Source organism: Terrapene carolina, unplaced genomic scaffold, assembly GCF_002925995.2.
Source record: "Terrapene carolina triunguis isolate 2854851 unplaced genomic scaffold, T_m_triunguis-2.0 Scaffold58, whole genome shotgun sequence".
Taxonomy (NCBI): domain Eukaryota; kingdom Metazoa; phylum Chordata; order Testudines; family Emydidae; genus Terrapene; species Terrapene triunguis.
Genome location: NW_020664409.1, coordinates 73553139 through 73671991, shown reverse-complemented (window position 1 = coordinate 73671991; position 118853 = coordinate 73553139). Strand labels below are relative to the sequence as shown.

Here is a 118853-nt window from a genome sequence, read left to right as displayed (position 1 = left end):
GGGGGGGGGCAGTCAGGGGACAGACAGCAGTTGGATAGGCATGGGAGTCCCAGGGGTTTGTCAGGGGACAGGTAGGGGGTGGGGTCCTAGGGGGGAAGTCTCAGGAGGGGGCAGTTGGGGACAAGGAGAAGGGAGGCTTAGATAGGGGGTGGGGTCCTGGGGGGGCAGCTGGGGCAGGGGTCCCGGGAGGGGGTGATCAGGGGACAGGGAGCAGGGGGGTTGGATGGGTTGGAGTTTCTGTGGGGGGCAGTCGGAGGGAGTGGATGGTGGCAGGGTGGGGCTACCTTCCCTCCCCGTGGAGTGTCCTATTTTTTGAACGTTAAAATATGGTATCCCTACCCTTCCCAGTGCAGCTCTCCGTTCACAGCAGGCTGCAGCATGAGGTCTCAGCTTCCGCACTTCCTCCCCCTCTTTCCTGTTGGTAGTGGCCAAGGGAATGCTGGGAAATGTAGTTCTTTCCCTGCTCCAGGGCTGGCTCTATAGGCAGGGAGCTAACCAAGGAACTACAGTTCCCAGGGCCCCCTGTTGGTTCTCAGATCCCATGCTGGATCCCTGCCGCCCCTGCAAATGGGCTGCCCCAAGCACGTGCTTGCTTTGCTGGTACCTAGAGCTGCCCCTGTGCGCTGCTGATCCGAGAACTTTGGAGTAGTGTCTGTTAGGTCTGCACATACGCTCTCTCCCCTCATGCCCCGCCATGAGGCTAGTCAGCGCACAGTAATGCTAACTACTCACCCCTGCTGTGCTTTCTGGAAGAGTTCTCTCAGCACAGACTGTCTGAACTGAACAGGTAAACTGAGAGTTAGATTATCTTCAAGGAAAATCTTCACTAACTCCTAGAACACGAACAGATAAATACTGTATCAATTTCAAAAAGTATTTCTCTAATTAGACATTAATAGACGAGGCTATCAAATGTAACAGATCAAACTAAATTGTCCCCACCGCCCAACCTGCACCTAAATGAGATCTTGAAAAGCCTTTACAAACTGTTCATTAAACCACACACCTTCTTTATGAAGTAGGTTTTATATCCAATTTACAGATCAGGAAACCAAAGCAGCAATTAAAGTCACACAGTGAGTCACTAGAAAAGTTGGAAAGAGAAACTACAAGTTTTGACTGCAACATCCCTCTAATTCAGTGGTAGGCAATCTGCGGCCCATCAGGACAAGCCGCTGGCAGGCCACCAGACTATTTGTTTACATTTGCATGGCTGCCCGCAGCTCCCAGTGGCCGGGAACGGCGAACTTCGGCCACTGGGAGCTGCGGGTAGCTGTGCAAATGTAAACAAACGGTCTGATCACCTTGCCCTGACGGGGCGCCTGTGGCCCGTGAGCTGCAGGTTGCCCACCACTGCTCTAATTCCTAGGTAACAATGCCTCCATGGCATACTACAGTTACCCTGTGAAGAGGAAGTTACTCACCTTGTGCAGTAAGAATGGTTCTTCAAGATATGTCCCCCTGTGGGTGCTCCACGGTAGGTGTGCTTGCGTCCCTGCGCTGCTGATCCGAGAACTTTGGAGTAGTGTCTGTTAGGTCTGCACATACGCTCTCTCTCCTCATGCCCTGCCATGAGGCTAGTCAGCGCACAGTAACCCCCCTCAGTTCCTTCTCTACCGCAAAGAGATTGACAAGAACTCTGAAGTAGAGGGGAGGAGGGTTGTCTTTGCCACTAACTGGCCCTCCTGAATAGTGGCCTTTAATTGGTCACGATGTGACACTGGCAGCTGTTCAATAAAATCATTCAGTTTTCAATAATTTATATAATCATATTTCACTGTGAAGGCTTGGCAGTTGGCAATACAGAATTGAAGCGTGGTTGAGGAGTACATCTTTCTTTTGAAAAGGTCCGGGCATGTGCAGTCCCTATCACAAGGAGTGGACCCCATCTGGTGTTGATGGCCATGGGAGGTGACGGTACCCACTATGACAGAGTTGGGTAGAGGGCGGGAGAAGAGGAATTCAGATTCCTTAGCTGGGACATAAAATTTTTTGTCCTCCCACTTGCAGGCAGGCGCTACTGATACTGGAGTTTGCCAGATGGTTCTTGCCGGGTACAAGATGGCCTCATTAATAGAAAGGGCTATATTTGAGGAAGAGGCTGAATGGAGAATGTCAAGGAGATGATGGTGAGTGTCCTTGACTTCCTCCAGAGTATTTGGAGAGTGTCTACAACTCTCTTTGCCCAATCCTGGAAGAGACAAAAGCCGTCAGCCAGAGATGGTGGGGAACGCCTGACAGCTTCGTCCAGGGAGGAGGATATGGTCCTCGAGGTTCCTCCAGGATGTCTTCTGGAGGCGCCAAAGCTCTGGATGCTGAGGCCAAGGGGGTGTGCCTTGAGGGTTCATGGGTGAGGCTTGAAGTTCGAGAGGCATGCTGGCAATATGGCACCCACAGGTCCCAATATGGCCACTGGGGTGGTGGTGACAGAGCCCAGCAGTGGTACCCATGGGCGGCCATACCAGGATAATGATGATGGGGTGATCTGAGGGTATATTGAGTACCGTACTGAGCCTGAGAGGAGTACTGACACACTACCACCTTTGGTCACTGTCTGAACTCTCGCTAGAGTGGGGGGAGCATGCATGGCAGCAGGGATGATTCCTGTGCTAGGCAGAGGTTTGGTGTGGAGATCCCAGTACTGAGAAGCAGGGACTCCGGTTATGTCTGATACGCAGAGGTACCTGGAATGGTGGAATTCTTCCAGTACTGACCAGCTCGGTGCTGATGGTGGGGTGCCGGGGATCTTGCCTGTACCGGTCGCTCTGGTGCTGGATGAGGCGTTAATGATGGTACTGATACAGACTCGCATACCAGGAATACCTTTTTAGTGGAGTGCTTACTCGTGTCCCCTGGTGCCAACCACTCGGTGCCAGTGCCCATTAGGTCTGTGGGCATGTCAACAGTACCTGCTGCTGTCAGTTTCTGAGAGCTGTGGGTACCAGACTAGGACCGTCTTGGTGCCAAAGATACAGAGCTGGATGGAGATCACTTATGGCTATCTTAGGGCTCACTATGGGTGCTTCCCACTCTCTTCTTTGATGACTTGAGAAGGGTCAGCAGCTTGCTTCTTCGACTCACAGCCTTTAGAAATAGAGGGATTTGGGGATGACTCATGTCTACCAGGTGACTTGTGACATGGGTACTGAGAGGGTCTGAGCGCCACCTGCATGAAGATAATCTTGTCGGAGCTCTCTATCCTTACGTGACCGTGGCCTGAGTTGCTGGCAGAAACCACACTTCTGTTGGATGTGGCCTTCCCTGAGGCAGCAAACGCACTGGGAGTGCTTGTCTGTAACCAGGATTGTTTCCTTGCAAGTGAGGCACTTCTTGGAGATGGTGAACCGGGCATACCCCATAGGGTGAAGGGTCCCCAACGAGGAAAAGAAAAGCAGGGGGGAAAATAAATAAAATTTAAAAAAGGGGGGGGGGAAGAGTAAAGAAAAACCACAACTATACTAACCAACCATAGACATGCAAATAGAAAGTAATGATCTAGCCAGGGCAGTTGCGAAAAAAATGAGGTGGGTTAGCCCATGCGCTGAATAGCCTCATGGCAGGGTATGGCGAGAGACCGCACATGTGCGAGCTGAGGGACACTGCTACCAAAGTTCTCTGATCAGCAGCACAGGGACGCAAGCACACCTACGGTGGATACTACTTAAAGAAGAAATCTTAGATATGAACTCATTCAAGTCAAAAGACTCCAAATTGCTTTTCCAGTACTTTACCTGATAGTTGCCACATCTCATACAGCAATGGATTTGACTATAAGGAGTTGACTGTTGTGATGTGCTATTGGAAGATGATGTAAGAACTCCACAAGCTTGACAGTACCCAGCTAACCTCTTCTCATCTATGGTGCAATGAAGTGATGATGAACCAATCTGCAAAAATAAGAACACATCAAATTTTAGCTACCTAGATTCTATGAATAATTATGGGCTTACTTCTGAGCAATGCTGAACATTCACAACTTCTATTTTAAGGAATTATCAATATTAAATAAAAGCAAAAGAATTTAAAAAAAAAATCAGTTTGTTTTTTTTATTCACATGTGCTCTTACCATTTGATTTTTCACTGACCAAGCGGACAGAAATGCCAGTTTCATTATGATTTCATATTTGGATTCACAGTGAGGCAGGAAAATGTTTTTAAACTGTGGAAACATTTCTATCATCTTAGATTTTTATGAAAGGTTGTTTTAGTAATATTGAAAGTTTGGTCCAAGTTGATCACTGATAAGATAAACTTGCACACTGAACTAGTGCCCATTTTAATTTCCCCCTTTTGCCGCCTCCCTCCAGGACCTTAGAAGAACTACAAAACTAAATTCAAATAAATAAACCCACATCGTAAAATGAATGGAATATTAAGTTTTTAATTTAAAAAAATCAGAAGCAGGAAATGAAAGTTATGGATTTCTACAGCAACGTTAACAGCCACATTGCACATGTATCTCCTATTCCTGTTTATCGTTCTTAAATATGTAGTTTAACATATTACTGCTACAATAGCAAAGAACACAGAGTGTGCTGTACAGCCAAGGCATTACTACTGTGGAAATCTAAACTTTTAAATTTTCTAAATGATTTTAAACTAGTATAACTTTAGCACTGTATTAACACAACTTCTACATTTAAACAACATGAGCTTTCCCTTTTTTAAAATAAGCTTCCTCTAACTGAATGAATCAAAAAACAAGAGAAGGTGGCCGATAGAGACAAAGCTTCTGTTTAAAAACAGCCACATTAATGGAGTTTATATCTTTAAAAGAGGTCAAAATTCTACTACTATCTGGAGTACAACTGTAGTTTAAGTTGTTTTAAAGAGACAGAAGAGAAAAAATGAGTTGATAAACAAAATGTAAGTTCTAGTCTCAAGTCCTAAAAGATATCTGAAGAAAAAAAAAAAAGTGTTTTTTTTTTGTTATTTTAAGTTTGTGGTTTTTGCATGAGAACAGTTTTAGCTAATTCTGGACTGAAATGCAATGATTTAGTTGAGGGAGACAACTTCTAACAATGGCATCAACCACAAGTTCTTCTCTCAACTGCTGGAAATTCTATAACCTCAAATCAACTTAAAGCAAGCTCATCTAAGGTAGATAAAAACATTTTCCTCTTGTAAAAAGGCACATTTGCCAACCAGATTTCTGATGATAAAGTAAGATGAAATGATATCAGCATATATGAGGCATGGTAAAATATGCTGACAAAAGAGCTGAGCTGGATAGCCTAAGACAATTTGTGGTCTTTTTCCAGGATTCTTCCATCTCAATTCTATTTTGGTAAACAATCCAAACAAAACAAAACGCTTTACCTGAGATGGAAATTTGCCTAACAATTGCCTGTCACCTTCTCAACTACAGTAGGAAATATGCAGAACACCAAAACTTTCCTCAGAATATTTGATGCTGAAGTGAGAAAGTCCACAGGGGAATATTCTTGTATCAATGGCAGACACTATTAAGAAGCGTGGAAGTACGGGATTCTTTCCAGTAAAGTTTTGTTTTTTGAAAAGTGGTTTTATAACGCACACAAATTTACAATGGGAAATTGTTTATCTCGAGCAGAGAAAAGTCTTCAGCAAGCACTGCCAAACCAGAGACACAGCTATAGTATTGCTGCTCACCGCAAAGTTATTTAAATCTACAGATCAATAGTTTTCTACTACAAGTTCAATGTTCAGTGAATATATACCATACAAGATAGGCAATCAAACCAGAGAGATGACAACTGCTTTCTAAAAAAGGAGAGTTTCAACAAGTGGAGAACTTTATAAAAAACTAAGTGAGCTGTCTGTCAGATCTGCAATTACACCTAAAAGAAACCATACCTGTCAAACTCTCTTTGGAGCACACATACATGTTCATTTTGAAGAGGTACCATCTAAAAGAAGTGTTCTTGTTTGATTTTTGAGCAAAAAATGCCATAACCTTTCTATGGCTATCTTTATACATACAAGAACATCACACTGTAACTGGAAAGATGTCCAATCCTATATTTCATCCACTGACCAGATCACCAACATTTGGAATTGTAATCTCAGAAACCTCTATAAACACACAAATTTGCAGGCCATAGGCTAGTCAGTCATGTTCAAAACTGCATAGGGGACTGCTGCCTGCAAGAGTATGAAGGGAAAGGCATATACACCATGTTCATTACCATAGCATTTGAGTGTGTAAGAACTAAAGGGGTTTATATACTATAAAACTGGTTTTATCCAACACAGATTTGAGACACTAGAGACCAGTGGAAGTCCATTCACTTAACTTCGGGGAAACATACCTCTGAAATTGCTGAAGCTTGAGTTTAAGCACTGTGTTGGAGGAGTTTTTAGGTAGTTCTTGAAAAAAATTAATCAATCTTTTAAGCTATGTTTAGTATGCTGGCTTTCAAGGAGATTCAGTTTCTAGACCTCTAATGTTTGAACATAACCTATGATCAAGCTTACCTTTGAAATCAATTCTTTTGTTCTAAAAAACTTCTCCTTGGCATTTTCATAAACAGCTGCATTTGTGGAGCCTTGCTGGAAGTAGACTGCCCCCAAATCATAACAGACCTGCAACGATCATTATTTGATATCAAACAGTAAGTTAAGTTAAAAAATAAGCAAACACATTTTAAGGTAAGTGTTTCAGGTTGATATTTTTATACATATTTTAAACTACTCCCACTTCTATTTAATTTGTTGATATGTTGTTTAAGTTTTCCTATTTCCTTCATTTGTTTTCTGTCTTTTTATACTGCGAGCTCGTCAGAACAGGAAACGTAGCTTATTATGTGTTTGTATAGCCTGTGCATTTCTGTAGAAAACAATAGGATTCTATTTAGAGTTGTCAAGCGATTAAAAAAATTAATCGTGATTAATTGCATGATTAATTGTGCTGTTAAACAATATAGAATACCGTTTATTTAAATATTTGTTGATGTTTTCTAAATTTCAAACATATTGATTTCAATTACAACATAGAATACAAAGTGTGCATTGCTCACTTTATATTTATTTTTGATTATAAATATTTGCACTGTAAAAAACAAAAGAAACCGTATTTTTCAATTCACCTAATACAAGTACGATAATGCAATCTCTTTATCATGAAAGTTGAACTTATAAATGTAGAATTATGTAAAAAAAACGTGCATTCAAAAACAAAACAATGTAAAACTTTAAAGCCTACAAGTCCACTTAGTCCTACCTCTTGTTCAGCCAATCACTCAGACATTTGCAGGAGATAATGCTGCCCGCTTCTTGTTTACTATGTCACCTGAAAGTGAGAACAGGCGTTTGCATGGCACTGTTGTAGCCAGCGTCGCAAGATATTTACGTGCCAGATGCGCTAAAGATTCCTATGTCCCTTCATGCTTCAACCACCATTCCAGAGGACATGCGTCCATACTGACGACGGGTACTGCTCAATAATGATCCAAAGCAGTGCGGACCAACGCTGGTTCATTTTCATCACCTGAGTCAGATGCCACCAGCAGAAGGCTAATTTTCCTTTTTGGTGGTTCGGGTTCTGTAGTTTCCGCATCGGAGTATTGTTCTTTTGAGACTTCTGAAAGCATGCTCCACACCTCATCCCTCTCAGATTTTGGAAGGCACTTCAGATTCTTAGAAATTGGGTTGAGTGCTGTAGCTATTTTTAGAAAGCTCACATTGGTACCTTCTTTTGTCGAAAGTGAAAGTGCTGTGAAAGTGTTCTTAAAACGAACAACATATGCTGAGTCATCATCTGAGACTGCTATAACATGAAATATATGGCAGAATGCGGGTAAAACAGAGCAGGAGACATACAATTCTCCCCCAAGTTGTTCAGCCACAAATTTAATTCATGCATTTTATTTAAAACAAGCATCATCAGCATGGAAGCATGTCCTCTGGAATGGTGGCTGAAGCATGAAGGGGCATACGAATGTTTAGCATATCTGGGATATAAATACCTTGCAATACCAGCTACAGAAGTGCCATGTGAACGCCTGTTCTCACTTTCAGGTGACATTGTAAATAAAAAGAGGGCAGCACTATCTCCTGTAAATGTAAACAAACTTCTTTGTCTGAAGGATTGGCTGAACAAAAGGTAGGACTGAGTGGACTTGTAGGCTCTAAAGTTTTACATTGTTTTGTTTTTGAGTGCAGCTATGTAACAAAAAATCTACAATGTGAGCTGCACTTTCACAATAAAGAGACTGCACTACCATACTTGTACGTGATGAACTGAAAAATACTATTTTTTTTGTTGCTTTTACAGTGCAAATATTTGTAATAAAAAATAAATACAAAATGAGCCCTGTACACTTTGTATTCTGTGTTGTAACTGAAATCAATATACACCTCTACCCCGATATAATGCGGTCTGATATAACGCGAATTCGGATATAACATGGTAAAGCAGCGCTCCGGGGGACGGGGCTGCTTTACCTTGTTATATCCGAATTCGTGTTACCGCGATTCCTCTGCGCCCGCCCGTTACTTGCTGTGGCCCTCCCCGGGCCCCCACACCCCAGCTCACTTCTGCTCTGCCTCCTCCCGCGAGCGCACCACAGCTCTGCTTCTCCCCCTTCCCTCCCTGGCTTGCCGCGACAATCAGCTGTTTGGTGTGGCAAGCCTGGGAGGGAGGAGAAGTGGAGCTGCGGCACGCTCGTGGGAGGAGGCAGAGGCGGAGCGGAGGTGAGCTGGGGCAAGGGGGCTGCAGCAAGTAAGGGGGGGGCGCAGAGGAACCACTCCCCGCCCTAGCTCACCTCCGCTCCGCCGCCTCCTCCCACGAGCACACTGCTCAGCTCCGCTTCTCCTCCCTCCAAGGCTTCCCGTGCCAAACAGCTGATTGGCGCGGCAAGCCTGGAAGGGAGGGAGAAGCGGAGCAGCGGTGGCACGCTCAGGGAGGAGGCGGTGGCAGGCTCAGGGAGGAGTCGGAGGGGAGCTGGGGCGGGGAGCAGTTCCTCTCCCTACCCAGATATGGCACGGTCTCACCTATAACATGGTGAGATTTTTTGGCTCCTGATGACCGCGTTATATCGGGGTAGAGGTGTATTTGAAAATGTAGAAAAACATCCAAAAATATTTATTAAATTTCAAATGGTATTCTATTGTTTAACAGTGCGATTAAAACTGCAAATAATTGTAATTAACTATTTAAATGGCAATTTATTTTTTTTAGTTAATCATGCGATTTAACTGCAATTAAGTGACAGCCCTAATTCTATTATAACTTTCCATGTCAACATCAAGGCTCAAGTCCTCTCCTTCTCTTTTCTCTAAAGAAAAAAAAAGGGGGGGGGGTTATGAGGGAAAGTATGAACAATAGTAGGTCTACAGCGCTGAAACAGCTTTAATGTATTTTAAAAAACTGAAGCAACAAATCTTATTTGGATTAATTGAGGACAAAAAGTTAAAATTGTAGAATGTTCTAATTTAGACTGTAACAACACTTCAGTGACTTTGTCTAGAGAGAAAAAAAAAAAGGAATATAAAAAGTTGCAAGCTTTTAGTTTAGTACTTAATGTACCTGGCATTGCATTTCCTCAGTACTGATTTTCAATCCAGCTGTGGAACTCTCCGTTTCTCCATTCACCATACCGGGCTCCATGGCTAATAAATCCAGAGTTCTTATAGTGTGGACATAAAGATCTTTGTTTAATTTAAGTGCTGCTTCTAGCACCAGGATGGAATCAGCAGCCTGCTCTTTCAGCTAAAATAATTTAAGTGCATTTTAAAAATCAAGTTATTCTCTAATCAAGCTTAGTTTAAATTCACATATTAAACAAACAAAAACCATCATACTCCTTACCTGTGTTACAGATATCCTATTATTAAAATTTCAATTGTAAAAGTCTAATGTAGCATCTGATCCGGCATTTCTTGTGCATCCAAAATTCCCACAGAAGTCAATGAGAGTTTTTGGCACTCACTGAATGCAAGGTTGGATCCTTACTTTTCACCATCTATGACATTCATTTTTATATTTTGTTCAAGTTGTCAAGTTTTTCTACTGTACAATTTCTTTTTGTCAGCTTCACTTCCTGATTTTAGTCAGTTTCCAGTGTATTAGCAAGTTACAATGGTTGGGTTGTAGACACCTCATCTGAATGTTTCACTTATTAAAAATAAACCATTTGAATTTTTTTTAAAAAGAAAGCAAAGGTAAAATAGCCTTTTTTGGTCCTAAATACTGAGATCTTATTTTTACAAATCTCAATTTTTGGCAAATTTTCACATAGGATCTTTTTCAGAATAAGGTTTCCTGAAGAATTAAAAAATAGTGAGACTTATCAGAAGGCTTAAATAGGACAGGCGAATTATTTTAATTTCCTGTTCAAAATTATTTACATTTGCAGCACTGTATACATAATTATGTCAGTAAATAAAAATTGTGCAATTTGTCTAAGAGACACTATAGAAATTGGCTTTTTAAAAGCATTTTCCCATATCTGGAAAAGAGTCATGAAAAATAATGGAAACAAACCACAGAAGAAATCAGTTCAACATAGTAATGCAAAGTTTTCATTTTCTTTTAAAAAAGTTTTCATAGCAATAAATTCAACTATGTCAACTATCACAAATTTGGAGAGTATTCTTCCTACCCTTCTACTCCCCACAAAAAGTAGAACACATTATGCACCACTGGACTGACAGTTGAGAGCTAGATATATGAAGCATGTGAGTGATGAATTCTAAAAAAAGAACCCACAGCTTAAAAGTACCATATATACTCGTTCATTAGCCCGTTCATTTATAAGCTGACCCCCCAAGATAGTTAGGTAAAAATAGCAAAAACTGTATGACCCTTTCAAAAGCCGACCCTGTATTTCAGAGGTTGGAAAACTTTGGCTCCCAGCCCATCAGGGTAAGCCGGCGGGTTGGGACGTTTTGTTTACTTGGAGCGTCTGCAGGCACAGAGCCCCTCAGCTCCCAGTGTCCGCGATTTGCCGTTCCCCAGCCAATGGGAGCTGTGGGAAATGGCGCCACTTCCCGCAGCTCCCATTGGCTGGAAACGGCAAACCGCGGACACTGGGAACTGAGGGGCTCTGTGCCTGCAGACGCTCCAAGTAAACAAAACGTCTCGACCCGCCAGCGGCTTACCCTGACGGGCCGGGAGCCAAAGTTTGCCGACCCCTGCTATATTTTAAAAGCTGGCATCATAAGAAACACTCAAAAGTTTTGCTAGAATTATTTTAATGTAATCTAACGAAAAACCTGTTATAATAATAACTGAACAAATATGTATTCACCTTCAAAATTACAGTCAATATTTAAAATCAGTAAATGGATATTTAAAACAAGTAATTTAGAACAGTACGAGACTTTAAAAAGTCTTAAAATCCTTCAAAGGTTTTTCTTCTAAAAACAACAACAGGAGGGAGCTTTGATCCATTTGCCAAACATGATAAAACCACCATAAAATGGATTTTTTCATGGACAGTGGTTTTAATTAAAACTGTTTTTTCATCAACACCAGTTATCGTTCTGTTGCTCAGGAGATCGAATGTCATTGGTGTTTCGTCACAAATAGGAAACATGGACAATTCAAATGCATATTCCTTTCGATATTTTATAATAAACCTTTGGAAAGATTCGATTTTTTCTTTCAGATCTATAGGCAGCTTTTGCACTATCTTTGTTCGCTGACAAAGACAGAGACCATGAGGGTTCGTGAAGCGAGTACACCAACCCGCTGATGCGACAAACATTGACGGCTTTACTGACTTGTATTTGTCGTCTTTTGACATTTGCAGAGCACGCAGACGAATTCCAGTTCTAGTGAAATGTACCCATTTTGTCGACATCAACAACCCAATTATTGAGAGCTTTCTCTAGCTCAGGAAATGAAGCGCAACTCGTTGGACATTTTTTCTTGCTTCTTGGCATGTCTTTTAGTGTTTTATTTTTTCGCCATTCTCTTACTTGCTTCTCATTGATACAGAATTCACGAGCAGCAGCACAATTATTGTTTGCTTCTGCATATTCAACAACTTTAAGTTTGAACGCTGCATGATAAGAAGACCTTTTTCTTTTGATTTCTCCGTTGTTCATTTTAAATACTAGTATGAAAATAGATTATTATTGTAGTTATAGATTTTGTAGGACTTTACATAGGAATGTCACCTGCTTTATCACTGTCAAATTATTATTGTTCTTCGTTTATTTCAAAGCAGCCCTGTAGACTGGCATGTCTGTAGGGATAACCGGCTATTTCAATTTTATTCCATCGATTCTGCACGTTATATTTTCATATTGGCTCGAGACTTATGAGGTCCATTTCAAGCCAATCTGGTCCACTAAACAAAGCCTTTGAAACTTTAAAAGGCTGTAGTATTGACATCAATAAACGGGTCGGCAAACTGACTCCCGGCCTGTCAGGGTAAGCCACTGGTGGGACGTTTTGTTTACCTGGCGCGCCACTTCCCACAGCTCCCACTGGCTGGGAATGGCGAACCGCAGCTGCAGGGAGCTGAGGGGCTCCATGCCTGCAGACGCTCCAGGTAAACAACAATGTATTAGATATTCAATTCAATGATTCCATAGAGTTTAAAATCATCAAATTTTGGTGTAGAGCCGTTTATAAGCTGACCCCCGCTCTTTGATGCGTCATTTTTTTACCAAAAATATTCGAGTTATGAACGAGTATATACGGTAGGTACATGTATCTATTTTCCTTTTTGCTGCCATTCAATTTCAAAGCATAAGCATTCAGTCATGTAATTATCACTCTCACATGACTACACCCCCCTCTATGTTTACTCTTATATGTGTGAGCACAAAAAGACTGCCATAAAAAACGTTTTCACTACACAAAGCAAGTTTTTTTTTACATTATCCAGAGATCAGTATCCATTATAAAAGTAGTGGAATAATAAAACAGAAAAACCCAGATATACAAATAAGTGAAAAAGCTTATTAACCAACATGATATCTTGTAAAAGACTGAAGTTAAAATACTCTGATGCAAAATATATATATATTTTACATTGCACCTCTACTAGTTAAACCCTTTGGTACACTCACATCTATGTCTGAAATCTAAACAAAAATAAAGGAAAAACACTCACCACTTTTAAAATATTTTCTGTAAGTTCCTTTTCCTGCTGTATCTGATTCATTCTGACGGGAAAAAAAAAAAAAAAGGTTTTTAGATGGCAGGTCACAATCCTAATTATAGGAGAAAACAACAACTACATTAACTAGTAATGTAGTCCAATCCCTTAAACACCTACAGTACCTTTGCACTTCACAATTAATAAATATGCTTTTGCAGGAACTGATGAATTGTTATTTTAAAATTATTGGATATTTTAACTGATTTCTTCATAGAGAATCTTCCCATTAAATGATCAGTTTAGTCTCAGAGACAGACATAGGAGGTTTTAAAAAAAAAAATCTAATATATGCATATAATGAGGATTTTTCTTAATACATGGCAAAGTATGCTACGCCTCTAAAGTTAGCATCTATCCTCTGTTTTACAAAATAAATAATTGCTTTTCATAAACAGACTTCCTGACTATAAAGCTGACAGTATTTTGACAATGCAATTTACAGGGATTTACAGTGTAAAAAAAGTCAATCCAAGAGGCAGTTTTTAAAAAAACCTTATATATTTTGCTCAAAAAAATTTAGATTTTTATATTTATATTTAAGTATACAAAATGTCTAATGAAATAACCTGTGAGCTAATGAAGAAAACAAGATTTATTCTTGCAGATGAGTAATCCAATAGCTCAGTGGATTCTCAATCTGACAGTCTGGAACAATATGACCTGACTCATTTAACCAGCCTGGTATAAGTAAACCCAGAGACTTAAAAATGTACCCAACTCAGACTAGACTGAGGCCTAAGCCTACTAGTCAGAGTGAAAAACACCTGCCTCCCTTTCCTCCATGATTTTCTAAGTTCTCTGTCAGGCTACACAGATCATATATAATTGGAACATATTTAACAAACAAATATATTTTTAAGATTTATTCTGAATACATTCATTTTATATGTGTTTCAAGAGTACACTAATTCATAATTTTAATCTTCTATAGGCTATTAACGTGCCATCGTCAAACTGAAAATTCAGCTTCTGAACTATACAACGCTCAATAAATGTGATGTCAATAACATTCACTGACTTACACACTTAACTGAGGTGGACCAGGTTTCACTTGTTTTACTGGAAAACTACTTTGGACAATGGTCCTAATAGCCCTATAGGGGGAAAAAAGTGAAAAAAAATTAAGCACAATCGTTTGTTATTCTCGTTAACATGTGATATGCAGAGCACAATGCATGCTAAAAATACCCCTCAGTTTAGAAAACCTGACAACTTGTACACATTCTCTGCATAAGAGTATTTAAGACATATAATTCAGTAGCCAACATACTACAAACATCTATGTTCAATATTCTGTTACATGACGCATATTTTCTTTCTAAGGCCTCTTCAGACCTACCCACTTGTTGCACTCATCCAGGTGACTTCAAAAAGTATAAAAGAGCAGAATATTAACAACGCTATACATTAAATTTAATCTTTGTTTACTTATCTATATTTAGATAAGGTGTGCAAACTCAACATGAAATATAAATCTCAAACTAAAACTGTTAGCAAAGTAAAACATGTGTACTTTTGTGCATGCACGTACACCCACCCCCACCAACGCCCATTAAAGACAGAAGTTCGACACTTCTCTGAACAGCCTAATTTAGAATCAATATTAAATTTAAATAGGATTAATTAACTTTTCTTTCTGTATTTGACCTATGAAAATAGCTCAAAGGAGAGAGTTAGATTACCATCTATTGTAGAGCAGTATAGCCATTGCAGTGGTTGGAGGTAAACTGGATAGGTCCACATCTACATGTTTAGTTCCTGGAGGAACTTTGCTAATGCATAGTAGTTCATTCAGCAACATATTCAGTACAGGAACAGACAAGCTAAAAAACAAGAAAAAGAGGATTGTACATTTCACGTAGAAGTCCTACTTCTAATATGTTTAGATAAGACAGAACTAGTCAATGCAGGGCATATTACTTAAATTGATCCATAATTCCCCAGGAAAGTAAGAGTAATTTGCTCCTCTATAGCAGTGACTCCCACACACTGATAAGTTCTTCCTCCCAAACCAGTGTCAGATCCTGCTCCCACAAAGAAAATGACAAAACTCTCATTGAGAGTAGGAGTGGACCCCTATAACAAGAAGCAACTATGTGCTACTTCTATTTGCCTCATATTCAGTTGCGCACACTACCACACAATGGTTTAAGACTGGGGGCTAGAGTGGCACATAGTCCATTATAAGTTTGAACATATATAACACAGGTGATGGGCATTAGTTGGTACAATCACGGTCTTACTCTGATAAAACAATATAGTTCCCCTGAAAAGTCAGGAAAGCCCCATACTAGGATTCTAAAATTCACTGCTATGCAACTGAAAATACCATGGTTACTAATTCAGATTTCTCTGTAAGAGAAGCATTTGAAGTTAGGGTACATAAGCTAGTCATTTACTTTAAGACTTCAGAAAAATACCACTACATAATACACAGTAACATTCGTAACAGCCCCAAAGCAACCAATTCTACATGCATATTTAGTAACTACAACCTGATTCTGAAATACTTGATTGATTTTTTTAGTCGTCAACAAATAACAGACTGATCTATATGTTGTCACGCTATACAATATTGAAAGTCATGCCAATTAATCTACTTTTAATATGAGAGGTCCAGGAATCTTGTCTATCTTGGCAAAAATGAGACCCATGATTCACCCTGGATGAAGCTGTAATGCAGACTGGGATCAGAGTATGACAGCGGTTCTTAAAGTTCATTGCATCATAACCCCTTTCTGACAAGAAAAATTACTATATGACCCCAGGATGGGAAACGGAAGCCTGAGTCCACCGCAAGCTCCGTTGCCCCGGGGCGGTGGGGTTTGGGTTTCGGCATCAGGCCCCAGCAAGTCTAACGCCAGCCCTGGAGACCCATTAAAATGGGGTCATGACCCACTTTGGAGTCCTGACCCAGTTTGAGAACCCCTGGAGCATGCCACTAAATCTCTTTAAATGCAGCTGTGTAACCTAGCATAGGCAGTTGAAACCCCAAGGTATGGGTCCTGATTATGAAGCCTTAGGACAATAACACCCATAGTTATTCATGAATCAGTTAATAGGATGAGGGATCATATTTTAGTTTCTCCCTATTAGGGAAAGATTTTAAATTAAGACAGGACCAGTTTAGAGGGACAAAGTGAGTCTATGAAGTCCTGCATCAGCTCAAGGTTGTGTTACATTAAGGAGACAATTTTCAAAACTGGCCTCTATTTTTTGTAGCTGTGAATCAGAACCCTTGATAAATTGACTGCAAAAAACACATGAATTAATTACAAATACAAAGGTGTGCCTGCAAAATTGGAGACCCAGTTTGAAAGTCAAGCACAATCAATGCTTTCCTATGTTCATCTTGACTTCTACAGTATATTTAGAATTAAATTAAAAATACGTTTTTGCAGTAATAGTATTATAGCTCATATATTATTGTGGTTTTTGGTATCTAATCATGACCATAAAGATTATGATTAAAGTGCTACATAAATGCAGAGATTTATAGAGGAGAACCTCATAGCACTTTTACAGACGTTAATTAAGCTTTACAACATTCCAGCAGTACAAATAAATACTATACCCAACACGTGAGGAAACTGAGTAACAGAAATTAACAAAGCTGGAAATTTAGAACCAAGGACACTAACTCATAGGCCCCTGCTCTGCTCATTACACCACATTACCTGAAAATGTGGAATACACAAGAAAGCATGACTTATAAATATTCAAACATCAGAGTTTGGTGAGAAAGAATAACTTGTTTATGAATACCCCATCCCACCTATATAAAAATTAGTTTGAAGACTGCCGTATGGCCCAATATGCTTATAAAGATAGCAAGCTTCTTTAAGTCTTCATGAAAATTAAGCTTTCTTTATACTACTTCAGCAAAATCAATTACTCCTACAAGACAAGGAAATTATGTGAATTTTTAGTTTTCTAGTGAATCTACTTGAAACCAATGTTATTTTTATGGCATCCAAGCTTCAAAATAAGCTTTGTAAAGCTTACAATCCAACATTAAACATATGTAATAAACAGTGAGAAGGTGGAGAAGGACAAAGGTTACAACAATAAGAGCATACAGTTACAGAGGTTAGGAATGTGAACATCTTATAAGGTTTGCTGTTTTTCTTTTTAAAATTACAATTACTGCTACTAATAATAATAATTCACTTGTGGGAGTTGCAACATCCCTGTTTATGGCCTGGCTTCCTTACATCATCAAGAGCAGTGGGTCTCAAACTTTTTTATTGGAGACCCCTTTCACACAGCAAGCCTCTGAGTGCGACCCCCACTAGTAAATTAAACACACTTTTTAATATATTTAACACCATTATAAATGCTGGAGGCAAGCTGGGTTTGGGGTGGAGGTTGACAGCTCGTGACCCCCCATGTAATAACCTCACAACCCCCAAGGGTCCCGACCTCCAATTTGAGAACCCCTGATCAAGAGTCTTGTTTTACCTACTTATAAACAGATGGAACTATTATAGTTGACTGAACTGTTAAATTCCTTCTCCTACCACACACCAAACTTTCTTTTGAAATGTCTCAGTTGGAATACAGAATAGGATCCATTTCCAACTTGTTAAAAAACAGAACTTGGGCCACATTGTAGTTTAAGATTTTCAACCTGAAATGTATAAGCAATACCTTTTCTCTAGTACATCCAAATCCCACTTTAAGTGTGCAGCAACTTTAAGAGCAAGAAGTTTTAAAATACGGTTTCTCTTGTTATCAGGTGGAGGCTGGACCTGGTTCTGCTCATTCACTGATGGCTTAGAAGCCTGCTCTAAAAACTGGACAATCAACTGAACAGGTGGAGGATCTATAAACAGGGAAAAAAAAACAAAACAAAACACATTTTTAACTTCATTTTTAGGCACAGAAGCAAAACATGTCATGTTGAAATAAAATTACAACCATGAATATTGAGCAGAGAATGTTCTTGCATTTATACCAGCATCTTTTTTGCTTGACAGAGATTCTAACCTCAAAGAATATCATGAGTTTTTACACTGAATTTAGCCAGATTCTTAATATACTAAACTTAGGTTAAATTATGATTTTATCATGGCACCCAAATATTCTTTGTATTTATTTTCACAGTTGTGCACTACTGTTATTAAATTTCAACCACCACCAACCATAAGAGAAAGCATTCCCACATTAAATGTGTCTTGAGCACATCAACTATTAGCTGAGAGTAAAGAGTCTGACAAATAGAAAGATTAAAACCTGATTTTGAGCAAGGTTCAATGTAAGAACATTAGAATGGCCACACTGGGTTAGACCACTGGTCCATCTAGCCCAGTACCCTGTTTTCCGACAGTGGCCAATACCAAATGCTTTAAAGGGAACGAACAGAACAGGGCAATTATAAAGTGATCCAGCCCCTGTTGTCCAGTCCCTGCTTCTGGTAGTCAGATGCTTATGGACACCCAGAGCAAGTAGTTGCATCCCTGGGCATCTTGGCTAATCGCTACTGATGGACCTATCCCCCCATGAATTTATCTAATTCTTTTTTGAACCAATTATAATTTTGGCCTTCACAACATCTCCTGGCAACAAGTTCCACAGGTTGACTGCGTGTTGTGTGAAGTAGTACTTCCTTTTTGCAATTAACACTTTTTAAAAAAAATGAGAGTTAATCGCACACCTCTGGAGATGGGACTCCAGCATCAAAGCGGGGAGGGAGACGCTGGGTGAGGGGGGCCACTACCCATGGCACCATGTTCAGAGAGGCACTGCTGCATGTCAGGGCAGGGGTGCCCCTCCTTCTGCCACCCTGCTCCAGCCTCCTCTCCCCCTTCCCCAATGGAGCCACCCCTGGCCAAGCTGCTCTGAACAAGGAGACTTCCGTCTGTCTGCTGCGCAGAGGAGATGCAAGGGGCTGAAGTTAGGCTCCCCCTGCTCCCCGACCCCAGCTCAACAGTGACCAGGTACACAGGTAGGGGTAGGGGGGCATCCTGTCTGTTGAGGATGGCTCAGGAGTGAGAGCTGCTGGCTGAAAAAGAATTCAGGCTCCTGAACTCTTTGCTTAAAGAGACAGCGCTTCTCGCACACACTTCCCCCCCAACACATACCAAACCAAAAATATTGGCAAAAATATTTACATAAATGGTATTCTATTATTGTTTAACAGTGCGATTAATCACAACTTTTTTTTAATCTCAATTTTTTTAAAAAATCGTTTGAGAGTCCTAATTCTGTGTTATAGAGTTCAAGTCAGGAGAAGCAGCACGGGCCAAGGGACGTGCTGGCCGCCACTTCCTGCAGCCCCCATTGGCCTGGAACGGCAAACCACGGCCAGTGGGAGCTGCGATCGGCTGAACCTGCGGAGGTTGCAGGTAAACAAACCGTCCTGGCCCGCCAGCAGATTTCCCTGACAGGCCGTGTGCCAAAGGTTGCCAACCCCCGCTGTAGGAAAAGGTGGGCTTTAAGGAGGAATCTGACAGAGACAAATAGCACAGCATGTGGGCTCATGAAAGATATTCCTCATGTAAGAAAAGTAAAGTATGTACAGGGTCGGCTTTAGGAAGTGCGGGGCCCAATTCGAACATTTTCGGCGGGGCCCCGGTAGGGATGACTAACCAAAAAAAAAAAAAAAAACCCTGTAAAAAAAACCCTTTCATTTCTTCCGTGTATTATTTACTTTCCATAACTATATAAATAATAAAATTATATATTATGTACATTGCGTCACATATGCTGTTGATCGGTTATTAATGAGCTCCGTTTCACATGTGGGGGTCCCCGCCACTCCCTGGGGGGGCGTGCACATGTGTGGGTCCCAGCTGCTCCCTGCCCCCTCATTGAAGCAGGTGTGCAGGGTTACTGCCCTGGGAACTGCAGGGCACCAGTGGACATAGTGCTGGCTGGAGGCAGGGCAGGGGCTGACTGGAGGTAGGGTCTTGCTGCAGGCAGGGCAAGGGCTGCGGGGCTGGCTGGAGACAGGGGTGTGTGGGGCGGGCTGGCTGGCTTCAGGCAGGGCCGCAGGGGGGTGCGGCAGGGCTGGCGACAGAGAAGTGCGGGACTGGCTGGCTTGAAACAGGGCAGGGGGTGCGGGGCTGGCTGCAGGCAGGGCAGGGGGTGAAGGGCTGGTGCGGGCGGTGGGGGTGGGGCTGGCTGGCTTCGGGCAGGGCTGCAGGGGGGTGCAGCAGGGGTTGGCTGGAGACAGGGCAGAGGGTGCGGCAGGGGCTGGCTGTGGCCAGGAGGTGCAGGGCTGGTGCTGGCAGGACGGGGGGGCAGGGCTGGAGGTAGGGCAGGGGATGCAGCAGGGGCTGGAGGTAGGGCAGGGGCTGGCTGCGGGCAGGGCAGAGGGTGCGGGGCTGGTGCGGGCAGGGGGTGCAGCAGAGGCAGCTGGAGCCCCAGCCCTTTAAACAGGCCCCGAGCCCCCCGCTATCCCAGGGCTCTGGGGGCTATTTAAAGGGCCTGGGGCTCTCCTGCTTCTACCGTCACGGCCCTTTAAAAAGCCGAAGGAGCCCCTCACCCCTACCCCAGGGCTCCAGCAGTGGGGCTCTGGTGGCAATTTAAAGGGCATGGACCTTTTAAACCCTTTTAAATTGGCCCCTGGGGAAGCCGGGCCACCCCGGTACGGTGCACCAGCTCTTGCCGGTACGCTGTACCAGGGCTTGGGCGCGGGGCCCGATTCAGGGGAATTGGTTGAATTGGCCTAAAGCTGGCCCTGAGTATGTAAGTGCTTGAGAAAGACAAATAAAAGAAGCATGGAGGAAAGTAATGAGCAGAAAACAGAGCCTGAGTAGAAGTGTAGCAGCAGGTGACCAACAAGATGTAAACAGAGGCAGTGCTATGGAAGACTTTAAAATGTGAGAATGAAAAATATGATTTTGTGTGTGTGTGAGCATATTATGGTGATGTCTTCAGAGCAGCAATATTTTAATAAGTAACAAAAGAACATGAATACATTTTTTCAGGTTTTAGCAAATATAAACATAAACAGTGTCCAAAACTTCTATTTTCTACCTATACAGCATATGCAGCTAGTCTTCAGTATGATGTCAATTGTTACCTCTGGAAGTATTTTATGTCTTTTTGCCTCCTGCAGCTGAGCTCATAGCAACCACTGGGCCATATGACTGCCATCTATTGTGATTCAACTGGATAGGCAATCCTATATCCTGAAAGCCTTGCTGGCAGTCATCCCAAAATTGATCTAGGATCAACACGTTGTCTCCTCCTAAACATGCCTTGTAACAAGCAGGCTTCTTGCAGTACTTTAACGTTATTTATCATTTGTTCAGTACCTTGATCATGTATGGCACTTTACAAAACTAAACTAGTAGCAGGGACTGTGTCTAATACTTACAGTGTAAATACTGACAAAATGAGACATCAGACAATATAGGAAAGGGATGGGAAGACAAAGGTTACAAATGCACTTGCTTTGGTTAGTTTATGCACTTTCACACTGAGATGAAGGGATAGACAGGCTTGAGAGAATGAGGCAGGCTGTAAAAAGGAAGACAAGAAATGGTGGAGACTGGATGCACTCATAGGAGCAACAGAACATAAGAACGGCCATACTGGGTCAGACCAATGGTCCACGTAGCCCAGTATCCTCTCTTCTGACTGTGGCCAGTACCTGGTGCTTTAAAGGGCATGAACGGAACAGGGCAATTATCAAGTGATCCATCTCCTATTGTCAAGTCCCAGGTTCTGGCAGTCAGAGGCTAGGGACACCCAGAGCATGCCATTCATGGACCTATCCATGAACGTAGCCAATTCTTTTTTGAACCCAGTTATAGCTTTCGCCTTCACAACATCCTCTGGCAACAAGTTCCACGGGTGGACTATGCATTGTGTGAAACACTTCCTTATGTCGGTTTTAAACTCATTACCTATTGATTTCTGGCTCCTTAACATACAAATCTAGTGGTTCAAAAATGACGCCAGACCATCAGCCCCGGACAGCGAAGCCCGCCGAGGCCGGGCCAGTCACCCCGTCGCCTTTTTCTAGCCAGCGCGTCACAGCTGGGCACGCGCCGCTGGTCCCTCGCAGCGAGACGGGGGCGGGCCCGCCGGAGCTCAGCTCCCGCGCGAGCCCAACGGCCGCCCCCGTCACTTCATGTGAGACACTGAGCAACCCCCGCCGGCAGCTGCTCCCAAGGCGTAGGCCGCCCCCGGCCGCAAACCGACCCCGCAGCGCCCGCTAGCCCTGCCGGTACTAACCAGGGCAGGGCTTCTTCAGGTGCGTCTCCAGCAGCGCCTCCTCCAGCAGGAACTCGAACCAGGAGGTCTGCGGCGGGGTGCAAGGCCGGCTGGAAGTGGCCGCTTCCCGGTCAGCGGCTTCGGCGCTCATGGTGCTAGCTCGGCTCTGCCTCGCGGCGGCTCGCTGAGACCCAGCACCGCTCGGCGAGTCGGAACTACGGGTGTGGGGGGGTGAACTCGCCTCGGGGCCCCCCGTTCGTGGTCTCCCCTTTGCCCTCAGCGACCCCGGGCCACACCCATCAGGCTCCCGAATCTCTCACTGGTTGCCCCGCCCACAGCCGAAGGAGCCCTACGTACCAAGATGGCCGCTGCTGAGGCTCCTCGCGGAGGGGGAGGCTCCGCCCCATTCAGCATTTCTGGCCACTCCGAGAGCGGTTGGGGCTCGGCCGTTGGCTCCGCCCCCTTAGCTCTCTTCGGGCAGGTCTACACTACGGCAGGGATCGACGCTCTGAGATCGATCCACCGGCGGTCGATTTAGCTTTCGAGTCACGTTGTTCCCCCAGTAGCTTGGGAGGGAGGGAGTGGGGAAGCTTTAGAACAAATGCAGCGCCATAGCTCAACAACCAGAAACAGCAAATCTAGAAACAACAAGGAGTCTGGTGGCACCTTAAAGACTAACAGATTTATTTGGGCATAAGCTTTCGTGGGTAAAAACCTCACTTCTTCAGATGCAAGCAAATATAGAGGGCACCTGCATTAGCATAGCAAATGAGCTGGGGCACTGACTAATGAGTGACATTGGAAATGTCAGTGCAACTGTAAGGAAGCAGCTCGCCACCTGTTTTATCTGACCTACAGCCCTGCTTTTGTGAAAGCTTGGCAGAAAGGTAGCAGTAGGATGTAGGGGGTGACTATAGCAAAGCATATGGACAATAAGCCAAACGTATTTATTATTTGTAGTACATTAGCATTATGCACCCACTTAAAGCAGGGTGCCATTTTTGGGCTAGGTACTGGTTAAATAGCCTAAACACTGTAAGCTCTTCGCAGAGGAGGCCATTTAAATAAACAAGCTAAAGAGTGGGAGAGGAAATGGAGGTGAAAGAACTGGCTCAAAGTCACACAGCTGGGTAGTGACAGACCAGAGAATAGAACCCTGGTCTCCTAAAGCTTAGTCTAGTGCAGGGGTCTAAAACTCAAATGACCACGAGGGCCACCTGAGGACTAGTACATTGGCCGAGGGCCGCATTACTGACACCTCCCCCCCACCACCCTTGGCCCCGCCCCCACTCCACCCCTTCCATGAGGCCCTGCCCCCATTCCAACCCCTTCCCTGAAATCCCCACCCCAACTCTGCCCCCAGGGAGGGCAGAAGCAGTGGGGGGTGTGGTGGGGGCCCAGGGCAGGGAGTTGGGGTGTGGGGTGCAGGAGGGGAGTGGGGTACAGCAGGGGCTCGGGCTCCAGCCCGACACACACCGGGGGCAGGGCAGGCTGCCTGCCTGCCTGCCTGTCACCGCACCACTCCGGGAAGTGGCCGGAACCTGGGGGAGGAGGGGCACAGGGGTCTGTGTGTTGCTGTTGCTTCAGGCGCCACCCCTAGCAGCTCCCATTGGCCGGGAACGGGGAACTGCAGCCAATGGGAGCTGCTGGGGGCACTGCCTGAAGCAAGAGCAACACACAGAGCCCTGTGCCCCCCCTTCCCCACGTTCCGGCCGCTTCCTGGAGCGGCAGGGCAGGCAGGGAGCAGGCAGGGAGTGAGCCTGCCCTTCCCCCGGTGCGCGTCGGGCTGGAGCCACTCTAGGTAAACGCGGGGGGGGGGCACGAGGAGCTCGCAGGCCGCAGAAAACAACCCTGCGGGCCGCGTGTTTGAGACCCCGGTCTAGTGCTTTATGCACCAGGCCATGGTAAGAACGTTTTTTAGTGCTTTACCCTTTTTGTTTCCTATAATGAGCAGCCCAAAATTTCTGCTTGTGAAATTGTGTATCTGAGCATTTTACTTTCTGTATCAAAAGATGAATGCATGAATCGGATCTTGATGGTAAGGTAAAACTATTCACTGTTCCTCTCACTCATCGGTCAGACCTCAAGAATATGGATGCAAAGCAGGAAGATTTTCATGGGCAGTAGTGATGTTTATAAAATAAAATGCACTTTTCCATTCCATAACCTCAGGCTTTGTTTGTACCGGACAAGTGGAGCAGTTTAAATTGATTTAGACAAATTCATGCAAACCCCTAATGGAAGGGCATTGAAACTGTTTTGACCTTTGCTTATATTAATTTAGCAGTACATTACTCTTATTTCCTCTTCTAAAAAATTTACCCTTTGTAGCACTTTTAACCACATTAAATAATTATGGAACCTTTCACAGGAGTGAAATGTTAGCTCCCAGGACCTGGCAATATTCCAATGCAGGTATTTTCAGTGGTAGGTAGGGTTACCAACTTCTAATTGCAGAAAACTAAACACTCTTGCCCTGCCTCGCTTACTCCATTCCCCCCACCCCCTCCCTCCATTGCCCACTCTCCCCCACCCTCTCACTTGCTCATTTTCACCAGGCAGGGGGTTGGGAGGGGGTGTGAGCTCTGGGGTTGGGCCAGGGATGAGGGGCTTGGGGTGTAGGAGGGGGCTCTGGGCTGGGGCCAAGAGGTTCAGAGTGCAGGAAGGGATTCAGAGCTAGGGCAGGGGGTTGGGGTGCGAGAGGGGGTTCAGAGCTAGGGCAGGGGGTTGGGGCACAGGAGGGGGCTTGGGGTGCAGGCTCTGGGCAACTCTGACCTCAGGCGGCTCCCGGGAAGCAGTGGCATGTCCCTGTGACTCCTAGGCAGAGGGGTGGCTAGAGGGCTCCACACACTGCCCGCATGTGATGCCCCCACCGTTCCCATTGGCTGTAGTTCCCGGCCCATGGAAGCTGTGGAGCCAGCGCTCAGGGTGGCGCCTGCAGGTGGGGGCAGCGCGCTGAGCCCCCCTTGCCACTCCTCTGCCTATGCACCAGAGGGGTATGCTGACCACTTCCCAGGTGCTGCGCAGAGGCAGGCATGGAGCCTGCCCGCCCAGCTGGCACTACAGCCAATAGGACTTTTAGTGGCACGGTCAGCTGTGCTGACCAGAGCCACCACCTTTTCAAGCAGGCATTCTGTTAAAAAACCAGCTTCCTGGCACCCTTAGGAGGTGAGCAAGTCCTATCTTATCAAATTCCCATGTCATTTATATAGAAATATGTAAAAATCCTATATTAAAGAATGTTAGGGTTGCAAAGTCAAGCACTCAAAAATTAGGAAATGCCAGAATTAAGGTTTCCCCTGCAATTTTAATTAGGGCCCTTGTGCATATATATTACTCTATAGTCTAATGACATGGTCGCATACCATTGTTTCCCTCAGGATCCCTTATTCAATGTCCAGGACGAATGGTGCTTGTTGAATGAATTTGGGTTATACAGTGAAGGAGTGTTGTCTATAGGATCCCTACTTCATTCGTTGCAGAAGATGGAAGTATGTAGTGAATGAGGGAGAAGTTGCAGGAAGAGAAAAGATGGTCTCATAGTTAAGATATTTGAATGTTCTCTAGAGAACAGGATTCTATCCCTGCCTCTGCCACAGAGTTCCTCTGTGATGCTGGGCAAGTTACTAAACCAAAATTTTCACACAGATAGCCATAAACTGTGTATTCATTTTCTGGATGCCCAATGAGAGGCCCTGGGACTGGATTTGCAAGAATTGAGTACTAACACCTGCAATTGAAGTCAATTGAAGCTGTGCTTCGAACATACAAAGTGCTATATACTACTACTCTGAGAAACCAGGCCCAGATGTCTCACATTTAGCAAAATAGGGATCCTGCAGGGGGGAAAAATGTAATGAGACCTCTTAGTAATCACACAAGGAATCAGTGTTAAGGTTCCTAGGTAGCCTGAGCTGTAAGTTCCTGATCTTGCAACTTTAAGCTCTTGTAAAATAGATTTCGTATGCAATTTTTTTTTAAATCCACTATTTTCAGCTATTTGCTAGACAGCTGAATATTATCTGCTAGCAGTAGAAATATGCTGTACTCTGCTATATATGAACTAATGAGAGACAAGGCCCTTCTTCCTTCCATACACACCTTCATCCAGCACAGGGGTAGGCAAACTTTTTGGGCCGAGGGGCACATCTGGGTGGGGAAATTGTATGCAGGGCCGGAGCAGGGGGTTGGGGTGTGGGAGGGGGTGTGGTGTGCAGGAAGCGGCTCAGGGCAAGGGATTGGGGCAGAGGAGGGGTGTGGGGTGTATGAGGGGGCTCAGGGCAAGGGGTTGGGGTGCAGGAGGAAGCTCAGGGCAGGGGGTTGGGGTGCAGGAGGGGTGTGGGGTGTACAAGGGGGCTCAGGGTGCAGGAGGGGTGCAACATGCAGGCAGGGGGCTTAGGGCAGGGAGTTGGGGGGTGGGGTAAGGAGGGGTTTGGGTTCCGGCCCGGCGCCGCTTACCTCAAGCAGCTCCGGGGTGGCAGTGGCGCTCACCGGGGCCAAGGCAAGCTCCCTGAATGCCTGCCCTGTCCCTGGCCCCACGCCGCTCCAGGAAGCGCTGCCGCCCCTGGGGGAGGGAGGTCGGAGGGCTCTGCGTGCGCTGCCATTGCTGCGCCTCCGGGTACCTCCCCCAAAGCTCCCATTGGCTGCGGTTCCCCGTTCACGGCCAATGGAGCTGCGGGGGGTGGTACCTGGAGGCAAGGGCAACGCATGGAGCCCTCTGCCCCCCCTGCCCGGGGGCCACAGGGACGTGATGCCGGCAGCACCATGGGTTGGATCCAAAGCCCTGAGGGGCCGGATCCAACCCATGGGGCATAGTTTGCCCACCCCTGGTCTAGCATATGGAAGGAAGCAGCACAGTCCAGTGCTTTCACCATAAGACCCTTCTCTTCCGGTGGACCCTACCTATTGTTCCCTTGCACCTTCACTGATCCTAGGAAAAAATATACTGCTAGCTACCTATAAACCTTCCTAAGCTATGCATGCACGTGTAGAACTGGTAAAACAGTGGCAGACTTTAGTTGCATTATAAAAAACAGTCCAGATGGAGGACAGGTAATGAAGACTACTCCCCCACACCCTGGAGTCAGTGAGCGATGACTCCACTGAACATCTCAAATTTCTCTCTTCCTTACTGAAGATGTAATGCACCAATATGATAATCCTGAAAATCTTTACTGAACTTCAAATACAAAAGAGTGATAGGAGGCATACAAATTTATATACAATATCTACAGTATAATTTAACTGAATATATTCAGTACAATACTCAAGAAGCAGATACCGAACCTCAAAATTTCAATAAGGGTAGCTTTCATTTATAGCACAACATACATGTGTTCCAGAAGTATAAAATAGCTATTACATTTACTAGTTTCTTAAAAAAGGTAATACATTTATATTTTAGTAAGTAGGGGGGAACTTCCATTATGCCAAACATGACAATACATTGTATGGTTGCCATGATCAGTGACTTTGCATGAACAAATCAATATCTGTCTATCATAAAGGAACGAGTCATGGTTTGAGTTGCTATCCTGTTTTCTCTACTGCATAGTACCTATCTGATAAATATCAACATTTTAAGTATGGTTTATATGAAGAATTTCATTGTACTAATTAAGTACATTTTTTATTCAGTTGACAGATTTTTTCAGTGAAATGTGTCTCAGAATATTTGTATTAGAACAATTATTGTTTTTCTCAAAACCTCCCTTATTTTAAATAGAATATTCTCCCTGTAGCTCCACTTCTCATAGATCAAGCATGAAAGTCAAGCACAGTGATGGAAGGTCTAATTTTAAAGCAGTATTTTATGGCTATACATCACATTTACATAGAATTGGCTAGACTAAAAAAAATCAGGCTTCATGTATAGTGTTGTGGTATTAATTAAATAATTAAAAATGAGTATAAAATAATTTAATACATAGTTAATAGCTTTAAAGCATTTTACAAACACTAGCTGATGAAGTGGGTATGGTCCCCAGTTTACAGAGAGAAACCGCTTAAGTGACTTGCCCCCTGCCACAGGAGCTAGTGCCAAAGCCAGGATTAAAACTCAGGAGTTCCTGACACTGATCCCGTGCTCAAACCACCACTTCTCTCAAGAGGCTAATGGTAGCAGCTCACTTTAGCTATCACATTCAATTAGAGTGTGTGTGTGGAAGGGGAAGTTGGAAGATAAACAACTTACCTAGTACATTGTTTCTAAACCTTGTAACATGTCTTCCCTAAGGGCTTGTCTACACTACCGCGTGGGGTCAATCGAAGATACCCAACTTCGGCTACGTGAATAGCATAGCTGAAGTCGACGTACTTAGATCTACTTACCACGGTGTCTTCACTGCGGTAAGTTGACAGCTGATGCTCTCCCGTCGACTCTGTTTGCACTTCTCGTTCTGGTGGAGTACCGAAGTCGACGGGAGAGCACTCAGCAGACCCCGGCTGGATCGATCGCTGCCCGCCAATCCGACGGATAGTGTAGACAAGCCCTAAGTGCGTTATCAACAACGTAGCACTGTAACATGTATAACTCCATTCTGCAAGCCAGTGAAGTGTTTATACACTATACAGAAAGACATTCTGATCTTCTTTCCGCTATCCCCAAGTGTCTACTTTGCTTGATCCCATCCCCAAAGGCCTTAAATTAAAGGTCTGGACAATGTTTATAAGGGTGTGCACTGGGGGGAGAGAAAGGAAATAAGAGAAGTGGACAACTATCAACAAAAGAAAAACAAAACAAAACAAAAAAAAAATCAAGAAAAATAATGTTTTATATTTAACATCTATAATTATAGTTGTGATTTTACAGTCCAAAATGTTTGCAATTTTATAAAAATCTCGCCACCAGTAAGCATCAACTTGTTCGTAATCACACTAAGACCAAGAAGAAAATAATTGAAGTATTTGCATACAGGATGTTTGTAATAACTCACTTTGGCCTACATAAAATAAAGGTATTTCATAAAGCTATTTGTATGCTATGAAAGTCCTACATTTCAAAGTATTCAAGAAAATTCACACATTAAAAAAAACCTTTAAATTTCTAACTTTAAATATCTATTTATACAGTACATACAAAAAGATTTTGTATTCAGACTGTCACTTAAGGGAAAGGTGAGTGATTCATATGAAATGCCTGACTCAATAAATAAGTTATTTATTTAACTAATTAGAAACATTTTAGCATCTTATACAAAACACTAAGTAGAGTTCATATCACAGCAATGTGTTGGGTTCCCATCTCTCCATTTACAAGTGTTCATTTGAAAGCGCATAGAGTTCTTTAAGCTTGTCAAACTTTGATCCCCACTCATGGAGGTCATCATAGTTTAGATCTTCATCAACACTGGAGGAGTCTAAGGAACTAAGGCTCCCTGCCAGAGAGCACTGCCCCTCTAAGCAGTAAAAGTGAACAGTGTCTGCTGGAAGACTACGTAGATCATTGTCTGCATCGTATATTATTTGAGACACATATTCCTTGAAGTCTGAAATACTGGTGACTGCAGAATTTGAGTCTCTTTTATGTGAGTGTTTTGTAAATTGGTCTCTCTCTGGACAAGAATGCGTCTTGAAGTGTGGAGCAGTGGTTTCTGAGGAGATTTGGGGGACGCTTTGCAGGGGTTTCTTTAATTCATCTATATCATAAGCAGTCTGAAACACATTAATTAATGCAAACATTAAAGAGACATGTACAACACAAAGCAAATGCCCTAAACAACAAGCAATGGGCTTTTTTAAACTCACAAATGAAACAGAGTATGGGAGATCTTCACAGACTGAAGAAAAGAGAGGATCTGAAAAGGGATGACACCTTCAGATTAGACAAAATCTCTGAATACTGACAGTCTTTGGCCACAAACAAAAATCACCATGTTACGTGCAAATTCAGAAAAGTGGAAGGTAGATATGGCTGTAAATGGAACCTCCACTCCAAAGTCATTATGTCAACAGCGTGTCAAGTCATAATAAAAAAAGGTTAAAAGTTTTCCAAACCCCCAGACAATATTTACCCTGGGCCAGTATCTGGGATACCTATAATCACCATTTCCCTTTTCAAAAGTGAAGTATTTAAATAGAGTAAAGATTTTTAGAGATACAAGGTGGGTGAGGTAATTTCTTTTATTGGACCAACTTCTGTTGGTAAAAGAGACAAGCATGACAGCAAGCCCTACAAGCCACGGATGGTTTCGATGGACTATCCCCACCTCTGTCCTTCACTACTTGTAAGGATGGTGGCTGTGAGGGAGGGCTTCGAAGAAGGAGGTAAGAACAAAATTAAGGGCTTGTCTACACTTCCTTTCTCTCCCCCCAGCGCACACACCCTTATAAACATTGTCCAGACCTTTAATTTAAGGCCTTTGGGGATGGGATCAAGCAAAGTAGACACTTGGGGATAGCGGAAAGAAGATCAGAACGTCTTTCTGTATAGTGTATAAACACTTCACTGGCTTGCAGAATGGAGTTATACATGTTACATTGCTACGTTGTTGATAACGCACTTAGGGCTTGTCTACACTACCCGTCGGATTGGCGGGCAGCGATCGATCCAGCCGGGGTCAGCTGAGTGCTCTCCCGTCGACTTCGGTACTCCACCAGAACGAGAAGTGCAAACAGAGTCGACGGGAGAGCATCAGCTGTCAACTTACCGCAGTGAAGACACTGTGGTAAGTAGATCTAAGTATGTCGACTTCAGCTATGCTATTCACATAGGGATAAAGCCTAGAATAGCTATTCTGCATTAGCTCATGTGGACACTCTTATTCCACACTAAAGGTACATCTACACTGCAGCTGGGAGATGCAATTCCTAGCTCAGAGAGAGGTACACACACTAGTTATGTTCAAAACAGCAAGCTAAAAATAGGAGTGTGGCTGTGGTGGCATGGGTGGCAGCTCGGGCTAGCCACCTGAACATGTACCTAGGATCTTGGATGGGGTTGTACTCTGGGGGATAGTCTGAGCTGCTGCCCATGCTGCCGTGGCGATAGTGCATTAGCTCAAGCAAAACCTTCCAAAATGTATTAACCTAAACCACACAAAGCACTCTTCAGGCTTATCTGCAAGCTGGGGCGTGAATCGACAGTGCACTAGCCTGCCATGCATTAACTGACTGTGTGGACCTGTGATTACACTAGAAGTTCCACAGTGCTCTGACAGCAAGAGGTTAAAGTGCCCTATAGAACTTTCAGTGCGTGGAAGCGGAGGCCAGTAGTGCAGACAAGCTGTTAGTATAGAATAAGTGTGTCCACGTGGGGAGTTAGTGTGGAATAGCTATTCCAGGCTTTAAATTCACCCCCTAGTAATTTCTCACCATCTTCCCTGCAAATTCCCCATGCAGACAAGCCCTAAGGTAACTTCAGGACCCCACAAGAAGCCTACAGAGGGCTGCTTGGGAATCTTGTATGCCCCACTGATCTATACACCTGAATGAATTGATCTATTTGAGCCAAAGAAATATTTTTCCTCTTTTAAAACATGAAGTGACTTGGATAGGGTCCAGCTAAATGAGAGGAAAAAAGCAAGCTGAGCACACTTGTTATAACTCTTCTCAGACACCATCATAGAGAAGTCATAGTAAACAGAGTTTGAAAAGTTCCAAAGTAAGAGTGAAGTAATTACTCCCAGGATACTTTTGCCTACATAAATTCCTTGCTGTTGCTGTTATTGGGTAGTGTTCATCTGTGCGTGAGAAACAAATTTCCTTATGTTCCCTTCTTTTTCACAAGTTCTTACACTAAGTGCAAGGTACTTTAATACACAACAACCTGCCTCCAGGAGATTCAGATCTAAGACAAGACATGTCATTAGAGAAAAACTTTGGGGTGGGGTGGGGTTAGGGAAGAAGAGGGTTATGTGAGCAAGATCATCTGGGTGCTTTAGTTAGTCGCACATACCTCTTGAAAAGTTCCACACATTTTTTTGAAATTTTGTTTTCTTATTTTCTCAATATACTGTTTCTTTGACAGGAAGGTGAGAGATCCATTTAGGTCTGAATTGCTGTGTGTTTAAAATATTGTCAAGATGCTGTACCATACCTGGTCATGTTCTCCCCCTCCTTCCTCATTATAATTGAAGACATTTTCTCTAACGTCCTCCCAGCTTTCATGCTCTTCAGGAATGTGATAAACTCCTCCTTTCCGAAACCCTGATCTCCCCCACTGACTCCACACTGTATAAGAGACTAACAGAGCTGGAACAAACAGATGCAAATATGTTTATTATGTTGCCTCTACCCTCCTGTGAAATGTAATCACATTTGAAAACAACCTGAGAAAAATTAGTATTTAATAATTTAATATCCACATTCCCAGGTAAGAAATGCATTGTTTAAACCCCAGTATCCAATTAAATATAAGTACACTCTCCAGGAAGGTAATGAATCATCTATATGTTACATCATAAACTTCATTAAAAGGGTATTTTACTTACCTACAGGAATCCATTAGGACATTTAAATAGAAGGCATTTTGGCCATTCTCTGGCCTTTCACCAATCCTGAGTAAATAAGATACCCAAAGTAAGTAAAACACTGTTTTAATGAAGATAACAAATGTAATATAATCATTTGAGTCATTACTTTTCTGAGATATGTACACTGTTTTAATTGTTAATATGGGGAGTTGACAATTTTATTAGGAGAGAGAAGCTAAGCAATCAGTTTATAATAAAATTTAGTTTTTGTAGCACTTTTCATAGTCCTAAACACTATGGTTATCCATGAATCTTCTTTAAAAGAAATGCCATTAGAGCATCAGTTCATACCTGAACTCGAACCAGAAACAAGGAGAAGGGACATGTTATCTGAAGGAAGTGCTTGTCGGGGTGTAGCACTGGATAAGAGCCCAGATCCTAGAACTTTAACCTTTGGCCATGGAATCAGTCAGGAAAAATAAAAAAATACAACTTTCTCCTTGTCCCTTTCTAAATGAGTGACACGGAAGGGACAATAGAGCATGGAAGTGTGGTGGCCACACAAAGCCACCAGCAAATTTAGGATTTTAACCACTAGGTGCCAGGGAGTGAGAGAGTGATGAGATACAACATGAAAGACTGGGGGGGGGGGGGGGGGGGGGGGGGGGGGGAAGGTGAGAGAAACAGAAACTGCCAACAAGGAGGATCAAAAGTGATGTGGTCCTATGACCACACTAAACAAAACTTTATACATGTAATCTGAGCTCATTTCACATAGGTCAATCCGGATCGACTCAGACATTTCTGTCCCAAATGCAGTTGTGGGAGGCATAATTTAAATGTTATTTTCAAGGCTTATTCTCCAGTAATACATCAGCTGCTTTGTGCTGACAGAGTTTTGGGGTAACAGGTTGAGCCTGAAATAGGATGCCTCTCCCAGGATGTGTCTACAACTGCAATAAAAAACACCCACAGCCAGCCCATGTCAGCTGACTTGGGCTTGCAGGGCTCAGGCTGCGGGGCTATAGATGTCCAGGCTTGGGCTGGAGCCTGGGCTCTGCAACCTTGTGAGGAGTTAGGGTCCCCGAGCCTGAACATCTACACAGCAGTTTTATAGCCCTGCATCCTGAGCCCTGCAAGCCCAAGTCAGCAGACACAGGCCAGCTGCAGGTGTATTATTACAGTGTAGACATACCCCACGATCCTGGCTGGGGCAGATACAGGTTCCCCCTCCTCCTGTTTAAAAGAGAACCTTCCACTATTTTCCTAACTTCTCCTGCAAAAAGCACACAAGGAGCCAAACATTTTTGTGCTTATTCACACCAGTCCAGATACTGAACAACCCCCACCGACTTCAACGTATTGATAGCAATGTAAATGAGCACACACTTTGACAACAGTCTGGACTAGAGCTGGTCAAGAATTTTTCTAATGACTGTTATTTTTATTTGTTGTGTGTGTCAGAAAATGCCAATTTGTCAAAATGGTAGCAGTTTTGAATCAGATCAGGAAGAACCCTGGGTTTCCCACATCCCCAGTCAGTGTCCTAACCTATTAGCTATTCTGGGTTTGGTGTGGGTCTCTTCCTCCACCCCACCCCCCAACCCCCCCAAAAAATGTCAAAAGGCCTCAGTTTTGCCTCACTGTGGAACAGGAAAACATTTTCAATTTCAACATTTTTCATAGGACGGGAAAACCATTTCCCACCAAGCCCTGGCTAATATTGGATAGGTTGAACATACAGCCATGTATGAATAATATAATCAAAGATCAACTAATCTGTACTGAACGTATATATAAAATATATACAACTTTTATATTGATTGTCTCTCTTTCTGACCCACCCCTTGTACATTGCTTGTCTGCTTACATTGCAAACTCATTAGGGAAGGGTTTGTGCTTTCCTATGAATGTGAACAGTGCTTACCACATTGTAGGTGCTGCTGGAATACCAATGTGACGATAACAACATGGGAATTTGGGGCAGTTGAGGCTTGGAGGTGAAATAGGTGCACGTGCAGTCTTGGGTGCACCTGGGGAAGCTTTAGAGGGAGGTGGGAGTGAATGGAGGGGGAATCTAGTTTTACTTGAACCAGTCCTGAAGCCAGTGAACTGCAATTATGTGATAATGAATTTCAGTTGTTACTATGCTAAGATGAATTTGAACTGGTGACTCATAGCAGAAATAAAAGGCTCTCTCTCATAAGTGGCAGTGTCCTTGTTTCAATGGTGTAACATGTAGTGTGAGAATAAATTAAAAATATTTGCTTTCCTACCTAGAAAGACAAGGAGGCACATGCTGATTGCCAAGATTGAGCCAGAGCTGAGTCCAACTGGTTTTCCTGCTTTCACCTGGCTGATTTCACACCACTTTCCTTTATAGCCATCAGGACAATGGCAGACAAATTTGTCTTGGGAATGTGCCACACAGGTACCCCCATTCCTACAGTTCCAGAGTCCACAGGGTGTAGAGGTGCAGTGTTTAATCCCTGTAAGATTATCCGTCACTTCTACTTTGCCAGTTGGGCACCTGAATGATGAAACCAACAGATTATTTTGGGTGATGGTGGTGACAGGAAGAGCATGCTGCTTTGTAAACGTTGTGCAGTGAAAATTGTTCAGTAATTCAAGTTTGCTACTTACACATGTTTCTAAAACCAATAATAAAAGCTTTTAAAGAAAATAAAAACCAAGAAGCACTCATGCCACATCACTACTATGAAATAGCTGTGAACTGAATGGACGTTCTAGGTATTGCCATGTAAACAGAAACTCCAGGTGTCCCCCTACTTTGCTTCATAACTCCTGCCTGTAGCATTGCCACAATGCCCAGAGAACAAGAAAATACACAAGAGATACCCCAGATTCCTCGAAGAGCTCTACTTCTTCCCCAAAGGAGGGGAACAGTCTGCTTCAAAACATGACCAGTCCTAGCTGGAGATGCAGGAAAGGTGTTTTCCCTCCACACACATTCAGAACCAGGGGGAGAATCTGGTAGCCCCCACTGACATCCAGAGAAAAAGGATGAGCAAGTTTGTGGCAGGGCTGGATACAGGCTTTGTTCTGGTTATTTGGACATTTTGGAAAGAGGATCCCCATCCTGGGACTGGTCCCTTTGGGGACTTAATCTGCCAGCAGCATGGAACAGGCTTGGTGCCGCTGTATTCCTCATCTTCCAGCATGAAATTGGAAAGATAATGCAGGGGTAAAACTCCTGTAAGAACATAAATCTTCCTCATGGAAAGCCGGGGAGTCAGAAAGCATGCCAGACTCCTTGCCATGTGGTTCCCAGGTAAGTATATGGGAGAGAACCCTGGAGCTTTCCCTTTAGAAGTGGATTGGATAGTGGCAATCTGCAGGGCCTTATGTAGAAAGAGAGAGGGTCCCACTCCCCTAGGAAAAATAAAAGTTAAGTGTACCTGCATTCATGCCTTCTCCACAAGTCTACACAATGGAAAGGACTGTGACAGGGCTGACTGCGGCAAGCATTGGAATGACAGCCAATGGTGACGCCTTGCTGCTTCAGAATGAAGCTGAACTCTGTGCTTTTGTCATCCCCAAGAAGAGGCTGACCATTCAGCTGGACATCACGCATGCAACCTACATGAGCAGAAAAGCACAAAGACAGAAACATACAGTGTTCCTCACAAACCCTCTCAAAGCACACTGCATTGCAAAGTTCCTTAAACATCTTTGAGGAATTGTATCGTTATCAAAATGATCCCTGTTTGCATGCAAAATAGTCTGATCACAGGATAAGAGTTAAATAACGCAAACACTATTTTACTAGTGGTCAAGATTCCTTCTGACATGTGCACCTGTGTTCTTGCTGGCTGGCCCTGCACAGCATTAGAGCAGTCCTGCAGCAGAGCTCAAGGGAGTTGAAGTTGTGAAGCAGGTGGTTTGATTGGGGCTTTCCTCGCCCACCCTGCTGCAGGCTGAGTAAGGAGCATGAGGGGAACCCAGATGCAAGTGACTGCTTTCTGCTTTGCCCAAAACTTGACAGACAGAGCTCCACCTCCATCCAGCCCAGCCATGGGGGTAGGGGTAGTGAAGTTCTGTGCAGAACCTCCCACCTCCCACCCTGCAGTAAATATTCTGATATGGATCCTCCCCTCCCCTCTGGCATGGGGGGAAAGAGGTTGGGACAATCTCAGTGTTGTTCTCCTCCCTCCAGGCCCACAGAGCAGGGATTGGAACTCCACTAATTCTTGCTTTATTCTGCCAACGTCTACAGTGGGAAATATCAAAAATCCAATTTACCTCAGTACTAGGGCATTATTTGGCAAACTGAGGGCAAGGCAGTAGTTCTGAATTTCCAGCCAGAGGCCAGATCCTGCATTCCAAGGCCACTCCAACCTTCGGTAGATATGTCTATGTGGGGCCTGGAGTCTCATTATTCCCTAACATGCCATTTCCGTGGTTCATGTGTCACCTACCTTGGAAATCACTCTCTGAGTGGTTAGGAAGGTGGTTTCCTAGCACAATGCTTGCCAAATCCATTTCAAACCATCTGTTCGCACCCATAAAGGAGGTCACTTCGCGATCCCCTCCGCCATTATTAACATGCAAGGTAAACTCATTGTTATAGCGCTCCATAGTCAGCAGAACCCACTGGCCATTGTCTATGCGTAATGTGCTCAGTCTCAGACGCTGCTCTTTGTCCCCCAAATTGAAATTAACACCAAAATGTCCATCAACCACCTACAGGAACACAGGGGAAGAGACCTTTAATAATGTTCACACTTATACCAAAAATACATGTCCAAACATCAGAACATAAGCCACAAATTCTAATAAGTGGGAAGTGTTCCCTGTATGGCCAAGCAGCACTGCACTAGCTGCATTTATTTCTAAGGAAAGAATCGTTACCCAAAGGGGCAAAGCCCTGCCCTTATTCCTTTGAGGAACAGGCACCTTTAAATATTCAGAAGATGCTTCTTTATGATCATTGTGCAGTGGCACAAGTTAACACCACTGACAGAACAGCATTTGGATTGTTTACCTCCAATCTGATGTATCTACTCCCGTCTGCTGATGCCATGCTGAGAAGGGTGCTGAAGGAAACACGGGTGCGTACCATGAGCTGGACCTGGGTAATGTGGGCACTAAGAAAACTTTTCAGTTCATACTGAATCCAACTGTCCCTTCCAAAGGCCCACTCCAGAAGAACTAAACATAACACATGGAAAATATAAATGTAACATCTTAATATTTGGCACTCACACAGACCTTAACTTTTGTACACACACAGAGCTCTGAAGAGATAAACTAACCCTCAACATAAGGATTTTAGTTCAAAAGAAACTCTGGCCAAGGTGCTTGGGGTGCTGTGGAACACAAAGCTACACAGCTACACAGACTCTGGCCTCTGTCTCAAAAGTTAGAGCAGGTAAAAATAGCAAGTACAGGAATACAGGAACTGGAGAGGGCATTATAGCACACAAAAAGCCAAAAAAGTGATCTAAAAACCAATTTTGAAACTTAAAAGCGTCAGTGGGGTTTTTATTTTGTTTTAAAGCATGGAGAGAGACAAGGGCGGTCATCAGGGAGACGAGTTTCATGTTGCAAAACTTGCCACAGTGAAGGCCCAAGTAGTGGGTGAGGTGGGAGGCAATGGTAGAATCCCTAATATATGGGTTTATCACAGCAAGAACCAAGGCAAGGCATAGGGAGGTGGTATCACATACAGCCAGGATTTACATCTTTAAAAAGGTTATTAAAAACTAATCTGGCACCTTTTAGTCAGCCACTGTTCTCACAGCAGTTGAAGGTCCCCCCAAAAGGTATATTGTGTCAGAATGGCTACTTTCTATTATATTCTTGGGTAACTTTGTGATAATGGATTATTGCTGTTTGTGTTCTGGCACATCTGTGAAGGAATGTCTGTGAATCAATGTGGCTGCACTTGTGAGCTGCTAGACCATATTTCTCTAGTTTGTCTATGAGAATGTCAATGTGGGACTGTGTCAAAAGCCTTACTGAAAAGATATATCACTTCTACTCCTTCCCCTCATCTACTAGGCCAGTAACTGCGCCAAAGAAGGGAATTAAGTTGATTTGTCAAAATTTGTTCTTAGATAATAGCCAATATGAATTTATCACCACCTTATTATCTTCTAGGTGCTTACAAATGGATTGTTTAATAATTTGTTCCAGTATCTTTCCAGGTATCGAAGTTGGACTGACTGGTCTATAATTCCCCAGGTCCTCTTTGTTTCCCATTTTAAAGATAGGTACTATGTTTGCTGTATGAATGGGGAATGCTGGAATAGGTGGAGGGAGGATTGGAAGATATAGAGAACCCCTAGTGGGGGATAGGGTTGGCGGACTGTGGTATGGGGATAAAGGGGGAAATACAGCCCCTGGCATTTTGAGGCAAATGGGGAATCCTGATCTGGGGCACACAGTGCCGATGCCATGGATGTCTGAGGGGGAATGGGAATCAGGGTGCACACAGAGTCACTGATATGGGAGAAGAATGGGGGGAACTGGTACAAGAAGAGGGGGAGATGGGAGGCAGACAGACGCCTGGCAGGAAAGAGATTGGGGGAATTGCAGGGAATCCCTGAACTAGAGGAGGATGGGAGGGTGGCACACAGAGAGCTTGGGTGGGGGCGGGGGGAAATGGAGGAATGCAAGGAGCCCCTGGTGTGTGCAATAAGCTCGTCCTACACAAGCTATTAAGGGTGCGACCTCCATTATATAATTCACATGGACCTAGTAAAGAGAGCACAGCACAATTACTCACCCTACAGTAGCTGTGGTTTTTCAAGATGTGCTTCCAACAGCAATTCCACTCAGTGTGTGCTCCCCAAGGTCATGAGATCAGATTCTTTTGAATAGCATTATGTGTTGGGGCTGCACAGGTGGCCCCAGCCATCTTGTCCCTTCCCACAGCTGAGTGCACAGGGGACAGTGGCTGAAACCCACGCTCAGTTCCTTTACCAATGAGAACCCCATAAGAACAGAGTTCTGATTAGCAACCCAGTGGGAGTGTGGGTCGTGGCACCTGTGTGGACAACATCCTGAAGAACCACAGTTATTGGAGAGCCGTGACCATTCTTTCTTCAAGTGATTGTCCACATAGATTCCATTCTTGGTAACTAACTTGGACTTTCCCCAGATCACATGGGAAGTGTGGCAGCGCAAGGAGATTGAACCTGTGTCTCCAAGATAGCAACTTAACCCCTGTGTCATCTTTCCTCTTGCCTATAGCCACCAAGGATGCTGAAAGGTGCAGTATTAGCTGCACTTCATTTTAGAACAAGAATCAGAAACTTGAAACAAATGGGGGCATGAGCCACAGAGAAACTGCAAATCCTCCCATCTCTCATTCCCAGTCAGATGTTGCTCACACAATGAAACCACAAAAGAGGTAAATGAAGTCCTGCGAAGACCCTCATTGTGACACTTCCTTTGTGCAACAAGTGAACATAAGTACTTCAATATCTGCAAGTTCAAACCTTTCACAGAGCAAGGCATTGCATTACTTAGCTACTGGCTCCAACCAACTACTATCAAATTAAACAAATTCTATTCCATGGTATATCTGCTGCCTATTCCCAAAGATTCCCATGATTCATTTCTCCCCAAGACTAACTGTACCTTTGTCACATTTTGATCCAGCGTATCCAGGGTAACAGCCACAATTAAAAGAGCCCCATTCACCAATGCACTTGCCATGAATACCACAGGAGAGGGCCCCAGCTCTGTGACACATTTCATCAGTCATAGTACAGCCTGGCGCACTGTTTAAGGACTCTGCAGGATGCTCCAAGTCATAGACCTAGAAAAGGAGGGCCGGGGGAACACCTTAGGCAGCTGCAGTTAAAAATATTGCCCCAAAGAATGATTTCCTGACACTCTTACCTTGCTGTCAACGATGACATTCCGTATACAGCCAACAAACCCTTTGAAGTGCTTTTGTGAATTACGGTATGGCAAGGCCTTCTTAACTCCACCCAGCTGTAAAGGTTGGTGAACGTTGAGGAACCTGCCAGCATTCGAGGAGGAGAGGAAAAAAGGAAAGAATTAGTAGCAGTCAACCTAGATTAACAGTAACTTGGTGTTTTTCCTTTTCTTTCTTGGTTCTTTTGTGGTTGTGTTATCTGTTTTGTTTTTACCTCTCATTTCCTGGAGTCTCTTCTGAAACTTCGCAGGCAGACGGATCCATCTGGGAGATTTCCTTAAGGATGCCATTGTCATCTTTAACTGAAACATTTACGCAGTGGTCAAGGATCAGCTGCACTTTCTAGAGTGGAAAATGCATTACATTAAAGATCAAATTGTTTTTTAATTGCAGATTTTACATCACCTATACAACAGGCCAGTGCCATTAACTACAAGTTAAAATGCAGGAAAATTGTATTAACATAATAATGAGTTTTTACCTGCAGAGCTCAGAGGTAGGTAATTATACATTAGCATTCCTATTCTATAGATGAAAAACCAGACACAGAAGTTTTGATTCTCCCCTGGCTGTGCCCAAACAGAGCTGTGGGTACAGTGAAAAGCAGAGGCTGATCAAGACTCCAGGAGTTTCAGCCAACTGGTCACTGGTCCCTCCCTCTCCCCTTCTCAGGTTCCAGCACAGACAGCAGTGAAGTCACCTCCACCTGTTTCAGATCAGCAGAGATTACCCTTGCACAGAAGAAATTCTTCAATACAATCTCCAGCCTCTTTAGCTTCACTTTACTCCGTGTTAAGTGGCATAATTGAAATTGGTGGACCAGAGTCCAGCCCAGAGCAATGAAGGAATTTGCTGCAGGTCACTCCAGCAAGTCAGGAATGGAATATGACTAATCAGATTACCCCAGCCCAGGGCCGCCCAGAGGATTCAGGGGGCCTGGGGCAAAGCAATTTCGGGGGCCCCTTCCATTAAAAAAAAAGTCGCAATACTATAGAATACTATATTCTCGTGGGGGCCCCTGTGGGGCCCGGGGCAAATTGCCCCACTTGCCCCCTCTCCCCCCGGGCGGCCCTGCCCCAGCCCTGTGGTATAATCATTAGATAATGCTGCCTCCCTGACAAAGAGGATGGGAGACAAATCTGAAAGTCTGTAATGCCTGCTGAAGCTGATGCCATGGCCATTGGGGGTGGGGTAGGGGACACAGAAATATCTAGCCAGACACTATACTAAAAGCAGCAATCTTATCTTCAAATGATATCCAGATAGATGAACCAAAGGTTTTACAGGATTGTTTTTATACTTGCCTTTCCATCACTTATAATTTTTATATTATGCCAGCGGCGATCTGCAACATTAACTTTCTGAGACAACTGCAGGAAGAGTACCCCAGAGCCATGACTCAGAGTCAGTGATGGGACACTGTCAGAGAGCTCTGGAAAAGAAACAGTTATTCAATAAGCCTTCTCCTGTCCAAAAGTCAACCACATAAGTATTAAAATCCACATGAACTAAAAACTACCAACTCAATTTCGGTTTAAGGAGTTTTTTAGCGTGTGAATGAGATGCAGATTAGCGCTGTCCCAGATATCATGAGTCTTTTTAAACTGCATTTTTTTAATAGTATTAAAACCACTTAGCCTGCAGGGAAGGAATAACAGTACATAGAATGAACTTGAAGTGCTGGTAAGTTGTTTTGAACGCTCCTCATTTGCCAAGAAATTTTTTTAATTTTTTTTTTCCTTTAAGAGACAAAGAAAGTACAAGACCGTAAATAAAAACCTGAGTTGTACACGCATGCATGCGCGAACTCACGCAGAAAATGAATCTGTTAAAGTTTTTAACCTAAAGCAATGAAGTCTTCCACTTCTCCAGGATGACTGCGTGCTACTGGTCCATTGTACAACAGAAGGCCATCAGCCACTTCAGTAATAAACTCCAACGAGATACGGCTCTCAAAGCAAGGCTTGATGGGAGGGAACCAGGCATAACCATGCCCTCTGAAGGTACGTTTTGTTTGCTGGCAGTCAGGCCCATCAAAAGTTGCAGGGCATTTACAGCTATAAGAGTAAAGGAAAACTTTAATTTGTTTTTTCTCCAAGCTGAAAACTCAGAATATAACCCTTAAGGAAATGATCCTTAATATATAGCACAAACCATGCTAACTCACACTAATGAGTGGGAGACACACTGCAGATCACCACATGGAGAACAAACAAGTGAATAATCACAATCAAAGCTTATGCATCAAACTGTACTTAGTTCATTTATTTTTACAAGCAGTTTAGTTTTAGGTAATAATGTGCAGTATGTACATAAAGGATTTTTTGTGAAAAAATAGTTAAGCCACCGTAATATATAAGTTTCAGAGTGGTAGCCATGTTAGTGTGTATCAGCAAAAAGAACGAGGAGTGCTTGTGGCACCTTAGAAACTAACAAATTTATTTGTGCATAAACTTTCGTGGGCTAAAACCCACTTCATCCGATGAAGTGCTCCTCGTAATATATAATATTACGCAATACTCCTCGCAATACCCTTCTGCTATTAACTCTTTAATGTCACGCAGAGGGAGAGAGAGAGAGAGAGAGGATTTCTTGCTAGTTATCAGATTTGTGGATTATTGTATATATATTCTTATAGTACCTCAAATGTGCTGGATGCTATACACACAGGATGAGAATCCCTTCTCTCAAGAGCTTACAATCTAAACAGGCAAAACAGATGAATGAAGCAGGGAAAGGGATACAACTTACAAGCCACTAGGGTGATGGCAGGCTCACTGTTTTGAAATATTTAATTATATCTGTTTTATTTATGTTACAAAAACATAGATGTGAGGAGCTTTTTTTCCCATGGAGGCTCAAGAGATTTCAATGGGAATAAGGAATGGTAGGAATACAGATTGTGGGAAGGATTGTTAATGGGAAAGAAGGATAATGGAAGAGAGGAAGTTTGGGCACCAGTTGTACTATTCAGTTCCTATACAGTACAGTACCTGAAGAGACTGGGGGGGGGGGGCAAATCCCTACAAATGACAACAAAGGAAATGGGTGGGGGGGATCTATCCATGGACCAAGTCTCTGAAGTGGGTGAATGATAATGGCAGGAGGCTGTGAAAAGACTATGTTCCTCTGTAGCAAGAGGAACCATGTTTAATACATTTGAGCAGCATATTGGAATTGGATGTGGGCTTTACCATGGACAGGGTCTCTGCAGGTTCAGTTAAATACCTTGATTTGCACTGTCACCTCCTGCAAGAACTATTGGGCAGTTGCTGCTGCCTTTCCACCGCAGAGATAGTTAAGCGTAAGTGAGGGGTGATATAAATCTACACACACACTTCGGGATCAAGGTATGTGTGTGTATTACTCTTTCCTCACTTCCATGTTTGACAATATGCTGAGTATTAAAGATTAGTCATTAAAAAAAAAAAAAACATGGAAAGCGAGGAGTTTGTGCCTGTGGGAAGAGTTTGTGAGTGAGTTGCTGTGGTACTGGTTGAAGTGACTGAGGCCTGGTCTACACTACGAGTTTAGGTCGACTTTAGCCGCGTTAAATCGAATTAAGCCTTGACACGTTCACACGACGAAGCCCTTTCTTTCGACTTAAAGGGCCCTTTAAACCGGTTTCTTTACACCACCTCCGACGAGGGGATTAGTGATAAAATCGGCCTTAGGGGGTCGGAATTGGGTTAGTGTGGACGGAATTCGACGTTATTAGCCTCCGGGAGCTATCCCACAGTGCTTCATTGTGACCGCTCTGGACAGCACTCTCAACTCAGATGCACTGGCCAGGTAGACAGGAAAAGCCCCGCGAACGTTTGAATTTCATTTCCTGTTTGCTCAGCGTGGAGAGCACAGGTGACCACGCAGAGCTCATCAGCACAGGTAACCGTGATGGAGTCCCAGGATCGCAAAAGAGCTCCAGCATGGACAGAACGGGAGGTTCGGGATCTGCTCGCCATATAGGGAGATGAATCAGTGCTGGCCGAACTCCGAAGCAGTAAACGAAATGGCAAAATATTAGAAAAGGTCTCCAAGGCCATGAAGGACAGAGGCCATAACAGGGACACACAGCAGTGCCGCGTGAAAATTAAGGAGCTAAGGTAAGCCTACCACAAAGCCAGAGAGGCAAACGGAAGGTCCGGGGCTGAGCCGCAAACATGCCGCTTCTACGCGGAGCTGCATGCCATTCTAGGGGGTGCAGCCACCACTACCCCAATCGTGTGCTATGAGTCCCTCACTGGAGAAAGACACAGGGAAGCGGGTTCTGGGGACGAGGAAGATGAGCATGAAGATAATGTAAATAGCTCACAGCAGCAAGGAAGCGGAGAAACCAGTTTCCCCAACAGCCAGGATATGTTTATCACCCTGGACCTGGAACCAGTAACCCCCGAACTCACCCAAGACCCTGAGGGCACACAGGGGACCTCTGGTGAGTGTACCTTTGTAAATATTACACATGGTTTAAAAGCAAGCGTGTTTAATGATTAATGATTAATTTGCCCTGGCAATCGCGGCCAGTACAGCTACTGGAAAAGTCTGTTAACGTGTATGGGGATGGAGCGGAAATCCTCCAGGGACATCTCCAGAAAGCTCTCCTTCATGTACTCCCAAAGCCTTTGCAAAAGGTTTCTGGGGAGGGCTGCCTTATCCCGTCCGCCATGGTAGGACACTTTACCAAGCCAGGCCAGTAGCACGTAGTCTGGAATCATTGCATAACAAAGCATGGCAGCGTATGGTCCTGGTGTTTGCTGGCATGCAGACAACATCCATTCCTTATCGCTCTTTGTTATCCTCAGGAGAGTGATATCATTCACGGTCACCTGGTTGAAATGGGGCAATTTTATTAAGGGGACATTCAGAGGTGCCCCTTCCTGGTCTGCTGAACAGAAATATTCCCCGCTGTTAGCCACGCGGTGGGGGGAGGGGTGAAGTGATCATCCCAGAGAATTGGGTGTGTGGGGGGGAGGGGAATTAGTTGGGTTTGTGCTGCATGTTAACCCTGAAACCGCAGCCCCTCCTTTTACATTGCAAACCCATTTTAAATGGCCAACCCAACGGGTCCTTGGTATGGTTAATGATAGCAGTACTCTTTGAAACCATCCCCACATGTTAAGAAGGTTAAAAAAGCCAAAAGACTGTGTCTTACCATGGCTGCCTGCAAGCTGAAATCTGTGACCTGGCACTGCGTGAGTGATCTCTCACACCAAACAGGCAGGCCCTCAATATAAGAGGAAAAATGCGACCTTGTAACGAAAGCACATCTGCTGTGTAATGTGAACAGCAAAATGTAACGTGAAAGAGTGTACCCATTGTTCTCTAAAATGTATCTTTTTTAACCACCTCTCCCTTCTCATCCACCAGCTGCAAATGTTTCTCCTTCGCAGAGGCTAGTGAATATTCGAAAACGTAAGCGAAGGACACGTGATGAAATGTTTACAGAACTACAGACTGCCTCCCACGCTGACAGAGCACAGCAGAATGCGTGGAGGCAGTCAATGACTGATTATCGAAAAGCCCAATATGAGCGAGAGGAGAGGTGGCGGGCTGAATCGCGGGCTGAGGAGGAGAGGTGGCGGGCTGAATCGCGGGAGGAACAGAGGAAGTTGTGGGCTGAAGATGAGAGGTGGCGTCTGCTTGCACACAGAAAGCAAGAGTCCATGCTCCGTCTGCTGGAGCATCAAACTGATATGCTACAGCGTATGGTTGAGCTGCAGGAAAGGCAGCAGGAGCACAGACCGCCGCTACAGCCCCTGTGTAACCAACAGCCCTCCTCCCCAATGCTACAGCGTATGGTTGAGCTGCAGGAAAGCCAGCAGGAGCAGAGACCGCCGCTACAGCCCCTGTGTAACCAACAGCCATCCTCCCCAAGTCCCATTGCCTCCTCACCCAGACACCCAAGAACACGGTGGGGGGGCCTTCGGCCACCCACTCACTCCACCCTAGATGATTTCCATAGCAATAAGTTTTAAAGTTTTAAATTGGAGTGTGTCCTTTTCCTTCTCTCCTCCCCCACCCATCCCGGGCTACCTTTCCAATTATCCCCCTAATTGTGTGATGAATTAATAAAGAATGCATGAATGTGAAGTAACAATGACTTTATTGCCTCTGCAACTGGTGCTTGAAGGGGGGAGGGTAGGGGAGGGTGGGGTGGTTGGTTTACAGGGAAGTAGAGTTAACCGGGTCGGGGGGGGAGGGGCGGAGGGTTCATCAAGGAGAAACAAACAGAAGTTTCACTCCGTAGCCTGGCCAGTCACAAAACTGGTTTTCAAAGCTTCTCTGATGCGCACAGCGCCATGCTGTGCTGCTCTAACCGCCCTGGTGTCTGGCTGCGCGTAATCAGCGGCCAGGCGATTTGCCTCTACCTCCCACCCCGCCATAAAGGTCTCCCCCTTACTCTCACAGATATTGTGGAGCGCACAGCAAGCAGCAATAACAATGGGGATATTCTTTTCGCTAAGGTCTGAGCGAGTCAGTAAGCTGCGCCAGCGCGCTTTTAAATGCCCAAATGCACATTCCACCACCATTCGGCACTTGCTCAGCCTGTAGTTGAACAGGTCCTGACTCCTGTCCAGGCTGCCTGTGTACGGCTTCATGAGCCATGGCATTAAGGGGTAGGCTGGGTCCCCAAGGATCACGATAGGCATTTCAACATCCCCGACGGTTATTTTCTGGTCCGTGAAGAAAGTCCCTTCCTCCAGCTTTCTAAACAGAGCAGACTGCCTGAAGACGCGAGCATCATGTACCCTTCCCGGCCAGCCCACGTTGATGTCGGTGAAACGTCCCTTGTGATCCACCAGGGCTTGCAGCAGCATTGAAAAGTACCCCTTGAGGTTTATGTACTCGGTGGCTTGGTGCTCCGGTGCCAAGATAGGGATATGGGTTCCGTCTATCGCCCCACCACAGTTTGGGAATCCCATTGCAGCAAAGCCATCCACTATGGCTTGCACGTTTCCCAGAGTCACTACCCTTGATATCACCAGGTCTCTCATTGCCCTGGCAACTTGGATCACAGCAGCCCCCACAGTAGATTTGCCCACTCCAAATTGATTCCCGACTGACCGGTAGCTGTCTGGCGTTGCAAGCTTCCACAGGGCTATCGCCACTCGCTTCTCCACTGTGAGGGCTGCTCTCATCCTGGTATTCTGGCGCTTCAGGGCAGGGGAAAGCAAGTCACAAAGTTCCATGAAAGTGCCCTTACGCATGCGAAAGTTTAGCAGCCACTGGGAATCGTCCCACACCTGCAGCACGATGCGGTCCCACCAGTCTGTGCTTGTTTCCCGGGCCCAGAATCGGCGTTCCACAGCATGAACCTGCCCCATTAACACCATGATTTCCACATTGCTGGGGCCTGTGCCTTGTGAGAGGTCTAGGTCCATGTCCATTTCCTCATCACTCTCGTCGCCGCGCTGCAATCGCCTCCTCCTCCTCCTCGCCTGGTCCTGGTTTTGCTTTGGCATGTTCTGGCTCTGCATATACTCCAGGACAATGCGCGTGGTGTTCATAGTGCTCATAATTGCCGCGGTGATCTGAGCGGGCTCCATGATCCCAGTGCTAGCTATGGCGTCTGGTCTGAAAAAAGGCGCGAAAGTAGTATCTGACGGACCAGGGGAAGGAGGGAGGGAGGGAGGGGCGAGTGACGACATGGTGTACAGGTACAGGGAATTAAAATCAAGAAAGGTGGCTTTGCATCAGGGAGAAACACAAACAACTGTCACACAGAATGGCCCCCCCCCAAAGATTGAACTCAAAAGCCTGGGTTTAGCAGGAGGGAGGAGGGAAGCAAATGAATACAGAATAAATCTATTTTTTACATCTTAAGACGACGGTGCAGCATGACTGATAGCCCTTGGCATTTTCTGGGTGCTTGGCAGCAAATACTGGGCGCTTGGCAGTTAGCCTTCAGGTCTATTGCACAATCTGATACCCACTGCAGTATGACAACGATGGATACCAGTCGTAATATACTATCTACTGCCCAAAAGACAAGGGGTTGCTGCTGTGTAGCAATGGTGCCCCATCCTACGCATACTACGTCTGATAACCATCATCATCAAGGCAAGGGGGCTGGTGCAATGCAGCCCCACGGCTGCCAGCCCCATGTCTGCCAGCACCCAGATCGCCCTCGGCCTCTTCTGGGTGCTTAGCAGAAAACCGGGTGCTTTGCAGAAAATAGTATACTACGACTGATAACCATAATTGTCTGCCCAGGTGCCCATGATCGACAGCCACTGCTGTCCGACGAGGACGGTTACCGGTCGTAATAAACCATCTACTGCCAAAAGGCAAGGGGGCTGGTGCAATGCAGCCCCACGGCTGCCGGCACCCAGATCGCCAATGAAGGCTACCAGTCATGCTGCACCATCTACCGCCAAAAGGCAGTTTGCTGCTGCTGTGTAGCAATGCAGTCCCACGTCTGCCGGCACCTAGATGACATATGGTGACGGTGAGCTGAGCTGAGCGGGCTCCATGCTTGCCGTGGTATGTTGTCTGCACAGGTAACCCAGGTAAAAAGGCGCGAATCTATTGTCTGCCGTTGCTGTGACGGAGGGGGAGGGGCCTGACGACATGTACCCAGAACCCCCCGCGGCACTGTTTTGCATCATCCGGGCATTGGGATCTCAACCCAGAATTCCAATGGGCGGCGGAGACTGCGGGAACTGTGGGATAGCTACCCATAGTGCAATGCGCCGGAAGCCGACGCTAGCCTCGGTACTGTGGACGCGGTCCGCCGAACTAATGCACTTAGAGTATTTTATGTGGGGACACACACAATCGGCTGTATACAACCGATTTCTATAAAACCGGCTTCTATTAATTCGACCTAATTTCGTAGTGTAGACATACCCTGACTAATAAAATGCATTTAGATTGCACAAATATCAGCTTCTCATACTTCCAAGTTAAGGGAGGCCAGTGCAACTTGCATGCTTTCTGCCTTTTGAGGATTATGATGATCGTAAGTAGCCATCAGCAAGGTGAGAAATCTGTTTGCAAGAACAAAATTAAGTATATCCAGCCAGATCTGCCTTTTGAGAAGTGATGAATGTTGATTTGCTTCTCTGAGCCCCTTTCTCACCCATTTTAAGTTAGAAGAAGTTCTGAGCAGCATGAAAAGTTTTACTAACCTGTAGCCCAAGTCAGTGTCTATACATGTGCCACCATTGAGACATGGGTTTGTCCGGTATGCGGAGCAGAAGAGATGCTGGCTTTCTCTAGCTGCACAGGTGCACTGGGCACTATTCAGGACCATCACAGATGCCAGTGAGACACTTCCAGCAGTAGTTATTGTGGGGACATGACTATAATTGTACTTGCTGACGCATCCAGTGCTATGAGTGCAGTTTGCAGTCACACACTCATCTATGCCAATCTGGGTGATGCTTATATCCAAGATGATTTCAAGCTGGAGAAGAAAGTTAGTTTTATTAATCTGCCTTTTCCTGTGGGAAGAAGCTTAATGCTGAAGACAGTGTGAGAATCACAGCCCTGAGAAACCAAAATCTTATTTATCCACAGAAGAGGTGGAGCCTGAGCCGTAGCAATGTGAGTGTCCCTGCCAGTGCGCCATTAACCTGCCTACAGACCCCACCACTAGCCATGAAAGAGTAGCTCCATCGTAGTATCCATTCAGTCCTCTGCCTCCGTACTGGGACTGTTTTAACTTGAACTGATTGAGAATTTATTAAATAATTTGTGAAGAATTTCACTTTTTTTTTTTTTTTTTTTTTTTGAGCTGAATAATTTTATTTCAGCTCTTATAACAAAAGATCCCAAATACTCTCTCTCTCTCTGCGACCTGGACACTTAATCTCAGTCTGATTTTAGAGAGCAAGTAGTTGTAAAGGGCAACAGCAGTAAATAGCCATGATCCTGATGGCAAGAGGATCCAGTCCATGTTGCATTGCCAAAGCACATCCTCCCAACATAGCAAGTCACTTAGCTGCTTATTAGATTTTATTTGCAGGAGTGATTTGGTGTGTTTAATTTTCAGCTCACATTTTTCTCTGACGGGAAAAGGTTATTTTATCACTCTGCTTACTTACTGTAGAAAGATGGAGCTTTTGACTGAGCAATTTTGTGAGTTCTAGTTACTGAACATTTCAATACATGGGCCGAGGAAATAAAGCAAAACATCAAGAACCATGTGCACAAAAACCCCAACCATATGCATCACTTATGGAGGATTTCATAGTCTCTGTAGAAGATACGTGTTCTGAAACACATACTCCTAAAGGAAATAGAGTATTCCAAGGGCAAAATATTCACATTTGGGTGCCTAAAGTTATGCAACTCAATGAGTGGCTTGACATTCCGAAACACTGAACACCCTCAGCGCCCATCAAAATCTGCAGCTCTGAAAATTAGGTCATAGTATTTGGATGCCTAAATATGGATTATGGGTCTGAACTTTAAGCACCTATATCTGAAACTTTTGGCCAAACTAAAAGAAATTTTTTGCTCAGTACAGTCAAATACAATCTTTCTCTCTCTCAAAAAATCAATGATTCTGTGCAAACATTTTCACTAGATTATAGATGCAAGATTTTAATTAACTCAATGAGTTGAAAGCCACATACCCGTGCTTTGGACACTGCCATGTTGCCGTTAAGTTTTTCTGCTTTATAATATGGTGGTCCAGAAACTGTAAACCAAACATCAACCCCTCGGGTTTGACCTGGGATATTCAAGACACTGAAAATGTGGACATTTTCAAGTTGAGCTGGTATGATTTCTGAAAGTAGTTTCTTCATTTGGTTGTATTTACTTTCTCTCTCAGAAGACTGAGATATAAAATCCTCTGCAGTGATATCTGTAACAAACAATTTAAAAAACAATATACTCATCTTTCAGATTGAGGAGAATCATATGACGTTCAATAATAATGGGAGCAGCAGAGACCAAAATAGTTAAGTTTGCATATCTGATTCCATTCTCGTGGCACTGAGAGACTTTGGGCTCTGAAATTTTTCATACTGGTTTTTGCTCAATGGTTTGCACTGTGGAGCTTATTTATTCAGTCATTACATTTATTTTATTTCTCTTTAAATCAGGAATATCTTTAGAAGGATTTTTTTTTTTTTTACTAGAGTTGTTCAAACAAATTCTATTTGCAATATAAATACATGGTTGCATTGTCAGTGTGGAACTCGAGGATCTTATCAGTTCCTAACTGTCAGGGTGGGTAAACACTGGAATAAATTGCCTAGGGAGGTTGTGGAATCTCCATCTCTGGAGGTATTTAAGAGTAGGTTAGATAAATGTCTATCAGGGATGGTCTAGACAGTATTTGGTCCTGCCATGCGGGCAGGGGACTGGACTCGATGACCTCTCGAGGTCCCTTCCAGTCCTAGAATCTATGAATCTATGAATCTTTGTTTTACCCTAGAATCCAGCATTTATTGCAGTGTCTTCTGACCCCCCTCTATGTATCAGGGGGAAAAGAAAACAAAGCAGAGCACGTGTGTACATTTTTCAGATCTCTACTTAGAGGAATATTAAGCATATCCAACACAGATATCTAATAATTAAGCAGACACTAATAAGAGTTCAAAGTTACACAGCACTAACATAAAGGGGGCAGATTTCAGAGCTGAAATACTGCAGACACAAAAATACATTATTTTACCGTTTATTCGTATAGACCCAGCATTACGGATGGCATCATCTTTGATTTCCTTCACAACCACCTTTACTGTCGAGATCACATCTGGCCAGATTCCATCAGTAACTTTCACTCTTACATTGTAAATTCCTGTTGGGGTACCTTCTTTAATACTCAGCAAACCTGAGTTATCATTGAGGATAAAGTACCTGCAACAGAAATTATGTGAAAGGAAAAGACAAAGAATAAGTTCTATTCAATCAGGTCAAGACCAGATTTTGTCGAGAATTCCCCTAGTGTAAAGCTGACAGGCATAACAGATCTACCCCCTCACCTCAGGTAAAAGGAGAGCGAGGAGCCAGGGTGTTACACTTATCCTCCATTGGTGTAAGGCCCCTAGAAACCCCAAAACTGTGGCATAAACTAAAGCAGGACTCCAAGTTGCTCGAACTCTGTCTGGGGCTGGGTGGCACAGAGTCGGGGAGCCATCTCCTTTCCAGTGCTTCTAAACAGAGCTCAGACGCTGTGCAGAATTGAGCCCTTAGTGTGTACAGAAGGCCATAGTCAAAGATCTGCATATTCTATAGCAAAGTAGATCTAAATTCTATAGCAAGATGCCTGGATTCGGCAGCAGCTTCATTAAAATAAAGTAAAAATTATGCTACCTCCTAGCTGCTCGCAGACTACCACCCTCAGGCTGTGGTGCACACTCTCAAATAACTATGAAGTACCATGGCCTGCCTCTGTTTACCTTTCCCTGTGGATCAAAGATCTTGTCTGCACTGAGGACTTTGCACTATGTCACTAGACTGAGGTAACCGTATGAATGCAAACCCCTAGTATAGATGCACTGGTATAAACAAAGTGACTTGCAGTGGTGCAGCTCCCCAGTGCCAAAACAGTCAAGTTGCACTGTTGCAAGTCACCTCTGTTCTGCACTGGTGCAAACTCCATCAATCTAGCTACACAGGTGCAAAAGCTCCCAGTGTAGACAGGACCTCAAAAACTAAGTGGGAGCACCAAAACACCACTTCTCCAGGGGTGGAGCAGGGTGTTAGGGAACTGTATTTATGCTGCGGACCAATGGCACTGGCATTGGATAAGACTGTACACAGGGACTATGGGATAGCATTCCAACTCGTTAGTCAGGCGTCTGTGCGTAGTACTGGACTCTTGACAGAGTGGGATCCCAAGCTGTCACAAAGGCCAAAGATAACCACTGCTAGTGAAGTGTTCCGATCTAGCAGCTGTACCCCATTTCTGGCAATATTCAATTAGGCCTGAAATTATTACACTTCCCCCCTTTCCCTCACCAAAATCCCATGCTGCAGCCACAATCCTTCTGAAAAAGGATGAAGGAATCCCAACTCGCCTCTGAATATACCAATGCAACTCCTTAATTGGCTAGTGAGGCTTCTGGTTGCCTGTGGAGTGATTAAAGGCACTCTGCTAGTCAGGGGATGCGCATTTCATCTCAGAAATTGCTGGCCTAGGCAGCAACTGACTGGGGAGCAAACTGGAGCTGCTCATATGACTGCGTATAATGTGGCTTTCTATGTAGGAAAGGGGTTTGGAGATTGTGTGCACACAAATTTGAGTGCACACAATACACTCTGGCATGTGAGTTCTCAGGGAAAGTTTAAATATTTTCTCTCTTTTTTTTTTGAAAATTTATCATCCATTTTGTCAGGTCATTATTTTCTTTTTAAAATACCTTGATGCTTTTCCTTCAAATTGATAGGTCTTGTGATCCCAGTCATCGTTGTCTGGTGCGTGAACTTGGCCCAGTACCGTTGTGGGTAAGATACCTATCATAATTAAACATATGAATGACATAACTAAAAAGTATCTGACATTTATACACACGTATATAAACAAATATGCAATTATAATTTCGCTGGCTTTCCTTAACTCTAAAATCTTTGTCAGTACTTGGGATGGAATTAAAGGCAGCTCGATAATGATTTGTGAATACTGTATGTTGGCCTGGTTACTGGGGTGTTTTCTATATGAGGATATTGGTTTAACTCAGGCTGTCCAGAGGAACAGGCAGGAAAGAAAAGAAGGGCTCAGGATAAGCCACCTCTGAACCATTAGCTTTGATGACTCTGCCTGTCTCCAGCCAGCCTGCAAAATTGGTTTGGATCAGAGCAGGAAAAGGCCCGTGAACAAAGAAATTTAAAAGAACTCTGTCTGGATTAAAAAGGATACTCAAGAATGGAGCATTAATTGAGACAGAAACCTGGTGAAGAAGTTAGGCCTGCCTAGGTTACCATCAGGGGATAGTAAGACAGAAGGAAACGTAGAATGTTTTAAAAATCTTGTTTCTCTTAAAGTGTTACTACTGCTAATACTTGTGCTTGAAGAAGGCCGTTCTGTCACTGAATACCAGGGGAAGAACCACAGGTGTCTGAACTCAGTGGGCTTGGGGGGATAAGAATGGTGGATACACAGGGTACTATACCCCAGCCTAAGAGTGGGAGCACTGTAAAATTGAGCCCTGAGATAAGTAAAGACCCAGAGCTCGACACCTGAGGTGGTGCACTCAGAGAAACCAGAAAGGAGCCAGAGGTGCAGCTAGCCCTGTAACTGTAATATATTTGATAAATATATTTTGCAATAGCCATTATATAGGACATAATATTATATACTGATGTTAAATCCCTGCAGTACCTGAACACAACATGAAATACAAAGCCTTCCTCACTTTATCATGTGTCACAACTCAATGTATGTATGTCTTTTTTATTTAAATAGACTTAAGACAAAAAAGCCTCTCATTTAAGTTCACAGGAGTTGATAAAACAGACCAATTCATCTTATGAAGTACAGCCAAGTGGTGTCCAAAATTCACTGTAACTAAGTTTGAGGAATCCAATATTCCATCATTGCAGTCCAAGAACAAACCCTTGAGGACTGCCAGCAATGACCAAGACCTTTTGTGCAATTAGCAACCACACAAAAATTTCACTCAGTACATCAAACTAAACCTTATAACAAGCACACATCAAGTATAATAGCTGTCCAATACACTGGCGCAGTCTATATATAAACATCTTATAACATATCATCATGTCAGCTCTACTACAGTATACCTAGGAAGCAGAGCTGTCAAGTGATTAAAAAAGTTAATCACGATTAATCGCACTGTTAAACAATAATAGAATACCATTTATTTAAATATTTTTGGATGTTTTCTACATTTTCAAATATATTGATTTCAATTACAACACAATACAAAGTGTACAGTGCTCACTTTATACTTATTTTTTATTACAAGTGTTTGCACTGTAAAAAGACAAAAAAATAGTATTTTTCAATTCACACAATACAAGTACTGTAGTGCAATCTCTTTATCATGAAAGTTGAACTTACAAATATAGAATTATGTACAAAAATACTGCATTCAAAAATAAAACAATGTAAAATTTTAGAGCTTGCAAGTCCACTCAGTCCTACTTGTTCAGCCAATCGCTCAGACAAACAAGTTTGTTTACATTTGCAGGAGATAATGCTGCCCGCTTCTTGTTTACAATGTAACCTGAAAGTGAGAACAGGTATTCTCCTGGCACTGTTGTAGCCTGCGTCGCAAGATATTTACGTGCCAGATGTGCATGCCTCAACTACCATTCCAGGGGACATGCGTCCATGTTGATGACGGGTTCTGCTTGAAAACCATTCAAAGCAGTGCGGACTGACACATGTTCATTTTCATTATTTGAGTCAGATGCCACCAGCAGAAGATTGATTTTCTTTTTTGGTGGTTCGGGTTCTGTAGTTTCCGCATTGGAGCGTTGCTCTTTTAAGACTTCTGAAAGCATGCTCCACACCTCGTCCCTCTGAGATTTTGGAAGGTACTTCAGATTCTTAAATCTTGGGTTGAGGGCCGTAGCTATCTTTACAAATCTCACATTGGTACTTTCTTTGCATTTTGTCAAATCTGCAGTGAAAGTGTTCTTAAAATGAACAACAACATGTGCTGGGTCATCATCCGAGACTGCTGTAACATGAAATATATAGCAGAATGCGGGTAAAACAGAGCTGGGGACGTACAATTCTCCCCCAAGGAGTTCAGTCACAAATTTAATTAATGCATTATTTTTTTAAAGAGCATCATCATCATGGAAACATGTCCTTTGGAATGGTGGCCAAAGCATAAAGGAGCATAAGAATGTTTAGCATATCTGGCACGTAAATACCTTGCAATGCTGGCTACAAAAGTGCCATGCAAATGCCTGATCTCACTTACTGGTGACATTGTAAATAAGAAGAGGACAGTATTATTTTCTGTAAATATAAACAAACTTGTTTGTCTTACAAATTGGTTGAACAAGAAGTAGGACTGAGTGGACTTGTAGCCTCTGAAGTTTTACATTGTTTTGTTTTTGAATGCAGTTATGGAACAAAACAAAATCTACATTTGTAACTTGCACTTTCAGGACAAAGAGATTGCACTACAGTCCTTGTATGAGGTAAACTGAAAAATACTATTTCTGTTTATCATTTTTACAGTGCAAATATTTGTAATCAAAATATACACTTTGATTTCAGTTACAACACAGAATACAAGATATATATGAAAATGTAGAAAAACATCCAAAATATTTAATACATTTCAATTGGTAGTCTCTTGTTTAACAGTGCGATTAAAACTGCATTTGTGATTAATTTTTTTGAGTTAATCGTGTGAGTTAACTGCGATTAATTGACTGCGCTACTAGGAAGTGAAATTCCTCCTGATAAGAAACACTATTTAGAGGGAATGCCATGTGACCAGAGGCATAAGGTGGGATCTGGGGAGGAGGAGAAGTGGTTTGACACCACAAGATGCAAGCCCCACAGTTACAACGTAACTTATTTATATTGTTTACTCTCCTTTGGGGCTTATGTAAGGATGCTGGGGACTGCAAGAGATCATCAGGGATTGGGGAGCTGAGGGTCAGGGAAGGTGCCCTGCCTCATGATGGCTGCAATGAGCAAGGGAGGGCACAAAAAGCCGCAGCCATAGAAGATTTTCCCATTTCTATTTTTGGGCAGTTCAAGGCTTGCATTAACTTTTCAGAGGGTACAGATGGTTCATATTCGGGTTCACATTTAAAACATTAACTAGACAACATGCCAGATTAGTTTAACCTCAAATTTCAAGCAATCTCTCAGGGTATTCAGACTTGAATCCAGATTACAGCCCTTGACAACATTATTAAATGAACAACATCAGTATAAAATAAGTCAAGCTATTTTGTAATTAAAGGGAAACAAAATAGCATCTGAAAACCATTTACTTAAGTTTTATAGAAGTGTACATAAGATAGAAGCCAATTACCCTCCTTCAGCCCCAAATTCAATCTCCTCCACACACCAATTGACTCCATCCCCTGGGACCAGACCTTACACACCAAGTTTCAGTTCTAATCAACCTTTTGGCAGAGCTGCATTTCCCACCAAAATACCAATGCATCATGGAAAGCAACTCTTGAGGAATGGGACACATCTCTCCGAATTGCACGCCTGCTGCTCATGGTCTGAGTATAGCCCAGTGAAATAAGCTCCAAATCAATTACCATCATAGCAGTAGATGAGGCATTCCATATAGCCAGCAGAATGAGGATGATCATTTCGGTCCCCAATATTAACAGTTAACGTGTTGGTTGAGCTCATAGGAGGAATCCCGCTGTCAGTAATCAGAATTGGCAGGTAAAACACCTTGTGCACTTCTCTGTCAAAGGTATGCAGCGCAGTGAGCAGTGCACTTCCATTGCTGAAATCCTGCAAGTTAAAGTAAGTTACGCTGCCAAAATTGCTGAGTAAGTGAAAGGAGAAAGGCCCTCCATTAGCAGCAGTGTCTCTGTCTCTAGCATATAACAAACTAGAAGTCTCGTTCATTTGGACAATTTGTGGCGAAGCAGTGTTTTCCCAGACGACTGGGTTATACTGAGCCTCAAACTCTGGCCCATTGTCATTCACATCCTGCAGAGTCACAAGAACAGTGGCACTGCCAGTCAGCCGAGGTTGTCCCATATCAGTGGCAATGACCACAAGGTGGTGCTGTGTCACAGCCTCATGATCCAGCAATCCTGCAACTACAACCCAACCATCATTACCCACAGAGAACTGTCCACTTGGGTCAGACCTGTTTATCAGGCGATACAAAAATCTTCCATTCAGCCCCGAATCTAAATCAACAGCAGAAACCTGTACAACTTTAGTGCCAAGAGGCACATCTTCAGCCAGAGCCATCACTTCATAGAATGGGGGATAAAACACAGGGGCATGGTCATTGGAATCCTCCACATAGACAACACAGTGAGCAATGCTGAAGAAATCGGTGTCTTCAGCTTTCACGGTCAGGTTAAACACCCTCTCATGAGGTTTCTCAAAGTCTAGGTGTTTTCGCAACCGAATAGCCCCACGTTTGTTAATTTTATCTGTCTCTATGGAGAATTTACGATCATCATTCCCATCAAGGATGCTGAATGTCACCACAGCATTTTCTCCTTCATCTCTGTCCGTAGCAGATACCAGTGTGATCTCAGTGTTGATACTTGCATTTTCAGAGATAAAAGCCGTATACATCTTCCGTGTAAAGACTGGAGCGTGGTCATTTATATCAGACACCAAAATGGTGGCGGTGCCTGTCCCAGTGAGTCCACCTCCATCCCTTCCTTCAACCACCACCAGATACTTATCTTCTTTCTCCCGGTCCAAGGATCCGAGCACAGTACAGATGGTGCCCGTAACTGGGTTGATTGAAAACAAGTTGAGGTTGATTTCATTTTGGACATTTTGAATAATTCTATAAGTTAATACTGCATTCTTCCCAGCTTTGGGGTCATCAAGGTCTATGGCATTCATTTCCATTACAGTGGTGTCTGCTGGGGAATCTTCAGGAACCTGCCCCATAAAGCAGCCTTCTGACATGCAAAGGAAAAGAGGTGGGTTGTCATTCACATCTCTGACCTCTATGATTACATCTGCAAAGCCAGTTAGTCCCTCTCCATTTTCATCTGTAGCAAGGACAAGAAAGCGCCATATGGATCGCTTTTCACGGTCTAGCTTTTTGTTTGCATAGATCTCTCCTGTGTACTCGTTGATGCAGAACTCACTATTGGCCCCGTGTCCATGTAAAGAGTAGCAAAGGGCACTCTGGTCAGCTTCTTGATCAGGGTCAGCTGCAGAAACCTAGAACAAACCACAGGAGGGGTGAGAGAGAGAGAGAGAGAACTGGAAATTCATTGTACTTCTACTGCAAGCTGCAGTACTATGGAGGCCTACTAAAGAACGTGCCCCTATATGTTAACAGTTAAGGGTAAGCATCAGATGGCTTGAGTCATTTGGATCTTTCTGCAAAGGTTATAGCTGGGCTGGAGAAATAAGCTGATTGTGTTTAGGGAGACTAATGCATTCTGCGTGCTAGTGTATTTGGGAAGAGGGGGGAAAATATGCAGGAAAAGCTAGGTGGAAGTAATAGTAAATCAACTGAACAAGTATTTGCAATGAGATCCAGTGGAAGTTGAACTAGAGAAGCAAATAGAAATTGGTTCATAGGAGCAGACAGGAGGGGTTAGAAACTGGACAGGGGTTGGGTCTTGTCTTCCTTATACTCCTCTGATGGGGAAATCACCACCTATATTCCTTAGCACTTCTATAGTGTCTTCCTACCCAGAGATCTCAAAGAAGCTTACAAATATTGATGAACACCCCAGTAAAGTAGGTATGTATCCCCATTTTACAGATATGGAAATGAAGTCAGCGACAAGAGTAAGTGATTTTCCCAAGGTCACAAAGGAAGCCTGTGACAGTTGAGAAGAGAAAGCTGATCTTCTGACTTTCGGTCCCATGTCTCAACCACAAGTCTACCTTCCCTTTGCACTTTTCTTACCAGGGGTCAGTAGGTTTGTTTACATTTATACTGGCCAGTAACTAAGTTTATTATCCAATTCCAGCCACCACATATTTTTGTTTAATCAATTCTATAAAAAGAGTGTAGATAGCTGGAAAACATGGAAGACAGAAAGATACCAGAATCTTACAAATTCCAGGTGTCTTCTGATGAGATCTGGCTCTCAGTAACTGATGTAACTATGCATGGTCAAGCTGAATAAAAAATTAATTTACTCTCAAAAAAACCCACCTCTCTGCTTCATGCAAACTGATTTACCTTTAGAACTAGAACAGGCAGATCTGTAAGTTCCTCCAAGACACTGTCATGGTACTCATTGTTAGTGAACACTGGAGCTTCATCGTTTTTATTGATTACATTGATGGCAATGAGTGTGTGATTCTCCCACTTCCCATCAGAGGCTACAAGCCGGAGTTCATAATGCTGCTCTTGTTCATAGTCCAGACACTGAGTAATGAAGATGGTTCCCACTTCGGGTTCAACATCAAAAGCTCCTTTCGCATTTCCTGATGTAATCTGATACCTCAGTTTGGCATTTACACCTGTATGAAACAGCAAATGTTTACTTACTCTAGTATTGAATTCCATACCATACTTCTCAAAGTACTCAGTAAAGCCACACCAAACATTTATTAATGGGATGCGTAGTTTGACTTGGACACAGTAGGCCAAAATTTTCAAGAGACAAGCACTTGTATTATGCCTTAACAAAAAAGTAACTGTAGTCAGAAACGTGTATGTGAAAATGCGAGTAAGACAGAGAAACAAATAACTGCAGAGTTCTGTGTTTGTAAGCACAGGTATATGTACAAGCATAGTTTGCAAGTAGAAGTTAGGCAACGCTTTTGTTCCGTTTTGTTGATTAATTTTAGCCCTACACGTCTAATGTGTATTAATTTTCTGATACTGAAAAGAATGTAGTGTTATTAAAGACTGGAAGCTATTTTTGTTGAATAGTTTTTTCCCCCTGATGTTAAAGCCAAACATCTGTTGTTGCTACACTCTCATTTTTATTTTTATCACCAGGTGGTGCTAAAATCTCAAAAGAACAGCAAGGTATCAAAAGACCATTTGTTTTCAAAATATATTCCATCTATATGATCCTAGTTATTTTCTTTTGCATTGTTCAAAATGTTTGGAAACATGGGAAAGTGATAAGCTATTGTTCTTTGAAAAGGAAAAAAGGAAGAAACATGACAAGATGCTAGATACATTGAAGCTGTTTTGATTGTTAGAATCAAGTTCACTCCACTTAGCACAGGGGCAAAGAATCATTTTCCATACAGAACATATAAGCTCTTAATGGGGGGGGAAAACCTTTTCAACCTTTTAATTTATTCTGAAATGTCTTGCCCATATATTACTGAAGTGACATGAGCAGCAATTGATAGGAGTCAACAACAACAACAACAAACTCCAAAAACCCACAACCCTGCTGTATGTATTTCAGATGTTTGAACATGAAAGAGTTAGGGCCCAGTTGTAACCCACCTATCAAAGTGACTAACAAGTTGTTTTTTTGAAAATTCTCAACTCCAGCAGTATGCTCCAAGTTCTCTCCTTTCTCCTCCACCAACCAGACTAAGAGGGGCATTTAGCACATCACCGCTGAATAGAAGAATTGTGAGGATTTAAATGTGGTGTTCTAAAATAAAAGGATCACTAGCATATTGTTATTCTACAAAGTGGAAACTTGAGTAGATTACTAAGAGTTCTTGACACATTTAAGCCAGAGAGATTCTTCTCCTCTCCAAACTATTGAAATCCATTTAAAGTTTCTCCTTAATACAATCAATCACCAGATTAAAACAGAAAATCATTAGCTCACAAGAGAAACCATTATTATGGTGGACGCTGCATTACTCAAAAGCACTGAAAAATATAGGAGAAGTCTGTTTACACACCTTCATCTTCATCATTTGCTGTTGCTGTCACAACAGCACATCCAACTTCCTTGTCCTCCTCTATACTGATTTCATATACTGGGTGAGGGAAAGCTGGAGCATTGTCATTGACATCACTGACAAAAATCTTCACATATGCTGTATCTGAAAAGGAGACATAAAATGAAAATTTAGATTACAGAGACCAGAGATAAAGTTACTTGTGGGATGGCCTAACCTATCCCTGAAGAAGAGCTCTGTGCAAGCTCAAAGGCTTGTCTCTCTCACCCACAAAAGTCGGTCCAATAAAAGATATCACCTCACCCATCTTGTCTGTGTAATCTACCCCGACATTCCATGAAAAACTCCACGTCTACCAATGGCAGTGGAACTCTCTCTGACCTGGTATATAAACCATTATGCTTACCTGTGTTGGGCTGTCCATAAACACCAGGTCGAGCAGACTCTGCAGAATCCTGAGACTGAACTTCAATCAAATAAGAGCCTTTCTTCTCTCTGTCAAAAGATGCTTTGGTGGAAACAATTCCTGTCTCAGGACCAATGGTGAAGAACCGGTAATGTTCACTAGGGTCTTTCAATATTGAATATTGAACCTGAAGTTCAGAAATTTTATGTGAGGTTCCATGCATACCATTTCATGTGAGTGCTGTGTCCCCATCCTTCCTCAGCCCTTTCAAACTGTCTGCAAAATAATATTTGAAAAGGCTCTTATTTGAACAGACTGTTCTTGAGGCTTCTCTCAGTTTGAATACAAAGTTAGAATGCTTATATAAAATAACCCCCCGATGTTCCTGGTAATATACAATTAGGACTGGTCAAAAAATTTCCATCAAAGTTGTTCTGAAGGAAAACTGAGCTTAGATTGAACCACATATTTCACAGAAACTTTGAAAACAAAGAACTTTTCAGCTGAAAATTTTCAGTTCTATGACAAAAAGTAAATTTTTTTCAAAGGAAAAATCCCTACACATTTCCCCACCAGTTCTATATACAATATTTGCTACACAGTTTTTCAGTGACAGCTTATGGCAGGTTTACAAGTTACAAAATGGTAACACGTTGAGAGTCAAAGTTCTCTCACAAGAGCCACCCTGTGGATTTTGGGGAGAGGGGTAATGAATGGGGAAGGAAAGGGAGAGCAGCACTTCACAATGCTGCTTGCCTGTTTGTATTTGATCTCTACAACAGAGCTGACCAAAGAGCCACTCATGAGTCGAACAGGAACAAAAGTTCAAAAATGAAGCCTGCGGCCACCCTGACAATTAATATGGTGGGGGCAGTCCACAGAGAGCACGAGTAGCAGCATGCAGTACTTTATCATGTCTTCAGCTCAGGTTGGGTCACTATGTGACATGATCTAGAGTCTCCTCCTGTCTGAGATGGAGCAGACCGTATGTATTCTACCTACCCACCTATCTGTGGTACTTGTATGGTCCCTATCACTGTAATATCTGACTGCCTCTTAATCTTTACTATATTTATCCTCACAAGATCCCTGTGAGGTAGGGCAGTGCTATTATCACTACTATCAGATGGGGAACTGAGGCACAGAGAGACTGTGACTTGCCCAAGGTCACGCAGGAAGCCAGTGGTGTAATAGACACTGAACCCAGATCTCCCATGCTAGTGCCCTAATCACTGGAACTCTCCTGTTTTTTTACAAATCCGAGGCAGGTCTTAGTTAGGTAAAATTTAGCCATCCTGCTCAAAGAGGAAGGGAGAGGTGCCTATGGCTCATTATTGTCCCATCTGCTACTTGTCTTTTCTCACTGTTTAACGCGTCAATGCTATTTAACAGATTAATATTGCTAGGAGAAAAAGAGTATGTAATAAGTTAAACCTCTCCATATGGCCCAGAATCCAAGTCAGTTGCTAAAACCTGGGCAACAGATGTGCCAATAGCTGCTTCTTCAGGTACAGACACCTTGTAGGTAGAAGATGTGAAGAATGGAACATTATCATTGACATCTGCAGAGAGAGGAGTTAAGACATAATGAGAGGAGGTTAAAAATCTTAAAACTGTACCTTTTAACAAACAAATTAGCAGACTGTTCCTGCTAACATCCAATCCTGTTTTCTGCCTTCCCGTTCTCAAGGCAGATGGCAGAAGCTCTTTTAATTAGAGCGAAGATGTGATGCTGTGATTTCAGGTATTATGCGAGACACCGATTAACCTAATAACCTATTAACTTACTGATACCAGGAGCTGTTATTCTTTGGCCCTTGTCCTGGCAAAGACTTACACACCTACTGAATAGCATTCAAGATAACCTATTGAAACCAATGGGTCTGTTCACGATATCTAAATTTAAGATGGGACTAACGTCTGATAACGCAGATCTCCACCAAAATAAACTGGTTTTTACTTCACCCCTTTTGTTATTTTGATGAAAGTTTGTGTGCAGGCTTGCCCTTGTCTTTGCAGGATCAGAGCCTTGGGGACCACTCCAGTGTCAGTAACTGCAGTTATGAAGTGTCATTAGTTTAAAGAGATACTGTCAACTTGAAATCCTGTCATTTTCAAAATTTGGATTAAAAAATAGCTTCAGGTGCTACATTTGCACTGGACTCCCCTGTTAATTTTTGTGTTTTACAACCACATTTTTCTGTTTTAAAAAACTTCTTTCCCTGTTGCTGTGTGAAAGGCCAAACACAGGAGCTGACTGAAGTCAATTGATGAAACTGAAGCTACACCAAGTACTGTTAAAAGCAAAAAAAAAAAATTAAAAAACAGACAAAGATTTTGCTAAATGTGTTCTATTCTAAACGTTACTTGTAACAATAGTAGGTAAAACAGAGAAATACAATTTTAAACATCTCTCGATGAATGAGGCTGACAAATTCTTAGAGCCTGATCTTGCAAACACATACGTTTAACTTTACAACCATGAGATGGTCCCATTGATTTCAACATGTCCAAGTGCTTGTAGAATAAGGGCCTTAAATTGCTACTGTGTTTGTTGGTACAACAGGCTTGCTTTATAACCCAGTTTTCCTGTATTCCTAACTCTCCATTGTGACCGATTATTTTTCCATGTGTTATTTCAACAAACACAATCAATATTCTTTCATAGTTTTAGTAAATGCATTCACCCATTGTTGAGTTGAGAGACGGGGAATACAATCTCTCTCTCTATGTATATAATGTGTGTGTATTTTTTTGCATATGCATATATAAAAAGTGACTCATATTTTATAAGTTGAGGCCTTCTGGTAGCTAATTCCCACTTAAAAGTGGTTTAACTTGCATTCCCTTCCCCCACCCCAAAATGAGTCTATTGTATAGAATTTTACGTTACTGGCCAAAATGAAGTTGCCATTAAACTAAGTTACAACACTATTAATAGGACCATGGAACAATGTTACTAATGAATATTGATTTGTGGTAGTTTGATTGTAATCTCTTTGGAGCAGAGAATGTTTTCATTTCAAAAGACATTCTCTGCTCGAGGGGGGGGGGGGGGGGGGTGTGTCTGTGTCTGTGTCTGTGGCCTAGCACAATAGAGCCCTGATCCTGACTTTAGGTACTAGCCACTATACAAATAAATAACAGCAGTTTTTGTGTTGGTGTATTATGGACGAGCTCCATAGATGAACATGCTTTTCACTATGCAATTATGGTAGTGAAATCAGTAAAGATGAAAGGTTCCGTATCTTTTTCTGATGGCCCTGACGTAGTGAGGCAGAGTGGCCTCCCACAGGGGGAGGGACCACTGCTAACCCACTACACGTGTGTATGTAATATGAACTAACAAGGGACAAACAAGTAACACTTAATTTTAATCATTTGTGAAATTATATAGTAGGGTCTCTTTACCTTAAAAGTGTCCATTTAAAAAAAAACCCAAACACCTTTGCAATTAACAATGATTATGTATGCATTTTCGCTGTTCTGTTCCAAGAGTTAATCATTTCAGAAATTCCCAAATATCCCTAATATATAAAATATTTCCAATACTACACTCTTCTCTCACTAGAATTGGGATGCTTACTGGGCCATTTCTGGCATTAGAAGGATTCCTTTATTATTACACTTACACAGCACTGTATTAATATAGAAATATCTGCACTAAAAAGTAAGTGTATGTTTTTAAAATACCACATCCCACTTGTTAAATCACACTTTGTGGTATCTTCAGGTGAAAAGGCTATTTCTACTACTGCACAATGTCTTAAAACTCAAAGGAAATCTTATGCTAAGTCCAGGCTTCATTCCATAATTTCTAGTACTGATATTTTAGAAATACTGTGAGTGCCATTCTAAAATTACCTGTTCTAGTTACAGTAGTTCAGTGGTACTTACCTGTTATATTAATACAGACAGTGGTGAATGAAGCTAAAGGAATCATTGCTACATTTTGTGCCCTGACTCTCAGAGTGAAAAACTTAGTTGTCTCAAAGTCAAGTGGTTCAGAGACTAGTAGAGAAGCAGATCCATCCACTCTGTTTGGCTTCAGGTAGAAACGAACAGGCATGTTAGTTTCTGGAACTTGACCCTCCTCCAGGTTATATGTAACCCTGGGATCACCAAGGGAGGATGTGGCTTTGACAGTCTGAAGAGAAAAAAAGCCACTGTATTTGTTTATGAAGTGCATGATTCTGAGTATTAAGATGTCAGTTTGGGGGGTTGGGGTTGTGCATGCATGATGAGACAGACAGTTTGCCTTCATTCTGGAGATTTGTCTAATTTTTGTACTGCTTTTGCTGTGGTTCCAAGTTTTAATCAATATTAAATTTCCCTGCTCTGTAAATATGGCAAAGGGTATGAACATCACCCTCAGGTAAAGGAAGCTTTTTCCCCAAAAAACATCCAAAGGGGGATTACTATGAGGATCTCACTCTTCAGCAAGCTGTGCATGAGCCTGGCTGGATGAAACAAACTGTTTCCAAGTGCTTGGATCTCATGCTTGGGAGATGAAGAGAAATTGTAGGAATCAATTAGCAATTACAGAAAAGACTGCCTGGACTGAAGCATTCCGTGTGTCCAGTTTAAAAAATATGTTTGACTAAGAACAATAAACAGTACACATTTCATCCACTGCTGAAATACAGCAGAGCTACTCCATCACTAAAACAGCAGTTATGGATGGCATTGAAAATTGGAGGGATAACTCAAGTAGGCAGAATGGAATCACTCAAGCTGGAATTTGGTCAGGACACTGGAATTAACATCTCAACTCTTATGAAAAATGCTCTAGGATTTTTAATATGGGCTAAGCCTCAGTTTTGCAATGCATCCAAAAGATGCTCCCTTCAGGAGCACCCCTTGCTGGGGCACTGGTTTTACAGAGTAACAGAGAAGAGTGCTGCCTTCTGAGTCACAACATCTCCTGCAGATTCTGGAATTTCCTTGGAGATATCCCATGTAAAGCTAAAAGTGCATAGCTTGTGAAATCTGATAGGATCACAGCACAAGGTAGTAAAGGCATGTATATCCTTCTAAATACACAGACAGGACAGAAGGAAGGGAGAGGGGACTATTCCAGAGAGAGAAGGAGGTTCTCTTATAGCATACCATTATCTTGGTGTCACGAATGGTGTTCTCTGGGATTGTAACCCAGTATCTGCTCTGTTCCCAATGTGGTGGCTGATTGAGTACGTTAGTGATAGTTACAGTCAGCTCCACAGTGCTGCTTCTGTTGCCTCCATCTGTTGCTACAATATACCGGCTGATTCGAGTTGTCTACAAAGTAGTTTTAACAAAAAGTTTAAGGAAATCTAAAAACTAATTTGCACAAATCAACAGATTGAGATTAACTCTCTGCAACATATTCCACGGGAAGAAAGCTGTGTTACATTCTGTATGATAAGAGTCCTGTTACCTGGGAGATCAGATGGTTCACATACACCCAGCCGGTGCTGGGGTTGATTTGGAAGTATTCTGGCTGTTGCTGTAACATGGAATATACGATGGCAGCATTCACACCTTGGTCATCATCATGAGCTGCAGCACGGAGGAAACTTGTGCCCACTGGGGTGTCTTCACGGAGGAAGTCTTTTTAAAAAGGATGAGACATTTATTCTCAGCAGGCCTCATTCTCATGTATAATGGCAATATTCCTGGATCTGGCAATTCTAGAAGTGAAGGGGACACTTACGATTCTCAGCTCCAGGTCAGTGCTAAGATCACAGAACAGTGTGGCAGTATTTCCAGTTTACAGATCACTACTGCATAATCACATTGGCATCAAGCTGTGAAACAGCCTAAAAGACCTAGCTATATTTGTATGTGAACAGGGTTAGCCTTTCCTTTATACGAAGTGAACCAGTATTCCAGAGAAGTTGGTTTCACATTAAACTAGAACAGAGATCTGCAACCTTTGGCCCGTGGCCCACCAGGGTAAGCACCCTGGCGGGCCAGGCCGGTTTGTTTACCTGCCGCGTCCGCAGGTTGGGCCAATCGCGGCTCCCACTGGCCGCGGTTTGCTGTTCCAGGCCAATGGGGGTGGCGGGCCGCGGGCCAAAGTGAAGCACGTTTGTTGTTCCCTATTCTCATCTAAGTCACTTTTCTTTGCCCACCAAAGTGTGACTGCCAAAGAATAAATGGCCTAGTCATGCCATTCTTACAAGCAGAAGTATGTCCGGAGGTGGTTTGCTGGTACTGAAATAAAATAATAGCAATGGAATTTATTACTACTAAATACTGCAAGAGATTCTCAATTGTCCTGCAATAGATTTTATGTTCTGAGAATAGTATCCTGTTAAAATACATTGTACCAAAAGGTTCAGAGCTGAACTGGAAATGATGTTGCATTGTATCATGTGTTCCTGTTTGCGATAAGCACTTCTGTAATGATTACTAGGCTGTCACTATTATATACAGTTAAACATTTGAGTACAGCCCCTTCCAGACATGTATGGATAATTAATAGTGATGAATTGTTTAAACCAACGTATTTGAATAAGACCATAGTATATGAGAATAGAGCACCAGCAGTTACCAGAAACATTAGAAACCCATGACTAATTACATTTGATTTTTTTTATAAAGAGGAGACAGTATTTTTAATTCCATGACGTACGAACATTGATTGCTTATAGACAGATACTAGAACACACTGTCAGAGCGGCCTCATGGCTGGGCTAGGAGAACAGTTTCCCAATCCTGAAGAAGTGCTTTTTGCTAGCTGGCTCCCCATATGAGGAATGGAGCAGGAAGCTTCTCAATCACCCAGAAGCATCAGCATTATATTGAACTCAAAATTCAACCTCAGTTTTAGTGCTCATGAAAGACAGATACTGGTAGCACTGAATGAACAGTGTGGTTGAAGGCACTGAGTCAGGCTCACCTTCAAACAAACATGACCCTCTCCTCCGTCAAGATTTCCCTGTTCTGTCCTAAAAAAAACTCTTACGTCACTGTTAGGACGTCCGTCCCATCATTCATACCAAACTGAGTGGTGGTGGTGTCAAGCTTGCAAAGTCCACTCGTAGATAGGAACACAGATACTGCTATACCAGATTGGACCAGTGCACCATATACACCAGCATTAAGTCTCTACTCTAAGAATTATTTTGGGGAAGGTCTATGGCCTATATTATACAGGTGGTCAGACTAGATGATTCCGAAGCCAGAAAGCACCACTGTAATCTGAGACTCTGACAGTGGCCAGTACAGATGATCCAGAGGAAGGTGTAAGAAACCCTGAAGTGGACAGCTATGGAAGAGCCTAACTTTCTCCCTAACCTCCTCCAAGGCTGGTTGATGCTGCGAAGCGTGATGGTTTATATCAGTTCTAGAACTCTTTGTTTCTTTCCCCTTTATTGACATATACACTCACTCACCTCCAGTCCTTTTTTGAATCCTGCTAAACTCTCGGCCTCAATGATATACTCGTGGCAATGATTTTCACAGGTTAGTTTTGTGTTTAAAAAAAAAAAAAAAAAAAAGTATTTCCTTTTTATCAGAGATAAGTTTGCTGCCTTTCAGTTTCATGGAATGTCCCCTTGTTTTTGTATTATGAAAGAGTCAAAATAGCAGTGTCTCATCTATCCCATTCATTGCTTTTTAAGCCTTTATTGTGTCCCCTCTTCTATGGCTCCTCTCTAAACAGAACACTCCGAAGTCCTTTCACACTCTCTTCAGGCACAAGTTTATCCATACTTCTAATAATTCAATGCTCATTTGAAACTCCTCCTTATCCTTTTCCCATTTCCGTTGTATCTGTTTGTTCAAAGGGATACCAGAACTGAACATTGTATGCCAAGTGAAGGTGTACTATTAATTTAAATAATGACATTAAACTATATCCAGCATTTTCTATCCCATTCCTTATCCAATTTAATATTTTTTCCCAACTGCTGCAGCACAATAAATAGGGGCTTATTTAGGGTTGTCCAAAAATACCCACATCTCCTGACTTCCTTTAAAGCCAGATTCAAACTCATTTCTGCAATATAAGAGCATTAGACCACTAAACCTAAACATGTTCATGTTTTATATAAATATGTTCTTTATATTAAATTATATGAGTGGTCTTTAAGTAAATTTAATAGACTGGAGTTTGGATGAAGCCCAAGTTCACAAACAGATGATATTACTCTTGTCCTACTCATGGTTCAATTTCTCATGATAGAAACAGTGAACAGAACTAACATTCATTTCTGTGCTTTTCTAAGCTTCTCACTTTTACATTTTGTAAATATGTCCAGAGTACCTAAACGACTATTTCTGTAGCCACAGACATGATTTTCTTGAACCAACTTGCTCCCCTTTTAGCCTGTGCACAGCTGAGATGTTGAAGTTATTTGCAGGAACCAAGGGAACAGTTATATAGCAATCTGATAATTTTGTGAAAACAAGCAGTGGGAGTTAACTTAAACTAAGGTAACAGATGCCTGCATATAACAATGTAAAACTCTTACCAATCAAAGACATAAGAAATTTATAATTTCTCTCTACGCAAAGCTATCAAAACTGAGGCTAAATATATTATAGTAAATTAGATCCATATACTCTTACTCCAATTTAAATAAATAAAGATTTCTTGGAAAACTGAACAGCTCAATGGATTGGTAATGAAGAATTTTTCATTCCTAGGCAATTGGTTTGAACCAGGCCAGGACAGTAGTGACCAAGAGTGACTGTCATCCAGTGAGTTTAGTGGCCCATGAGTGTTATTAGAGTCAGTCCAATTCCTAGTGGAACAGATGTCTGCATCACAAAAAACAACATTATCTCACCATGTTACTGTTTTGGCAAGTCCCTTCCAGATCACAAATGAAACACAGCTGCCTGTGATCTGCCTGTCCTCAGGAACATACTGGTGACCAATCAGGTAACTTTCACACATACCAAATTCACTACTTCTATGAGCAGGTTACTCATAACTGTTCAGTCTGGGGTCTCTGGCACCTTCCTTCAGAGGATCTGGTGCTGGCCAGTGTCAGACACAGGGTAGAGCATTAGATGGACCATTAAGTCTGCTACAGTATGGCAGTTCTTGTGCTCCTCCTTTGAAATAACGTGTCCTCTTGAGTTTTGCTGGAATTGGGATTTATTAAAACCTCAAATGTAGTCATATTTTAATTGCTGGCATTCACATTTAATTCAAGCCACATGTGACAATTTTGACAGCCTCCTAATCCCTATTCCTCACATCAGAACAAGCACAGAAATTGCCTATGTTCAAAAGATTCAGTATTGGAAGTTGAGATTAGGGTGCACTAGCAGGTCTGGAAAATTTTGCACCGCACATGTCTGTATCATGCGTAGCTCAAAGTAGGGACTTAAAAAAACCAAACCAAACCAAACCATCACCACCGCCATACACACTCCTTTTCCTAAAGCATGTTGGCCAACACATTTTAATTAAGTGCTACTTAAAAACCTGTTTCTACTAGGTACTGACAAGTTTACACATTTTTAAAAAGTGTTAAATGATTGTGCCCTACTGTTTGCCACAGCTAGCTAACAGGTGTTAAAATATAACTTCCCCTGTCCACACTAGGGATTTAAAAAGGGTTTAACACCTTTAATTAAACAAAACCACCTTTTATCCTAGCCTAGACAAGGCCTTTCATGAGCCCCTTCAATTTCCACAAAGTTTGTTTTCACGCCAAGGAGGTTTCTAGACAGATTACAGGCTCTTTGGAGTCTCACCTCCTGTATTACTTTAGGGTAAAAGGAGTCCCAGAAATAAGGTTCTGGTCTAGGAATACAGACTGATTCTGCCAACCTATCTTGCTGTCCCATATATTTGAATGTAATCCTTCAGAAAAACATATGGCAGACATATTCCTACTGAGCAGGATAGATACCAAGAGATTCACACAAAAAGGAAGGATTTAACTACCCCTGGAAAGATTAAGTGTGTCATCTTCATTGTGTCTGGGAAAACAAGTCAGCTTGAACCATGTAGCACTGTTCCAGTCACATAGTGAATAAGGTGACCCAAAAATCGGTCACTTTTAAGAGAGAGGCAATCACCAGCATGAAGAGTTATTTTCACAGATTGAGTTCTTTTTAAAATACAGCTATCTGTCAACTACATTCACGCTCCTGTGTGCTGTGTGATGTTAGGACAGAGGGTGCGTGGTTAAATCACTCACATTGGTAGCGACTGTTCTCAAACTTGGGGTCATTGTCATTGACATCAGCAATGAAGATGGTGATTTGACAAACACCAATCAATGGCTCCTGAGCTTGATCTGTAGCTGTAACAGAGAGCGTACAATCTCTCAGCTTCTCTCGGTCAAAGCTCTGAGTAGTAGTGATGAGTCCTAGAAACAGAAACACCTTATGTGTGTTATACATACAATGCCACGACTAAGCCAGCAAAACCACATCAGGCATCACTCACACAGTAGGTAATAGAACTGGACACGCTAGGTCCACAACGGTCAGTTTACTTGCACCACCACTGCGCAAGGTATTGATTAAACATGACTAACTTAAGGTTCCCACTCTATATGCATCCGAAGAAGTGGGTTGTAGCCCACGAAAGCTTATGCTCTAATAAATTTGTTAGTCTCTAAGGTGCCACAAGTACTCCTGTTCTTTTTAAGGTTCCCTGTTTCTGTCACTCCTCGCAGTCACCAGCTTGCACTAACTGTGCCACTACTGTCAACAGCCAGCACCTTTCAGGTTGGCCACCTGGACAGAGAGCTTCAGGCTAGATACCTTTTACTCCACTTCCCTCTCCCCACCCAGAAAAGAAGTTAGTTCCCCTTTTTTCCAAGAAACATCCATGGAGGTTACTTCAATGACAACCTAAGTCAGAGTATTTCAAAGACAGCTAAGTGAAAAATTAATGCACAGCAAATGTAAGTGATATAATGAAAATCATCTTTAGTTTAAGATCTAGGTAACAGCCTCATGAAATAGGTTAAAATAGAGTAAAATGTAGTTATGGTTAAGTTTGGCAAAGATACACTTCCATCCGAGAATGCAAGTCTTACTCTCTGCTAACTGCTTCTTTCTTGGCATCTCAGTTTTGTCAATTAACCTGTACCTTCTGCCCAGGGCCGGCTCTAGGCACCAGCGCTCCAAGCATGTGCTTGGGGCGGCACTTTCCAAGGGGCGGCACTCCGGCTCCTTTTTTGTTTTGTTTTTTGTTTCTTGGGGTGCAAAAAGCCGGGAGCCGGCCCTGAGCAGAGGTGAGCTGCGGCGGTGGGGGGCACGGGGAGAGCCGCAGGAAGTAACCCTGGCGGGGGGGAGAAGAGGAACCACTCCCCCCCAGCTCACCTCCGCTCCACTTCCTCCCCCGAGCGCACTGCCGCTCCGCTCAGGGCCGACTCCAGCATTTCTGCCGCCCCAAAAAAAAAAAAAAAAAAGCCGCGATCGGCGGCGGCAGTTCAGCGGCAGGTCCTTCGCTCCTAGAGGGAGTGAGGGAGCTGCCGCCCCCGAATTGCCGCAGGTGCCGCCCCTCTCCCTTGGCCGCCCCAAGCACCTGCTTGTTAAGCTGGTGCCTGGAGCCGGCCCTGGCTCCGCTTCTCCCCCCTCCCTCCCAGGCTTGCCACGCGAATCAGCTGTTTTGCGGCAAGCCTGGGAGGGAGGGGGGAGAAGCGGAGCAGCGGCGGCACACTCAGGGGAGCAGGCGGAGCGGAGGGGGTCGCGGGGAGGGCCGCAGGAAGTAACCCTGGGTGGGGGGCAGAGGAACCGCTCCCCCCCAGCTCACTGCCACTCTGCTTCTCCCCCCTTGCCTGGGAGGGAGGGGTAGGAGGGGAAATGCGGCACGCCCAGGGGAGGAGGCGGGGCCAGGGATTTGGGGAAGGGGCGGAGTTGGGGCAGGGCCAGGGGGGGGGGGGAAAAAGGGCATGGGAAAATTTTTTTGCTTGGGGCGGCAAAAAACTTGGAGCCTGCCCTGCTTCTGCCCTTTCCCATCTCAGGCTTTGGTGTCTCTGTTATATAGTTGGGTCAGAGATATTTAGGTGTGAACAAAGATTAAAGTAAACTGGTACGCCGTGCTGGACCGGACCGGCTTCCCCAGGCATGCGATTTAAAAGGCCCGGGGCTCCCTGCAGTGGCCAGAGCCCTGGGCTCTTTAAATCGCCGGCCGAGCCCCGCTGCCAGAGCCCTGGGCTAGTGGGGCAGGGCTCTGCCGGTTATTTAAAGGACCAGGGGATCCAGGTCGCCACTACCGCAGCGGCGCCCCGGGGAACTTAAATCTTGATTTAAAGGGCCTGGGTATTTAAAGGCCCCGCCTCTTCTGGTTGAGGCCACGCCCCCTGCGCAGAACTCCGGCGTACAAGTAAGTCCTTTAAATTACTTTCACCACTGGGTGTGAACATCCTGAATTACCATTCTATACCGAGGGCGTTTTTTGTATTTATATAGGGACAATATTTATCTAGTTCAACACTCGTGGCAGTGTTTACCACCATCTCCTTCTGGCGCTATACCCACTGTATTTGTAGTATTTTAAAACTGAAGTCTGGACTTCCAATCTGTATTTGTCAGACATTAACCAGTTCAAAGAATTGTTAGCTCACATCAAAGGGGTGAATATACACTCAAGTAGAACTGTAGATCCGTTCATGCTTCCTCCTCTGCCAAGTACAGTCTATTTATATTTCTATAGTGAGATTTGTCCCAAGGTAAAGTTAATGTTTCAGAATAGTTTTATACCCCAGTAAATTGGGGGTTCTGTTTTTCCTTGCTGACTTGCCAGTTAAATCAGTGTAGGCTTACACCCACATATTCTAGATTATTTTACTATTTACCACATCAAATACAATTTATTTTGGATGTTAAAGATTAGCCAAAGATTTACCATATTTTACATCATACCTATAGCATTTAAAAAAAAAACTTAAGTATGATTTCTCAATAATTTTAGTAGGATTCTGCTGTGTTCAGACTAAAGGTAAGCTTTCAGTTTCCTCAGCATTCACTTCAGACTGTTTGATGTTGGCTCAGTCCTGGAAACATGGTTCTCCACAAGGCTATAGGAATTCCCTGTTAATATACCAGAGAAGCATGCACCCAAATTCACTGCAATTCTGCCTTAACATAACAGGTGTAGAGCCACTTACCAGTATCTGGATCAATACTGAAGCCTGGTGAAGCTCCATCTCTGTGCATAAGCCCATATTTTACTTCTCCATTAAGTCCCAGGTCTGCATCATAGGCTTCCACCTGCAAGACGTAGGTGCCTGGGGGCTGGTTTTCTAGAACCCAGGTGCTGTCACTGTAGTCAGTGCACTACAAATATAACAAAAAAGTATTACATAGAGAACTATAGAAATTAGCTATGAAATGTTCCAGTGTGTTTGCAGTACACATTTGAGAAGAGTATGAAAGAAAACGTGCTTCAATTACTTAGTGCCTTAGAGAAGTCAAAAAGCTTTCCTGAAAAGGAACCTTTTCCAATTTAAATACTGAAGACCGCAGAAAACTGGGAGTATATTCCATTGTAGAGGATCTACCATACTTGCATATATAATCCCTTAAAATCAACATCTATTACAAACAAAGAAAACACTGCTATATCTCCCCCTTAAAGATGGCAGTGTGATCCCCAAGGTGATGATATATACGGAGGAGAAGGTTTACAGACAGATATCTTACCTTTCTGAAGACAGGTTTGTTGTTATTAATGTCATTAATTCCTACAATAACCACTGCAAAGCTGCTCAGAGGGGCAGGTCCCCCAGAGGCATTGTCATCTATTGCTGTGATGTTTAATATATATCGAGGTCCTTTCAGTTTGGGCAGAGGATTCCTGCGCAGTTTAATGATGCCTAGATTTTGGAGGATAAAGTGCAATTTTACCGATAATGTAAACAAAAATGTCATATTTCTATATCACTATATTTTGGGGTGTGTATGGATGGGGTTGGTCTTCTTCGACTGTAAACTCCTTGAGCCAGAGACCCAAGTCTTCCTGTGGTTTTGTATAATGCCTAGCCCAACAGGGAACCTATTCTAATTTATGGAAAGCATAAAAAGATCGTATGAATGAGGTGCTGTTTTGCTTTTTTCATAAATTATGTATTGAATTACTATATGAATTATTTTCAACATGGACACAAAGCCGAGCTACCATAGGTTCAAACAGTAAGGTAATGTTTTTAAACTTCTTTTCCTTTTTCCTACCTTTCTGGCTATCCAATTCAAAGTTGCCATCTTCATTACCTCCAGCAATCTGGTATAACACTCCATCTCCATCAGGATCTTTCGCATGTACGGCAGCCACTAAGGTACTGGGACCAGCATCTTCCGAGAGGAATGTTTTGTAACTGATGCAAAGATAAACAAATCAAAGCACATTTACTATCAGGATAGCTATTAATCCCATTAATAAGCTGCCAATGGTCTGAACTCTGTGAATGTGATATAGTTTACCTTTGGGCATCCACAGTCCAAGCAGTTAAAGACTAGAGCCTTTGAATATCTAAAGAATTAGTTTTGGAATGAAGCGTGCACTGTATGATTGTGATCCTGCAATTCTGTGCATACTTCTAGTGACCTTTTGGAAAGTAACAAAAAACAAGACTCTACACTACACGGCACACACAGTTCTCCCCCGTGGGGAGGACAAGAAAAAGAACAAACTTCACGTGACTGATGGTAGTGAAGTCTCAATACAATAATTCAGGGGTGGCCAACCTGTGGCTCTTCAGAAGTTAATATGCGGGTCCTTGTATAGGCACAGACTCCGGGGTAGGAGCTACAGGCGCCAACTTTCCAATGTGCCCACGGGGTGCTCACTGCTCAATCCCTGGCTCTGCCATAGGCCCTGCCCCCACTCCACCCCTTCCCGCTCCCTCCCCTGAGCCTGCCATGCCCTCGCTCCTCCCTCTCTTCCCCCCCACCCCAGCCTCCTGCACACCAAGAAACAGCTGATCGGGAGGTGTGAGGAGGAGGCACTGATCGGTGGGGCTGCCGATGGGCAGGAGGCGCTGGGAAAGCTGATAGGGGGCTGCTGACGTATTACTGTGGCTCTTTGGCAATGTACATTGGTAAATTCTGGCTCCTTCTCAGGCTCAGGTTGGCCACCCCTGCAATAATGGATACCAGAATACCCAAATGTGAACTGCCATGATGAGGATGGTATAAAGAGCCTATATATAGAATGGGACTATAGATCTTCAATGTATAAAATGTTAACACATTTAGTACTTTATTATAAATGGCCGTATTCTACACTTATGACAAAAAAAAGAAAATTTAAATTTATTACAGAGGGAAAAATGCATTTTAACTAAACAGAATCTAATGAAGGTTATTTACTATGCAATCTTTTTTGACACTTGTTTTGATCAAGCATTTCATACCCACTCTCTCCTTCTGGCTCAGGTGTTTAGAGGGCCAGTCATCATAAGACCAAGGCACCCACACATACAAAAATATTCCCCTAGAAGTTAGATCTTTCAGTCATTCCATTAAATACAGCCTAATTATGTTATTTCTGTATGTAATAATGGATCTAAGGATCCAATGTGCTATGTCACAATTAATGTGTGTACATCTTACAATCTAGAACCTTACAGTCCAATCCCTCACACACTCATGTAAATTATTCCACTGACTTCACTGGTAGTGGAGACTGCTCAGAACATAAGTAGATGCTTATTAACTGGCAGGATATGCCAGTTAAGCAAAGTGTTATCAGGATTATTAGTACAAATTGCAACACAGAAAACAATCCAGGGTTTAAAGTCTGCTTACCCAGATTGAGAGAACACAGGTGCCTCGTCATTCACATTAGTCATTCTGATGCGCACTGATGCAGTTCCTGTCCGAGGAGGATGGCCTTTGTCCACAGCTATGACCACAAACTCATACATATGGTTTGCTCGCTCAAAGTTCAGCTGCTGGTGAGAATTGATGACCCCTTCAGGCGTGATGGAAAAGTCAGTGCTTTGAATGAAGTAGGTGATCTCAGCATTGGAGCCAGAGTCACAGTCTGTCGCAAGAACTTAAAAAAAAAAAAAAAAAATTGACTGATCCCAGAGACATGAGTTTGCCATGGAAGAATGTTCCAGAATGCAGCATGACATTGTTTGTATAAGTAGTTAACACTGGCAATTACCACACAATCAATAGGCAGTTAGAAAAATATCAGCCATAAATAGCGTCTCTGCTGTGATGGGGAGAACAAACCCCATACAAACAGGGCCGGCTCTAGGATTTTTGCCGCCCAAAGCAAAAACAATTTTGGCCGCCCCCCGTTTTTTAATTACCCCACTCCCGGCCCCGCCTCAACTCCGCCCCTTCCCCAAATCCCCAGCCCTGCCTCCTCCCCCCAGGCTCTCAAGCCTGGGAGGGAGGGAGGGGGAGAAGCGGCGCCAGCGCCGCAGCCACTCGGAGTCTCCCTCTCCCTCCCGGTTTGAGAGCCTGGGAGGGAGGAGGAGACTCCGAGTGGCCGCGGCGCAGGCGCCGCTTCTCCCCCTCCCTCCCAGGCTTGAGAGCCTGGGAGGGAGGGGGAGCCGCGGAGCACGAAACAACTGTTTCGCGCGCCGCGGCCGCTCGGGATCTCCCCCTCCCTCCCAGGCAGCAGCAGCGGAGGTGAGCTAGGGCGGCCGCGGCACATTTTTAGGGGCGGCATTCTGGCGCCGGCCATGCCGCCCCTAAAAATGTGCAGCCCCAAGCACCAGCTTGTTTTGCTGGTGCCTAGAGCCGGCCCTGCATACAAAACACAGAGGCACAAAGGGGTTAAGAACCCTCCCTGCCTGCAGATAGCAAAATCAAAGCTGCCCCAGCTCATCTGTGAGAAATGTCAGTTATGGAGAGAGGCCCACCGCTGCTGTAGCTAATGAGGGCAAGCCAAAGTATAAAGAGGGAGAAACAGGAAGCAAGGGGACAGAAACGCTTGGGACTTCAATAGGGCAACAATTCTCTGCAAGAGGAGCTAGGTCCAGGCTGCCTCCAAGAGCCTCCTTGCAGCACAAAGAAAGGAGCTGTAGATGAGTCCTGAAGGCCAAGGGCTTTTTGACTCATTTCTGTTGTTAGGTATCAGAGGGGTAGCCGTGTTAGTCTGGATCTGTAAAAAGCAACAGAGAGTCCTGTGGCACCTTTAAGACTAACAGATGTATTGGAGCATAAGCTTTCGTGGGTGAATGCATCTTGCATCCGACGAAGTGGGCATTCACCCACGAAAGCTTATGCTCCAATACATCTGTTAGTCTTAAAGGCGTCACAGGACTCTCTGTTGCTTTCTGTTGTTATGTTTGTGGAGTCAGCTTTTTTTTTTTTTTATTTGATTTAAGCAATCGCTGTTGGGTCAAGGACCAAGTCAAGCTGCTCAGACTAGGGCTTTGTCCATCACTGTTGACATTTCTCCCCCCCCACCCCCAACTCTCTCTGGGGATGCCTTTCAAATGTAATTAGCTAGGTGATAACTAACATTCTTTTTAATTACCTGCTGCTTCAAGGTACAAGGAGGAGTCTTTGTGGCACCTTAGAAACTAACACATTTATTTCAGCATAAGCTTTCGTGGGCTAGAACCCACTTCATCAGATGCATGGAGTGGAAAATACAGGAGCAGGTATAAATACATGAAAGGATGGGAGTTGCCTTACCAAGTGTGAGGCCAGTCTAACAAGACAATTCAATTAACAGCAGGATACTAAGGGAGGAAAAAACTTTTGAAGTGGTAATGAAAATGGCCCATTTCAGACAGTTGACAAGAAGGTGTGACAGGTTTCAGAATAAGAAGGTGTGAGTAACAGTAAGGGGAAATTAGTAGTGGGGGAATTAGGTTGAGGTTTTGTAATGACCCAACCACTCCCAGTCTTTATTCAGGCCTAATCTGATGGTGTCCAGTTTGCAAATTAATTCTAGTTCTGCAGGTTCAAGGAGTGATTAAATGTTCTTCTCCGGTAAATGTTTATTCACAGTACTCAATGCCCCATCTGTTCAGAGGCAGGCAAGTCAATCTAACAAAGAGCTGGAGTTTACACTGTTGTACCAAAAGTGATCTTAAAAGATTAGCGCTGTCTCTTAAGTGCCATGCTGTTTTTCTCACCAAATGAAGAGGCTTCACCTCACACCAACACTTAGCTGGCATTAATTTAAACCAACTCATTAATCCAATTGGTAGATCTGAGGGCTTTCATCTCAAAATTAAACACTTCTTCAGAATACCCAAATGTGATGATACAGATGCACTCTGACAGAGCAAGCAGCATGCATCTGCAATGTTTAAACTAACAGATGGAAACTGTTGCTTTATTCAAAATGAAAACACAGAATAAGTATTGAAGGAACAATGATTAATAACAGACCTATTTACTCAAAATATAAAAGGGAAAAAATAAAAGTCATTAAAGTGAACAGTGAAAGCCTGTGAAATGCTAAGGTATAGCAGGTAGAAATATATTTTCCATATGTACCTTTTTGTAAGTTATTAGGTCCAGATAACTCCATTTCACTTAAAAAGGACACTATTGTAGCTTCCAACATTTTTTTAAATTTTATTGTAAGAGATTTTTTTAAAACCATATTGTGAATATAAATGTTTTCATTACATTAAATCTAACCCCCCGGCTTAACAGATAAACAATTTCCTGCAACATTATGAATTCAAACATATTATGTATTAATTCAAACAATTCCAGAGGTGAAAGTAAGCCAGTATGGTCTGGTACGGTGTACCGGCAAGAGCCAGTATGCCATGCTGGACCGGACTGGCTTCCCCAGGCTAGTGATTTAAAGGGCCCGGTGCTTTAAAGGCCCCACCTCTTCCGGTTGAGGCCACACCTCTTCTGGTTGAGGCCACAACACCCTGCGCAGGACTCCGGCGTACCGGTAAATCCTTTAAGTTACTTTCACCCCTGAACAATTCATTCAGATTTAATCTATGATGTTATTTGTAACATAAGTATATGAAATTTAGCATCATAATTGCAAGGATGTTATTTTGGTACATAGATATTTTCTATAGCTCTAATCTTTCAACAGCTGACATTTCTATTTCACTTTTATCTTCTTGTGCACTCCAAGTTTATATTTAAAGTAACAATATATGCATGTCTAAGGCACACAATGTGGAACGATAAACCACATGCATAGCAATATATACTGCATGTGCTTTTCAAAAGTTTGTTCCTTCGCCACATTTTAATTCGACTACACCATGGTAAAATCTACTTTACAAAACCTGTGAATGCCATGTGTACTGACAAACCACAGTGCATGCCTGTTTGAAGAGATTTCGGCCTTTCCGTACTAGAGTGTGAAACAGAAAAATAACTGTAATTGATTAAAGACAAGAGATGGCCAAATTAAATCAGCGTCACTAATGGTGTGTGATCCTAGATTGATGTGCAGTCATCTGCAAGAGGTCCCATGCGAGGAAGGGTTTCGTATGTCTGGGAGGGTGTGCTGCAGAAGTGGAAGAGATGCTGACGGTATATTTTATTTTACTTGCTGCCACTCTGTTAAAGACAGACAATGACATTCTTTCCCTCCCTACAGGGCATCAGGCCTCACCTCCAGGCATCAGGGAGGTGAGCTATTCCTTCCTTGAGTATATGTCTAAGAGGCTTAGACTGCTGATGTCCCTGAGTCCCTGCATTGATACTTTATATAGGGTGCTGGGCACGAACCAGTCAGCCCGTAGGAAACTACAACTAGTAGAGAATGCCACAGCTTGCCTTCTCAGCCACACAAGTTACCATGAGCACATAAAACCTGTCCTCCTCTCGCTACACCGATTCCCCATAGAATATTGTTTCAAGTTCAAGATCTCAGTCCTCTCTTCAAGGCATTCAATGGTCTAGGCTCAAGATACCTAGGAGGTCATCTCAAGCTCTAGGAGAAGGTCAACAGTTCTGCTCCTCTGGAACAATGCAACTATCTACTGCATAGGAGATATCTGTGTAGGAGACAGAGATTTCTCAGGGGGTCGTCAGTCCATGACTATGGCTTGAACTCCTGCAGAATACAGGAGCTACACTCAAACCTCACCACCTTCCATTCCAAGTGCAAGGCACACTTCTTCAGCCTTACTTAAAAAGAAAGAGATGCCACACAGAACATTATACACACAATAAAAATCCACAAACAGTATTCCCTCTTGAAAGAAAGAAGAAGAAAAAAAAAACCCCATATGACAGATATTGGTCACATCCTTTAATGCACTTTTGGAAGGTACTCAGATACCATGCTGATGGGCATGGTAAACACTTGAACTGATCAGATTAGGTAGACCCCACAGTCACAAGTTAATTCTTGTGAGAAGATGGAATAAGAGGTAGTAGAGAAATGATCACCTTGCAACAGAGATGTGCCAACTGGGATGGTTTCAGGAATGTTGTCATGGCTGTAAATGGAGTGTTGGAATTCTGGAGAGCAGTCATTGTCATCAGTGATGTGAACTATGACCTGTGTGGGACAGGAGGCAGAAGAAAAGACTAAACAGAAAATGATAGGTGTCTTCTGAAGAGAGGCCTACCAGGACTGACCTGCTGCTTCCCAGAAATGAAATGTGTGAGAGCACTGATGTACTGGCTCTAGTCAGCCTTGTTAGTTTTTACCCCTTTCACTCACATCTGATCACTCAATGCATTTACTTTTACAAAATATTTTCATTTCCATGTTAAAATAATGTTTGTTGGGCGCTAAAATTTCTCGGTACAACATAGCACTGCAAAATATTTGCTATGAAATCTGCAAACCTCAAAATCAGAAGGTTTTTCACATTTTATACTTTACCAACTTAGTCCAATTTCAGGCAAGGTATTCCCCCTTTTGCCATTTAAAAAAAATCAAAATCAGGACCACTCTATTGGAAGTGTCCTATTTTCATAAAAAAATAATGTAATTTTTTTAAAAACTCAAAATCTAAAATTTTGGCTCAAAAATCAATTCTTACATCTTAATGCATGAAATGTTATGTTTCAATCTGAAACCAGCATTATAGAAAAAGCTTTGGCTTTTGAGTCACAAGTGGATCAGGAAAAATTATAGATACTTTGTCACATTTTTGCTATTTTTGCTCAGCACTTGCTCAGCACATTGCAGTTCATAATGCATCACAGTCATACATCTCTCAGTCTGAGTATCTAGGTACTTATTGCACCTGTTACTGTAATATCTCTATGCTGCCCTCAGACATTATCGAACTCATTCCCACAACACCTCTGTGAGTAAGAAAGCAGCAAACCCATTTTTTCTGAACAGATTATGTTTTTAAAATTAAGGCAAAGATAAAATGTTCCTTGGCCAATGTCACACAGGAAATATTTTGCAAACCCAGAAACTGAACCCAGATCTGATTCTCAGTCCACTGCCTTGACAATAAAACCATCCTCCCTCCCAATCTACATGCAGCTTTGTGTTGTTATTTAGATTATCAGTGTATGTAATGAGATCACTAAATACAATCTTGATGGAGGAAATAGCTACTATAGTAAGGTGATTCATTGTATTCATGTAAAGCCAAGTGATTCATTGTACCTCAGTTACACTGCTAAGTCCGCTCTCAGCTTCCACCACTTTCACGAGAAAGTGATAGAGATGGTGCTCGCTCTCATAATCCACAATATGGGTCAAACTGAGCTCTCCACTCTCCTGGCTCAGGCTGAAAAGGCCACTGGGGTTCATCAGCAGAGTGTAAGAAAGAGGCCGGCTCTGGAAGGAAACAGCCTCCACAACCGCAACTCTGTGAAGAGCAATAGCATAGTCATTAGCCAACTTGTTACAGTCTGTTTCACTAGGAGAGTCAGAGAAGGTAGAGACAGAAGGCAGATTACGCCACAAAGCCCAGTTGCAGAAAAGTGCAGGACTGGCCCCTGCAAATATCTTCTAATACTTGATCTGGTCTACATTTAAAATGACTCTTGCAGACGGGACTCTGCCACTCCCCTGGGGACACTATTCCGCACTATATCAGATCTTGGGTAACAATTTGCCTTTTCTTCATTTCAACCCATTATTCCCAATCACCTGACTAAACATTTATTCCTTCCTTGGTATTTACACCCTTCAAATCCTTGCAGACCATTAAGTTTTCTACCTTAGTGATCATGTAGCTAAACTACATATATTTCTTTTAATCTTTCTTCAGAAGCTGGGATTGAAAACATCTTAACCAGACACTTACTAGACAGAAGTAGATATGGAAGACAAGGGGGAAAGGCCCCACCAGTGAGGTCCAGGACAATGACCTGGTGAGAAACCCAGCCCCTGCTTCCAGAGTTGCTGGGAAGGAGAAAGGGGCTGGGATTTCTACCAGGTACTGTCACTGCCTTGTTTGGGGCTCCATTGTAGATATCAGCCTCTGGCTAGTATGTTCCATTTTATTTGAAGTGCTACCCTCATCTAATCTACAGGAGAGGAGAGGAATTGTGTACCTTCATGATCAGAGCCTCTGAAGAGGTAGCAGGTAGGCCTCCATTACTTTACTGCTTCTTCAGCCTACTTTCTCCTCCCATGCAACTAACTCCAGCATCTGCCTCTTCTGCTACTCAAAGCTTTACAGTTCCATGCTGATCAGAGGCTTCTGAATAGCAGCAATAAAACTGACCAGTCTTGTCAGTGTCACCCTGCTGCTGCTTGGCAAAGCTACTCTGTAGCAGCAGCAGAGGGGCAGTGAAGCCAGCCTTACCTGAATCTGTTTACATTAGTAAAAAGCAACAGAGGGTCCTGTGGCACCTTTAAGACTAACAGAAGTATTGGGAGCATAAGCTTTCGTGGGTAAGACCCTCACTTCTTGCATCTGAAGAAAAAACGGTTACTTACCTTCTGTAACTGTTGTTCTTCGAGATGTGTTGTTCACGTCCATTACACATTAGGTGTGCGCGCGCCGCGTGCACGAACGTCGGAAACTTTTTCCCTCAGCGGCTCCCGTCGGGCCCGCAGGGTCTCCCTTCCCGCCAGACCGGCGCCCCGCCCTAGCGTATATATATCCCTGCCGGCTCGACCCTCCCTCAGTTCCTTCTTGCCGGTGACTCCGACAGAGGGGAAGGAGGGTGGGAAGTGTAATGGACGTGAACAACACATCTCGAAGAACAACAGTTACAGAAGGTAAGTAACCGTTTTTTCTTCTTCGAGTGCTTGTTCACGTCCATGACACATTAGGTGACTCGCAAGCTTACCATTGGAGGAGGGCAGGAGTCAAGGAATAACTGATTGAAGCACAGCTCTGCCGACCACCGCATCCTCTCTGGCCTGATGATGGATCGCGTAGTGGGCTGTGAACGTATGCACCGACGACCAGGTGGCTGCCTTGCAGATTTCCTGGAGTGGAACCTGTGCCAAGAAGGCCGCCGAGGACGCTTGGGCCCTAGTAGAGTGAGCCCTAATCTGTGGGGCTGGTATGTTGGCAAGCTCGTAGCACGTACGTATGCAAAGCACAATCCATGCCGATAAGCGTTGCGTCGAAATTGGTTGGCCCCTCATTCACTCCGCAACTGCAATAAACAGCTGAGTCCATTTGCGGAAAGGCCTGGTGCGGTCCAGATAAAAAGCCAAGGCCCGATGGACATCCAGGGTATGCAGGCTGCGATGGCTTGGGTCGGTATGGGGCTTGGGGAAGAACACCGGTAAACAAATGTCCTGCCCCATATGAAAATGCGTGACCACTTTCGGAAGGAATTTAGGGTGTGGCCTTAGCTGCACCTTATCCTTATAAAAAACTGTATAAGGAGGCTCGGAGGTGAGGGCCCTCAATTCCGACACCCTCCTAGCCGATGTGATGGCCACGAGGAACGCTACCTTCCATGAAAGATGCAGGAGGGAGCAAGAGGCTAGGGGCTCAAAGGGTGGCCCCATGAGCTTAGTGAGGACCAGATTGAGGTTCCACGCCGGTATCGGTGGGCGTGAGTAGGGGAACACCCTCTCCAACCCCTTGAGGAATCGGACTACTGTGGGATTGGAGAACACCGAAACCCCCAATTCCCCAGGGTGGAACGCCGATATGGCGGCCAGATGCACCTTAATTGAAGCGGGGGCGAGGCCTTGATGCTTGAGGTGCAGCAAGTAGTCCAGAATTAGTGGTATCGAGGCCTGCAAGGGCTGGATGCGGTGAGGCCCACACCACTGGGAGAACCGTTTCCACTTGGCAAGGTAGGTCGCTCTTGTGGAAGACTTCCTACTACCAAGGAGGATTTGCTGGACCTCCTGAGAGCACCTGTGCTCCATATCATTTAGCCAGAGAGAAACCATGCCGTGAGATGCAGCGACGGCAGGTTCGGGTGGAGTAGGTGACCTCGGTCTTGCGTGATGAGGTCGGGGTAAAGGGGGAGGGTTATCGGAGGGGTCACGGATAGTTCCAATAGAGGCGTGAACCAGTGTTGGCGTGGCCACGCCGGAGCAATAAGGATGACTGACGCCTTGTCCCTGCGGGTCTTGAGGAGGACCCTGTGGATGAGCGGGAACGGGGGGAAGGCGTACCTCAGGCTCCCGCCCCACGGGATTGTGAAGGCATCCGCCATCGAGCCCGGACTGCGGTTCTGGAATGAACAAAACTGGGGGCACTGGCTGTTGTCCTTGGTGGCAAACAGATCCACCTGGGGAAACCCCCACCTCCGGAAGATTGAACGCAGGACGTCCTGCCTCAACATCCACTCGTGCATGAGATAGGACCGGCTGAGATGGTCCGCTAACCCGTTTTGGGCCCCGGGGAGATATGCAGCCCGAAGGTGGACTGAATGGGCTATGCAGAAGTCCCAGAGGAGGAGTGCCTCGTGACAGAGGGGAGAGGACCGGGACCTGCCCTGCTTGTTTATATAGAACATGGCGGTAGTGTTGTCCGTCAGAACCGACACGCTGTGTCCTCTTATGGTAGCGTGAAAGGTCTGGCAGGCGAGGCGAACCGCCCTTAGCTCCTTCAGGTTGATGTGAAGCAACTTCCCTTCCCTGGACCACAAGCCCTGAGTGCGCAGGTCCCCTAGGTGCGCCCCCCAACCCAAGTCCGATGCGTCTGTAACTAACGTCAGAATGGGTTGTGGGGCGGCGAACGGGACCCCCGCGCAAACCTGCTGTCGATCGAGCCACCAACAGAGGGGCGCTCGACACCCGAGCTGGGATCGTGACGATCATGTCTAATGGGTCTCTGTTGGGGCGATATACCTGGGCCAGCCACAGCTGCAGCGGCCGGAGTCTGAGGCGGGCGTGTCCGACTACATGAGTGCAGGCCGCCATGTGCCCCAAGAGTTGTAAGCAACATCTGGCCGTGGTCGTGGGGAATTGTTGGATGGAGCTCACGGCCTTCTGGATAGCCCGGAACCGCGATACGGGAAGACTCACCTGTGCCGCCACCGAGTCCAGGACTGCCCCTATGAAGTCTAGCCTCTGTGTGGGGACTAGCGATGACTTGGGTACATTGACTAGCAGACCGAGTTTGTGGAATACTTGTAGCGCCAGTGACACATGGGCGCGAACCTTTGCCTCCGACCGGCCCGCCAGAAGCCAATCGTCCAAATACGGGTAGACGCGCATCCTTCTTTTTCGAAGAAAGGCTGCTACCACAGACATGCATTTCGTGAAGACACGTGGGGCTGTTGCCAGGCCGAAGGGCAAGACCGTAAATTGGAAATGGCGCTGCTTGATAGTGAAGCGCAGGAATCGCCGGTGGGCCGGGCGAATGGCGATGTGAAAGTAGGCTTCTTTCATATCGAGGGCAGTGTACCAATCCCCCGGATCCAGGGAAGGAATGATGGTACCAAGGGAGACCATACGGAAACGTGGTTTGAGCAAGTATTTGTTTAGCTTGCGAAGGTCCAGGATAGGACGGAGGCCCCCTTTCGCTTTGGGAATGAGGAAGTATCTGGAATAGAACCCTTTTCCTCTGAGGTCCGGAGGAACCTCTTCCACCGCCCCCACAGTGAGGAGGGTCTGTACCTCCTGCATGAGGAGTTGCTCGTGAGAGGGGTCCCTGAAGAGGGACGGGAGTGGTGGGTGGGAGGGAGGGGGCGAGGAGAACTGAAGGTGTAACCTGTCTCCACCGTGCGCAGGACCCAGCGGTCCGATGTTATATGTGACCAAGCACGGAAAAAATGGGACAGGCGGTCCCTGAAACACAGGGGGAGATCCGGAAAAGAGATGGGTACGCTGTCCTCGATCGCAGCTTCAAAATCCTTGTTTGTTTCCCGGCTGCGGTTTGTTTTGGCCCTGATTCTGGCCCTGGTTAGGCGTATTGTTGCGCCTACGCCTATTATCCCTGCCCCGTCTACGGTATGGTTCCTGCCTAGGGCGAGGATGGTACTGCCTCTGTGGAGGTTGGGGCTTGAATGGCTTCCTCTGTGTCACTGGGGTGTGCATCCCCAAAGACTTGAGGGTAGCCTGAGAGTCCTTGAGGCCATGTAGTCTGGCATCTGTTTGCTCCGAAAACAATCCTGAACCTTCAAACGGAAGGTCTTGGAGGGTGTTTTGCACCTCAGGGGGAAGGCCAGAGGCCTGCAGCCATGCTGAGCGTCTCATTACCACGCCTGATGCGATAGTCCTAGCGGCCGCGTCAGCAGAGTCAAGTGAGGCCTGTAAGGAGGTTTTGACTACCGCCTTTCCCTCGTCTACTATGGCAGCAAACTCAGGTTGCAAGCCCTGAGGCAAGGCGTCCTTGAACTTAGACACTGATACCCAGGAGTTAAAATTGTGCCTGTTGAGGATCGCTTGCTAGTTCGCGATCCACAGCTGAAGGCCTCCGGACGAGTAGACCTTTCTGCCAAACAAGTCCAACCGTTTCGCTTCCTTGGCCTTGGGGGCTGGGGCCTGCTGGCCGCCGAAACGACCAGCGAACATGGGGTCGGATGGGAGAACAGGAAGTCAAACCCCTTGGATGGGGCGAAGTACTTTCTCTCTAAGCCCTTTGCAGTCGGCGCAGAGGAGGCTGGCGTCTGCCATACAGTCTTATAATTTGACTGCACCGTTTTTATAAGCGGGAGCGCGATCCTGGAGGGACCCTCCGGGCTCAGAATGTCCACCATTAGGTCCTCCTGCTCAACCGTCTCCTCTGCCTGCAACCCCAAATTGAGGGCTACCCGGCGGAGCAGGTCCTGGTGTGCCCGATGGTCAATCGGGGGAGGGCCAGACACTGTTGTGCCCGCCACGGCTTCGTCCGGTGAGGAGGAGGTGGTCGTGGCCTTCTGTGTGTCCTCGTCCTCCTGTAACTCCTCATCAGCAGGGTGGCCCTCCGGGGTGCGTCCCCTGCCCTGGGTCTGGGACGGTGCCGGGCTCGGTGCCGAGTCAGCCCTCTCCCTTTCTGGCGGCCTGGAGACCGTGGCCTCCTTACGGGAGGTAGGGCGGCACCGTGGGGAGCGGGACTGGTGTCCTGAGGGGCCCGATCTCGAGGTTCTGGACGGAGGGCCTTGCTGGTGGTAGGCCCACGGGGTCCAGAATGGCCACTGTCCAGGATGGCTCCAGTGTGGTTGCCAAGAGGTTTCATGCTCCCTAGCGGCTTGCGCTCTGTGGCCATATCTGCTAGAGAGGCGAGAGTCCTCTTCCGACGCTATGGATGGCGATCTAGAGGGCCACGGCGGTGCCGTGGAGCGGTACCGGTCCGGAGTCGGAGAGTGGTGCCTTCGAGACCGGGACCGTGAGTAGCGCCGAGCGGACCTGGACCGGGACCGGTACCGTTGACCCCGGGACCGGGAACGGCTGCGGGAGGGCGGTCTTGGGAATCTTGCGACCGAAGCGTCCCGGTGCCTGCTCGGGCCGGGCTGCTGGGACGGTGCCTCGTGCGCGTCGGGGCCTGACTGTTGTGCGGCCCGCTGCGCGGCGGGAAGCCGGGAGTCCACCGAGGCATAGCTCGACCGGGACCGGCGCTGTGCCCGGTGCCGAGATGGCGACCGTGATGGGCGCATCATCGCCGGCTTGCCCTTGGATGGCAGTCGCGGCGGAATGTCTTTAGCGCGGAGGGTGCCTTCAGCGGACAATTCAATGAGGTCCTTTGCTGCCTCAAATGTGTCCGGGGTGGAGGGCTGTTCCAACAGTTCCTCCAGCCCTTCCTCCTTACTCGACGCGCTTATCCCGGGGCTCAACGGGCCTTTCGGCGCCGGAGCCACTGGCACCGGGATCTGAGTCGGGGCCGTAACGGCCTTGGCAGCACTTGCGGTCTTCGCTGGTGCTACCTTCTTGTGCGGGGAACGTCCCCGGGCCTTGGGTTGGCCCTTCGACTTAGCCGGTGAAGAAGAACGGTGCCGGGTGTGTTCTCGCTGAGACGGCACCGTAGGCTTAGGCTGCCCTGCCGGCGTCGGATCGCAAACCGATGCCGGGGCACTCCGCACCAAAGTCGACGGTGCCACGGAAGAGGAGGGCTGTAACGCCGACTCCATGAGGAGCTGTTTAAGGCGAAAGTCTCTCTCTTTCTTAGTCCTGGGCTTGAAGGCCTTACAGATTTTACAGCGCTCCTTTTGGTGAGCTTCCCCCAGGCAACGGAGACACGAATCGTGTGGGTCGCTCAATGGCATAGGCCTGCGGCAGGTGGCACAAGCCTTGAAGCCTTGGGCGTGCAGCATGCCCCGCCGCCCAGGGCCGGTGCCGGGGTTGGCCAAACACCTATCACAAAGAAGTTTAGGTCCTTGTGAGGAACGGATAACTACTACTACTTAACACTTAATACTTAACTATAACGAACTGATAACGATCACTAATTGCTATGCTAAGGGACACTCTCAGACGAGAGATAGAGTTGTTCCAACGTCGCCACGGGCGGTAAGAAGGAACTGAGGGAGGGTCGGGCCAGCAGGGATATATATACGCTAGGGCGGGGCGCCGGTCTGGCGGGAAGGGAGACCCTGCGGGCCCGACGGAAGCCGCTGAGGGAAAAAGTTTCCGACGTTCGTGCACGTGGCGCGCGCACACCTAATGTGTAATGGACGTGAACAAGCACTCGAAGAAGAAGTGAGGTTCTTACCCACGAAAGCTTATGCTCCCAATACTTCTGTTAGTCTTAAAGGTGCCACAGGACCCTCTGTTGCTTTTTACAGATTCAGACTAACACGGCTACCCCTCTGATACTTGTTTACATTAGGGCTGTCAAGAGATTAAACAAATTAATCACAATGAATTGTGCTGTTAAACAATAGAATACCATTTATTTAAATATTTTTGGATGTTTTCCATATTTTCAAATATATTGATTTCAATTTCAACACAGAATACAAAATGTATAGTGCTCATTTTATATTTAATTTTTATTATAAATATTTGCACTGTAAAAATAAAAAATAGTATTTTTCAATTCACTTAATACAAGTACTGTAGTGCAATCTCTCTCATGAAAGTTGAACTTACAAATGTAGAATTATGCACAAAAAATAACTGCATTCAAAAATAAAACAATATAAAACTTTAGAGCCTGCAAGTCCACGCAGTCCTACTTCTTGTTCAGCCAATCGCTCAGACAAACAAGTCTGTTTACATGTGCAGGAGACAATGCTGCCCGCTTCTTGTTTACAATGTCACCTTAAAGTGAGAACAGATGTTCGCATGGCACTTTTGTAGCTGGCATTGCAAGATATTTATGTGCCACATGCGCTAAAGATTCATATGTCCCTTCATGCTTCAACCACCATTCCTGAGGACATGATTCCAGGCTGATGATGCTCGTTAAAAAAAAAAAAAAAAAAATCATGATGACCCAGCATGTTGTTCATTTTAAGAACACTCACTGCAGATTTGACAAAATGCATAGAACGTATTAATGTGAGATTTCTAAAGATAGTTACAGCACTCAACCCAAGGTTTAAGAATCTGAAGCGCCTTCCAAAATCTGAGAGGGACGAGGTGTGGTGCATGCTTTCAGAAGTCTTAAAAGAGCAACACACTGATGCAGAAACTACAGAACCCGAACCACCAAAAAAAAAAATCAACCTTCTGCTTGTGGCATCTGACTCAGATGATGAAAATGAACATGCACCAGTCTGCACTGCTTTGGATCGTTACTGAACAGACCTGTCATCAGCATGGACACATGTCTTCTGGAATGGTGGTTGAAGCATGAAGGGACATATGAATCTTTAGAGCATGTGGCGCGTAAATATCTTGCAATACCAGCTACAACAGTGCCATGTGAATGCCTGTTCTCACTTTCAGGTGATATTGTAAATAAGAAGCGGGCAGCATTATCTCCCGTAAATGTAAACAAACTTGTTTGTCTTAGTGATTGGCTGAACAAGAAGTAGGACTGAGTGGACTTGTAGGGTCTAAAGTTTTACATTGTTTTGTTTTTGAGTGCAGTTATATAACAAAACAAAAATGTACATTTGTAAATTGCACTTTCACGATAAAGAGATTGCACTACAGTACTTGCATAAGGTGAATTGAAAAATACAATTTCTTTTGTTTATCATTTTTACAGCGCAAATATCTGTAATAAACATAATATAAAGTGAGCACTGTACACTTTGTATTCTGTGTTGTAATTGAAATCAGTATATTTGAAAATGTAAGAAAACATCCACAATATTTAATAAATTTCAATTGGTATTCTATTGTTTAACAGTGTGATTAAAACTGCAATTAATCACCATTCTTTCTTTGAGTTAATCACGTGAGTTAACTTGATTAATCAACAGCACTAGTTTATACTGAATACACATTTGGAAGATTTTCTTCACAATCTAGAAAAAATAGACCCCCCCCCCCCCCCCCCCCCACACACACACACTTTACCTGGCAACTTGAAATCTAGTCTATTAAAAAAAATAGTTGAGTACTTTTGGTATTTATTTATTTAGATTTAAAATAGAAGACTCCTATCTAAGGCTCCAGGCACTAACATCATGAATCACTACAATCCCAGCAGCATCGATCATTTCAGCAGGAACTCAGCCAACCAGCCACATACAGAAATTCCTTCTCATCCCTTCATCACTGTAAAGAGGCATACCTTCAGCTCGCTCTATAAACCCTATAAAACCAACAGCTTTTTCTACGCCTGCCTCTAAGTCTCCTTGCCAATTTTTATGGCTTTACAAACACATTTTTAAAATCTTTTCCTCTCCTTGTTGTGGAGTGAAAAACCCATATAGACGCGGGACACCAACTGACTATATTGGGGATCTGTGCAAAGCAAGAACATTGGAAAAATAGAAAGTATTTCTCTCTAATGTCTTTGTCACAGTAATCTTATGTGCCACTTGTAACAGTAAAAATAAAGGTAGACAGAAGTGTGATTTTTGAAGTTAATGGTCTCCCTTTAAATTTTACCAAGTGATCCCATGCTTGCCTGTCATTAGCGAGTGGAGCTTTCAAGAGTTCCTCATGAATCAAATCTCCCAGCCTTTTTAATTTTGTTGTCTCCCCTGAGTTCACTTCAATCAGCCTACAAATTTCTGGTATCAAGGTACCCAGAACTAAAAAGATCTGAAGAGGACATCAACACAAACAGAGGCTTTGATTGGTTGGTTTTTTAAATGTAAACCTCCGCTAAGAGAAGATTAAATACAATTAAATTAACTTATCATTGGCCACACTGCTAGAGATAATTTTCATTACTATTCTGTCAGCTACAGAACACTGAAAGCTTACACGAACCCACAGAGGCATCATTACAAAATAGGTACTGTCATAGGATGTTTCCTTTTCAAAGCACTGTGCAAACACGAATCCTTACAATCTCTGAGACAAATAGGCAGGCAAAAAAGAAAAAAATCCTCATTCCAATAAATGCAGCATTTGAAAACAATAAATAGGGACCACTTGGCAAGTACCATAGGGATAACCTGTTAATTTTCACTGAAATCCATTTAGTTTGGAGAAACTGTTTGGGGGCACAAAACATGGAGAAAAAGAAACATTTTAACAAAAGTCAAGGAACCTCTCTCCTAAAGGGAGATGTTTGGCATGTGTGCATTTTACAGGAAGGGGTGGAAGATGGAAGGCATTTCAGAGATGTAATGATTTGTCCTAGCCAAATCAGTGCCAGAGCTGGGATTTGAATCCCATACTTCCTGTTCCTAGCCTAGTGCTTGGTCCACTGTGCTATGCTGCTCCTCCATTTGAAAGAGTCACATTTTCCTTTTGAACTTCAATACAGGAATATCAATTCAAGTGTAGCCCTATGAACAAACAACACTGGTTGCAAATGAGTCACCTTGTGGTGCTCCACTAAGTTTCTCTCAAAGTACTGGACCCTGGCTTTCTTCCACTTACCTTTCTCCTGCTGGAGTACTTTCAGAGACACACACACTGTAGGACACGTTAGTAAACTGGGGAAGTCTGGAGCCAACCAGGATAGAGATGGAGGCATAAGGACTTTTGTTGCCGTATTCATCAGTGGCCTGCACTGTGACCACGTATTCCTTATTCCAAGTTAGAGGCAAACCAGTTGTCATTATAATACCTGTATCCATATCAACTTCAAATCGCTCTTCACCACCTATCAATAGATGTACAAAAACCATTCTAGTAGAGGCATCACAGTAAGAACATTCATTTGCATCTTCATTACCTTTAAACTTCGGCTTCAAATCCCTCATTTTTCTGTACACATTCTCCCTTTTTTAAAAAACCAATTCTTTATTTTACCGCTGGTCCATACTGTGCATTGAGAGAGAGACAGTGTACATATGTTATATATGGACAATGGACTTTGTGTCAAGCGCCAATTACCCAATATTGCGCACTGACATAAAACACCCAGGACGCAACTCTAGCTCTAAAGCTAGCTGTCTCGTGCCCTCACTCAGCAGCCTTCAGGCTTAATGCACTACAAAGCTATTAGGACATGTGCTCATTATCTAACCCTAACTCTAACAATGGGTATGGGACACCGCATATTGGGATGCGGTCATTGCAGCTCCCAAGGTCAGTTCTGCACAGATCTCAAAAAAAGTAGCTCTCCCCATCCTGAAATTCTCTCGCCACTGCTGGTCAGCCCCCATCTGCAAAACAATCCTTTCCCCACCAATCCATGATGGCTTCCCAGCCCCCTGCAAAAGGTATTGAATGCTGTGTCGGTGATCCAGCTCAGGATAACCCTCCCCCAAGAACACTACACCCTCAGTTCATAGCAAACCACCTCCATGTGTTCAGACAATGTGAACTGAGAATGGAACAGGCATCCCATGTGCATGCTGAACAGTGAGAGCCCCGGGATTGTTTTCACTGTGAATTGTGGGAAGTCAAGTGGGTTGCATTTTATTTTTTTTAAATCCCATGTTTCCACTGTCTCTGCCACATACTTCCTTTCCAGGCGGGCTTGTGCCATTTTCTAATTCCTTCTCTGCCAACGTGGACCCAGCAGTGTTCCATGCACTAGGACAATTGCTTGGGCTGTATTACAGCAGTCAAAGCTGGATGAATTTGGCATTGGAATTTGCCTGTCGCACCATTGAGCAGATGATGTGGGAGCAGAAGAACATTCTACAGCAGCAGCAGCTCCTCTGGCAGCAGGAGAGCACTCAGAAGAGGTGGAAGATTGACGAGGAGGAAGAGGACAATGATCCAAGCTGGACCACCTACACAGCATTTAGTGCCATTTCTGGACCTGAGAAGCCAGCATGGATTGGTGGGACCCTTAGTCTGACTCTAAATCTGACAGGCCAGACCTTAGCCTGATTCTGGTCACTTTGTATGGGAGTAACCAACTCCCTTACGCTCATGTACTGGTTTAATTTACACCACTTTACTCATCACCTCTGACCTTCACCCAGTATGTCTAAACAAGGCTATTCTATTGAAATCTTATCAACTAAATGACAAAATTGGAAATTGCTAAAATAAAAATCTCACAATCATGCAGATTAATCAGTTGATTCAGAAAGAACTTACCTGCAATAAGTGCATAAGTTATCCCAACACTGGAATTTTCATTGTTATTGTAATGGGCCACAAGCTCGTAGATCAGAGTGCCTTTCCGGGCATCAGGATCAACACGTGCCAAATAGGGGTATGGGTACATACCCCAGGATAGAAGTTCCTCTTCTGGGGCAATAATTGTCACGTGACACAAATACCAGTCATTGTCTGCAAACACATTAAATTTAAACAAAATCAGAAGTCATACCTAAGACAATTTCACAAAATTTTAACTGGACATTTAATATCTTCTAATCTGATTTACCGGTAAAAGACGGAAGAGTGCATACTGTGTACATCCTAACATACAGACAAACACTCTGGCAAAAAAATCCACATCTCTGCGGACAGTTTGGCTTTATTAAATGTAATTAATAAAAAGTAACCAATAATTTAACTAAACATATATAAATAATCACATTATACCAGACCCCTAGAGTTATAGCTACATCATGGAAAGAGCTATATTCTTCTACTTAAATGGAAAATGCTTGGACCAAGGTGCTAAGATAACTGATCCCACAAATAAGTTTTATGTTTCACCTGCGATTCTAGGCTAACCAGTGGGAGAACACAACAGGACAATTATGCAAGCAAGGTGTAATTATTTTACAGTGCCTGAAAAGGTGCTGGGAATTTCAAAGGAGAGACAAAGATGAGCTCCCAGCTCTGATCAAATTACAATCTAGATTTCAGACATGACAACTAGTGAGAAAACAAAGAGGGAGACAAGAGAGGAAGGACATAAGTGGGAACCTGCAGCTATTTGGATAATGCATTTATACATAACTACATTTACCATCTTAATTTGTTAGATTGCTTCTTGCTGGCTTCATAGCAACATCCTAGGGGATGCTAGGATTGCAGATAGGCTTCTTAAAGACATTTTCCACAAGTACCAACAAATATATTTATGTTTCCGATCAGGTCTTAATACTAAACTTTAAAATAAAAAATCAAATCAAATGGAATATACAAAAGAAAGCTCAGTTGTGAGAAGTGAAACAAAAGAGAACAGAGAAGGTTTATAAAGTTGAAACTCATGTTGTCTCCAAGGTAGCATAGTGCACTGAAATGGTATGTTTGTAAGGACTACATGATTGTCAGTGGAATATTCCTTTGGATTTTTCTATAGTTGTCTCTCAGGAGTCTTTGATCTGTAACTTACATGATGTCACATTTTACACACAGTTGCAGAAGGCAGCATCACATCAACAAAATCAGTTTCCATGCCAAAAGTTGGTATGGGAACTTCAAACTCCTTTTAACTATAAGCCTGAGATCCAGAGTACTAAAAATCTCATTCGCATGTCTACAAAATTATGATGAAGTCTCTTATTTTGCTGATTTTCTTTCTCAAGTTTTCAGTGAATTTAGTGCCAATGCAAGGTGACAGATTTACAACCCGGCACAGTCCTCAGTTTATCCACAGAACAGATGCACTACGAGCAGCAGCAGAAATTTCCTTGGGCTTTACTGCCAACAGGCCTAACACTCATATTCTGGAGAAGCAACCTCCACGCCCACTCAATCCTTTGCCTCAGCATGCTCAGGGTTCCTGTTCACCAGCAGACACCATTCAAGGAGATCAACTTATTTCACACAGGCCATTTAACAGCCAGGGGATAATGACTCTCATAATCACTAGCAATCTGGGCTGGATTTGGTTTGCAAAGTTACCTTCTCTCTTGTACCAACAACATTTGCTGATTACCTTTTCCACCAAGAGGGACGCTGCCAGACCAAGTTAGGGTTAAAATCCAGTTTTTGTAAAAACTGAGCTTTTATAATGCCAATAACTTTCACACCCGCCAACGACAACCCCCTACCAACACAGGCACCGGCTTTTTCCTTTGCCTGGGGGTGCTCAACCTCCACTCTGCCCCAGGCCCCGCCCCCACCCTGCCCCCTCCCTCCAAGCTCGCCACATCCCTGCTTCTCCCCCCTTCCTCCAGCACCTCCTTCACACCACGGAACAGCTGATTGCAGCGGGCCGGAGGCGCTGGGAGGGATGGGGAGGAGTTGATCAGCAGGGACGCCGCGGGACGGGAGGCACTGGGGGTGCGGCGGCCGGGGGGGGGGGGGGGGGGGGGGGGGGGGGAGGAAGAGCTGGCTGCCAGTGCGTGCTAAGCACCGCTAATTTTTTTCTGTGGGTGCTCCAGCCCTGGAGCACCCACAGAGTCGGCAACTATGCCTACCAAACAAAAACACAAATAGTAAGGAGTAATCTGTCCCAGTAAGATTTTGGTCTAGGAATTTTTAGATAGCTACATTTAGGAGCAGACATTATGTAGAATCCTCTTTTGGTGTTAAACGTAGTGTTGCCACCTCTGAGGTACAAAATACCAGGACATCCAGGATGCTGCTGAGCCCATAAACTGGGCAGCTGGCAGTGAGCACCCTTACAGATTTCCCAGGATAGCTACTTCAAAAATGGGACGATCCTGGGAAAGCCGGGAGAGGTGGCAACCCTAGTTAAACACTAAGAGCGAAATCCTTGCCCCAGTGAAGTCAGTGGCAAATCTCTTATTGAGTACAATGGTGTCAGAATTTCACCTCATAAGTGCAGCTTTATGGGTTAACCAAAAGACAGATACACGCACAAAAAAGACAGGGACTTGTTTCACTGTGTCCAACACAGTGGGCCAGGAGATCATTCATGTAACTCAGGTGGGTGTGTCCCTGGATGGCTGTGTAAGTGCAGTGCCTGTCAGAGGCTTGTAGCTTGACATTAGCATCACAGTGTGAGGGACAGCCCAGGCTGGTGGGTTTAGAGGGTACAACAGTCTCACAGTCCAGGTTGCACCCTGGAGACCTTGTCATAACATGTAAACACAAACTTCAAAGAGCAATGAGAGGTACACTTGGGGGCATCCGGGAGACTTTTTAAAAAACGGGAGCAGATTTAACACACATACATATCACAGCAGATCTGCTCAATTTATAATGTTCCCAGTCGTTCCTTAAGATTCAGAGTTCACTGTGCTGCCCTTCAGAGCCCTGTAATCACTTACACAGAGTTAGAGACTCATTTTTTGCCTCCTGTTACACTTACACAGATATCACTGCAATGTTAGCAGAACTCAAATGAATATATATGAACATTCTTAGGATTTTGTGGTTTTTTTCCGCACTTCGTTTTAAGACAAAAATCTGACAAGTAAGGTGGATTGCCTATGTCTGAAAGAGAAGGCAGTACAAATTGGGGGGGGCTGGGGGGAAGTGTTGTAGGAAAGGAGGGGAGGACTGGTGGAGACAATAAATCTCAGTTATCAGGTTTTCTATTCTAGACACTGCAACAGTTATATTTTTAGTGTTTGAAGGGAGAGGAGAACAATTCTCCATTTGACATTAAACAAAGATTAAATAAGCCAATTTGCAAAAGTGGTTGAACTAAAAGCCTGAGCAATCTATATACCGTCATAGACATGCCAATTCTAGCCTGGAGTGAATGGTAGAGGTTGATATGAAGGTCAGAGGTGGGTGTTTGGACTTGCTCCTGAGTAAAAGAATAATTTTGAACTGTCTTCAGAGGCAAATAGGGGGCTAGTCAAGTAGTGACTGTTTTACCCCATCATATGCAATAAATTGCCTGGAAGCAGCACTGTGGCCCCCTGAAAGTTAGAGAACAGAGATTTGTACATTGAGGACTATGCCTCTCAATTATCTATGGAATAGTAGTGAGAAATTCAAAGCAAACCTTTTTGAAAGTCACTATTATGGATATGCAGCAGCTACTTTACCAAACATTTGATCGTGCTAAGGATTTAACTTCAGTGAAAGAAAAACAGTTTCACTGGAGTAGATATATTTTTGCCATTGGTGCATTACAGTTGGTCCATTGTCAGAAATGCAAAAGCATTAACTGATCAAGACGCTTAATCAATACTGTGCAATATTTTGTTCCACTGACAACCCACCATATCAAAATGGTTTTACTCACTGATGTTACAGCTCTTCCATTCTGTCAATACTAATCATCAACAAAATTTCATAGAACCAAGCTACAATGTCTGCAAAACAATACCACTGACAGCATACAGCATCTTGTCAAAAGCTCTCTATAGCCTCAGTCACCAGGACCAGATGGTATTCACCCAAGACTTCTGAAGGAACTCGAATGTGAAATTGCAGAACTACTAATTGTAGTTTGTAACCTATCATTTAAATCAGCTTCTGTACCAAATGATTGGAGGATAGCTAATGTGATGCCAATTTTTAAAGAGGGCTCCAGAGGTGATCCCGGCAATTACAGGACAGTAAGCCTGACTTCAGTACCAGGCAAACTGATTGAAATTATAGTAAAGAACAAAATTGTCAGACACCTAGATTAACATAATTTGTTGGGGAAGAGTCAACATGGTTTTTTTAAAGGAAAATCATGCCTCACCAATCTACTAGAATTCTTTGAGGGGGTCAACAAACATGTGGACAAGGGGGATCCAGTGGATATAGCGTACTTAGATTTTCAGAAAGCCTTTGATAAGGTCCCTCACCAAAGGCTCTTAAGCAAAGTAAGCAGTCATGGGATAAGAGGGAAGGTCTTCTCATGGATCAGTAACTCGTTAAAAGATAGGAAATAAAGGATAGGAATAAATGGTCAGTTTTCAGAATGGAGAGAGGTAAATAGTGGTGTCCCCCAGGGGATTGTACTGGGACCAGTCGTATTCAACTTGTTCATAAATGATCTGGAAAAAGGGGTAAACAGTGAGGTGGCAAAATTTGCAGATGATACAAAACTGCCCAAGATAGTTAAGTGCCAGGCAGACTGCGAAGAGCTACAAAAAGATCTCTCCAAACTGGATGACTGGGCAACAAAATGGCAGATGAAATTCAATGTTGATAAATGCAAAGTAATGGACATTGGAAAACATAATCCCAACAGATAAAATGATGGGGTCTAAATTAGTAGTTACTACTCAAGAAAGATCTTGGAGTCATTGTGGACAGTTCTCTGAAAACATCCACTCAATGTGCACCGGCAGTCAAAAAAGTGAACAGAATGTTAGGAATCATTAAGAAAGGGATAGATAATAAGACAGGAAATATATATATATTGCCCCTATATAAATCCATAGTAGGCCCACATGTTGAATACTGCATGCAGATGTGGTCGCCCCATCTCAAAAAAGATATATTGGAATTGGAAAAGGTTCAGAAAAGGGCAACAAAAATGATTAAGGATATGGAATGGCTTCCGGATGAGGAGAAATTAATAAGACTGGGACTTTTCATCTTGGAAAAGAGGTGACTAAGGGGGGATAAGATTGAGGTCTATAAAATAAGGAAGTGTTATTTACTCCTTCTCATAACACAAGAGCTAGGGGTCGCCACATGAAATTAAAAGGCAGCAGATTTAAAACAAACAGAAAGAAGTACTTCTTCACACAACTCCTTGTCAGAGAATGTTGTGAAGGCCAAGACTATAACAGGATTCAAAAAAGAAGTAGATAAATTCACAGAGGATAGGTCCATCAATGGCTATTAGCCAGGATGGACAGGGATGGTGTCCCTAGCCTATGTTTGCCAGAAGCTGGGAATGGGCGACAGGGGATGGATCACTTGATGATTACCTCTTCTGTTCATTCCCTCTGGGGCACCTGGCATTGGCCACTGTTGGAAGACAGGATACTGAGCTAGATGGACCTTTGGTCTGACCCAGTATGGCTGCGCTTATGTTCTTATCATCTTAGAGTCAGCTTCTTCCAGGAAACAACTGACTTCCTCCACAAACTCCGCAACATTAACCACCTCCCTCAGAATACCACCCTTGCCTCTATGGATGTCACCTCCCTATACACCAAAATCCCTAGTTTTTTTGTCATTTCAAGTACCTTGAAAGAAGTTCATGTAAAAAAAACCTCAGGCCTGTCCTGGTAAAACTGGGGCATATATTCCTGAACAATAGGTATGAAACAATGGAATGTGGACTGTGGAACAATGTGGAACTAAGAAATAATGGGCATGATCAGTATCAAGTTGTATATGTACATTTCTACTAAGTTTTGGAAAAAGTTATATAGTGTTTTTCCATAACCCATAATTGTCCAACAGCTATGAATGACAGATTCCCACGGGTGCAAAAAAGATGTCTTCAAAAACTCCAATATTAAAATGAAGTATTTTAAATTTAAAACATTACCACAGCTGTTTTAATGCAACAAAGATCTGTTCCCATGATCAATAATGTGAGCATGTGAATTCCCCTCCAACAGTTTTTTCCCCACTTCAGCCACTAATGGCATGTCCAAATTTGTGCAACATGCTTCATGTGCACAAATATGATGCACTAAAATTCATGGATATCCAAACGCAAGTTTGCAGATACCTCTTGCTAACACCACTGTTATCAATCAATCTTATGTATCACCAGTGCTGCATCACAAGTCCAGGTAATATAAGTGTCTGGTAGATCACCCTGAATAATAACATGCACAAAAGCATTATGGTTACTAGATCAGCAGCCTCCAGAACAGCAGCAGTATATTGGCTGCTGGATTGTGTCATATGTGATAAAAAGGCAGAATTGCTATCCTACTCTTTATAACAGTTCTCATCTTTCACAATGAATTTCAAGAGAGGGCTTTCCCCTCCCTCCCCCATTATTGGTCCATCTTGTTGATAACCTGATAAGCTTTCCCAAACCAGATGTCTGTTGTATTCTGTGTACCCTGTTTACTCTGTCTAAAATCCAGTGAACAAGACAGATGCGAAACAAAGATTTGCTGATTTCGAATAGGCTATCATCTGAAGAAAAAGCAGCTTTGGTAGCATGAAAAAGATTTATTTTATACTGCTAAGAGCATAGGCATGCGCAGCACATTTCATTAGGGTGTGCACCCAGGGAGCCCCACCCTGCCCCATCCACTCCCTCCTACTTCCCACCCCGACTGGCCCCCTCAGAACCTCCAACCCCCTCTGCTCCTTGTCCCCTGAGTACTCCCTCCTGGGACCCCTGCCCCTAACTGCCCCCCAGGACCCCACCCCCTATCTAAGCCTCCCTGCTCCTTGTCCCCTGAATGCCCCCAGCCAGACCTCCGGGATTCCCACGCCTATCCAAAAGCTCCCCGCTCCCTGACAGGACCCCCAGAACTCCCAACCCATACAACCCCCCTGCTCCCTGCCTGCCCCAACCCCTCTCCACACCCCTGCTTCCTGACAGCCCCCGCCCAGAACTCCCGATTCATCCAACCCCCCCAGCTCCTTGTCCCCTGACCACCCCCTCCAGAGACCCCACCGTAACTGCCCCTCCAGGACCCTCCTTGCTCCCTGTTCCCTGACTGCCCTGACCCCTATCCACCCCCTGCCCCCGACAGACCCCGGGACTCCCATGCCCCATCCAACCCCCCCTGCTCCCTGACCGCCCCCTCCAGAAACCCCCCTGCCCCTAACCACCCCCCTGGGATCCCACCCCCTATCCAACCCACCCTGTTCCCTGTCCTCTGACTGCCCTCACCCCTTATCCAATCCCCCCTCCCCCCCCCCCCCCCCGGACCCCTTACCCCGCGGCCCCCCGCAGCACGTTTGGCCCCGCGCAGAGCCAGACACGCTGCTCCGCAGGAGCGGGCAGCCCCGCCCCTCAGAATGCTGCGCTCGCGGCGGCATGGCTCCAGATGAGCGGGGAGCGTGTCTGCCTCCCCGTGGAGCCAAACACTGCCCTGCGGGAGCACGCAGCCCCAGCCCCCAGAGCGCTGCGCGTGCGGCAGCATGGCTCCAGGGGAGAGGGGAAGGCGGGGGAGAGGCCAGCGACTTGCTGTGGTCGGCTGGGCGTTCCAGCCTGGGAGCGCAGACCCCGCGGCTTGTCGCGCAGGGAGAGTGGGGCCATTTGCCCACCCCTGCATTAGGGTGTGCCTGGGCACACCTGGCACACCCCGTGCGCACGCCTATGGCTAAGAGATTGATCACACATTAGCTTTGGGGAACCCTAATTTTAACTAGAAGATATGCATGGGAGCGCAGGGAGTCATACAAAACTTGTTTTTTCTGTTTTACAGTTGTTTTATCTACTTCACTGAAACCAGGACCAGCTCCAGGGTTTTTGCCGCCCCAAGCAGTGGGGAAAAAAAAAAAAAAGCCACAATCGCAATCGTGATCGACAGCACTCCAGTAGCAGCTCCACTGCGCCGCTTTCTTCTTCGGCGGGAATTCGGCAGCAGCTGCTTCCCTCCGAGAGGGACCCGCCGTCAAATTGCCGCGGAACAGCCCGACGTGCCGCCCCTTCCCCTTGGCCGCCCCAAGCACCTGCTTGCTGGGCTGGTGCCTGGAGCCGGCCCTGACTGAAACATGGAAGCATACACAGCCTCAATGTAAACACAGTTATACTTACAATTCACTCACTGCTGATATCAACTATCAACAACAAAGTACTGCCCTCAGTAGCTTCCATTGATGACTACAGAAATTTTGTGCGAGTATGGATGGCATCAGATGCCCCCAAAGACTGCAGCAGACTCTTGAGTACAAACAAATCTTTGCCATCAGGCCACTCGCTAAGAGTCTATTACAAAAGGTTGTTAAATTTAACTTTCATCAAACCATGTCCAAGATGCACTAGCCTCTCCTCCTAACAGCTTGTGCCAAAACCCTCAAGATTGTGGAGCCATAATACTAGTCAGGAATAATTACTATGTTTATGTAACAGTAAAGGGTAGGGCTGTTGATTAATTGCAGTTAACTCATGCGATTAACTCAAAAAAATTAACCGTGATTAATCGCACTGTTAAACAATAGAATACCAATTAAAATTTATTAAATATTTTGGATGTTTTTCTGCATTTACAAATATACTGATATCTATTACAACACAGAATACAAGTGTACAGTGCTCACTTAATATTATTTTTGATTACAAATATTTGCACTATAAAAATGATAAGCAAAAGAATAGTATTTTTCAGTTCACCTCATACAAGTACTGTAGTTCAATCTTTTCATCGGGAAAGTATAACTTACAAATATAGATTTTTTTTTAGTACATAACTGTACTCAAAAATAAAACAAATGTAAAACTTTAGAGCCTACAAGTCCACTCAGTCCTACTTCTTTTTCAGCCAATTGCTAAGACAAACAAGTTTGTTTACCTTTACGGGAAATACTACTGCCTGCTTCTTATTTACAATGTTACCTGAAAGTGAGAACAGGCATTCGCATGGCACTTTTGTAGCCAACGTTGCAAGATATTTACGTGCCAGATATGCTAAACATTCATATACCCCTTCATGCTTCAGCTACCATTCCAGAGGACATGCTTCCATGCTGATGATGCATTAATTAAATTTGTGACTGAACTCCTTGGGGGAGAATTGTATTAATTCTGTTCTGTATTACCCGCATTTCATGTTATAGCAGTCTCTGATGATGACCCAACACGTGTTCATTTTAAGAACACTTTCACAGCAGATTTGACAAAACGCAAAGAAAGTACCAATGTGAGATTTCTAAGAATAGCTAGAGCACTCAACCCGAAGTTTAAGAATCTGAAGTGTCATCCAAAATCTGAGAGGGACAAGGTGTGAAGCATGCTTTCAGAAGTCTTAAAAGAGCAACACTCCGATGCGGAAACTACAGAACCCGAACCAACAAAAAAGAAAATCAACCTTCTGCTGGTGGCATATGATTCAGATGATGAAAATGAACATGCGTCGGTCTGCTCTGCTTTGGATTGTTATCAAGCAGAACCCATCATCAGCATGGATGCATGTCCTCTGGAATGGTGGTTGAAGCATGAAGGGACATATGAATCTTTAGCGCATCTGGAACATAAATATCTTGTGACGCCAGCTACAACAGTGCCATGCAAACGCCTGTTCTCACTTTCAGGTGACATTGTGAACAAGAAGTGGGCAGCATTATCTCCTGCAAATATAAACAAACTTGTTTGTCTGAGCGATTGGCTGAACAAGAAGTAGGACTGAGTGGACTTGTATGCGCTAAAGTTTTACATTGTTTTATTTTTGAATGCAGTTATTTTTTGTACATAATTCTAACATTTTTAAGTTCAACTTTCATGATAAAAAGATTGCACTACAGTACTTGTATTAGGTGAATTGAAAAATAGTATTTCTTGTTTTTTACAGTGCAAATATTTGTAATAAAAAAATATAAAGTGAGTACTTTTCACTTTGTATTCTGTATTGTAATTGAAATCAATATATTTGAAAATGTAGAAAACATCCAAAAATATTTAAATAAATGGTATTCTATTATTGTTTAATCATGCGATTAATCGTGATTCAGTTTTTTTATTGCGCGATTAATCGTGATTCATCTTTTTAATCGCTTGATAGCCCTAGTAAAGAGATTATTTTTACCTGTATTGCTGCTGTATCACTACCTGTTGTAATCCTATTGAACCCCAGACACTAAGAAAGATTGTGCTGTGCCAGTACTTGGATAGGAGATCATCAAAAAAAACCAAATGTCTACTGCTGAAGTAGGGTTTGGTTATCATGTGTCCAGTTTTTGAAAGTTCGGTCAAAAGCGAACCTGTACAGTGTCCGGTCAGAAGTACTGACTGGACACCAAAAGTCTGGTTACTGTCCGCAGGGGCGATGGAATGGGGGGAGGGGGGCAAGGGAGTGCCCACTGCAGCATGTGTGACCGCAGTGGGGCACTTGCGGAGAGCTGGGGGCAGCATGGCAGTGAGTCAGGTGGGTGCCAATCCACGCCGCTGAATTGTTTGGATCGCGTCCTATTTTCCACTCTCCTCTCTGCTCCCCGGCTCTGCCCCGCCCTGCAGAAACACCCCATCTTCGTGGGAAGCCGCTCCAGGGGCTACGAGAAACACGTTACAAGACACGCATGACTGACACCAGAGCCGCAACCTGAGCCAGGGATCGCATGCGGCACCAGCTCCCGCTTCGCCTCCTTCCTCATGCCACTCGGATGGGGGCTCAACCCGGTCTAGCACAGGATGGTGGGGGAGCAGCACCCTTAAAGCTCAGGCCATTCAGCTCATTGCGGAGCCTGGCCTCTCACACAAAGTGTGGGGAGGGAAGGGCATTTCCCCCAGCCCGGGTTGCCCAGACAACCCCCCCTCCCCGATCGCTGCCTGCAAATGCCATCGCCAGCCTATCCCAGGGCATGGGGACCGGGGGCGCCAGGTTATCAACCCACTAGGGTGACCAGATGTCCCGATTTTATAGGGACAGTCCCAATATTTGGGGCTTTTTCTTATATAGGCACCTATTACTCCCCACCCCATCCCAATTTTTCACACTTGCTATCTGGTCTCCCTACACACCAGCCCCTTCTCAGCCAGGGCTGACTCCTATCTGCATCTCATGGGCAGGCTCCGCATCAGCTCCCAGCCCTGCTCTGCAAGTGATTCCTGGGCGGTGGGGGGAGCGAGCGAGCGGGGGGAAGCCAGCAAGCAGGGGGGCTGTAGTATCAAATTTTAATAAATTAGAAAGTTAGCAACCCTATGCTGAAGTGGTATTTAGTACTAAAATGTGAAACATGGAAAACTGTGCCCAAGCTTCTAGGACCAAGTTTTCAAGATCAGGGACCCAAGGTCCATATGCAAGAGAGCACAAGTATGTTCCTATAGGTTTATACATTGCCACAATTATCCATACAAATCAGGTCTTTGCACATGCCAGTGACCACTAGTAACCTACATGTCCATTAGCTTGGGCACATTTAAATACAACTGGGCATAAACCTTTAGCTTCCAGTTTTGTAAATGTGTAATTCAGTCTCCATCCAGATACACTGAAACTGAATTCTGAATTCAGATGTGCAGTGCAGGCATGAAATATCACAAATGGTGTGCATATGCATACCGGCCAGTTTTACAAGATCTGTGGTAATCCGCTCCTGCATGTGTATAATAAAATAAACTTAAATCCACAAAGCACATACACACAGTAAACTTTCTCGGAGTAGGAAGGCATCCACGGCATTTCATGAAGTTGTTTAAAAATTGTCCCCTAGGTTTAGCATTTTGGGGCATATTTCACAACTTTGATCAGGCTTTGAAATGGCTTTGCAGATTACGTCATACCCTGTTAGAACAATGAAAATTTTGAGCTATGAAGTCACAGGCTCTTAAGAGTTGATTTAACATGCCAGACATTAAGAATAAAGGAGAAAATGAACTATCCTAAGGATCTTCTTTTGCTTGTCTTTTTTCAACCTTCTTTGACAGAGAAGCTATTTAAACACCAAAACAGAGCTCCTTGCATACAGTGCTATACAACAACTTTCCATCATATAAAGACTCATCATTTTCACCCCAAAAATTAATCTTATTTTTCTGCTTCTCTCTCATCTAGGGTCTCGCAAGCAGTGAGCAGCCCAGTAACTAACCATGTGGTAAAAGTAGTCTAGCCCATTATTCTTTACAATGAGCCTCTTCCAAAGATATATACATGCAGGGTAACACAATAACCTTAATCCTGAGACTTGCTGCTCCTTCTAATGATCTGTGGCTATTACAGTGGTTTCATGGTTTAAGTGGATCAAGCCCCTCTGTCGGCACCTGAATTAGAGGGTATGGCCCTGCTATGCACATATGCTTTGAATCAGTCTGGTACCGGGAGAAGAAAGGATTGTTGTGACCTTTGATCTGGCTTGCCAGGTTGGGTTTCTGATTCTGGAATTAGGTTTATCTTGTTCTAGAATCTCAAGGGAGAAAATAAAAAAGAATCTTTAAGTGTGCAAAAATGGTCCCTATATTTCAATTTGAAATCATAGCCACTTACAAGCAACAAGCATTTTGTATATGTATTTTTAAGATCTGTACTCCATGGATCATAGGCTTTTTAACAAAAAATGCCATCAGAAGAGCTATTAGGAAAAATTAAAAAGAAAGAAAATGGGGTTAACTAAAACATTTAATCTTCACATACGAATCTTGATTGTAAACTCTGAGGAAGAGAGGACATTCACCTTTATGCCTGTACACTGTCTTACACAATTGGGCCCTAATTCTGATCAAGGTTTCTGGGTGCTACCATAATATAAAAAACTGAAGAGAGCCAGGCACTGTACTTCTCAATTTTCATTCTTACAATGGACATTTACTTTTCACAAGTAAACAAGGCAATTCATAAGCACTGTACAGAATTTATATTGAATGTATAGACTGTAAATTCTGTGGAGTGGGCGCCATCTTTTTGTTCTGTGTTTTTCTGTGTTTTGCAGTGCCTTGCACAATGGGGTCCTATGCTGACAAAACCTAGTGCATGACTATGGCTCCTAGGAGCTACTCTAACAGTTAGGAATCAAATTAATCTTGTTGTATACTGGACTCTTGCAACTCATTTCAGTGACCTAACTGAATGAAATATGTACTTTCTGTTTCTAGGATTCTGGTATGCATGAAGAGTGCTATAAATTAATCAAAAATAAAGTACATCAGAAAAAATGGAGGCAGAATTTTTAATCAGTCCTTTTTTCTCTCTAAAATATTAAAACATAAAAGCAAACATGTCAGTGGTAAAGCAGCACATGTGGAAATGTCTATTTCCCTTTGTAACGTCTACATAATGGATGAAAGAGTAAGTAAGGGTCTGTTAATTTTGTGTTTAAATTAATAAGGTAAAAAGCAGTAAGGCTTGATATGTGTTTCATAATATTGATTAATCTGTCAGCCTTTAGAAAGACACAATTATATTTAACTGGGTAAAGGGAAAAAACAAAAATATTATTTGTTCAATGTTACACATCTCACCAGATTCTCTACATAAAAATATTGCTGTTCAAAACTGCTAAACTATTTAATAATCTACACCTGACAAGTGATTTAAAAAGTGAGAGGTCTGAAGTTAGTGATTGTCCAAAATTATGACAGAGTTCTACCTTAATTTAAAAAGCATCCCAGGGAAGGAGTATAAAAATGACCTTGTCCTACTTGATTATTGAATTTCTTTCACCCTGTGGCTTGTCCGTTGTCAATACATTCTCAGGGTATAGAACATGGTAGAAAAGCAACATTTTTAAGAGTACCACATTACAGATCACAACCGTATGAATGATTTTATAAAATACTGTTCATAATGGTATTTGCTTTATTTAATTACAGACAAGCAACACCCTGAACAAATATGAAACCTTTATAGCTCTTGATGTAGTCTGAATGAGAAATTCTGTTAGACACTTGTTAGCTTTAAAACAGACTTGGCCTACTCTTAAATTATATCAGCAAGGGTGTGAAAACCCCAAATTCTAGAGTGACACAGCTATGCTGACAAAAAACCCCAGCACAGACACAGCTATGTCAGTGGATTAGCATTTCTGTCAATGTAGTTAACAGAATTTAATAGCATTCTAGGAGGTGGTGTTCTTACACAGACCAAAAAACTCCTTCTTTCAGTATAGGCGGTGTTTACAGTAGGGGGCTATGCCAGCATATGCTCTATAGTGTAGATATAGCCATAGTCTCTTTAAAAAAATGAAGAGATATTTATGCTATGGTAAATGGTATTTCTCCACTGAACTGAGTTGCACATGTGTATAAGAACAATTCTCTGTCTGGTGGCTCTTTGATTCTCAGTATATGCACAGTAACAGTACATGCACAGTTGTCTGATGATAATGTAGAGCCCATGTTTAACATGTTTGCATTTGCTTTTTTGTACCATGTGTCATATCTCCAAGTCATCAGTCTGTAAAATAACATTTCCAAAATCTGTAAACATCTCATTGTAGGCAAAAGTCATAAGCAACTTTCATCCTGGCAAATTACTAGAGAACTGAAGTGACATACAGTTGAGACAATTACTTAGACATAGTGGCCCATGTACAATTTGGAAAATGGAAATATTTTAGTTTACCTTGACTGTTTCATGACCCAATTTATAGAACAGTAGACTCCTTGATATTTTGACCCACCTTCATTTCTAGTTTCTACTGTTTAAAGGGATTTAAAATGTTTTATTCCCCCCTTTCCAATATCACATCTATTTCCACTAACAGTAATGGGCTTCATGCATGCAAATAGTGAAACTTGAGATTCAAGTTTTTAATCCGTTCACTTTTTGTGCTATGGTTCCATATGAATAATGGTAGACACAGTGCTTCTTATCAAATTTAGCAAACTGTGTGCCACAGTTTTGGCAGTTTTAATAAATATTTTTATCTGATGTTCGACTTAGATTTATGGATTATTTTTAAGAACCACAGGTCACAATTAACACATAATTGAACTCCACTCACAAATACTTTGTTTTCAAATTACTCTATGCGCTTTCCCCAGTCAGACCCTTCATCATATGCTCACTGCCCCTGATTCATTATTGTGCTCATGAGCCTGATTTGGAAAGAGGTGGGAAATCTTAAGACATTCAGAAGACCATTTAAAAATCCCCAATGTCTTCCTATCAGAATCAAAAGCAACAGATTGCAACAGGCACACATTCTGAGTGTGCAGACAGGCACATCTTATATAGGCTCATACTGATGTCATACTGCACAGCATCGATGGTAGGGCGTTTTGAGCGCAACACATTTCAGGAGATTTGAAGCAGACCTACCCCACAACAGCATCCACAGTATAAAAACGGTACTTCCTCTAGGTTATGGGTATTCGGCGCTGTTTGCAGTGCGCATCAGACGATGTCTTGCCGGCCACCACACGTTGGCGCGCATTCAGACAAGGCGACACAGCAGGGGCCACCAATGCTATTAGGGCAGCACCGGGGACAGCCAGTTCTAATGCAGTTAAACACCCCCCCCTGTTCCCCACTCCCTCCACCCCAGCCGGCCGGGAGAGGAAACAGGGTCCCCTGACTTGGGCTGCGCGCACCTCTCGGTTCTGTGCAGCACCCGCGGAGCCCCCGCGTTAGCCCGAGAGCGCCGCAGCCTTTAGGGGAACAGCCGCGATCATGGGCAGCCCGAGCGGCTCTGCGGGGAGAGGCGGCAGTACCGCCTGGGGGGCCGAGCAAGTTGGGCCCCCGTCTCGGGCACCCAGCGCCGCCACCAGCGGCCCCCGCCTTCCCGCTCCGCGCCCGGGCAGCACCAGCCTTACCTTGCCCGCCCCGCCGGTGCACTCTCACCAGCGCCTCGGCGCGGCCGCCCCGCGGCAGCTCCCGGCTCAGGTGGAGGCGGCCTGACGCCCGCTCCAGCTCCACGGGGGCGGCGGGAGAAGCCAGCTCGAACCAGCTGCCGGCCTCCTGGTAGCGGGTGTCCGGCACGGTGAATATGGGGTCCCCGAGCCGCGCCCCGGCCGGGACCCGCGCCGTGTAGGAGATGGAGCCGGAGCCGGAGCCGGGCGGCTGCTTCGGGGGCAGGAGCGAGCGGGCCCTGCGGGCGCCCTCTCTCCGCACCGTCAGCTGCAGACGCCGCGCCGGGCTCCGCAGAGGCCGGGGCAGCCCGTGGTCCTGCGCCGAGACCCAGAGGCTGAGCCTGCGGCGCCCCAGCAGGGAGCCCACCGTGAGCACCTGCCCGCTGCGGGGCACCACGAAGAGCAGGCGGCTGCCGGCGCCGGCCGGCCACGAGCTGTAGGTGAGCAGCGCGTTGGCTCCTTCGTCCCCGTCCAGGGCGCGCAGCCGGGCCACCTCGCTGCCCAGCGGCGCCAGCTCGTCCACCTCCAGGGGCGGCCCGGCTGGGATGCGGGGCCGGTGGTCGTTCCGGTCCAGCACCCGGACCCGCAGCAGCGCCCGCCGGGAGGAGCGCCGCAAGGACAGGGTGTACCGCGGCCGGGCTTCCCGATCCAGGCACTGGGCCGTCCGCAGTAGCAGAAGCAGCCCCGGCCCCAGGTGCAAGGAGAAGCGAGAGGCGCCGGCCCCCTCCAGCGCCCACTCCCCCGGCGGCTCCCCAGGGCTCAGCAGCCGCCACAGCGGCACCCGCAGCCCCTGCACTGGTGTCCCCGCCGGGCTGTTCTCCGGCACCTGCCCGTAGAAACGGAGCAGGCGAGAAGTGCCGCTAGCTCGGGGCCCCGCCGCCCTGCAGAGGAGCTGGCGGCCGCTCCCGGCCAGGAGCAGCAGGGCGAGCAGCTGCCAGGCGTGGCAGCGCCCCCGCTCCGGGTACATCCCCCTCCGGTAGCGGTGCGGAGCCGCTCGCAAGGCAGAGAGCATCAGCGGGCAGGGCAGGCTGCGGCACCGGCTCTAGGCGCTGATCTGACCGGCGCCCAGCCACACCGACTGCACGTGGAGCGCCCGCTCTGCCCCCTGCCCAGCGACCAATCAGAAATAGGGGTGGGGCTGGTGCTCTCCTCCAGAGCGAGCGATCCCTTGCCCTCGGCCAGGGGAGCCAGTCCACCCATTCCCCGCCCTTTATTTACAACATGGACCCAGAAAGTCCCGACAAGTCTAGCGAATCTGGTACCGGAGAGTTGTCTGACTCAAACCTCCTTGCTTAGTTGCTTTAGGTGAATGAATCAACAGCAGCAGCCAGTGGTCTCAGTTTACAGCAAAGAAAATTTAGATCGTTTAAAAACAGGCAAGGGGATAAGTTGCATAACTGGACAGTGAAATCACCTTCATGCTCGATAGTACGAGCTAGCCTTAGCAGCCAACTGATAGGAATGATTTAGGGATAATGAAGCAAGTTCCATCCGTTTATTTAGCATTTACCTTTCATTATTCCAAAGGTATATTTCCAAATGTTATAATTGTGAAATATATTTTCCAGACCTCCTTAAATAATAGCTCTAAAAGGGGCAAGCTTGGTTATTAACTCCACAGATATTTAAGTAGTCCTTATTAGGCACAATTAACTATTTCACTGCTGTTCATGGTTAGCAGGAACTCAGCTAAAGTCGGATTGTGAGTGTGCCCAAGTACCATGATTTCCACTCAGGAGCAGCACCAGGGTTTTTGGCACCCTAGGCGGGGGTCCTTCCGCGCTCCCGGTCATCGTCGGCAATTCTGTGGCGGGGGGGTCCTTCCACGCTCCCGGTCTTCGGGGCACTTCGGCGGTGGGTCCCGGAGCAAGTGAAGGACCTGCCACAGAATTGTCGCCGAAGACCCGAAGCATGGAAGGACCCCCCCGCCGCCGAATTGCCGCCAAGGCTGGCAAAATGCCGCCCTCCCCCAAATCCTGGCGCCCTAGGCGACTGCCTCGGTCGCCTAAATGGAAGCGCCGGCCCTGTTTCCACTCCCTTTCCTCTCCAAAGGCTGCAATTCTGCAACACATTCCACAAACAGCACCTGTGCACAATGCATTGCAGCATCAGTTTCTCCATCTCAGATTATTCTAATGTGCCTCAAACTGTGATTATTGAAATAGCTACATATATATTACTGTTATGTGAACACATTGCTCCTTGACAAAGCATTGTTTTTTGAATGAGGATGGAATACTGGGGGCATTATTTGTTGTGGCGGTTAAAATCTGTAGCTAATTTACTCATATCAAGGCGGGGGAGGGGGGGGAAACCACCAAAAGTAGCACAAAAGAGCATCTCTATGATTGTCTACTTGTCATTCAAGTATCGACTAGAATAACCAGAAGCTGTTTCTGATGTATTGTAGGCAAGGGAAGAAGATTTATATAACTCCTGTTGGAACAAAGGGAACAATACTGCAGTAAGTAGCAGATGAGAGGTACTTTACATCACAAGTTGTTTGCAATCTGAAGAGTAAGAAATATATGTTGGGAAAAATAAGCAGCAAGGTTTTTCATATTTTACAGAGGAGATTTTTACAAGTTTCAGACAGTATACATTAGAAACAAGTTTCCAGGAAAATTATACCCTACCATAATCCATTTCATCCTACTGTATGCAAGAAATGATTTAACAAACAAGGGGGTTTAAATGTAAAATTTTCAAAAGTTTTACCATATAAAAGTCAAATACTTATTACTAAAATAAAGAATAATTAGCCTCATTTTCAATGAGAGTTTTGCTTTATGGATACGATCCTGCAGTCTTTACTCATAGGAGTAATCCTGAAGTCAAGAGATCTGTTCATGTAATGGAAGCAGGATTAGGCCCTACAGCCTTTATCCTTCAGACACATGTTTAATTTTACATGAGTAGTCCCACTGAGTTCAGTACCGCTTTAGAGTATTCTGTTCCCAAATCCTTGTACTATTTAAATGAAGTTCTCCCACCTGCTCCTTTGTGTGTCTCCAGCAGAAATAGACAGAGTTTGATACTTTTTCCTAGTGCACAGAAGAGTGAAAGCTACTTTCCCAGTGAGCTAACCTCAAGTAAAGCATGTGTCCATGAATTTATATGAAAAGATTTTCAAACAAACACTCTAATCACATTAAAAAAAATCAATTAGTGAAAGAAATAGAGGAGAACAGAAAGGGTTCAGTGGGGCCTTGGAACACAGGAATAGTTTCAAGAATTTATCTGAAAGGAATATAATAGCCAGGTAGTCATTTCTATATAGTAGGTAAGGAACTCACAATGTATATACATGTGTGACGGGGTGTGCATACCACACACTGGACAAGAGAGGGTTAACCCCACGCTATGGGGTGCGGAAGTCCCGCCCCTCAGACCATGCTGGGCATGCGCCAACTGCTGCCTCAGTATAAAAGGGAGCATCCCAGTTCATTCTAGGCTGATTGCTAGAGAGACAAGACCTTTGGTGGAGGAGGCTTCAGCTGAAGAGCTGTCACAACCCTTGCTTGTGGCTGGGAGCTGGAGATTCTGAGAGTCAGACCAGAGGTCTGTGGACAATAGAGCTCCAGGGACTCATCCATGCTGCGGAGCTCAGAGACCCCAATGCCCCATGGACTGCAGCTTCTGGAAGTGTGGTAGGAAGTGGCCCAGGAAGGGTGAGCAAGTGATATCTTCCACCTGAGTGAGGTCAGCGTGTTTTGGTGGGACTCCATGCTGACCCAGTGGTGGACCATTCTGCCACTGGTAGGGCCCTGGGTTGGGCCTGGTGGAGTTGCCTGGGGCCCCCTACCTGAGTTGCTGTCTCCCCTTGTGGTGGCCCCCTGGGTACTAGCCATTAGGCTGCACTGCTCTGTACGTGAAGCCTGTTATATTTACTCTGGCTGCGAGGCCATGCTGCTTTCAGCCTAAAGACTGTCAGGAAGACTGACCATGGTGGTATCACAACCCTGCCATGCCCCAAAGGAGGACAGGGTGTGCATACCACGTGACAAGGTGCCACTGCACTTTAAATGACCTGAATAAGAGCTCTGTGTAGCTTAGCAGATAGTCTTTTTTTACCAACAGAAGTTAATCACAACATTCTCATCAATGATGAAAAAGAACGCTAACTGTAGCTGTTGTGACTGGGAATAGTGAAGGATGAATTCCTACTTCTTTCATCCCAGGAAACATAATACAAAGATTGGGTCAAACCACTAGTGGTGATAAAAAAAAGTTGAAGTCAAATCTTCATTCATTAATTCATTCGTTGTATGACATTCTACTCTGTGCCCTTATGAGCTTGGGTTCACCCAAGCCAAAGTGGCAAGGGTGCAACCCATCTGAAATGTGAATCAGCTTCTACATGTGGAGATCCTTGGTCTGGGAGAGGAGACGAGAATATGCACAACATCTCTTTAGCATTGAGAAGCTAGACCTCATTTGTCAACATGTACTGCCAGTGATCTAAATTTAGACCTCTATTTCCTCCCTGATGCGCACACGTCATTCCCATTGATGGCATTTACATGCACATGAGGGAGAGAACAAACCCCCTAGGCTACATAATAGCCCAATGGCCTCTCTTTTACTTAAGAGACAAAGGCATCTGATTGCACAAAAATGTACATAAGGACAAAAACCACAGTCCTCCCCCAGCAAGGGATAAAAATCCCACACTAATACTTAGAGAAAAGAGATACCAATATAAGTAGGGCACATTTGACCAGAATTGCTATGAATAAGTGTTTCTGAATGTGTCTGGAACCTGCTTTTGTCAGCCAGAAGCATCAGGCAAATTGTGATAAAAATTTTGGCACCCAGCATTCTCCATTACCCCTTGTCTCTTCCAAGCTACTTGTGTAAAGCTTCCACGACTCTCATATGAAGCTTCAATAATTCTGAAACAGAGAAGGTTGAAAGGAGAACCAAACACATTTGTTTCACAATAGAGGCTAAGTGACCAAAAAAGTCCAACACATCACATTCAACAATATAATTGAGTCTAAAAGCCTACTTGGCTAGATCCTCAGTATAAATCAATGGAACTCCACTGACTTCAATGGAGCTACACTGATTTACACCAGCTAAGGATCTGGCCCAACATGAACACTTTTTAAAATTCTAATTCTGTCCTCTAAAGGGCTTGCAACCCCTCCCAGCTTGGTGTCATCTGCAAATTTTATAAGTACTCACTCCACTCCATCATAGAATATCAGGGTTGGAAGGGACCTCAGGAGGTCATCTAGTCCACCCCCCTGCTCAAAGCAGGACCAACCCCAACTAAATCAACCCAGCCAGGGCTTTGTCAAGCCAGGCCTTAAAAACCTCTAAGGAAGGAGATTCCACCACCTCCCTAGGTAACCCATTCCAGTGCTTCACCACCCTCCTAGTGAAAAAGTTTTTCCTAATATCCAACCTAAACCTCCCCCACTGCAACTTGAGATCATTACTCCTTGTTCTGTCACCAGGTACCACTGAGAACAGTCTAGATCCATCCTCTTTGGAACCCCCTTTCAGGTAGTTGAAAGCAGCTATCAAATCCCCCCTCATTCTTCTCTTCTGCAGACTAAATAATCCCAGTTCCCTCAGCCTCTCCTCATAAGTCATGTGTTCCAGCCCCCTAATCATTTTTGTTGCCCTCCGCTGGACTCTTTCCAATTTTTCCACATCCTTCTTGTAGTGTGGGGCCCAAAACTGGACACAGTACTCCAGATGAGGCCTCACCAATGTCGAATAGAGGGGAACGATCACGTCCCTCGATCTGCTGGCAATGCCCCTACTTATACAGCTCCAAATGCCGTTAGCCTTCTTGGCAACAAGGGCACACTGTTGACTCATATCCAGCTTCTCGTCCACTGTAACCCCTAGGTCCTTTTCTGCAGAACTGCTTCCTAGCCATTCGGTCCCTAGTCTGTAACAGTGCATGGGATTCTTCCGTCCTAAGTGCAGGACTCTGCACTTGTTCTTGTTGAATCTCATCAGGTTTCTTTTGGCCCAATCCTCTAATTTGTCTAGGTCCCTCTGTATCCGATCCCTACCCTCCAGTGTATCTACCACTCCTCCCAGTTTAGTGTCATCTGCAAACTTGCTGAGAGTGCAGTCCACGCCATTCTCCAGATAATTAATGAAGATATTGAACAAAACCGGCCCCAGGACCGACCCCTGGGGCACTCCACTTGAAACTGGCTGCCAACTAGACATGGAGCTGTTGATCACTACCCGTTGAGCCCAACGATCTAGCCAGCTTTCTATCCACCTTATAGTCCATTCATCCAGCCCATACTACTGGGGGGTCAGACTAGATGACCATATTGGTCCCTTCTGACCTTAAAGTCTATGAGAACTTGCTGGCAAGAATACTGTGGGAGACTGTATCAAAAGCTTTGCTAAAGTCAAGGAATAACACACCCACTGCTTTCCCCTCATCCACAGAGTCAGTTATCTCATCATAGAAGGCAATTAGGCAGGGCCGGCTCCAGGCACCAGCCGAACAAGCACGTGCTTGGGGAGGCACCTCCTAAGGGGTGGCCAATCTTCGAGTGGTGGGGCAGTGCTCCGTTTTTTTTGTTTTGTTTTGGCGGGGCGGCGCTCAGCGGTTTTTGTTTTGGGGTTTTTTTTTGTTTCGGCGAGGCGGCGCTCGGGGGGGGGAGGGTGGTTCGGTGGGGCGGCGGTCGGGGTTTTTTGTTGTTGTTTCGGCAAGGCGGCGCTCAGGGCGAGG

General features: G+C 44.4%; 2 protein-coding genes across 2 annotated transcripts in view; both read right to left on the bottom strand.

Annotated features, from left to right (window-relative positions):
• Positions 1-22601, bottom strand: part of INTS8 (integrator complex subunit 8) — a 74390-nt gene extending 51789 nt beyond the window's left edge. The window contains exons 1-9 of the mRNA XM_024202068.3: positions 22288-22601; positions 17749-17923; positions 14781-14921; positions 14121-14192; positions 13051-13102; positions 9510-9692; positions 6458-6565; positions 3732-3887; positions 733-833 (exon numbers count right to left, since the gene is read on the bottom strand). Of these exons, the coding sequence (XP_024057836.1) occupies positions 733-833; positions 3732-3887; positions 6458-6565; positions 9510-9692; positions 13051-13102; positions 14121-14192; positions 14781-14921; positions 17749-17923; positions 22288-22417 (1118 nt within the window). The 5' untranslated portion in view covers positions 22418-22601. The remainder of the gene's footprint in view (positions 1-732; positions 834-3731; positions 3888-6457; positions 6566-9509; positions 9693-13050; positions 13103-14120; positions 14193-14780; positions 14922-17748; positions 17924-22287) is intronic.
• A 6916-nt stretch (positions 22602-29517) lies between these two features.
• On the bottom strand, positions 29518-96250 carry LOC112107820 (neural-cadherin-like). Its single transcript, XM_026659129.1, has 32 exons — positions 96106-96250; positions 94486-94711; positions 83848-84052; positions 82662-82773; positions 78114-78363; positions 76539-76681; positions 76011-76183; positions 75476-75644; positions 72551-72721; positions 67822-67994; positions 67515-67682; positions 66303-66552; positions 63840-63967; positions 62406-62592; positions 62000-62143; positions 60354-60637; positions 57757-59374; positions 53910-54003; positions 52220-52404; positions 51171-51403; positions 49719-49996; positions 42433-42647; positions 41895-42022; positions 40805-40932; positions 40551-40674; positions 40287-40467; positions 37684-37850; positions 37118-37382; positions 36098-36278; positions 34955-35208; positions 32303-32457; positions 29518-29919 (listed from the first exon to the last, which is right to left on the bottom strand). Exons 1-32 carry the CDS (start codon positions 96233-96235, stop codon positions 29518-29520), a joined length of 7521 nt encoding a protein of 2506 aa, XP_026514914.1. The 5' UTR covers positions 96236-96250.
• Between the last annotated feature and the right edge of the window lie 22603 nt (positions 96251-118853).

Coding starts and splice junctions, on each gene's coding strand:
- LOC112107820 (XM_026659129.1), bottom strand. CDS start 96,235: ATGTACCCATACCCCTATTTGGCACGTGTTGATCCTGATGCCCGGAAA. Junction 62,144..62,405: donor TTATGGACAGCCCAACACAG/GTAAGCATAATG, acceptor TCTCCTTTTCAG/ATACAGCATATGTGAAGATT. Junction 32,458..34,954: donor GTGCCTCCTTGTCTTTCTAG/GTAGGAAAGCAA, acceptor TGTTTGTTCCAG/CTCTGTTAGTCTCTTATACA.